The sequence below is a fragment of the Falco biarmicus genome, chromosome 5 (assembly GCF_023638135.1).
Source record: "Falco biarmicus isolate bFalBia1 chromosome 5, bFalBia1.pri, whole genome shotgun sequence".
Classification (NCBI taxonomy): domain Eukaryota; kingdom Metazoa; phylum Chordata; class Aves; order Falconiformes; family Falconidae; genus Falco; species Falco biarmicus.
In genome coordinates this window covers 75074883-75217150 of record NC_079292.1, presented here as the reverse complement: position 1 = coordinate 75217150, position 142268 = coordinate 75074883, and the positions used below count along the sequence as shown (strand labels likewise).

The 142268-nt window shown below is 41.4% G+C and overlaps 5 protein-coding genes and 1 long non-coding RNA gene across 18 annotated transcripts; 2 read left to right on the top strand and 4 right to left on the bottom strand.

Annotated features, from left to right (window-relative positions):
• Positions 1-44739: 44739 nt before the first annotated feature.
• KRAS (KRAS proto-oncogene, GTPase) lies at positions 44740-71756 on the top strand. 7 transcript variants are annotated; one of them, XM_056339787.1, is made up of 7 exons: positions 44744-44878; positions 45897-45914; positions 46012-46134; positions 52284-52462; positions 54830-54989; positions 61828-61951; positions 68112-68295. In XM_056339787.1, the coding sequence occupies exons 3-6, from the start codon at positions 46024-46026 to the stop codon at positions 61945-61947; spliced, it is 570 nt and encodes a 189-aa protein (XP_056195762.1). In that variant the 5' UTR covers positions 44744-44878; positions 45897-45914; positions 46012-46023; the 3' UTR covers positions 61948-61951; positions 68112-68295. The 7 variants fall into 7 exon arrangements, with proteins under 7 accessions (XP_056195760.1, XP_056195764.1, XP_056195762.1 ...); XM_056339791.1 differs by adding an exon at position 64857 and having other exon boundaries at positions 44749-44878; positions 45877-46134; positions 61828-61943; positions 68112-71756; XM_056339786.1 differs by having other exon boundaries at positions 44749-44878; positions 45877-45914.
• Positions 71538-74536, bottom strand: ETFRF1 (electron transfer flavoprotein regulatory factor 1). Its single transcript, XM_056339792.1, has 3 exons — positions 74518-74536; positions 73668-73768; positions 71538-73573 (listed from the first exon to the last, which is right to left on the bottom strand). The coding sequence occupies exons 2-3, from the start codon at positions 73710-73712 to the stop codon at positions 73358-73360; spliced, it is 261 nt and encodes an 86-aa protein (XP_056195767.1). The 5' UTR covers positions 73713-73768; positions 74518-74536; the 3' UTR covers positions 71538-73357.
• A 134-nt stretch (positions 74537-74670) lies between these two features.
• On the top strand, positions 74671-98707 carry DNAI7 (dynein axonemal intermediate chain 7). Of its 6 annotated transcripts, none has more exons than XM_056339211.1 (16): positions 74671-74734; positions 76015-76035; positions 79337-79415; positions 80889-80980; positions 82099-82200; positions 84524-84661; positions 86637-86783; positions 87916-88019; positions 89445-89724; positions 91479-91581; positions 93834-94000; positions 94941-95085; positions 95881-96095; positions 96790-96957; positions 97186-97299; positions 98369-98707. In XM_056339211.1, exons 1-16 carry the CDS (start codon positions 74732-74734, stop codon positions 98636-98638), a joined length of 2148 nt encoding a protein of 715 aa, XP_056195186.1. In that variant the 5' UTR covers positions 74671-74731; the 3' UTR covers positions 98639-98707. The 6 variants fall into 6 exon arrangements, 5 of the variants coding, with proteins under 5 accessions (XP_056195186.1, XP_056195190.1, XP_056195189.1 ...); XM_056339213.1 differs by lacking the exon at positions 74671-74734 and adding an exon at positions 77582-77629 and having other exon boundaries at positions 74746-76035; XR_008821937.1 differs by lacking the exon at positions 98369-98707 and having other exon boundaries at positions 74683-74734; positions 96818-96957.
• On the bottom strand, positions 98557-127350 carry LOC130149507 (inositol 1,4,5-triphosphate receptor associated 2-like). Of its 2 annotated transcripts, XM_056339217.1 has the most exons (28): positions 127307-127350; positions 127111-127210; positions 125421-125534; positions 124957-125058; positions 121529-121692; positions 119773-119887; positions 119181-119343; positions 116855-116916; positions 115857-115922; positions 114774-114885; positions 113492-113639; positions 112596-112677; positions 109080-109126; positions 108927-108991; positions 108689-108802; positions 106470-106552; positions 106262-106334; positions 105394-105448; positions 105280-105307; positions 104575-104715; positions 104011-104145; positions 103033-103180; positions 102128-102165; positions 101449-101526; positions 101280-101344; positions 100704-100805; positions 100415-100519; positions 98640-99352 (listed from the first exon to the last, which is right to left on the bottom strand). In XM_056339217.1, exons 1-28 carry the CDS (start codon positions 127333-127335, stop codon positions 99109-99111), a joined length of 2778 nt encoding a protein of 925 aa, XP_056195192.1. In that variant the 5' UTR covers positions 127336-127350; the 3' UTR covers positions 98640-99108. The 2 variants fall into 2 exon arrangements, with proteins under 2 accessions (XP_056195191.1, XP_056195192.1); XM_056339216.1 differs by lacking the exons at positions 116855-116916; positions 119181-119343; positions 119773-119887; ... (3 more) ...; positions 127111-127210; positions 127307-127350 and having other exon boundaries at positions 98557-99352; positions 114774-114882.
• A 2293-nt stretch (positions 127351-129643) lies between these two features.
• Positions 129644-131608, bottom strand: LOC130149509 (uncharacterized). Its single transcript, XR_008821938.1, has 3 exons — positions 131563-131608; positions 130251-130328; positions 129644-129698 (listed from the first exon to the last, which is right to left on the bottom strand). It is a non-coding gene; the product is annotated as an uncharacterized LOC130149509 (long non-coding RNA).
• A 3841-nt stretch (positions 131609-135449) lies between these two features.
• Positions 135450-136087, bottom strand: LOC130150157 (inositol 1,4,5-triphosphate receptor associated 2-like). The gene is made up of 3 exons (XM_056340809.1): positions 135897-136087; positions 135612-135688; positions 135450-135532 (listed from the first exon to the last, which is right to left on the bottom strand). The coding sequence occupies exons 1-3, from the start codon at positions 135986-135988 to the stop codon at positions 135450-135452; spliced, it is 252 nt and encodes an 83-aa protein (XP_056196784.1). The 5' UTR covers positions 135989-136087.
• Positions 136088-142268: the final 6181 nt, after the last annotated feature.

Sequence of the window (142268 nt, the reverse complement as noted above, 5' to 3'; positions counted from 1 at the left end):
CTTCTCAGATGCAGCCAGAGCCACAGGTCCTACCTCTAAAAGTGGCTGGCTGGGGCAGGAACGTTTTCAGCTCACAGAAACTCACGTCTGGGTCATACAAGGTCTGTGTGATTCTCTAGGCTTCAAACTAGACTTAGGTAGGGCAAGAGCGGAGCCCAGGATTCGTGTGAGGTACAGGAAAGGATCGGACCTGCTTAGCCTGTGTATGGTGTCACGGAACAGCTACCTGCTAGTCATCCTGAGACCTCAGCCCCTTGATACATGGCCTTGAACCCGGGCCGAATGAAAAGCCAGTGGTGGTGTGAGGTGTGCTGGTTGGACTGGGACCGCAGCGACACGGGCAGTGTCCCTCCAGCAGCAGCAAGCGTTGGTCAGCTGGGATTTGCCATATAAAGCATTAAGCTAAACTTCGCAAAAGTTTCTGAGGACTTTTTCTGGGGCGGACTGTGCTTTCTCAGCAGTTTTGGGAAAACGCCATGGGGAGGCGGGAGAGATGACATTGCGGAGGGTGGGTGGGGTGGGTGGGGGAGGGGGGCACTGCTTGACAGCCTTTTCCTGATCTGCATTAGCACTTTGGTAGGGAAGAGCTGCAGGAGAGGCTTAGGGCTGCAGCTCTTCAGGCCTGGCACAAGCTTGGTGTCGCTCATCTGTGTATCTGCAGCTCTGAAACTTCCCCTCAGGCGTGACTTGGCGCAGCGGCTCGGTGCGGCGAGGCCTGTGGAAGTGCCCGGTACATTCTGTGGCAGCACCTGCGCCGCGCGCGGTCCAAAGCAGAGCTGGGGGTGCTGTGCCTTCTGCAGAAAGCCTGCAAACCCAGCAACAGACCCTGAGATCACCTCAGCAGTCAAAAGGATGGCGTCAGACAATTAACTCTTGTGGCAGGAGGTACTGTTATGCCTTCCCTGGCAAAACAGTCCAAGAAACCATTCGTGTTGGCAGCATCTGTAGTAATGAGTGCATCGGCCAGGGCCCCTTCTCTGGCCTGGAGGTCAAGCAGGCGTATGCAGAGCCCAGCTCGTGTCCTCTGGGCTGACCTAGTTTTCTCCCCAGGACAGGGTGAGCTCACCCATTCTGCGGTCAGGACCAGCCCTGGGGTTGCCAGCTGGGAGAGCCCTGGGCGTCACGAGCCAAAACTGTGGCAGAGAATGTGCTAACAGTTAAAAAGCATGGAGGGCCGCATGCTGCTGCTTGAGGGCCCTGCCCTGCCCTTCTTTGGTTTACTGGTGTAGATATTGTCACTGGAAATATGACGAGCTGACTGGGGCGATGCTCTGCTCATTTGTAAACAAGACAAAAGCTTAAATTATTGTCCCCTCCCCTGGCAAACTGCCTGGTGGCTGGAGAGAGCTTTCCTGTGTTACATGGCTGCATGGTCTCTCCTCTGCCCTGGCCCCTCTCTGCCTCTCCTCCCTGCCTGCTCACCAAAGGGATGGGAAACATGGCGGGGTGTTGGGCACAGCAAGGCTCGTCTCTCAGAGCCCGGGAAAGATGGCCATTTTACAGTTCTGCGCTATTTACAGAGGAGCTTGCCATGGCCTCCCCGCTGTACCGGGGTTGCAGTGTGTGGTGTGGCTGAATCCAATCCCTCCAGTTGAGCTGTATCCCCGTGTAATCCCACCGGCTGTGCAGGCAGCCAGAGTTCAGAGCCTGGCCAAGCTGCTTCCCTTGGATGACAAAGGTGTGAGTCAGTTACAAGCTCGGGGTAACCTATTTATTTATAAAGACTGTATACAAAGACGATTTTTTTCCCTCCTCGGCTATGGCAGACACTTCCAGCAGGGAGAAGCCTCTTTGTTCTGAACTTGCAATGAGTTCCCCCAGCTCTGATGAGGCCTCACTTCTCTTTTTCTTTACAGGATCCATTTGCAGTGGGACAATTTGCAGTCCATAGAGTTAGCCGTGAGCCACAGATGCTCGTTTGCACTTTCCAGTTTGGAGTAAGTGCTGAGGCAGAGCAATGGCTGCAGGAGTCAGGTTGTGGGCAAGATGATATCACACATGTAGCCACCTATAGTGTGACCGAGAGGGAAGCAAAACTCCTAATTGTAAAGTTGTGATCCCTCAAAAAAAAACATCCTTTCAGCTTCTACACAGCTCTAGAGGCAGTAATTTTGTTCCTGACCTTAGTTTTTTCTAAACACTTCACCTGTGTAATCTGTGTAGTCCAGCAGACCAAGTCTCCCCCCTGCCTGGTATTGAAATGACATAACAGGGCAGGGTTTCAGACATGCCAAGGCCACATTCGTTTGCCTAAATGTAGTCACGTAGTGCTATTTTAAGCACATCCATTTACCCTGCCCAGCCTCTAACTGGCTGGTTTACGCATTCTACAATACCCAAAACACCTGTACAGGCCTGGCACGTCTGACACGCAACCCATGAGAGTCCCACACCCTTCTGGACTGGCCGGGAAGGGCTGAGCTGGATACACACATATGCCTAAAATAGCATCAGACACCTCTGCTTCACCAGCTAAATCCTTCCCACCACTAGCTTCAGTGTTTCCCTGGCTGATGTGCACAGTCCCATTGGTCCAGCTGCTAAAGTCTTACTAGCAGGGGCTTATTTTCCATGTCAGTGCAATTTTAATTTGCCAGAGTTGCACCTGGTTGGGACTGGTTATTTATTGTTTCAGCAAGAGCTGGACTTGATGAAATGTTCAAAGCCATATATAATAAAGTTCAGGATAACCTGGCACGCACAAGAGCATTGAACAGTATAGAAATGCCAAAAGCAATACAGGATTTGATAGGACTTGGCTGGCTGCATGGTGTAACTACTTACAGATCACTGACCTGAATCTTTATGGCACTGCATCTTGTGTGGTCATTTATTATAGCATAAAATAGGTATAAGAGTTAGCAGTCAGCCTTAGAAGTACTTCATAGCAACTTTACACCAGAATGAATGACTGCAAAGCATGCTATTATTTCGTACTTTAAATCCACTAATGCAACAACATCTTCCTACCTTAACATTTGTATTGTCTCATGATCATGTTCCAGTCATATTTGTGTTTTGGAGGAAAACTGGCAATCTCTGGGTATGCCTGTACACACAGGTAAAGTGATAAAACTTGCTGTGCCAATTGCATCACCTAAGTAGGTTTTGATTACAACGCACCCCTTGTGCAAAAAGTATTTAATTAGACAAACCAACTGTTGTTGTGGTAGAAAGAGCCAACAGACCTACAGTCTAAGTAGGTTTCAGCCGGTGAGCCAGCACAGCTCCATGGGTACCACTGTGCTTGCTCTCCGGTAGAGCTGCTCCAAAAGGCTTTGGACATCAGCAGGAAGCAAAGGGGGAAAAGGGCAGGTATGCGAGAGCAGATCCCCCTTTTTAACTGGCTCTGTTAAGCCAGACTGACTTTTTCTGCTGGGATGGAGGGTCTGTGCTCAACACGCAAAAATGCATTGGCGCCCCGCAGTTAGGTACTGAAAGTTTGAGCCCCGGAGTGCTGGGATTCAGATCCAGCTCCAGCCACAGCACTGCCACCGTGAAGGCCGCCAGCCACCTCAGAAGTCAAGGTGACATGAGGGCCGGCTGAGGCAGCTAGCCAGCCTGTGGTGGGCTCCTTCCCGTGGTGGGCTCCTTCCCGTGGTGGGCTCCAGCCCGTGGTGGGCTCCTGCCCGTGGTGGGCTCCTGCCCGTGGTGGGCTCCTGCGGGGCAGCGGGATGGGAAGGTCCATGCGCGGGGCGGGTTTCGCCGCCTGCCCACCTCTCGGAGCCGTCGGGTCCCTGGCCAGCCTTTAGCTCCCTAAGGATCCCCGGTGGTGGTGGCCCCTGGGAGCGGCCAGGCAGGCAGGGCTCGGGGTTACAGCCGGGGGCGGCGCGCAGGGGGCGCTCCGCCACCGCCGGCCCGGGCTACCCGGCGCAGCCCCGCCGCTCCCGCGGCCACCCCCGGGTACGAGCCTGAGCTCACAGAGGTCATTTAACGTGGCCCGCACAGGGCGAGGTCCCACCTGCCGCCCTGCACGAAGTCCAGTCTGCAGATAGGTCTGTCCGAGCCTCCTGGGCATCGGGACCATTTCTTGGGGATGCAAAGGCAGAAACGGCTTATTCTTGCAGGTAAATAAATAAATAAAAAGCATGAACATTAAAGGTCTGGACTCCTCTCCCTGCCAGTTGAAATGGTGAAACCAGGAGAGGGGAAGAAGTATGAACTGCAGGTTTTAACTGTTACCTTCTAATACAAGAGCCCCTGTTGTATGCTGGGTTGTGATCACATTTTCTGCTTGTCCCTGGCATGCGAATGCAATGGAGCCGTGAAACGCCAGTTAACATGACAACTGAAACTTGCAGCCTGTGGTTCTCAGCCTTTTTTGTTTCCTTTTTCTTTTTACTCTGCATTTCCTTCTTTCGCCCGCACTGTACAAGCCCTGTGACAAGGCTGTCACAAGTCACTGAGGCTGCTGCAAAAGCAGTACTCCCAGGTTATGACAGTGGCAACCATTTAGCTGTTATACAATATCCCATCAAGTGATGTGCTGAAATCCTGGTTGCCCACCCCCCAACCCCTCTCTGTACCACATGTCCTCACTTTAGCTTGACAGTGCCTGCACGGGATCTGTACAGCTGCACCTTTGCTTGCTGCGAGTCGAGGCACCCTCCTGCCCCCCTGGGAGGTGGCTCACCGTGGCCACTCTGTGTTGCTCTGCCGGAGCCCTGTGACGCCTTCTCTCTGTGAACGTGTCCCTGGAGAAGGGTCGCAGGAAAGCTGGCAGACATATTTTCAGGCTAAATTGACAAAATACTGAACACAGGCAGTTTTAAGCTCTTGGGACTTTTTGTGATCTAAAATATCCAATGTATTATTGTTACTGTTGCTGTTAATAAAAGTAGGTCCTGATGCTGCAAGCATCCCCTGTGCAGATCAAATCCGTGTTTGTCACAGCAGTAGGACTCATCTGCCCTGAGAGATGCTGGATGTGCGATTAGATCTTCCAGCCCAAAACTTGTTTTCCAAGAGCCAAAAGAGTGAAGAACAGCAAAAGCGAGAGAGATGGAGAAGCAGCAGCCGCTCTTCCTTGGTTCATTTATGGAACAGCTCATCTTGTGAATGGCAGTCTTCACACTGAAGACCAAATAGCATGGGAGCTTTGAATGTGTTTAAATAAAGCTAGGTTTAATTAGAGCTGTTCAAAAGTTAAATGCAGAAGCAGAGTGTATTTATGTTTGCGCTCAAAAATATATTAGATCCTCAGGCAGATCTAGGGCAGCACAGCTCAAGTAAAATTACTGGGAAATGCAGCATGCGGGTAGGTATCCAGGTTTGCCTGTTCAATGCGAGCAGGTTAACTCCTACGAGTGCTGCGGTACCTGCACCCACAACGCTGGCCTTCAGTATCGCCATGCGGCACAGCTGATGCCAAGAATTCAGAAATCCTGAATTATCATTCATCCAACAGATTCTGACTTATTTCGCATTTTGGTTTGGCTTTTGTCTCCCTCCCTACTTGCGTGTCCTTTATAGCTACCACAATGCATCTTCCTACATATTCATGAAATCCAGAAAAATTTTCTTTTTAATTAAAGCTGAGATCTGTTATAATCATATGACTCAAGAGTGCCATAGGTCTAAGAACACCCGATATCTAAGCCTTGAGGTAATTCCCCATATACTGGCAACTCCAAATTGCATCGCTAAACTGTTACATACTAAAAAGTAAAAAACAAAAACAAAAACAAAAAACAAAAAGCAAAACCGAAAACAAAAGGTATTTTGTTTCCTAAGAAATACTCTGGCTTTTGGTTATGCCTCTTGTTTCCCAAGCGCCAGTCTGCAGGTCTAGACTCTGCCTAAGGGATCCAAGCTGCTTACCCCTGAGTCACTATTTATGTGGATCGCCTTGTTTTCGTGAGTTGGGGACCAGCCGCGGCAGGTGTTGCACAAGCCTGGCAGCATGGCGGGAAATTGGAGGCGCCACAGATCAAAGGGCTGGGGAAGGTCAAGGATTTTTCATGGATGGGCTTTGGGATCAGCTGGGCTTGAGCTAAGGCCCCATGACTGCTGCAGGGCACAGGAGACCTCTCTCCTGTGTGCCCATGAGATTCCTCCTCCTGCCGGCAAAGGAGAGAGGGTCTGTGCTTTGCTAAGGACTTGGGGCAACAGCGTGAATTCCAGGAGCTGTCAAAATTCCACATTTTCATGCCAAGAAGCCTCAACAATTTCTAATATTATTTCAGAGTGAATCAGCAAAAAGTCAACAGCGGCGTTCATTCTTTATTTGGCCTCGTTTGAAATAAAACACTTTCAGAAATTATAACAGACCTAATGGAGCTATTTGGATGGCCGTTTGGGATATAAAAAAAGCAAAATTTTGCTCCCGCAAAGCACGTCGGGGTTTTTTTGTCTGGCAACTGTTTAAAAGGGAGCTGTGTTCTCAGAGCCGTTTGGACGTTGTTAGTAGCTGCAAGGCGCTCGGTTCCGCGGAGCCAGGGCTGCAGGCTGCAGGCCTCCTGCGTTTCGCCTCCTACCCTGCGCCCGGCTGCGGTTTGCCGTGTCATCCCTTGACCCCAGCACGCCACGCTGTTGACGTCCGCAGTTTCAAGGGCCTTGTTTGTCTTTCCCACCCCACCTAATTCCAGAAATACACCAGCGGCAGCGCGAAACGCGCTGCCTGCAGCCCGCGCCTCAGCCCTCTGCGGGGCAGGGGGCGGCTTCTGGCCTCCCCCCGCGACCCGCGGCCCCGTGCTGAGCCAGCGCCCCGGGTGGCCTCAGGCACACGTGCACCACCGCGGCTCGGCCGGCGGCCCGGGGGAGCCGCTCTCCGCGGCGCGGGGTGTCGCCGGGCCGGGCGCTGCGGGCTCGCCGGGGGGAGGGCGGGGGGACGCGCCCCGCGGCTGCCGCCGCCCCGCCGGGAAATGGGTCACCGCGCGCTTGCACAACCCGCCCCGCCCCCACGTGACCCGAGGGCCCGCCCCGACATGCAAATGAGCCGGGCAGCGGCGACCAATGGGGAGGCGGCCTCCGCCGTTGTATTTATAGATCCTATTTAAAGAGCCCCTGGGAGCCTCTGTGCGGCGCTGGGCGGTGGCGGGGCGCGCGAGCTGCGGAGGGGGCACGTGCGGCCGGAGGGGGGAGGGGACGGGACGGGGCCCAACCCCGAGCGGGAGCGGCCGCGGCCGGGCCCCGCAGGAGGAGCCGCGCCGGAGCCCCCGCTGCAGCGCCCCCACGCCGCCCCCCTTCCCCTCGCTGCAGCCCCCGCAGCGCGCCGGGGAAGGTCCCTTGTGTGCGGCCCGAGGGTCGGGTGACGGTTGGCATGTGCCCTCCCGGTGCGTACGGACCTAAAGGGACAACCCAGGGCTCGTCTAAGGTAGCCTCAGTCGAAAGCCACCGATTTTCCAAGATTTGCTTTCAGCTCATCCTGTCCGGACGAGGACCTGGGACATGTCCCCTCTTTCCCCACCCTTACAAACCCCGACAAGTGTGTTGCGGGGGGGGGGCGTCGTGCCCCGGTTGCGGACAGCGGGACGGGGCGCCCGAGGGTGGCAGGCGGTGCGGGGCCGTGCAGCGCTGTGGCAGGGCCGGGCGCTGTAACGCCGTGCTGCCCGGAGCGGCTGCGGTGCGGAGGTCACCGCTGAGGGGCTGGAACCCGAGCAGCTCTGTGTCGGAGGTTGGACGTGAGAACAGCAGCTCTGTGACTTGTATCTCCGTAAGAAATGCACACACCCCCCTCCCCCAGCTTTATGCAGCATGCGGTACACCCCTTGCAGTCCTGCTGAAATCAGTAGCGTTTTCCCCTTCGCTTAGAGACTGAGCCGTCCATCTCTGGGTGTACGTGTACTCGTACAAATCCTCTCATCCGGCTCATATCCTCTCATTCCCATAGTACTGTTGATCCTTGACTCTAATAAGAATTGCAAATTCTCATTCTCCTATTTTGAAGAAAAAAACCTCCACGACATGCTGCTGGCAAAGCAGCTTGGTGACTCTGCTAATGTGTAACACAGCGATGGGGACAGGGACTGCGCTGGCTTTTGCTCTTCGGCCCACCAGAGGCAGACTGACAGGTTTCCCTCTGGCTTTTATTAGGATTTGCCTCAACCCGGGGAAAGAAAAAAAAAAACCCAAACAAAACACCTTAAAAAAACTCTGCAACCCTAAAGCCTACCCCTGTGTTGAGAGCTGATGGACTGCAGGGCTTTGAACAGCCTCCAATACCTGCTGCTAGTTTTGAGCAAGCGGTTTATTTGTTTGGATGGTACTGTTAAGTGCACAGATTGACTTGACCCCTGTTTTATCGAAGCGTCACAGTAGTTTCCAGGATAAAACCTAAATGGATTTGGGAAAGGGAGAAATGTTGTCTCTAATACTAAGTAAATCGGTAAAAAGGACAGCAGATTGCTTGTTGTGCATTTAAAACTGTAACCAATGCCCAATCATTGTAGATTACTGGAACAGTAATTTTAATAGAATTGGGGTCAGACCCTTGAAGAACCTGTGTGCTGAACTATTGTGATGGGTAAAAGCATTTAACAAGGGCTTTTTGAAATGCTTAAGCTGCCACAGCGGGAGAGATGAGGAAATGTATTTCATAGATGGAATGTGCTTCAATTGAGTGGTTTTCAGTTGGTTGGGGTTTTTCTCTGTTTTTTCTAACTGCACTTTTGTTGGCAACTTCTTGAAAAAATGACTGCGATGTTTACATTCAGTTTTAAAGCTGTAGGTTTTAACACCCTCTGCAGTTTAATCTGTAAAGTGAATATAGGGAAATTTACACAGTGAACTTCTTGACCTCTTTAGTGCATGAAGTTGACTAGGCCAGTGATTCTGCGCCTTCTTTGTGCTCAGAATTATATTTCATAATAAATGAAAGCACAAATCAACCAGATCCAAAATGAGTGGAGTTAAACTGGTTGTGAAGCATGACTGGCAAAATACCATCTGCATAGTCATATTGGTCAGTGATATAAAGGATTTCCAATTCCCCACCCCTCTACTCGATGTGTACAGAGATGAACTTCTTTTAAATTTAAAATTACCAGATAGCAGCAGGGAGGAAAGAAAGGAAGGAGGCTTTTGCACATCCCGGTGTAACTGTGATGGAGCTGGGCAGCAAGATGCAGACATCATACCAGTCCCCCGCGGCTGCTGAGCAGAAGGCTTTTGTTCTGCAGGGTAAGATCAGGTGGAGAGGCAGGGCCTGTGCTGGCAGAGGACAGGAAAGCAAGCTCCATCTGTGATAGTACAGCCTGTGAGCCTAACTGGCTTTCTGAAAGGCTTGTGCTGAAATTTAAGAGCCTCTGGTGTGCTCTGGCAGGGATTCATACTTGTTGGTGAGCCGCCTGAATTGGGGAGTGATGCTGAAATCCCTCTGTTCTTCTCCCAGGTACTCACCTCTGTGTGTTTGCCTACCTATTGTCCTACTAAAGGCTCATTCTAGTTACAAGCTGTGATGCAGTAGTGGAGTTTTTCGATTGCTACCCCAGAAAACTGAATAGCCTAGTGGATGCCTCAGGCCTGTCAGTGTCATGTCAGCAGGCATCAAGCTCCACTGGTGTAAAGTCCCCCATAGCTTTGGGAACAGTACACACACTCGCTTACCATAATTGTGCCCACACTGAGACTTGTGCCAACACAGCTCTTTAGTAAAAGATGCTGAATGCTAATCAATGTAGTTATACCTGTATATAAGTGTGTGTATATATACAGAGGGGTGCGTGTATATATAAAACATCTAAAGGGGAAAATCTGGTATTGCTTCTTTGCAAATGTTTCACAAGGGTGTAAGGTTGGGATTCTCTAAACGTGGAAGTTTGAACTGCACTGGTAGAATTAAAACACTGTGGGGCCTGTGACAGGGAAACTATTACACCGGTGTTTCCTATTAATATTTATTCTCATAGATGAAAACAAAATATATGTGACCCTTTGGAGTTTGTAGCTATGTGGTGGGGACTGTGCAGATTTAATGGCTTGTTGGCATCAGAAGGGAAGCGATGTGCTCCCACCCTTCCCTACCAGGCTCCAGGGTGGGTGACGCTGGCCTGACCGATACGTTTCACTGTCTCTGTGGCTTGTCTGTTCCCAGGTAAAGCTGGCTGAATTCACTCACAACAGCAGAAGACTACTAGTGCTAAGGCTAATCACAGCAAAAGGTCACTAGTTCTTTGCTTGATTAATGAGTTGAATTGTTTCCCACGTGTTTTGTTGAGCAATAGGGCAGCCTGGAGAGGGAAGAGGTGATGTGCTACCTGTTTTGGAGGCCACAAGCCACTAGCTATGTGCAGGATGCAGCTGGGCAGCACAGCGCAGAGATTTTTCTCCCAGAATCGCCACATTTACCTTCCCAGCATGGTTATTTCAGTGAGGCTGTAGGAAGATGTCATTTTTCACATACAGCTTTTTGGCTGTTTGTAATTGTCTCCTGGCTGAAGACTGCTGTTCCCATCAAGCTGCTGGTCTGTGGGAGCACATTCTAATTCTTTTCAGGCAAAAATCAGGCAGGCTGATTTGAATAGTTGCAATAGTCAGTCTGAGCTCATCTGAAGTGAAAGGAGGAGCGCTTGCTGGAACTGCTCCATCTGCAGTTGGATGAGGCCAGCTTCCAGCAGAGGGGCTCAGGGTGGTAACAGATTTTACCGGCACAGCCAGATTCAGAAGATGACATAAGTTCACAGCCAAAAAAAAAAAATCACCTCTAGATCCAAAATACATCATACCCTTACAAAACGCAGCGTTCAAGCCTTTCTTAGAGTAGCACTCTGACTATGTTAATTCACTTCTTGTTCAATTTTTCCACCTCTAAGTTGTACTAGTCTTTGGATCCTTATACCAGCTTGAATCCTGTCTATCAGTAGTGGTCTGAGGGCATTTCAGCATGCGAAAAGGAGTCAGAGTACAAGAATTGGACTTTGAGATGTGGAGTTCGGCTTGCCATCTGCCTGACAGTGTCAAGGAAATGGCAGGAGTAAGGGCATGCTGAGTAGGATCCCACGGGGAGCACAGACCCAGTAGAGTTGTTGGGGAAGGTGGTTGCATTTTTCATGTGCACTAGAAACCCAAACAGGGTTGTTGATTTTTAGCTGAATTAAGTATATACCAAAGGAACTTTGTGAGAATGGATTTTGGCCTTCTGGAGATAGCCCTAAATGTGGTTCTCAATGCGGTCTTTCTTTTCTCCTCTTTTTTTCTGTCCTTCTGTCTTGTTAATTATTAGTCCACTGTGTTGAGAGCTGCATTCTTCTGAGCGACTCCTCCCATATTTCCAGCCTGGGCAACCTGTCTTGCATTATTAGCCTGCGGACTAAAATTGCTCCTTCATAAAATACTGTACTCTGGAAAGAAACCCAGGTAGGCATAGTGTACAGAAGGTGTGTCATCCAGGCCTTGTGGCCAATTACAAGAACTGCCTTGCTTATCCATTATGCTGCTTTCTTAAATGACCTCTGCAGCGTTCAGTAAAATGGCTTCAGGTTGTTGTGGACTTTGCAGTTGTTTCCGCACATGCAATTAATCAGGAGGGAAAAATAGATCTAGCATCAGAATGAGTATTTTACTGGAACCAAACTGCAATTTCTGTGCATAATTTAACACTTTGGGGAGTGATCGTTTTCTGCTTGCTTGAAGTAATTTAGAGGCAGTTTTGAAATAGAACACATTTGTGTAAACACATCTTGGGATTAAAGATCTCGTATTTAGTTTTCTCCGGCTTTACACCTCTGTTTATAGGATGTGCCATGCAGTGATCTCTGAGCTCTGTTCTGCAAACCGTTTCTTTTATGAATAGACTCAAAATAGTTCTCCTGGCATAACTACATTTATTCCCCCTCAATAAGGGACTGTAGGATAAAACCCAATGCAGGGTAATTCTGTGCCTCTTTTATAGATGGGAAAACTGAGAAGTTTGGCAGAAAGTGGCCTCAAGCTAGTGCTTCACATTTTTCAGCATTTAGCAAGGAAAGCAGCTGTTTTAACATGTGGGTTTTGCCGAAATTGCAACCCTCAGAGTTACAGACCACTTTTTAAAGCTGTCCCGAAGTTACCCGATTAATCTGCGGCAGACCCGAGTGTATCGTTCCAAGGCCAGGTATACAGTTCGTTCTGTGTCCCCTCCTGCACAGGTAATACAGCCCCATTTGTGGACCCTCAGTGCGAAACCCACACTGACAAAGTTGATAATACTTTTTGGTATGAAATTGGTGTGAAATTTGCAACTATGTTCAGGCCCATTGGCACATGCTGTTTACAAACACCTTTGTATTGCCCTTCTTGTTTCTTCTGAGGCTAGGGAGCTTATTTGGGATCAGATGATGTTAACCTGACTCTTTGAAAAGCTCAGCATTTTTGTTCAAGGGCTAAAGGATCTCTCAGCATGCACCACCGCCGCAGGATCTGAATCTCGAGCAACAAGCATTAGTGATGGCATTTAGACATCACTTTTTGCTGTGACAATGTTGTGATGTTTACTCAGCTAAGAATAGGCAGTTGTAATAAATTTTCCTTATATGCTTTCAATATCAGTAAACCAAAAGCTCTCTCAAGTAAATGAGCAGCAGTGTTTTCGTTAATGTGTTTTTAAAGCGAGGGCTCATTTATTTTACAGTTAAATAAAACCTGTTAGGTAGGTTAGGGTGTAGGTTGCCACACTTCAAAACACAGTAATTTACACTCCTTTGCCAGTGGCCTTAGCATTTACCTTCTTGTGTGTTATCTGTAAGACAGCAGAGATTTTGAATTTCTCCAGGACAAGGAACCTCCTTGGTTAGTACAAAAATGCATTTTCAGGTTTCTGGGTCAAGCATATTTTCTGCAGCCTCAGGTGGCACCCTGGTTATACCCACTGCATCAATGGCACAGTGCTGCCTTACCTTGGTGGACCTTTTGTGTCGGTGACTTGGTGCTATGCAAAGCGCAGAAAGCAAGAACTAGTGAGTCCATCACTGGGTGAGACTGAGGGTTATAGCGAATATATGGTTTAGGGGTCAAATTAGTGTTTGGAGTAAGTGGAACTGAAGGGGCACCTAAGTTCCTAAAAGTCCCCCTGTTCAGCTGCTGCTGCACAAACTCCAGAAGTGTCCCCGCTCCCGTCACGCTGCCCATTCAGCTGTGTGGCTTCTGGCACCTGGCGTTCTGCCTGGGGCACTTGGGCACCGTCCCAGCCCGAGTCACCCTGGGGCTGCCCCCGGAGGGGCACAGCTGGGCAGGGTGCCCACAGGCAGCCCTTGGCCGGCTCGCCCTGCGGCTGCTGGGGAGGGAGCCCAGCGTCCTGCAGCTGTGGGAGGGTCAGGGTGTTTCAGCCACCTCCATCAGCTCTGCAGAGGGGATGTAATACCCGGGGGTTAGAGCACCTGTGCAGAGATGAGATAGAAGATGTTAATGCTCTCCCAGCCAAAGGAGGTTCAAAACCATATCTCCCTTTCCCAGCAATGTGCTCTTACACTGTATTATCAGATAATCTGAAAAAGAGCCCACTTTTCCTCTTCTTCTGAAGGCTCCATGAGTTTGATTTTTTTTACTCCAAGTTTCCTAATGTTCCTTTTGCAGACAGGTAAGCAGCTTAGTTGTCAGGATTGGCGTTTCTTATCCCACTCCAGGAAACAGGCCCCTGAGGATGAGGCATGTGAGACTTCCATTGGACCCAGCTCTGCGTGTTTTCATTTGATGCCTTGAAGCTGAATCACTGTTGCTTGGTGGAAACCTACTGCTGTGAAGCCTGAACCCGATCGCTTGCTTGTGGGGTTATGCAGTCAGGTTCCTGGTTCATCAGATAAGGCTAACCTTATTTTCCTATTGATCAGTTAAGCAAGAACTTTCAGTCTGCTGTGCTCAGGGTACAGGATATTCAGGCCTGCAGCAAGGCATGCTCCTGTCTGGGGCAGGACAGTAATTCCACACTCTCCTGCTTGCCCTCCTGCTCCGTGGAGGCTCCCCGCAGGGTCTTGCACTGATCTGCAAATCCACGAGGAGCTGCTGTATTTTGTTCTCATCCCCGTTTTGTACCTCTGTTGGAGGAGCATCCAGAGCTGGCTTGCTTTCTGCCCCACCCTTGGTACAGCCCTGAATATACCAGTGGCCCGTGGTTCCTGGAGAACCCAAGGGAACCACAGGATCGATTTTGGCTATAAGTGATCAAAACGAGGATTTTTAAACAGGTGTTACAACTGCTACTAGTAATAGGTTTTGGAGAGGGATGATTACTTCACTGTAAAGCAAGTTAGAATTTTGCCAGGAATTAGTTTGGCCAAGTGTTCTTACTACACCTCACAACAGAAAGCAAAACACCACCAGTACAAATCCCAGTTTAGCCTGGCAAGCTGTTGTTAATAGTCAGGGGAAAGGTACTTCTGCAAAGCAGACAAAAGCTGCATTAAGTTACCTGTGTGGAGTGGCACACGGAGAAAGAGGAACACATTTTACAGAGTAGGGAAGCGTTGAGTCTGAAATGGGTTGACCTGTGAGAGTGATTGAATACCTTGAGCACGGTTCTCTTGCCTGCCTGGGTTCTGTGCACGCACTTGGAGCATGAATTCTTGCACAGTCAAACCTGAAATTAATTTTCTGCAAATGCTTACGTGTACAACTGAGGAAGTGGACTGATGGAATGTTTTTGCCCAGGCACCTCAAGTGCTTGCAGAAACCTGCCACAAAAAAGCTGCGAAGACTGACAAAAAGATTAACTGAACAAACTGACTATATTACAATATTTGTATTGTTCCCTCAACCCCCACTACAACACCTTGTAGCTGACATTTGCATGAAAAATGCACATGCAAGGGATACAGAAACAAAACCACAGCATTATTGACTGCTTCAGTAAATAGTTCACACATACAAAAAGTTAAGGCTAACAAATTCACATGTAACAGCAGCTGTTCTGTAATATGTTATCCCTCATCAAACCGTGAAGTAATGAGAAAATGATATGCTGACAGTTCCTATCATTATCTTGTAACTCTTGGGCTTTATTGCTGGGCTGTTGCAGGTTTACTGTGTCATCTTAGGCAAGTGATTTGAGTCTGTGGTGCCTCGGTTTCCCCTGCTGCAAAATGGAGCTAACGCCTACTGCACAGGAGTGATTTGGCCTTGGGAAGCAGCTTGCAAAAGCAAACTGAGAGCCATTATTTAAACAGCCCACCTCTAAGATTGCAAAATGTTATTCTGCAGTCTGTTTCTAAGAAGATTGTAGTGAAAAAGCAGCAGTTCTCTGAGTCTAGATGTGAGTCCAAGGTGCTGACCCATACCCATTGTTTCTGTAAAATACAGAGTGTTGTATGTGAGGTGTTGCTGGAGACGTGTGCTGGCATACTTTCTGTACAGCCGTGTCCATTAACAGCTGGTTCATTAGCACAAAACCTCTTCACATCTGTACTGTAAGACACAGTGTACTTCTACTGTGTCTTCTTCTTGGTTTACTTTCTATTGCAGGATAAGTGGAGCTGACTTTTCCTTCCTTCCTTTCTTCTTTCCTTCCTGCCTTCCGTCCATCCATCAGTGAATGTAGTTTTGGTGGGGGCAGGGACCTCGTTCTGAGTTCACTCGATACCTTCATTGAACACAAGTAAAAAGTGTTGGAAAAGTTAAATGTTTCAGTTAATTTTGAAATACTGGTTTTGTTTTGGGAAACACCAAAATAAGAGACTGGCAAGATTTAGGACTTTGGAAGCAACAACTTGTTCTTTTTGAGATTATTTTATTTAAAAAAAAAGTTTCTGTGATCTAAATCAAAAATATTGGGTTTTTTTTCCCATATCCATACAGAGGACAAATGAAAAAAACCAAAAAGGCATGCTAATAATACAGTAAAAATGTACTTATGCCGATGGTAAGGGAAAACAGAGTCTGAAAATAAAAGCTAATTCAAACCAGCACCTGAGATCCAAGCACTGAACACTTTTGAGGACTTCTGAAATCCAAACATTGGTACTGCAGACTTTTAAAAAATAAGGCAGAAGCATATGAAATGTCAAAAATTGAGATTGTTTTTTAACATTTGGCACTGTTTTTTGGGTTTTTTTCAGTAGCTATAGTGAGCACTTGGGCAGTCTCTTCCTTCCAAAGAGATACTACAGAAGTAAAAAAAAATAATAAAGAGTGGGCTGTTTTGTCAGAATACAATTTCCCCTGGATCTCATCACATGGTGACAATGCTACTCTACTAGGCAGTACTGTCTCTTGCTGCATCGTGGGTGGTCTGCTTGGCGTGGGTGTATCAGAGAGCAATACGGTAGCTTTGAGGTGGCCTGCGCCAGGATGTATTACCACCCTGGCTTTGGGAAATATCAATGGAAGGAGCTTTTGATTAATTGCTATTATTTACACAGTCACTATTTCACAGTATTCTAGTATAATGCTAAAAACACCCCACCAGGTTGTGGAAAACCTGCTGTATTACTGAGGTTTTGGAGAATTGCAGGGATGATTTCTCTTCTATTAAATTCTTTTTTACTTATCATATTAACTTGTGATTTTATAGATAGCCCAGTCTCTGCTTTTATTTACGCCAGACCTTATCTACAGCTTTTCATGTGTTTCAGTTTTAAATGGAGACAGTAGCAGATGAAGGGTATGGCCTATCTTTCTTTTGTTGTTGTCTTTTTAAAAGTGTAATTTAGGCATGATAAGGGAGAGAACATCCCAGAAAAGTTCTCTCACAGGGACTTCAAAGTCTTTCTAGCACCCTGTGGCATTCTCTTGTGTGGTTTATTTGGGGGTGAACATTGGGAAAATGCCTTTGGAGACTTTATTATAGTTCTGATCACTAAAAACAGAATGGATGTTTGACTGCAGGGTGGAAATGAGAAACAAAGAGACCAGTTCACCCCTCCCCAACACTGTGAACCCTTTAATGCCTGTGAAGCTGTTCAAAGGAGACACTACATGGTAGAACTGGCTTTCTTTGCAGTTCCATGCTGCAAGAGAAGGTAACGCATTCATCGGCTGCCTGTGGTCCTTCTGTCTTGCTCCTGATATGGGTACATGCCAAGCATGGAGAGGGTGAACAGGGCAGAGGTTACACTGAGAGTGTTTGCCTACTCCTTTAGATATAATCCCGCAGCTGTTTTAATTTATGCTGAACACAGGGCAGGTCCTGCGAAGAGGCAAACATTAGAGGCCACCTTGGTGGTCTAGAATAAGGGAGGTGCCTTCCTGTAGAGTCTGATACAAGCCTGGAACAAATCATATGAAATCCTTTCAGCTCTTTGAGCTTAATGTGACGGTATTAAGGGTAAAACTGATGGCATTAAAAACCCTTTCTGCTTTCTTAGTTGTAGAGCAGGCTGTTTACAGCAAAGGTTATAAACCATGGAAAATTGATTCAGGGAGCATTGACCTTGAATCACACTGCATTACTCTGTTGAAATCATCATAGGACCATTAGAACTGAGTACTAATTGCATGTGTTTTCAGTACTGCGCAGGGTATAAAAAGACTGCCTACCCAAAGAGAATTGTCCAGATAGGTGCTTTATAGAGCTAAATTTCCCAATTACTGCAGAACCAGTTTGTGATCACATGCTTATTTTTGACAGCTTATGTTATGTAACCTGGAAGCACTATGATGTACCAGCTGATGGGCTCTCCTTTGGTGATGTAGCAGAAAGTGTTTTTTCCAGGGAAAGCTGCGCTGTTCCCACATACCCAGACAGGAGCTGCTGCTCTCCTGTAACTATACTGGCTTCAGTTTTAATTGTGGACCAGGACAAAGGCTTAGCACTTTCACAATTAGCAGTTGTAAATAGACATGATGTAAGGTCTAAATTTAACTTATGCAAAGTTCTATTTTATACCTAATTTACATGTGTAATTGCCTGCATAATTCCCTGTACAGGCTGAGAAAGTAAATGAGCATATGCTTCTTAAAACCCATTCCATAAGGTAAATTTTCTTCCCCCTCTTCCTTTGGAATGAGGATCTGAGCCTCTTCACTGGGACTTCAACAGGACGTGTCTGAGCCCTCAGAGGTCAGCTGCTAAAGTTTCCCAGGTAGCATGATGCAGTTGGAGTGGATGGTTGTAAAATTTAGGGATACTGTGGTCTGTGTTGACTCTCCTGACCTAGAAGGGAGTTGCTAAAACTGTGGAGGATATGCCATCGTGCTGATGGTGAACTAGGTGAGCTCCATAACCTTGGCTTTGAGAAAAACTCACGTCAGTTCTTTGGATGTTGGGCAATGTTAGGTATGTTTGTTAAGTCTAATTGTTTTTTAGTTCTTGCTGTTGCTGTTATTGTCCCTTTACAGAGATGATCTCAGCTGCAGTTCTAGATTTCAACTTCCCCATTTTTTTTTCGTTCAGATTAAAGTGCATTGTTCAGTCCATCACCACAATGGGTGGAAGAGTAGAGAACAAAATGGGACAATATGATCAAACGTAAGAGATTAAATACTTAGTTCTTTGTCTGCGTGATATTCCGTGACGGGAGAAATAATGTTGTAGGGTATGAAAGATGGCATTAATGAAGTAGGGCAGGAGACTGATAACTTCAGATAGTCTTCAAATATTTAGCAGTACGTGGAAACAGAAGTAGATGCAGGAGGGGAGTGTATGAAAGCTAGCAGTGTGGGGTTTCCTTGAGACAATTAGATGAATATGCAAAACTTTGGAAGGTAAAGAAAAGGGAAAGGGAAGAATCATCCTTGAGGAAGACCTCATCAGGAGATACAAGAAAGCTGCCTTTGTTCTGCCAAGAGCAAATGCAATTTAGGTGGGCCTGGATGACAGCTGGAATACATGTGCATGGTGTGAATGCTGCCTCTGTAGACTTTCTGTTTCCCTGTGAATCTGCCTGTGGCTAGGAGGTGCAGTCTTTGGCTCCAGTGTAATAACTGGGAACACATGGGCAAGAACTGTAGTCAGTATAAAATTTGACTTGTCACTGATGGCTTGTAGGTGTAGGAGGTTGCTCACCTACTTTTGATTGCAGGATCTGGGCCTTAGCTGGCAAAACGTCTTCTGAATTGCTACTCCTGGAATCTGTTATTTCTCAATCTTTCAAACATGCCAGAACTTGGCTGGCATTATACTATTCTTGCTGGACAGGAGCATATAAAACTTTAATAGAAACCTCTTTGATCAAACTGATCGTTTGATTAGATTGTCTCCCAAGGAACTGGTTTGGTGTAATGATCGTAATGAATGGAAGTGGCTCTTGCTTCACCGGAACAGGGTTGTTCTGCTGCACATCTGCTCACTGGTGGGACTCTTTGCTCAGTGTTAGGGGTTATGCTAGTGGAAGCTAGCTGGTGTGTAACCAGATGTTGAGTAGACATTACATTCTCAAGTACATTCTTGATGAGGCAATGAAGATGAAATGTGAGTCTGTGTTTTATTCTTGTCTTTTGAGTCATCATGGTGCTTTCCTGCAACTTTTAGAAAATCTAACCTCTGAAATGGTTTGCCTCTGAAATAGCTGAAGTAATACATCCAGCAGAGGTAAATAGGGAGTACAGGAGGCAGTGAGAGTTTACAGCAGGTGACCTGGGTTCTGTTTGCAGCCTAGATGCTGATTTTTATGTCCATTTAAGAAGTTTACATAAAACTTCATGTACCTTATATTTCTATACAGTGGGCATCATAGTATTTCCTTCACTTAAAAATAGTGATCTGTAATCCTTGGACAATGTGCTATTGCAGTTAAAAGTACTGTGCATGCACATTAACCTGTATAGCTCCCTTGTGATAGGACATACACTCTTCGCTGTATTTTGGATGGACCAAGTCATCTGGTACTCCTGCACCAAGGTACGGTCAGACCTTCCCAGTCCAGATTCCTCTTGGTTTGAAGGGTAGGAAACCAGAACAGCAGGGGTTAATGTAGTGATGACCTTTGCAGCTGGACTCCAGCCGCTGGTCCCGGCTGCCAGCTGCAAAGAAGGGAAGGGGATAGAGAAAAGAGCTTCTAGTCCAAAGGTAGGAAAGACTCCTACAGAAATGAAAGGTCTCATGCTCGTTTGCCTCCCAAGAAGCCCATTGTACATAATTTTCCTCATTGGTCCCCAGGGAGGGAAGAGCCCTTTCTAAACTTGAAGGTACCCTGGAAGAGATAGAGACCATCCTCTGTAATGAGAGCAGAGCACAGACTGTGCAGAAGTGGAGCCTGAATATGAGCTAACTTTCCCATATTGAAGACTCACCTATGCCTGACATAGCCTTGCATCAGCTGTGACTGTATTCTGCGCTAAAACGGGTGGTCTTTGTCCCAGTTTAACCTCCGTTCACTTAAATGGAAGCTTTTTTCCTGGGGACAACTGAGAGACTTCTTCCATAAATCTGTATTTTTTCAGATATATTTCTGTAGGGGGTGCAGAGAGAAGTTTAATTGATTTGTGTAAAGTCTAGGAGTCATAAACTCTGAAAAATGTTCCAGAACTAATATCATAACCCATTTTTACTGTCAAACCTTTTTCCTTAGAGACCTAGAGGGTGACAGCCTCTTTTTAATGTGACATTCAGTTTTTACATCTCTAACCAAAGATCCAAAACCAGACTATACGTTTGTTCACTGTAATTATGAGTCAGCCTTTACTGATGGTGACTCAAATATGCAACTCTGGCACCTGTTTCATGTCTGTCTGGGTTTCGGATAGTGCTGATGGTGGCACATAGAGCAAAGGTAAACATGAGTGTGTTCCTTCCCAGAAGCTATTTGCTCAATGGGTTGGATGATAAAGAACAAAAGCTGCTGTAAAAAGGTGCTTACAAAATTGCAGCTGTAATAGTGGGGCTTTGTAGGGGGTGTCTTATATCATTTTCTTCATAGAGGGAGTGGCCTCAGAACTGGATGCCAGTGACTCTTAACACTTCCTTTGGTCTTCTTTTGCCTGTTCTGTGCACATTCAGGGGGAAGGAGGAGGAGGGAGAATTAAGTTAGCTAATTGTATTAACACTAGTGAGGCACCTTGTGGATGAAAAGTGCTATTTAAGTGTTCAATATTATTACTATCAAGGGAAAAAAATTACTCAGGGGAGGAAGCTGTTCTGCATCTTGCCCAGTCATGCAACTGCAGATGTGAGAAGCGGGAGGAAATCAAGGCATCACTTCACGCTTGTAAACAAGGAGGTACCAAGTGTGAAATTTAGGTACATAATGCTTATTTTAATATACCCTGGCAAATTTGTGATGTACACCCCCAAAACCAGAACTGGTCGCCCAGCTTTCCCTTGTATATTATTGCCTGAAGTAATTAATTACCATTGGGTGAAATCTCGGTCAGGAGCCAGCACTGCATGAAACAGGCCTGCATAGGTATCTGTCTTAAGTGTGGTTGCCCATGTGCATATTCATGTGAAAAGAAAGTTCAAGTGTAGGGGAATGCTCCTCACCGAGTTTGGCACTTGGTCCTGTCAGGTGAGAAAAGGCATTTTACACCTCTTCAGGGACAGCTGTGACGTATCAGGCCTGGCAAAGGGATTAGTATTTCCAAAAAAGCTACAGTTTCAGGAGGTTTGAAACCAGTTCTTTAAGAAAAGGTCTATAAGGATTGGAAGCAGGGCCAAGATGGGAGAAACGTGAGCTGTGAATCCCAGCAAGTCCCCCGACAAACCCCAAACAAAGGTAAAACTGCAGAGCTGGTGTGATGCTACCGCCTGCAAATGCTGCCCGAGGGCAGGAGTGTGCACAAGAATCAGGTCCTGACCGTATGGGTTAAGAGTGGATCTACAGCTTATCAGCTTATGGGGGAAGGAGAAGAGAAGGATGATTTAAGGATTTAATCATGGGATAAATTATTTTCTTTCTGTCTTCTTTGTCGCCTCTGCCTTTATAAATCTTTACAACATGTAAATGATTTTGGATTTTGTACATAAATGTTCTTACTTGCTTTTACCTTACTATGACTTATGTTAAAGGCAATTTCAAAGTAAGAGCCTGCCATCAAGATACACCCTACCTGCACGAGTGGCAGTCTTAAAATCAGGATACTAGAATATTGTCACTGTGCCCAACAGCTCAAAACCTTTCTGTAGGATATCCAAAAGCTCTCTAGTATATCTCCAGTGATCCACATGGGCCTGTTTGTGTCTCATAATTCAGGAGTCCATGTACAGGTGTTTTCTGGTGGCTGGCATTAATCATGATAGTCAGAACAATGCCAGAAGCCCAGAGCTATGGAAGGGATTTTATGACTGTGGTACAATTGCGTAGTACCTGTGTTTGTTTGCCAGTTAACATGAATCACAGTCTATTCCTGATAAGTCCAGTGATAGCTGTAGCGTTTCAGTGACAGAAAGGGAAAATTACAGTAGTTTTGTTTCTCCTGTTCTTTTTGGGTGTACACCTTTGCTAGCAGAAAATACAGTTTCAAGAAGAAGCACTGTTCCAGCGTGGTAGGGCACAGCACAGAGGAAGCCTTTGACAGAGAAAGGTACGCTTCTGTTTATCCTAAGAGGTGCTTGTTTTGGTTTCTCAGGGAACAAAAGATATCTTCTTGCCCCTCCGGTGTGTCACAAAGAGTATATTGTAACTGGGGAGGAGTAACCTCATGCATTAATACAGGTTGGGGGCCAACCAGCTGGAAAGCAGCTTTGCAAAAACAGACTTGAGGCTGGTGGACAACTTGAATATTAGTAGCAATGTATCCTAGGGACAAAGAATGCAAGAGGCTTCCTGGACACATTAGGAAGAGTGTTACCAGCAGGTTGAAGGAGGTGATCCTTCCTCTCTGTTCATCACTGGTGAGACACGTCTGGAATGCTGGGTCCAGTTCTGGGATCCCCAGCATAAACAAGACATGGAAATACGTGAGCATGTCCAGCAAAGGGCCACTAAGATGATTAAGGGATTGGAGTACCCGCCATAGAAGGAGAGGCAGAGAGTGCTGGGCTGAGGAGGCTTGGTGGATTTTATCAATGTGTATATATGACAAGAGGATATAAAGAAAATGGAGCCAGGCTTTTCCCAGTGGTGGCCAGTGACAGGACAAAAGGCAGTGGGCACAAACTGAAATACAGGAAAATCTACCTTAAACAGAAGAAAAAGCTTTTTTACTGTAAGGGTGATCAAACACTGGAACAGATTGCCCAGAGAGGTTGTGGAGTCTCTGTCCTTGGAGATATTAAAAACCCAATTGGGCATGGTCCTTAGCAACCTGCTGTAGGTGACCCTGCTTTGAGCAGAGGGTTGGACTAGATGATCTCCAGGGGTGCCTGGAGAAGCGATTAGCTTCCTGTAAGACCAGCTAGACAAATCATGATGTACCACATTGGAATACGTGCGGCGTCAATAAACCATACTGTGAAAAATTTAGAAAGCTCTTCAGAAAGACATTGATGGTGTGAGGGAAAGCCAGAATGAACTCAGTGTGTTGCTAAGTGCACCTGACCATACAGAGGCTGTTGGGTCAGGTTTATTTTATCCCTGGTTGGTCAGCCACAATTTGGGATAGACAAAAACATCTTTAGCTTACCTGTCTGGTTGTGTGGCTAAAGGGACTGAAATCAAAGCAGGCAACATAGGAGGCTTAAGCTGTTCTAAGTCAGGTGTGGGAAAAGCAGACAGCCACCAGGAAGCCTCAGAAGCGAGGTCTGGGGAGGTAAGTGGAACTGCGGGAACAGGAGGCAGACAGGCTGAGTAGGACACGTTGCAACAGAGGCAAATTAGCATCCAGCATCTCAGGAGCAGCTTATCTGTTGCATCATTTGTCTGTAGGGGACTGCGTTACAAGGAAGACTCCTTTCGGGTGGTATCTTGCATCTTTCAAAAGGATGGGTGATGGCTCCATGCTACCTGCATTAACTTTCACAGTGAGAAGGAGCAGGTTTGGCTGTTGTCAGGCCTCTTAAGTCCATCATGAGTATCACTTACAGAAGCTCCTTTCACCAAAGTTTTGCGTTATTCCAGGGACACTTCACCAGAAAATCTGAAGCTTCAAGAAGCAAAAGGATGCCAGTATCTTGAGAGTATATGTTAAATTTCATATATGCTAGGAAATCAGTTAATAACACAAGAACAGTCAGAATGTGTTTTGCCTAAACAGAGGACAGAAAAGAAAGAAATCCAAGGCTACCTACTGTCTCCAAGAACACATTCAGAGAGCAAAAGCCCCTTGTTCTTTCTCCCTTCCCTACATCTAGCTGACAAGCTGTAGAAACTTTCTAAAAAATACCTTCAGGCGTTCAGTCCTAGCATACATCCTGTGTCTTTAGATTGCATTCAGATAGGAAAATCTCAGTCTGGGAAGGTATTCTAGCTTTCATATTTCTCCTTGCATTTATTTCTGTTCTCTGTGTTTGCCTCCAGTTTATATTGAAGGCAGGCAACTGGATTGAATTCTTCCATTTCTACCCTTTCCCTCCCCTCCAGATATTGATCAGAGAGCAATTTCATCATTTCCCATTAATTAACCAGGCTCAGTCACCTTCTGGGCTTGATTCCTGATAAATTGGTAACCCATGAAGGTTTAAACTGCTCTCTGCCTTTCTCAGCAATGTGCTGACCTCAGTCTGAGGTGTGTCCTCCCTAAACATATAGATGTCTGAACCGATGACCATACTTCATGCACAGTCACATCCACGCATCCAGCTCTTGATACACAGCATCTACATCCCATGGCAGTCAGACACTCTGGTTGACAAAGGGCGTGGGGTGAAGAACATTCTATTAGAGACTTCTACAAATAAACAGCTGGTGTTTGTGCCATGTGGGTGGGCTGTTCGGGTGTTTTAAAAGGCTTTCCAGAGCACAGAAGTGTTTCAGAAGCAGTGGTGTGCTTTGCCCAGAAGCAGAAATGAGAGGACACAACGTTCTTCATGTTGTGGAGACCCTGGTAGCTAATTAACAACAAGGACATGCTCCAGATCCTGGAGTTGACCACACCTTCGCCCTCTGGGCAAAAACCTAGGGAATCCAAAGGGACACAAGGCAGCTCATTGAGCTACAGTATGCATACGTGGAAAGCTGCCACTGAAGTCATCATTTTTTTGTGCTAAAATCTTTTCAACTTAACTGAGAGAAATTTAATTCTTCCCATATACAGATCAACAAATAACTTGATCCCACCCACGAATATGCAAACAAACGTATAATTTACGCCAAGTATTTCTCCTTCTAGCTGCCAAGTAAGAAAGGGAGATTGTTACTGTGATTTCTATTTTTAAATGCTTGGGAGGTGCTCCAATACTACAGCTAGGGGGACTGTATAATAGCTAGACTTAAGCTGAAAGAACTCCAACAGCAGCTCAAAGGTTGGCTGGAAAGGCCGAGTGGTGAGATTCTCCACCTAAATGATGTTAGCAGACCCATACCTTCTGCTTTAAGTGAATGCACATATTAACCTCCTTGAGCGTAGCTACCTTGCTAATTGCAAACAGGCTGCAACTATCCTAATGGCTGTCCCACAGCTTTGTTGTGCATGAAACCCAGCCCATTAAAACACAGCCTAAACCTTGCCTAGTCGTTCCCTCCTAACTCTATTCTATTTTGGTCCGTGGCTAGGTGTACGGACCAAGCCATTTTATTTGACAGAAGCTTGAAGAAGAGGCCCGTTGTTCTGGATGGGAGGTGCGTTATGTGACACGCTGTACAGAGGATGTGTGCTTGGAAGGGCTGATGTGCAGCAGTCATTAGCAGGGTGTACACAGCACAGATTGGGGAACCCAGCCACAGGAGGAAGGAGCCAGGAAGGGGAGAGCAAGGGGGGATGAGGGTGGAAGGAGCATCGTGGAGAGACAAAGACTAAGACAGCGATTGGGCCAACAAAAGTCACTGCTGGATGCAAAACACCTGAAGATAAAGGGTGCCTAAGGGGGTGAGATTTGCTCTTAAATGCTGATTTGATTACCTTAGAAGAGCTAGATCTTCAGGCCCAAATGAGCTGAACTGAATGCAGCACCTGTGGTGAGAGTGAAGTCTGTCAAAGTAATCTTTCTGTTCCCTTAAAATTTTGCAGGGCTGGGATCAGTTTGGCTACAGGGTATATAATCCCATAGCTTCTTAAAATAGTCTCATATGGGTGGTTCTGTTGCAGGGGGTGCCTTAGGTCTGGCCCAGTCAGTGTCCTAAAGAGTTTCCTGATCTGGGTTGGGAGCAGGTGGTATGACCCATCTTTGTACCAAATCTGGATTTCTCTTGGTGTCAAGAAAATGCCAGCTACTCTTTTAGGACACCCCTTTGCCTTTCTGGTATGACACAAAGAGGTTAGCGCTAGCAGCTAGAGCTGAATTTGGCCCATGATATTAAAGGGAGTCTAAATCACAGAAGAGGGATTGTGCAGCAAAGGCAAACAAGAGGGTGAAAGTTAAAGACCAGAAATGGACCTTCCTGTTTGCTCTGCCTGCTCCACACCTTTTCTGTCCCCCTGCTTAGCTACACCAGTGGTTTAGCATCTAGTCTCCATGGAACCACTAATTCCAATCCTGGCAGGGTTGACTCAGCCCCTCTGTAATTCTGAGGCTGAATGAAACTGTAAAACCAAAGGTTTTTGTGGTGAAGTGTTTGCCCCAGTATGCTTGACCAAAATTGTCCTAATGCTTTTTTTACGTGGCATGCTGGGCTGATGGGTGTCCTCTCGTTGGTTCTTCATTTCTTCTAATGTTTGAATTACTGTAATTACTGCCTCAGTATTACTGAATTAGTCACATGTTTTGGGGGAGGTAGTATACTATATGTTTACTAACCCCATCTTCAGCGAGTGCTGGTTGATGTAGTTCTATTACCATTCCTGGGGTTACAATGACTTGTATGAGCTAAAAACCCGCTCATTAAAAATAACTGTTGAAATTCACAACAGTGCCTTGATTTCAGTTTTTAAGGATTATTAGCTGAGATGGATTATTTACTCTTGAATATGAAACAGGCTTGTGGGCAATTTTAAAAGGATAAATCTGAAATATCTTTTATTATCTGTCAAGCTGGAAGCAGGTTGGATGGGGATTTTGTTGCTCTTCTTTAAAGGAAAAACAAACAAACATGGGTGTCAAAATGTGACCCAACCCATGCTTTTTAAAACTCTCTCTTTAACTTTCTAAACTTTAAAACAACCTTCTATGTGTTTCTTTTATTTTTTTAAATAAAATATTGCTAAAAATATTTTCCTGACCTGAAAGCTTTGACTGCCAAGATTTAAGTCTTCAAGTATGCTTTTATGTCCAAGTTACAAATCCATGAAAAATAGATTTATCACTTAAGTAGAAATTAACTTGAATGTCCCTAAGCCAAGATCCACATGATTCCTTTATGTTTCAGGATGAAATGTCTGCTGTTCTCCCCTTTCCCTCCCAACTCTTGTAAAGGCTGTCTATAAAAGCTAGGTATAGAGAAATGCTTTTTAAAAGTATGTTATAACTCAGGTGGTTCAAAGATAAAGCTCTCTAACATAAAACCAGCTCAGAGCAACTCATCATTCAGTTCCTTCTCCACAGATCTTCCATGCTGTAAGTGAAATAATGAAAACTAACGGTGTTAAGTGGACTGTTGCTCAGGTCTCTATTTAGCTGTGTTTCTGCAAATACAATTGCAGCCCCATGGGACAAAGATTTCACTGTCTAGGTCTGTGGGACTCCTGGTGAGAACATCTACTTTACTCTTTTGATGTTCTCCTTGGGGGGGGTCCTGGCTGTGTACCACAGTCTGAAATCTCTTGGATTATGGTGGTTTTCCAGCATGTCAATCTATGTTTACAGTACCTCATATGCTCCGCGTCCCAGTCAAACTCATGTTCAACTCTGAATTCAAAAGTGAACAAAGTCATTAAGAAGTAGCTTTGTGCATGGATACCTGACTCACACAGCTCTTGGGGAAGCCCAGCACCCCTGCAATTGCTCCCCAGAGCCTGCTGCAGCAAGTTCTTTCAAGTCCATTGCTGAAGTCCCCAAAGTTCAAAGAGGCCCTACCAGCAGTAAGCACAGAGTTTTGAACTAAGCTGCCACATTTCTAACAGTAAAATGAGGATGATGGAGGTAAAGATAAGTAACTAACCCAAGTCACCCCCCACTAGATTGCAGATGTAGCTGGCAACGTCTGGGAGGGAGTATGTCCCAGGCAAATCCAACCTTGTCTGTGCCTTGGGCGTTCCAGCTATCCACCCATCCTGTCTCGGAGCCCTCCTGCCCTTCCCAGCCAGAGCTCCTATCCTGGTTGGCTTGCCTGACACCTGTGATGAAGAGGTCTGTCCCTCCTCTGCCTCTGCAGAGCCCTTCAGCCCTTCCCGTTCCCCACTTCACCCTCCCTCCTGCCAGGATTGTCCTTCTTCTGAAGCCCATTTCCCACCAGTACACTCCACTCCTTCCTAAACCCAAACCCCTTCCTCTGAATATGCCTCAGAAGTTCCAGTCTCTCACTAATAATGCACTGCCTCTGCCGTCTTGGCTCCTCCAGCCCTGCCTGCTGAAACACGGTTGCCTTACATGTTGGCTCTCCTTGCCTGCTACCTGCTGCTGTCATACCTGCCGCCTGCCAGCCTCAGCCATAAATGCCAAAACCACAGACCTGCTCTCACGGGAACTGCAGATTTGGCTCAGCTTGTGCTTCCTACAAGTGTGCCCAGATGGGATGCTGAGAGAAGAAAAGGGCACATCATAGGAAAACCCGGATCTGTGGTACCTCTCTTCCAAGAGCCTTGTTTGTTGGTTTGGAGCAGCTTTTCAAAGTTGTAAAAGCTGTAAGTATTTGTCATTTTTTCCCCCGTCACAATAGCTGCAGATTAAAGCTATTTGTATTTTAAGTATTTCTATAGCAACAGCTCATCAGCATGAATTTTGCTAAAAAGCTGTGGTTTATCTGTGGTATTAAAGTCAAGTCTATAAAATACTACTCATTGAAGACATTTCAAAATACTTGTGAAAAAGGGAAAACAGAGAAGATCGCATTTTATACAGCTGGCATAAAAGAGTTAATAGAGACAAAATAGGCTTTTTATGTAAAACTACCCAAGATCTAAGTAAGCAATTCCAGAGTGTAATTAGGGTGGGAATAACCATCTCCATATAAGAGGCAGTGAGGAATACAAGCTATTACAAGCTATTTTTCCATTAGATGTGTCCATGTGGCTTTAGCATAGGCTACTTTGGAAATGTATCAAATTAAACCACAAAAAGGCACTTTTAATACAGAGTAAGTGTCCATGTGGGCAGTTAAACCACAATAACTAAATTCACTCCCTAGCAAGTGTCACAATAGCTTCCCCAAACAGTAATGCCTAATTCTTGCAAGCTAACTGCAGCTGGGGATGGGGACTTGAAGGACTCCCATGATGGAGAGGTGGTTAGTGTCAGTTGTAGGCTAAAAGAGCCTGAAGTGACGGAAGGGGAAATGACTCAGGCTAAGAGAGGAAAATCATCCGATGGCACTGTTTATTAAAGGAGGTGGAGGAAAAATATCCATAACATCATCAGGTCTGTGCAAAATATTTTCAAGGTATCAAATTGCTGGTATGAACTATGATGCATCGGTAGATCAGAGGATCCTGTATTTAGAACATAGATAGACAATGGCTGAAATGTTTTTTTTCCCCAGCCTCCCCTCCCTTTTCCTCTTCTCCCACCCACTCTTTTCCTTCTCTGTAAACGCGGGTTGTTCAGATAAACTGAAGCATGGATCTTCCCTCATCTCCCATTAGAGTTTACAAAAGGAAGTATCTGCAAGCAAGATGTTATAAAACCAGTACTTAGCCATGTGCATCCTTCCTTTATAGTGGCTTCTCACTTGTGGTTTCAACCTTGAAATTATACATTCTCAATGCCAGTAGAATATAAAATTCAAAAATGAAAGTATAAACAGTTTAGTTGTTATTTATTCATACCCCAGTTTGTAAATGCACAACAGTGGGTAACTGCTTACATTAGCCTGAGACAATAAACCACAAAAAGAAATGCCTTTAAATGACAAAAATTGATTTATACATCATTTATAGAAATTCCTTCACACAAAGAGATTCCAGAGCCATTGATGTACACTATGCACTGAGCAATTTTTGACCCAATTTTGTGGCTGTGTCTGATGTACAGCACATTTTGACAAAGGCTCAGTACATTTGTGTTGTACAAACTTTGTAAAACACAGCCATATAGGAACTGCAGCATAGTTTTTTCCTAACTGAAACTAAGTGGGAAAGCTAGGTAGGCAGAGTGCATTTATCTGCTGAAGTTTGGACAGGATTTTGAGACTAACATTACTCTTGCTAGGCTAGGAAAAACTAGGAATGGGCTAGGAAGTAGGATTTAGGTTAAAGGTACCATGACTTTTATGTAGGAGCCAGCCTCCCACATAATGGGCTAAAGGGCAAATAGCGAGTAAGCATTCACAAATAAAAGCTAAATCTAAGCATGAAATTCTGTGTCTGGAAGTTTGCATTGACCCAAGCACTTCACACTGGTTTTGGTCAATCTTTGTGTATGGGGTAGGGCACCCAACTTCATTGAGCATAAGTTTGAAAATTGTCCTCCATGCATCAGCCTTTGTAACACTGGCTTCTTTCCTCAAGCTTATGAGCTGTTTGTTTGCCCCAAAATTTGAATGTTTAATTTACCCAAAGTTTTCTCTGTCTTTTATGCTTGTTTTTATCACAAGTTTACCAGTGAAGGAGTATGCTTTGAAAAAAGACAATAGCATCTCTTAAGGGCTGGGAAGGGAGTCTTGATGTGACTTCATTAAATGCCACACAAAATATTTCAAAAATTTGTGAGAACTAGTTCTTGAAACACTTCTAAAGAAAAGATGCATTCTTACCCTGCCCCCACATTGCTAAAACTCTGCTTTGCTAGGTTTAACCTTTGTAGCTTATGCATTCAGTGTAGGATTTTGAGTACCTCAGCTTATGCTAAAACCCAGAAAACTCTGATTGTAAAATTCCTTCTTTTCATAGAACAGCTAGTTTGAATAAAAATACGTGCTTGTTATTCTCAACAAAAATATCTTATTTCTAAAATTTAATCCTCTACTTCTGTTCAAGATAAATCATCCCTCCCTACCTGCTTCTGTCATAATACAACTGTTAAGACACAAATGCATTTCAGGAGAGTGGCAGCAATTAAACTGAACAGGTATTGATTTCATTCCGAGTGACGCCCGGATTCTTTTCTTTGGTATGATCACATACACTGCTATGCATATATAGTGTCATGCCAAGACTTGCATCTAAGTGAAATGTGTGTATCTATAAACATAGGTGGAACAAATTTCTGTGCATGTGTGCACACATGCGTGTATGTGGACACATGATCTGAAATCAAGGGAAGTCCATGGAAAGAGCAGCACTGACTTTATTATGCTTCATATTAAGGTCTACTTAGGTTAAAACTGATTCGTTCTCCGTTTTGCCTTTACTGAGTTGCCAGGCAGGAACTATGTTTGCCTTTGTATGGTGTCTTGCACAATAAGCCTTTTGAATGAGATTTTACTATCTGATTACTGTATATTAATATATGTGATATAGGTTTATTACTCACCTAGCCAGCTTTTATCTTATTTCTTCTTGAAACAAAAGAACTGCAGAGCAGAATAGCCTTGAATAGTCAGCTAAATTAGATTTCTTTATTGCACTCTGATTGTACTGTTTGATCACATATTTATACGCAACCTTTATTTCTGACTGTAATGTCAGATGGTACTAATTCTTTCTCTGCCTTCAGTAAATGAGTATTTTACTAATGGACATTTAAAAGAATGGAAGCTACAAAGTTCAGGTGCTGATAGCAGTTTATATTTTCAAAAAGTAACATTAATTTTATCCCAAACAAGTTTTCTTCCAAATAATTAAAAAAAAAAAATCCCAGAAAAACATTGACTTGAGCACCATAGAAAAATGAAATTCCATGCTGATTCCTCTCACAAAGCTCAGGGAAATTTAGATTTGAACTTTTTCTAAGGAGCATCTCTCTGTTAAAAGGAAAGCTTTGATAAAAATGTAAGTGATGTAAGGTGATACTGGTCCATAAGGAACAGTGTCTGGAGAAGTATCTGTGAGACATGTGCAGACTAAAGAAGGAGAAAATCAAAAGGCATGTGAAAGCAAGTCAGAAATTACTCTTTCATTTAGGACTGTATGTGGCAAGGAGGAATTTTCATCTCAGAGAGAGCTATTGAGAAAAACAGCAAGCTAAGCTCATTCCCTGCTGCCTTCTGTCAGTCTGACTATAGGCTCTCAAAAACTGAAACTGTAAGATCTTCTAGCTTTAAGATGATACAGCAGGAATGAAACAGAAAGGTAGAAAGCAAAAGGGAATGTAGGGAAGTAATCTTGCATAGCATGTGTTAGCTGTCAAGAAAGCGTGAGCTAAGTGAACTAACTGGCTAGGGGTGGGGTTCAATTTGTTGCTATGATTGAAAATCCGAGAGAAAAAGCAAAGATAGGAGAGAAATTATTTTACTGCCTTGATTATTGCCCACCCAAAAAAATCTTTGTTCTATTTTTCACAACCACAAGCCCTAAATAAATACCAGCATCTTCACTAATTATGTATGTCAAGGTGCTCTGAGAACAGCTTGGAGGCCAAATATATTCCATGGTGTCCTAAACACTGTGTTCCATGGTCACTCCCTCCCCATAATTGTAGGGTGAGGACAGGGGTAAGTCTTCAGGGTCTTATTTTTGGTGAACTACACCATTTGTGCAATGACATCTTACAGTCATACATCATCTTCCTTTCCCGGGTCTCAAACAGATTTATAAGTTTTACCAGCAGTGATGCTCGAGAGGAATTTTAGAGGTGTTCTTCAAAAGTCAGTAAAGTGACATCACATTCCTTGTATATGAAGAATTGTTCTTCACAAAAAGCAGATCTATGCTTCTGTGTTTGTTTGTCTTCTTGATAGAAAATATACCTGTCAGCTCATATGCTTCCACTGATCTATTGCTATCTTTGCCTTTCACCTCAACAGGCTTTCACTCTTCCCCTTGCCTCATCCATGCTCCCTGGCGAAGCAGATTGCTTTCCTCCCTAGGAGCTGTTCCTTGCATTGGCAGCTGTGGTGGCAGATGAACCCTCCCTGGCAAGCGTGCTGGAGCAAAGAACATAAGAAATTTATCTACTAGAGATGTATTTGCCTCAGCAGCTTTAGCCCTTTATACCACAAAGCTGAAATCAGTCCATGACATGAAGAAAGATTTAGTAGCACTGGTAGGTGACTCCTTTGCAGGCATGTAAAACCTTACAGAGCAGCTCAGAGCTTGCTGCAGAAATGCCTGGGTGAGCTTTGTTCTGCGCTGCGCGAGGTGTCAGACTGGCCACCAGCTGCGAACGCAGAGTTCAAACCACAGCGGTTGTATTGCTCATGCCTATCCGTGGCTTACAGGATTACTCATTACAGAGGGCTGCTAACCCACACACAGGACCTGCTGGGAACAGAGAATGTAAATGAATCATGGTTGTCCCTGTTAGGCTGATCTGTGAATGTGTGTACCTGCTCCCTGTCCACACTCATGTGTAGAGCGCCACAGAAATGCTCTTGGCCTCTTAAATAGAGGCGGAAACTTAAAGAAGGCTGTAATGGAGAGCCTGAGCCCAGTGTTGCCAGTGTGCTCAGGAGCACACTTTATGTCCCTGCTCAGCTACCATGAACAAGTCTTCCAAACACTACGATGCCTACGATAAAGTATCTCATCCCAGTCAAGAGTGAGGTGGTTCCAATCAGAAAAAGAAAACAGTTGAGGCCTTCACTAACTCTTTGACTATGTCCTCTGTAAAACTGTACAGCCTCTGCTCCTTAAACACCAGTTAACATTAGTAACTAATGATCTTCCAGTCACACCAAGCGAAAAAGCAGCTCACACAGCGAGGTCCACATCAGAAGCACAAAGGCTATGTCTACATCTGTTCTCCAGATCGTTTTAACACTGCTTGCATCCAAATGGAAAAAAACTCCGAACTGCATGTAAGTGGCATTCCCTAAGCATGCCTACAGGCCAGTCTTACCTCCCCACACCTGAGACACAGCAGGCCTGTGTCCTCCCCTGTGGTCGAAGCCAGAGCTCAAGTCACCCATCAGCACCACTGCTGGTGCTAAGTGCCTGCAGAACTGGCAGCGCCCTGCAGGGAAGTGCCCTGCTGCTCCTCACTCCTGCTAAGGTCTCAGTTCAGCCATCCTGCAGAGGCAAGGTGCAGACTGGAAGAAGGTTACTTTATCAGGTATTTTCCCCTGGATCCCACTGCTCCCATCCCTGGCACATGCTCTTGTCTCCACGACTAGCTATACCTCCCTGTGGCTGCTGTTCTCAGCGGGAGCTGCATGAGTCAGAAGCCCTGGCCCGTCACTGAAGTTAAGATCTTGCCTCAGTGAGGAGCAGGGATGCCTGCCATCTGGACAGACTTAAGACATGGCCAGAAGTATGGCTTGGCCACAGCTCGATCATGCTGAATCTCAAGTCGAATGTGAGCGTGAATACAGCAATTTAAGAATTGACAGGGCAACAAACGCAGTGACTCGTGTTTCTTCCTTAACTGCAACACTTCTCATCCTTCTGCCTGTTCAGGGAAGGTCCACTGACAAGGAGCTATACTAGACACAGAAGTTCTCTCTGACACAAATTAAATGAGATGTCAGCTGTTCACAAGGAGTTATTTAGATGCCTTTGAAAAATGAGAGTGTGAATCAACAATTCAAAGGGCAAATTTGGGATAGAGATGGGCTGTATGGAGGAGGACAATGTAAGGCATTATTAGCAGTTGACAGGCTGAAGTGTGTTTGTAAAGCTGATTTCCCCTAGACTAAGTCTTATGTGTTTTTACATGTAAGTGTATGTGCATCCTTGGTACATCCCCTGCGAAACTAAATTGGCTTATTTATTGCATTTCCTCCAATATATATATTTCTGTAAATGGCAAGTTTTTCAGGAAAGGCTGGTCAAAATCTGACAAGTAATAAAGGAAATGTATTAGAAAAAATTACATTTCCCCCACTCATTCTGTTATTAATGAGGTTTTAACACTGTATTATTACAGTTAGTTCTGATCTCGCTTATGGTAAGGTCATTCCCAAATGGCTTCATTTGCTTCAGTATCCTCCTTTTAGCTTATACAACCAGATTCTGATATAAAATACTGTGTTAAAAATCTGGCATGTTGATCTCTGTCTTCTGTTTCTTGTTTATAATTGCAAAGTTTCTGACTTCACTGAGCTAGCAAATTGCAGTTTAATGGATGTGTGTGTGATGCTACAGTTCGCAATGCCTTTTCAGTGCTTTTTTTTCTTCTCTATTCTGAATGTTTACTTACATAATATTTTTGAAGTCACATTTTTTCCAGATGTCACCTGGTTACGAAGACCTCTTTAGAGATAAGTATTCCAGCGAAGCTGGTTTTAGAATTACTGTCGCAAGCACCGTGTCAGTTTAAAAAACTGTAGTTCAGAACTTTCTTTTGTAGGCAGTGAGAAAGGAGGAAGACTATCTTGTCTGTTCTTCTGATCGACTGCAACTCTATCCTCATTTTGCTTAACACAGTCTCTAGTGGTTTGTCTTGTCTAGTTTTAAATTATTCATACAGTAAGACTTGAGTATCAGATAAAAGAGCAGTAATTTCCTGGGACAAATATTTGGAAATATATATTTCCATATTTAACAGCAATTACTGAGAATAAATGAGGAATTTATAAACTAATCAATTATTCAATCATATTCTTTTTGCTTTACTTGAGAAGCAGTTCCTTGAGGCCTGGTTCTTTTCTCATGGCCACTTGTGTTAATTATGGAGCAACTCCTCTAAGTAACTGGAGTCACCCTAGAGTAAAACTGACATATGTGAGAGCTGAACCAAGCATGATGGAGCTATGTCTCCAAGAAAAGCAAGCAGCAGTCTGGCCTTAGCTAAAATATTTCTGCCCCTTCACCAAGCTGCAGCGAATTTTGATGCCTTGTAGGTCAGGTTTCCTCTCTAAGAGCAGGATACAGAGGTGCTGACTTGGGTATTTCCTTAGGGTAATGTGTCTATTTAAAGAGCATACAGACACTTGCTGATTACCACAAGGGTGGTTATAAACAGCACACAGTCAATTCCCCTTCGCAGAAACACCACAGCCTTGTGCCAAGAAACAGATGCTTTGGTAGCCTTTCTTTTCAGGGCACTCAGAGGCAGCTGTTTAGACACATCCAGCACCCCTTTTTCTCCTCTGTTCCTGCCTTTGAATGGGGGAAATTTTGCCCAAGGCTCTGACCCCATGGTGTGGAAAAGTGGCTGGATCATTAAGCCTGGTTTTTATATCTGTGCCCTGTTTCACAAAGGATGCTTAGAAACGTCTAAATACTCAGACAAAGAGGAGAGCTTCAACCCACAGAGTATCCGTAACAATTTTGTGTGCGTGGTTACTGCTTGGGATTTTAAACTTTTCAATGAAGAATTTTATCATGGGTGTGATACATCATGTGTAAACCATTAACTCCTTTCACCATAGCCATATATTTTCAAAAACAATAGTGCTCTTTATTAAAGTACTTAAAAATAGCATTCTAGTGCAAAAGGTTATCCAGTGCCTTTCTACTATAGAGTATGTCAGCAACTCTTTGACAGTTTGCAGTGCACGTCAGTGATTTGTTTGTGAAATTCTTAGAGAGCAGGGGCAAGCTGCAGAAAAGTCTTGATGCATCAAATTCAATGATATGTAATAAAAAACGTAGCAGCTGATAATGCAACCATATTGAGGAGGTTGCGAAGAGTACACTTTTGGTTTGCAAAGCTGTTGAGATCTGGAACCTAAGGATAAGCAAACGGAAATCATTATTGCAAAGCTCAGATTTTATTTTAATGTGGTCAGGCAGGGATTGGCCAGCGTGGTGGAAAGAGAGGAGGAGGCTGACCTTTATTGCCACGTAACAAGGGACAGGGTCTGCTACCTGGCCACAGAGCTCTGCTGCAGATGAGAGCTGGACTAGGACAAATCCCTGGTCTTGCCCTGATGCAGGAGTCTGGTAATGCTGACTGTCCTTAGGGCCTCAAATCACCAGCTAATTTAAATCAACTTTGCTGTATTGCTTTCTATTGATACAGGACATGAGCTGGTTCCAATAATTTTAACCTAGCTTGCAGATTTACACCATCTGAAAACCTGGCTCCAAGCAGACTGCGAGGGAATTTCCTTGACTTTTCTCCCCCTTCCCTTTAGAAATAAATTACTGCTGCATGTTTTCCATTTTCCTATAAGCTTTCTATCCAATGATCCAAACACTCCAAAATAAACATGTACATTTCCTTCCTTGGTACTCTATGTCAGAATCTATTTAACTGCCTCTGCAAGAGCAAATGATCCTAAAAGTCCCACTGTTGTGATTAAACAGAAGTTTCTTTTATTTTTAGAACCATCTCTGAGTGTATGTGTTACACCTCAGCAATGCTTCCCGCCATTTTCACATTCTTGCAGGGCTTCTAGATGCATTTCCTAGGGCTGTACACTGCTATTGGACTTACTAGCCTCCACGAGACAAATTTTGCTATAACTTGTTCTAATTCAGGTCTGGAGTAAATGCACCCATTCCGGAATAATTCTGAGCGTCTAAGATGATAAGTGGAAACTCCTGAAATGAAATGGGATGAAAACTGAATTTCACTGCAGCAATGTAGGACCTGTATTCTTGAGTACAGTGACCTTTTTTTAAAATTAAATTCTAGCATTGGAGTGTGTATATGTGCAGGGAAGCAGGTAACCAAACTGCTGCTGCTGCAGATATGTATTACTTCTTCCTGTGTTTATTTATTTATTATCACGCGTCATAGTAACAACCAAAGGCCTAAACTGAGATCACAGAATTGTTTTGTAGGTTGCCATAAAATACATATATTAACATACATAATTTATTTGGGTTGGCTTTAGATGTAGAGCAAGAACAGACCAGGACAGTAAGGGAAGACGCAGGAACAGTGTGGCCCCACTGTCTTTTTTGCCCTTGGCTGTGGCAGCATGTGGAAGCTGCTGTGCTGAGGAAGAGCTTAGTTATGTGGGATGAAGATGATAAAATGTTTGGGGTTTGCCATACCCAGCAGTAGCAACCGCTGCCCCATGCCTCCCCATGCCTTGGCAGCAACAGGAGTGGACAGTTCAGCTCACCAGAGGTTTTGTCCCAGTTCCACATCCTTGTCTCCCACCACAGAAGTGGCAAGGCCCTCTCTGCCTCTGGCCACTCTGTCATTTGAGTTGCAAAACTCAGTTTCACCTATAGCCTTGGGAAGCCCAGTACTGGCTGTAATGGAGTATACTGGTATCACTCCACATACACTACATTCCTTTATGCTGGTGGAGGGCCTGGCCACAGGGGTTGTCCCAGAATGTTTACCATCTAAATTAAGGCACTATTTAATTGAGAGGTGTAAGCACAAAATTTGGTATATTCAAGCTTGGTTTTCGGTTTGCAGAGTAATCTGGTCACAGACTAGATGTGTTTTAGGTGCCCCATGACTGGGAACGTGGGTGCACGCTTGCCCCTCTCCCTATGTAAAATCCCACTACTTTCATTTAGTGACCTTGTAAATGCCCTGCCACACAGATTTTGGCACTGGTGTGCATGAGTGCAGAAGTCCCAGGGCACAGGGAGTCCAGTCCTGCACTGTTTGGATGGGCTAAAAGTACCATTCTATGAGCCCTGTTTTAGCCTTTGGGGCAGCAGTGAATGAAAATCATTCACAGGTCATGAAGGTACTGCAGCAAGATAGGTATGCTTCTGCCTGGAAGGGGCAGCGCCACATTTTCTGTGGGAGAGGCTACGTTAAGATGAGGCCAGCATGCTCCTTGCCGTCTGTGTTCAGGGCATCCCAGCAGGAGTTAACACAGCCCCGCGCTGACCAAGCTTCAGCTGGCTAACAGCTGCATCCAGATGATGGCCCTGATGGAGAAACAGGGATTTGCCGACAAGAACTTTCTGTGTGAAACTGGTGATTTCAATTTTAATTTCTTGCTCGCCTGTCCTTTGCCTTGCCAGGATCTTGGGCTCCAAACCCACCAGGCAGTTCCCTGGACTGCAAGCCTGGGTGCCTAGCTTTTCAGGTTCTGAGTTCTGCTGTCTGAGAGATCTGTGAACCACTGAGATCAGGGGCTCCCAGCCTTCCCTAAATCTGCAAGTTGTCCAGTGTCTCCAGTGGGTGAGTCTCCCAGGCTGGTTCCTATCCCCAGGATAACTGACTCCCAAGCACAGAGGTTTGTGAGGGGGCTACCCTGGGATTCCACTTTGTTTCCCAGGGGAACTGGGGAAATACATCCTGTCCAAGAAAAATGTGAACTGCTACTGCTGCTGGAATGCTTTTTACTTCTTGGAAAATGTTAGGTCTTCATACGCTGTCCTGAGCTGTAGCAATGTGCTCAGCTTACAGGTCTAGGCAAAATAGGCAAAAGATTGTTGGGGTGGAAAAAGAGACAGTTTCTGAAGTGCTGACAACATTTTCTTTTTTTTTTCCTGAAGTGAAAGGTCTGCAGCAAAAGAGTAGCTGTTTTGGAAAGAAAATATTCCATTCTTTTTCTCTTTATGCAAATTTTAATATTTTTCCATGTGTTTCTGATCATCTCAGGGAGATATATAGTTTTACCAAACTCCAGAGAAATAAAACTCTAGAAATCTGCTAGATCTCAGATTTTCATCATACCAAGGGATATGTGTGGAGGCTAGTGATGCTGAAGGGTAGGCAGTGCTAACGTGTAAACCCAGGCATAAGCAAGTGGTGGAACTGCTGCTCACTGAGAGCAGGATTGAACTCTAGGTCATGCCAAAAGGCAAAGTTAACCCAGTGCTGTACTTTGGTGTTGCTCTCAGCCTGGCTTAGCTGCACACACAGATTCCTCTTGCCCATGGACAGGGTGCTTTTAAGCAAGGTGGACTTAGCTGGAACCAAAGGTTTTGCTCAAGGCCTCTCAGCTCTGCAGTGAGAGCACAAGCTCTGCTAAGGCACTAGTTACTCTCCACAGTTGAAGAAAGAGAGACACGAAATTCATTAGGAGAGCACCAGGGAGCAGCTGACCCTAGCACAATGCAAAAACCGTGGGATGTAGCAAGGTGTGCCGCCATGCAGCACTGCCGTGTTTCCTCAGGTACCTGATTTCTCCCACCAAGTAGAGCTGAGGGGCCATTTGCAGAGGAGAACACGCAGGAGAGAGGTGGGAATTGCTTACGAGGGGTGGGTGATGCTGGGGCTGGCATTCTCTGTTCACCTCCCGCAGGTTCCACTTGAGGGGCAGATGTCTAGCATGGCTCAGGACTACATTTTCTGCGACTGACCCAGCCACACTGCAGGTGTGTGGCGTGGAGCCCCCCGCCACTGCTCTGCCATGCTGTCTCGCATAGGAGAGATCTACTTACTTAAGTCCTTCTTCCTAGAGTTTCTTTCTGGCACCCTAAAGGCACGGGTGCAGCAGGATGGTGAACTCCCACTGTGTTTAATGCCCTCCTTTTCTCCCCAGGGGGTAGTCTTCAGTCCCTTGAGAGACCCGTTAGATCTGCAATGTTGCAGATTCAGTGCGTTTTGGGTGCTGAGCTGCGGGTGCCAATAACAGAAATAAGGCCTTTGATCGCTCGGTTTAGAGAGGCAATTTGGACACCCCACTGATTTTTTGAAACATTTCTGGGCCTAATAGGAATGAAGCCCATTAACTTCAGTGGGCTTTGGATGATTTCCTATATACACAAAACTTGAAAAATCATGCTTTAAAAGAAATACCGAAGTTAAATTGGGAAATTTTAACAATTCTCTTTGTATTTTAATTTAGTGGCTGTATGCTGACAATGTAATTAGAGAGATGCTATGTTAATTGATGCCAGATGACATTAGTGGGATAGCAAAAGCATCCAGTTTCCTAAAGAATAGTTCACAGTTGAACTGTTCCTCTCACCCCACCCCATTTTTAGCAGAGAACTATATTCAAAAAGTCAGAGACAGCTGAATTAAACCAAAAGTCAAACCATTTACGAATACCAGTAATGTGGTGTATTTTAGCACTTTCAAGACAAATCTGATGTTAGTGCAGAAAAATACATTAACCATGTTTCCTTACTGCCTACATATAACAAAGAAGGAAGGTTTGCAGGACCTTGTGCTATTCTTTTGTTTAAAGTGGGTAGTGGACAACCTAGCTGTGAGTTAGAAGTCTTGGAGAATATATAATTGTATCCTGCTGTGTCAGCAGACAAAAATTTGTAAGGGCATTTGTACTGCTCCAGATAAGACTTAAAAAGAAAGATCTTCTGTAGGTGGTCTTAATAATAGGGCAGCGTAACAAAGTTGGCAGGACTTCCTTAGAAGTCTTAATTTTCCTGGGAGGAGAAGACGAAAAGGTAAAAACTGCAGGCTGGTATGTCCCAAATGACAGGAATATCTCAAATGCTGCTCCTGGGTAGACACATGGAATCTTACACCAGAGCAAAACAATGTGCCTGCATAAAACATAACACACAGCCCATATAAACCCATGCAGCCAGATCAAATGTCTTTAAGAACTTTGTCATGTAAACACTTTACAGGCGCAGGCTGATCAGGTAGTGTCTGTCCCTGTGCAAAGTGCCATAATGGTGGCCTAAAAGCATGAAACCACCACTAATGCCAGTATTGTGGCCTCTGGCCAAACCGACTGAAGTACAACTGTGTGCTTACACGTGGCCAGGGCTGAATCTATATTGGTGGTTAGCAGGCAACATATGCATCTCTACTGGCCATACTGGCTAGGGACCCTTGGCCTGTCTGTGTGTGGCAGAGAAGTTCTCTTTACTAATATTCCCAATTCGTGGCAGGCAATCTTGACGTTGCACAAACCCACTTATCTTCCTGTAGTAACTCAACATTGGCTTTGCATCTGCTTTGCATAGAGTTCAATGCCAGGAAAAGCCACAGGAAAATTAACTCTTGTCTCAGCTTGTCTGACACTCTCTGTTAACAGGGAAAACTTCGTATTTATCTTGAGGCTGGAGCAGTATTTTACATTTCCTCCCCCCAACCTTGCAACAGCTGATGGGTGGTGAATGCTTATACATATCAAACTTAAATGTCACTGAATTTTTGTGTATTTATTTTTTAAAAAATTGTGTAAATTAAATATTGTGTAATATTTAGGACTGGGCAAATCTGAGTAGTTTAAATAGGTAGCTGATGTGATTGTACTTGGCCTTGATATCGTAAGGGAAGCATCTTGTCAGAGTAAGGAGCTGTGACTGGTGATTTGTCCTCAAAGATCCATATCGGAGGATCCAGAAGACTGGAACTGGAGTATTTTAAGGCAAATGTGAAGAAGCCTTTGAACTGATGAATATGCTTTAACTTAACAAAAGTATTTAGCTCTAGCACACTGAAGTGCTTTGGGATTTGAGGACGTGCATCTTTGCCTGTGTTCAAAATTCTCTGTGCAAATTGCACTGAAGAAGCAATCACTGAAATGAAGTCGGTAACTCATAGAACAATACTTCTGCAAAATCTAGGAGGTGTTGCATCACTTGTGCTGACTTTTCACCAGCTTTCATATCAATGCAGTGTATGGGTTGGCACTTAATATTTTTGATCGGCTTTATTTCAGCTTGTTTTCAAACCACTTCACAAATAAGTCTGAGAAGATATTTCTAAATGAAATTTAAATAAAGCAAACAGCAATTTCATAATAGACATTTATAAACAAATAATGCACACAGACAGAAAAAAATCAAGCTTTGCATTCTGCTTTTTCCAGAATCCTAAAAATTCATTTTCCCTCCCAACGATATGCAAAATGATTGTTTGCACATTTCATTGAGATTGTACGGAGATACAACGATTCAGGCTGTCATCGGGATCCGAAGTTTTCACAGAGAATATTCTACCAAATGCAGCTGCTCTCTGGATACTCTTCTGATCCCAGCTGTGACTGTGTGGGTTTAAAGATGAACAGCTTCTCCCCATATAAAGCCCTGTAAGATGAGAACAAACCATCAAAGCTGTTTGTGGAACACCAGCATTATGTGCAGAACTGGGCAAGTTTTCCTGTTACGCAGGCATTTTCCCACTGCGTTAGGAATAACCACAACACTCAAATAGTTTTCCTAGGGGGGGCAAAATATGAAAGTGAGATCCGGCTATCCTAAAATTGCTGATCAGGGCGTTTACCTCGGTTACCAAACATCTGCATTCAAATCCTTCCTTTGCCTCTTTCACACCACAGATGGGAATGTGGGTTTCCCACATCCCAAGTTTGTGGTTTTACCACCAGGCTACTTGTTCTTTGAAAGCACGTCTTTCTTTTGGTTTTTATATCTGCTCATGTGAGATTGCCTAGTTAATAAGCAAACTGAATCACTCAGTTTTACCTCTGATCTGCAAGATGATTTCATGTTACACTGTCACACGTGTTTTTGTGAGTCTTTTTTTTATTATTATTGAGGCTGTTAGGAAATGATCTAATAACATTTAACAAAAAAATGACCAGGTTACTAACACCTAAATCCCTGGGAGAGGAGAAAAGGGGATCATCAAGAGTTTTCCAAATTCATTTTCTCCGCAGTTCATGACAGTATATACCCTCCTGCTGTAGGAGTATCCTTACAGAAGCTCCCGTAAGAGACCACGAGACTTTTGTCACAGCTTTCGGTGACAGAAACGACTCGCTTCAAGAATACAAGAAAAGCTTGTCTGATCTTTTGAGGTCTTTGCCAGAGAAGACACCATTTTTCACACAACAGCTCCAAGATGTGTTTGTTTTCTACCCGAGTCTTAACACCTTAGCGTCAGGGAGTAGTGCTGAACACCACCACAGGGGCTTTGCCTTACTTATGTGAATTAATCACAGGAACACACTTTCTAAATTAGACAGAACAGTCCCAGAGGGTTAATGCCTTCAATGCTCAGCTGGGTATGGCCCAAAAGCAGAGCCCCTTAGATGCACACCGAGAATGAAAGAAGCTGGAAGTTGTCCCACGCAGTTGCAGAGAACAAAGCTCCAGCCTCTTAAAACTCTTGCACACCAGATGTGTAGACATGACACACTTATTTTTGACCATCCACTTTAAAGAGGGAAAGCAAAACTGGCCAAATTAATCCCTTGTGTGAGCCAGCTGGCATTGCTGGAGTTACCCTTGGAATAAGCTTCATTAGGAACAGGGTTAATTACCTTTGTCTGAGACCTGGCGATATATTTCAAAAAAAATCTTGCTCCTTGGGATGTAACACAGGCGTATAAATGACATTATAGTAGATTAATCAACACATTTGAACCTTTCAATTAGATGAAACTACATTTTTGGCTTTTTAATAAGAAAACAGGCTTCTATGCACAATTGTTAACTTGCTTCCACAAAAACTTTGTGTTCATTAACTTTTATACAGAGCATCCCCACAGCTAATAATGAAGACATATACGTTTTATTTGGAAACGACTGAAAGCCGACCAACTTTAACAAGCGCCTAAGTTTTGCGGCCATTCCATAAGGCCTCTGCTGACATCTTCGTGACCAGCTACGGATAAAAATGCTTTTCACGCTCGGCCAGGCACTGCCTCACGCCGGCCGCGGCCGGGCCGCCAGCGCGCTGCTCCCCTCAGGGCGCCCGTAGCGGCCCCGCTCCCTCAGCGCCCCGCTCTGCGGTGCCAGCCGGGTCCCCCTCAGCGCCGAGCGAGGGGGAAATGGCGAGGAAACGCCGGAGCTGTACCTCTCTCCCCTCACCGCCCCCGAGCGCACGTTTCCCCCACAGACCCTCCCTCCCGCGCCGAGTCCCCCGGTGCCCGCAGCGGCGGTCCCGACCTCTCCTCCTCCCCCTCCTCCCGCCGCGCCGCCTCAGCCGCCCGCAGGCAGCGGTTGGGGCGGCGGGGCGGCAGAGGGAGGAGGAGAAGGAGGAGGAGAGAGAGAGGGAGGGCGGGCCCGCCGCTGCCGCAAGGGGCGTGGGAGCGCGGAGCGCATCGATCGCGGCCGTCCACCCATCCATCCACCCGCTCGGCGCTCGGCTCCCTCGGCAGCTCCAGCCCCAGCCCTCCCCGTCCCCCGCCATTTCAGACCGGGACGGAAAGGGACGCGGAGCGACCGCCGCGGCGGGGCGGGCAAGGGAGGCGCCGGCGTGCTCCCGCGGCCCGCTGCAGTCGCCGGGCAGGTATCCGCCTATCCCTATCCCTACCCCGCTGAACCGGGGCGAGCCGCCGCGCTTTGCTTTCTTCCCCCCTTCCCTTTCGAGGTGGGGCAGGGAGAAGCGGTGCGGCTTCCCGGAGCGGGGCACCCCCCTTTTACCCGTCTTCCTCCCGGCTTCGCCCCGCGGTGGGGGCAGAAACCCCGGCAGCCGGGCGGGGGCCGCCTCCCGTCGCCTGTCCCGCTGCCGCCCGCGGGGCTGCGCCCTGCCCCGCTTCCCCTCTACCGGCATCCTCCGAAGCCTCCTTCGCCTGCCCCTCCGCCGTCTTTCCCCGCGGCGCGGGCGGTGGCTCGGCGGCCGCGGGAGGGGGCGGCGGGACAGGTGGCCAACGCCCTCCGGGAGCCTGGCACCGGCCGGCTTGTGCCGAGTCAACCCCCCACCCCTCCCTTTTTCCTCATATATATATTTTTTTTTCGCTATTTTTTATTTTTACCTCCTCCTAAATCCTTAAGCCTTCCGTGCTCGGGGCCGAGGCGCCGGGCCGGAAAGTTTGGGCGGGCGGGCCGGGCCGCTGGCTGCCGGCTGAGGGGAGCGGGGCGGGCGGCGGCACCCGCGCCCCGGGGGAGCTGGGGGGGCCCGGCGGAGCTGGGGCGGCCGCGCTGGGCTCGCCCGGCGAGAACAGCCTGGGGAAGCGAAGCCGTCAGGTGGAGCCGTGCCCGCACCCGCGCCTGTCCCGCCGCGGCCGTGTGCGGGAGGCGCCTGTCCGGGGTTGTGGCCCAGCCCGAGGGACGCTCGATGTGGCCCGGCTTCCGTAAAAACCCGGGAGGTCTCCCGGAGTCACTGGGGCTTTGGGAGAAGGCAGTGGAGAGCAAAATCTTTGCCCTGCAAGAAATACTCTCTGACCTTTTCCAAGATTGAATATATCCTTCTGTTTCTTATGTCTTTGTAACCGGCGCCCTTCAGCTTAGTGCCCGCGCTATGTTTCCTATGTATAGTTTTGTTTGAGAAATAGCATTCCCTCGTAGCTTTTTGTCTTGTCTTTCAGGGAGGGAGTTGCTTTCCGGTAATAGTGAAGGAACCTGATACTGAATGAAACGCACCAACAGCATCCTCATTAGTCGGAGCCTGACTCTGCATAACGTTGGTTTCTTTGTCATCAGGTCTGCTAAAAAATGACAGAATATAAACTTGTTGTCGTTGGAGCTGGTGGTGTAGGCAAGAGTGCCTTGACAATACAGCTAATTCAGAATCACTTTGTGGATGAATATGACCCTACAATAGAGGTAAATGCTTTCATCTTACACTTTTTATGAAGAGAGATTGTTGGTGATAAGGGTAGTTGTTTACTTCTGGACAGTTACCACAAAAACATAGAACAAGGCTTTATAATAAAAAGACCTCGAAGATAATGGTCAACATTGGAGTAGCATTGGAGAGGCAATTGCTGTGAGAAGGGAACAACAACTGCAGTAAAAAACTAACAATTTTGATCAATTGAAGTATGGTGTTAATTGCCATGTTTTGTTGGACAGTTTGGATGCATGCTTTTAGGTTTTCTGTGAAAAAGTATTTGCCAAATTCACTTGGAAATAGTTGGCAAAAATATTTGTGGCTTTGCATTCAACCTCTTAAATGTGACTTAACTTTTTGATATCAAGAAGGAAAACTTGTAGTTCTGAAATGTATGCGTCAGGCTTTCTCAGCTCCCATCATTAGGATCAGTTTCACACAGTGAGAAATGTGTCCTGGAATATTATGGCAAATGCAGCAAAAATTTGGAGTCTGGTTTTATTTTTTCCCCTTTTTTTTTCTTAAACATACCAGTGTGTGTTTCTGTATCTAGTAAAATGTTGTAAGATGCTGTAGTGGATTCTTTGAAATACATGTCACAGTTTCTCAAAATCTGAAATTGTGTTGGAGCTTTAAAACTTGTGATATTTTAAAGGTCTTTAATGAGCGGGCAAGCTCTGCCTCTTATATTTAAGAAAAATACTGGTGGTGTCTGAAATCTCCTGTGGATCGTTGGATTTAATAACCACAGACTGTATAAAAGGAGAAATGACACTATAATTTACTCAAGATTTTTATGTTCCCAGCACTGAAGCTCTGTAGCTTATGACTTCATTTATATGTTTATACAATGAGGTGCTACCAAGCTCACTTGAAGGAATCACAAAGGCTTAAATCTAGTCTTAAAATGGTAACTTGGAAAATGGCTGTGTAGTCATTCTCAGGTAGACATGAGTGAAAGGATACAGTGCCCTGAGATTGTAGGAAGCCGTTCTACTTGAGCAAAGTGCAGGCCCCAGTTAATATGCTCCAAACAGAGATGTGTTGACTTGAGTTTGAGTTTACCTTAATGTGCCTGTGTGTCTTTATGTCTCTCTGTTGCATGGCCAGGTGACCTCATGTATGCTTATAGAAGATTTTGTGAAGAGACCTATGGAGAGAGGAACAGTGTTTGCCTTGCACTAGGAGAGCAGCACTTTCAGTTACTAAGATGTCAAATCTTAAAACAACCACCACCCAAAACACGCGTAAAAAACAGAAAACACACAAAACTCATTGAAAGGAACAAGCAAAATAGGTTTTACTTTTTCCTGCAAAAGAAACTCCAGAGGGTGTTGGTCTTGGTAATTCTTGTTCATACTTATCTGGATTTCTCTTAGGTTAGAGGTATGCTTACACATTACAAAAAGTACTGTGGAGGTTCTATGTTGTAAGTTGTATAATGCCGGAGCTGTGTAAACAACCGAGGAATAATGGCATTTTTTGTGTTGCTAAATCACTCGAGGGATTTAGCTAATCAAAAAGCTGAGTATTTTGAAGAATATTTTACATTAAAATGTATTTGGTAATAAAACGAAAATACAGTTCCTTACAGAAAGAACCTAAATTGCCAGAAGTGTCTGTTACTCAGTAGTGTGCAGGATGAGTGTAACACTGTGGTGGTCCAGAATCAGTTAAGTTTTTCTGAAAGAAAGAAACCTTTAACCTACTGGGTTTTACCAGCATCCACAACTTGTTGTGTGCAACAGTATTATCTTCTGCAACTCCTACAAGTTCTTGTCTGAGTGCTAGTTACCATTTTTGTCCTGTAAATTCTGAGACCTTGAGGATGGAGACTGTATCTTCCTACTCGTGTGGTAAATCACTTTGTGTGCACTCATGCAATCATGTAGGTAAGCTTGTAGGGAAGAAATAATTCAGTTCTTACAATAAGAGTGCTCTGCAATTTGGAGTGGCTGACAGGTTGCAGAGAATGGGCTTTTAATTGTCTTTAAATGCTTCAGTCCTTGCCTGGGCAGAATCCTGTTTAGTTGAGAAGGGTTGCTTGTTTGTGCTTCCTGTTGTAGATGCTGTTGTGGTGCCTGATCAAAGAACAATAGCTGTAAAGTGTTTTCTGTGCAGTATGAGGAAATAAGGCTAAAGTGGCTTTGACTGGTAAATAAGAATAGTTAAGATGGTTCGGTAGTGTCACTACTGTTGTTTCTCACTTGCTACTGTTTCTTTCATTGCTGTATGGCTGTTGTCAAAATACTCAAGTTTTCCTCACAGATAAATAATCAAGCTAAATGTTTTGGGATAGACAGAGAAAAGGGATCACTGTTTGTAATCTATGGTGGATTTCATAACTGCACGGTTACTGAATAATTTCTTTCCTGTGATTAGCAAAATGAAACTCGACACTTTCAAAGTCTCGTGTTGTGAAGTCATGATGTAGTTGAAGGGAGAAAAAAATACACTAGCCACTTAATCACAGATGCATTTACAATGTTAATGTTGCTGTTTTCAGTGGAATAGACTTAATGATTCAATAAATAACTTGTTTGGAAAATGCCAAGTTTCATGGTCTGCTTGAGTATTCTATTTGCTTATATTTGAGCATAGCAGATGATGGGGAGCAGAGGGAGGAATTAAACTGAGTGCATGTTTGGGTGGCTACTGTTGCTCGTATATATATGCTTCGTATGTGCTTCACAGTTTCATATCTTATTTTAAGTAACGTCCAAGCACAGATTTATAGCCAAGCAAATTAAGTGTGGGGTGTCCTTTAACTATATGTACACTAACCCTTGTAAATCTGGCGTAATACATAGAACAGTTGGACTAGTGCCCTCTCCTGGTCGAGGCTTGTTAAATCTTTACTTGGGATATCTTCTGTAACAATATAATTTTTTGAATTTAATTTTAATTTTTTTACAGCTTCAGCATGTTTTAGTGCTAAATATATGTCATCTTTTAAATGTCCTAGAGAAAGAATGGCTTTCCTAGTTGCCCGTCAGGGGGTTTTCAATTGGATTAGCAAAATCCCTTGGTTGATTTAGGAGTACTGATACTTAAATCTGTGTTCTTAAATGACCTGTGCACCTGTGAAACTTCCACCAATATTTAATTATAGCTTAGTCTTAGTAGCTGTGATATTTTAACATTATATCACTGGTATAATGGATTTTAACAAAATTATAGTTATTCGCTTAGATGGGATTTATTAGGCTGTGGGTTTTTTAGATAAATTCCATATGTATCGTGTAGCTGAGATTTCCTATCACATTTTCTTATCAGTGCTTGTGAACAGATGGAATTATTACTCTTTTAGCATAATTCATGCTGATTTTTATGGTTTGTGAAAGGCCAATAAAAGCAGGTTAAGTGACTAATGAAATTAACACTGTTTATATAGATATACTGAGTCTTCATACAGGGGAAAAATTGCAAATTCGTATTTGGAATGAGGTACCACTTTGAAATTAACTGCTAGTTTGCATTTTGTTTTTACTTAATTCCATTCATTACTGCAAATCTTCCAATGTGCAGTAAAGCTATTGGTTTTTCATACATTATGAAATTTAGAGCTTAGGAGGTTGGGTTTTTTGTTTTTGAGGGGGAATCTGGCCTTGTGGGTTCTGCGATTGCATTTTGAAGCAGAAGTGCCATGACTACTGTAGTGGCATAACACTTTGTTACAGCCTACGTTCTGTTTTGCAGGACTTGATTTTTACAGTATGGTAATACTTAAATAAACAAATTTATCTTGGGTATGGTTACACTGATATTGACCATGATGGGAGTGGGGGTCCCAGTAGCCTGAGCTTTGAATGTGATGTTTCAATTTTTCTTAGCTATGGTGACAAATAGGATTTCAGGTTTGATGTTTGGGCCAGAATGGGGTGGAGGGGGAGGCAAAAAAGTAGGGTTTATTATTTCAGTAGCTTCTAAGGAAATCATAAGCTTGAATCTTCTCTCCCATGTTTTTCTTTTCCTTCCACCTCAAATCCTATTTCTAGCTAGTGACAGAATTTTCTCTCCAGAAGTGGGCAAAACAACTATAATCTCAAAGCATACCTCCCCCCCCCCCCCCCCCCCATCAGTACCAATGCTGTGCTTTATGCTGGTGCATCTTTGCTGCTACTGCTAACCTGGTGGGCATGCTAAAGCCAGCAGTTCTTCAAAGTTGTTTTCTTTTTCTCTTAAAAATTATTTTCTTTGATGAAAATTACTTAAAGTTTTTGTTTTTAGAGCTCAGTTGAGCGGAATTTCTTTCCCTTTGAAGTGCTAAGATGTAAAGGAATAATACAGGCTTTTCAAGAACTGTTTTTCATATTTTTAAAATAGCAGTAAAATTGCAAGAAGAGAAAATGAAAGCTTTGTCAATATGCCTAGTATAACGATAGAAGTTGTACTAGTACTTTGAACTGTGATAAAGGTATCATAGGGCATGGGGGATCTGCTATTGAATTGAATTGAAATAAAAATGTGTCCTTTGGGGGTGGTTGGTGGGGTTTTTTGGTTTGGTTTTTTTGTGTTTTTTTTTTTTTTAAGCAATGAGAGAGAATATCAACGTTATTTTAAAACACATTGGAGGTTGTGTGTTTGTCTCAGCTGCATCAATATTTAAAAATGGCTTATATGTTTCTAAAGTAAGTTACCTGCTTCTTACTTGAACACTGAATTTGCACTTCTGTGAAATATTTCCCAAATCACGTTGGAGGTAACTTTTATCTTTAGGGTAAACAGTCAATATTGTTTTACCTGATACTTTTAAATGTCATCCAGGCTCAAGATAGTTGTACAGAATCAGTATCTTAAACTAAACAAACTCTCTAATCTCACATTTATGTCCCACTTTTTTTTAGCATGAGCAACAGGAAAGAAGAGAGCCTTTCGTAAAAATACAAATAGATAGAAAACGCACAGGTGTAGGTGTACTGTGCCTTAAAATAGGTACAGAAGAAGGAAGGTCATTCTGAATTTATCTTGAAGATGGCTAGAATTGCAAGTTTAATTCTCGAATTCCCTTCCTAGTAGTTTTAAGTTTGCTTCTGTATAGTGTTAAAAAGAACAATCACAATATTGTGTTAATCTCTAACCAAGGGATCTGAAAGGTAATGTCAAGGTTTTGTGTTTATACCTTTTGTCACAAGTACTGTGTACTTACTTTTAAAGCTTATTGACATGGTTTTATTTTCAAATAGTTGTTTATAGAAGTTAATTGGAAAGTAATGCTTATATACATACTGCTAAAACTATGTACTCTTAAAAGCCTAGGACCAAAGAGAGTTGTAACTAGACATTAATATCTTGTTGCTTGGGACTTTGTACAGATTTTAGCCACTTGAATCTGTGACCTGAAAGCTTTGAATTGATAGCATTGAAATAATTTGTTCCAACATCTCCTCAACTAACACATCAGGGCTTTTATATGACTCTCATAGTCTGTCTTGGTTAAAAAGTTTGAACTTCAAGTATGTCAACTCAACTTTGATAACTTAAAAACAGCTATCATTATGTGCACCTGTTTAGGCATACAAAACATATTTCCTGTCCCAAACACAGAAGGCTTTTTATACTTCATTTCCTTTATAGTGGCATAGATATTTTTTTTGGAGTTGTCTTGTGTACTCTCGCTGTGTTGTGGCCCACAACACTTCCATAAACATTCATAGGATGAAGGTCAAATTTTACTTAAATAATTGGTAAATTGAGTAAGATTAATCAATTAAGTCAAACTTTTTAAAACCAGGATTACAAGTTTCTTCAGTTAGTCTATTAACAGAGACAAAGGGGAGGTTCTTTTGATCTGGATCCATTTTGTACTTTTTGTCCTTTTGTACAAAATAACACTGCCCTTTTTCTGTGCGTGTATGCACTTATGTACTGTTACTCGCTGAAGATTCAGAATACAGGTAAGAACATGTCCTTTCAGTGCTCTTTCTACTTCTGGATTACCATATACATGTAAGTATGGGACACTATTTCCCTGCTGTCATTTGCCCTTCTGTAAAGTTGGATTTTAACTGTGAAGTGTTTTCAGTCATGCTCGATTACTGGTAAACAACTTTAATATCTCCTGATTTATAGGTGTTCAAATTCTTACTTGTTTGTATTTAACAGAGGTTTATGTTGTTTGGGTTTTTTTTTCTTTTCTTAGGATTCCTACAGGAAGCAAGTAGTAATTGATGGAGAAACCTGTCTCTTGGATATTCTTGATACAGCAGGTCAAGAAGAATACAGTGCAATGAGGGACCAGTATATGAGAACAGGGGAAGGCTTCCTGTGTGTATTTGCTATAAACAATACAAAATCTTTTGAAGATATTCACCATTATAGGTGTGTATGTTGAAAGATAATCTACCAACTCTTGTGTTAGGTAGATAGGTTGCTTGCTCTTCCACTAGATAATAGAATGTTCTCTTATGAAATACCATCTAAGGACACAGTTACCAATTAGCAATATTGCAACTTGTGTGTTTATAGGACTGGAATTTTGGGTAATCTGAAAATCTGCCTTGTTCACAAGTTAGGCAGGCAAAGTATCTGAAAGCTCTTCTGGTATATACTAATGTGACTTAGTATTTCTGTCTGTTCATAGTGAAGACTTAGTTAAACTCTGCCCATTCCGTAGATAAAATTGTGTGCTAAGATGGAAAAACTTAACGCAATTGCAGTTGTACAGACAATAATGTCAAGTGCTAGCTTTTGTTCTGGGAGTGGAGGGGAAATAACCTGTGGAATGTTACTAAAAGAGTAACATGTGAGCCCTGATGCCCAAGAAGGGCAGACAAACGCAAAACCAAAGCTCCAGGATGAGTGCTGAAAAACCATGTTACTAGTTTTTTGGTAGCAATTAGTTAAAAATTTCAACTCATGCTTGCTTTGTCAGCTACAGAAATACAGAAATAGAAGCAGTCTGTGGTCATTACCATACCAGATGATTTATAACTTAGTAGCTTACTATTAAACTGAATTCTCCTTGGGTGTTCTGTTAGAAGGCCATGCAAATCCCATCAGAGATCACTTCAGCAGCATCAGTTTAAGATTAGTCCCAAACACATAATGTTAAGCTATTCCTAGTTAAGCATTTATAATGCTGTCAGTTCTATGCCACCATGTGGTGGTGAAGTGTTTTGCTGTTGGTATTACCTGCAAACCCAAGATCTACTCATAAGCTGAAGTTGCAGATTTTTGTTATGAGTAGATGTTGCAGTTTCTCATTTAAGGTGGGATACCATGACAGTTCAAGGTAATCTAAGTCAGCAGGTGCAACTGCCCTGATCACAAGGTACAACTGCTTTGATTGCATAGCTTCGTTCTCTCCTGTATGACAGCAAGTCAGCTCGCTTTATAGTGTAGTATGTTGATGTGAGTAGCTAAACAGGTAAATGGCTACCTACAGAAATAGTTTACTGCTGCCTTATCTCCCTGGAGAAGCTGCAGGATCAGGAGAGTACTGTTGCAAATGAGGGGCAAAACTGCTGCATACTAACCCAGAGAGAGATCAATATTGAGAATGTGGGCACTTTCTTTTTCTTCCAGACTTCGTATAAATTTCATTATATATAAAAATGTTCTTATTGGTACTGGTGACTTAAAAAAAACCCAGACAAAAACCATGGTAAGAATTAGCACAGCATGGGTGACAAATTGAAAAAACATTCTATTGCTCTTGGGGGGGGGCGGGAAATGGAAACTTCTCTTCATTATCTAACCAAATCATTACAAATGGGTTTCCTCTGGTTGTAGAGGAAGAAGGGAAAAAGGTAAGATGTATGTTGATGTAAGGGGAAGGTGGAGCATAGGTTTGTGTGTGGAGTTTTTCTTTTAAAAGAGAGTAATGGATTTGTAGAAGGCCTTCCCGGTTTATTTCAAAGAATGTTGTGACTTGAATGCTGGAGTTTCTACTGTGTATTAACACACCTGTTGGATGACCTTGCAGACTGAAGCTGAAGGCTTATAAACAAATAACTGAAAACAGTGACTATATTAAGGAACATACTGCTAGATTATTTGGGAAGGCAGAAGTCGTAAAATTAATTCCTGTTATTTGAGATTTTTTTATGAGTACATCTAACTAGTATTTCAAGATGCTTTCTAACTAATGGCTGAAAGGACTCTTACCAGATTTCTCTTTGTAGAGAACTAGACCAGTGGTCTTCAAAGCTGAAATCCCCTGTCTAAATGCAGAATTTGTAATGCTGTCTTTAATTAAAAAAACCAAACAAACCCAAACGAGCCCAAATCCCCCCTGCCTCCCCCACCCAAACCAAAATCAAGACAACAGGCATAGTGCTTCTGACAATGTTTTATCTTAGCAAATGAATTGAGTATTGAGTGTTGAGTAGGAGAGATAAGTAGTAAGATTTATACTGGAGCTGCTTAGCCTTGTTCTGGCATTAGCTGTTGGGGGGGGGGGGGGAGGGGAAAGTGTAATGACATCAAAATATATAGTTGTTTGCAAAATGTCAACCTCACTTTTTTAAAAAAAAATGAAATTATAAGCTTTATGGTGACAGTGTTGGTCAGTTTATTTTTTGGTGGCTTCTAATGGTGTATGTGCAGTAAATTCCAACATCATTCTGTATGTTAATCTTATTTTTTTATTGTTTAAAATATACCACATAAACTATGACTATTAATACCTGTTAAATACCATCTGTCCTTTTTTTTTTTCCTTTTTTTCTCTTCTTTTCTTTTTAGGGAACAAATAAAGAGAGTTAAAGACTCTGAAGATGTCCCAATGGTGCTAGTAGGAAACAAATGTGATCTGCCTTCCAGAACAGTAGATACAAAACAAGCTCAGGATTTAGCAAGAAGTTATGGAATTCCTTTCATCGAAACATCAGCAAAGACAAGACAGGTAAAGCTCAAAGCCTGCTAGATACAAATGCAGAACTCTTATCTGAATTACCATGTTCGTCATTGTAGGCACTGACAATTGCTTGGTCATACTGATAGATTTCTTCAGAGTAGAAATTCTTGTGGTCTCTTCTTTCTGTAAAGTCATTGACAGCCATTAATTGCTTATTAATGAGTGATTTGCTTCAGCTGGGCAGACTCAAAGAATGAGACTGGGCCTGCTATTACTCTCCATTGTCAGATGGTCGCAGCATTCTTAATGTTGTGACAGGTTTTAATAGAATAAAAAGCACTTCTACTTTGAGGAAACAAAGCATTTCACCTCTGCAAGAGGATGAAGCAGACAAACTAATTAGTTTATTCTGTTTTAAGTCTTTTCAGGTCCTTTCCAACCTAAATGATTCTGTGATTAATAACAAAAGGATTTTTTCTTTAAGGCATTGATTCAGTGCTAGTGGGACATACTTGATATGCCTTTTTATAGCTAAGCAATGGACCATAAGTGTGTTTTGAAATTACTGGATTAATTGCTTGTTTAAACTTACGTTCTTCTAAGACTTAAAGAGGCAACCATTAGGGTCCTTGGGTCCTTTCAGTGCTTCTTTCAGGGTTTGCTAGGACAAAGGTATACATAGTGTACATCTGTGCATTCAGAAGAAGAGATGTTACACAGATATAGATGAAATAGGTTCTGTACTTCTGTAGTTTTTGAAAAATGCTGGTTTATGCTTTTTCATTTAAGGGTAAGGACTTGGTATCAGTACAAATTAGATCAGGCCCGAGTGGCTGAATAACTTGTACTCTCTGCATAATCAGAAGTGTTATGTGCAAGTTATGAATCAGGAATTAGGTGTTGCAGAAGGAGGCTAATAAGAGCAGAATACTGCAATGTGAGTAACTGCTCAATGCAACTGCTGAACAGAATTCGGCTGCATCACTTGGCAGAATTTCCTCATAGACAGTAATAAGTTATTTTTGGATATAAGGAATGAATATTTTATTAGTGCAGATTTGCCACACCTACCCAGGTGTCTGACAATTTGAAACCTGGACTAAATGGTAAAACTTCACAGAGGACTCAAAGGAATGCTAACTTTGGCAATAGAGAAAGTCTGTGTTAGGTAGGGTTAAAAAACAAGAACGACACAACTTTTAATGGCTGGAAATAAATTAGGCCACAAGAGTGTTCTGAAGAATGTGGCATATGAGTGGACTGAATAATTACAGCATTCTTGTTTGGAAGGTCTTGTATTAGTGGCTGTCATTGAGATGTTAGGATAAAAATGGAAGAACTCTGATACTACATGTAAGGTTTGAAATAATAGAAGTTCTGTACTAACATCTAGATTTTACTGTGTTCAGCCTGTGTAATAGAGCGTCAGGCTTTGTTGAGGAAGTGCTCCTTTTGCGTAGCCACTTCTAATAAAAGTATGTTGATATGATGGTGTATTTTCAAGATTTCTTCTCCCTACCCCACCTGCAGCTTACTCCTACAAGCAGCCCCATCATACCTAACCAACACAAAATCACGTGCTCAAAAATTAGCACTCCTGTCCAGTTTTATAATATTTGTTTACACAAAGTAGTATCTGCTTTTTTATCATTCAGATTTTAAGAGGTCAGCCAGAGGTTTGTACCTGTTTCAGAGGAAAATAGTTCAGTCATATATGAATTGTTATTCTATAATTTGACTGCTTTTATCTGTGACTTTGTATTTCTGGAGGTGCCAACTGAAATGTTACAGAAGGGATCTGACTGTTGGCTTTAGTTCTTCAAAACTGAGCTTTACACCCTCTACAGATGAGGGGTCCCTAAAGGTGTCTTTTGGATTTTAAAATAGACGCCCAATAGACTCTTGAGAATGTTGGCTTCTGTAAGTTGGAACCACTAGGTATGGTTGCTGATTCTTTTGCAGTCTGTTCATAACATGTTGTGTTATGAAACTGCTTAATAATATACGGTGTTAATAAAACATTTTTGAGAAGATGAAAGGGAATTGGTGGAAGAACCTGATCTTTAATTATAGTAAGATCATCTAAATATTTGTATATGTGTTTATGTGTGTATATATCTGTGTATACATGTGTTTACATATTATGATTTTTCATTCACCCTGTCATATATAAAAAATACATGCATATGCATATCTATATATACACCTTTCTCCAAAGTAACTTTTTAAATTAGGGGTTTCAAATAATTTTGCAAGCTTCACATGGCCCATAGACTATATTTTTATTGAGCAGAGTTCAGGCCTTGGCTAAATACATAAATAAATAATCTAGTTCTCTCTGGTTAAGTGCAGAACTTCCAAGTATGAACAGATGTAGCTGGTTGTCTGGTAACTTATGGAGTCTGTAGAAAGTGTGACATGAATATTTAAAAGTAGGAACCTTTTCCTTTCCTGTACGCACCTTCCTACCACACTGAAACATCAGAACTAATGCCCTATTGAAGGGGCCCCCACAATCTTCTTGCTTCAGCCCTTTCCTGTGCCTCACTTTTGCTGGAGCTCTAGGCCGAGTAAGGAAGTTTTCTGGGGAAGGAAACAGGGGAGATAGACTATTCCTTTCCATGTTGTCTGTTTTGATTGCCAAGACACTTTTTTTAATGACAATATTGTATACTTATTCAGAATGATCTCAGTTCCAACTAAGTCAGTTGTTAAAATTTTAGACAAGCAAAAATAAGTTGTTTTAGAAGTTAGTGTATTTGATTTTATTTGCTTCTGACTGGCAGTAAAGATGTAAACTTCAGCTTACTGCAAAAAGGTCATGTTTTAAGCCAAATCACTGTGTGAATTTTCATTCAAATAATTGAGTTCATCAGTGAAATGTTTGCTCGTGGAACCTACAACTCGGGTACAATACTATAGAGTAGTAGTATTTTTTTAATTAGACCACTGGCTGTAATGAATATAATGTACTTTATGAAATATAGTGATAGTCCTATTTCTAAATGTAAATGTGTCAATATTGGTGGTTTTCTAAGGCATGTGCACCACTTATTCTTGCAGAATCCTTATGCAAAAGGTTATGAATTTCTTAGATTCATTTTGATAGCTCTTTTCAATTTTCTGTGTTTGACATAAACTTTAAATTCAAATCCTTCCCTGCCAACATGAGTGTATAGCTCCCAATATTATCGATAGTATCAATGAGAGATGAGGCAAACTTGATTTAGCCCACCAAAGCTGCATCCTAGTTAGGCCCCAAACTTGTGACAAAAGCAAGTTCAGAACCCGTGCCTGGTCTGAACTTCATTCCTACATCTCAGTTAAGGTTCACGAATAACTGATAACTTACAATTTGCTTGAATCAACTTGCCATTTTTTTAGGGATTTGTCATATCTGTTTAATGATATTATATGTGTTTCACTCCAAGCCAATTTTGATGTAGTTCATGTGTACAGGTTCCATTTTAAAACATTATTTTCAATTGGTTACAGCTTTGTCAGATGTCACAATGTGGCTTGAGTTTTTTCATGTCACTTGTTTGCTGTAAGGTAAAACTTCCAAAAAAGCTTAGTCCCCCCTTTAGTGGGGAGAAAATGTTCTGATTATGTTGAAACAAGTTCTGGCATCCAGCCGTGTGCTGAATGCCTCAGGGATGCTGAGGAAACAGGTTTGTTGTTTGCATAATGTACAGATAAATAGGTGCAGCAAAAATAGGATACATGTGCACTGTGGGTGAAATTCAGGTAGGGCTGATAGGTGTAATTCTGGCAGTTCCTTAACTTTGGAGTGATTACCTTTGTAACTTCAGTCATGATTTTGTGCAGTATGAATTTACTGCTGTATGTCTGGCATTTAACCATCATAAGATAATGACTTGGTCAGCTTTACATCCCCCTTCTCCCCACAGTGGTGGGTTCTGCATGTAGCTGAGTTGTAGTAACTGTTCCAAACACCTTCAAAGTATTACTTCTGTTATACAGAGGGCAAAAATTAGCCTTAACCTGTAAGCTAAATGTTACACAAGCCAGTAGATTTTTGCAGATTTATGTGTTTTCCAGTATTGGCTAAGCTGACTTTACTGCTATGAAGTTTTATTTTGGGAGTGTTTTTATGCAAGTGAGTGTTCTTTTTGCTCATGTCCTCATGAATAACTTTTATTTTATTTGACTAACAGTTGGTTCTAGGGGACCAGCTCTGATAGAGTGTATAAAGGTGGATATGGAACACTTTTGAGATGTGAAGGCTAGCTTTCATTAGTTTCCTTGAAGCACTATTTAAAGAACTGGAACATGTGAAAATTCCTGTTTGTACTTTGATCTGTATTTGAAATAATCTTTCTTTACACATAGTCATATTTAAAATCAAATGTTTGGCTCTCCTAGGAGTCAAAAGCATCTTGAAAACATTGCCTCAAGGTCATGGGTTCTTTGGGCTGTTTAGATTTGGAAGTTTTTAATATCTGCCAGAGGATATTTTTGCTTCCAGTTCTGACAGCTAAAAGAACTGGTTTAATCATATCTTAGATATATGGCCCATGCTCATTTAAGGAAAAAATACTGAAGAATCTTAAAAGAAATTGGTATTGAAATGACTTCTTAAGTTTCTAAGGCTGGCACCTGGCTCTGGCTCTTTAAAATGTCACCTTGTGCTAATGAAATTACCGAATATATTTCTGTACAGATTTTCTTTCAAAATAATTTCTCTCAACAGGATTTATAAAACTATTCTTGGTGGTGGCAGTAGTAGCAATTTCTTCTCTCACTCTGTCTGTGTCTCCCGCTCTCTGCATTGCTAAAGCAAATTACAGCTCATATTGGTGATGGGAAAGTTGGCAATAAACATTGACTGAAGAATTGTTATCTAATTATTAATGTGAAAGCTCCATAATCAAATGATGTATTTTTATTGCAAAACAGCAGGTTTGCAAAAAATGTTGATTCTTTTACAGCCTGTGCTTTGGCACATAGCAGCTGATCAGTGTTTACTGTTTCCTCTTCAGGAATAAAATTCCTTCCAGGACAACATGAAAGTATGAGCTTTACTTGGTTTTTGCTGCTTTTAATGGTTTTACATTTTTTTGGAAACTCCCAGACCTGGGATGTAAGACTTGTCTCCTTGTCAATACTTCACTACATTCTAACAGGGCACATCATATAGAAACAGAGAACTACAATCTAAGAAATAAATCTAATTTCACGTTTAAATTCAAGTCGCTGTAGTTCAGAAGAACCCTCAGATAAGCAGCAGTACGTTAAGAATGAGTCTTCAATGTGATAACCTGTGGCACGGTTCATACAAAATGAACTGACAGTAAATGCTGGCTCTTTTTCTTATTAGGTACTTAATATGAAGATGAGTTGGAAAGATAATTTATGGGGAGTCTGCCGAAGAAAAGCCAGGCTGTGCATTGGGTTGTAATAAAGTTCTGAGGCTTAAACTGTTTTCCATGATCATCTGCCTGTTCTGGTTTTGTTTTCAAATACTCTGTTGATCTGATTGAGGGGACAAGTTATGAGATTGACAGTAAGGCAGAGGAGAGATTTGTGCTCTCCTTTAAAAGCTGCAACTAAATATTTTGCATCTTTTTAACAAGAACATTCTCACAGATTTATCTACATTTTAAAGTTCATGCACAGATTTAATCAGTTTAAAATAACAGATACTATAACTTAAAGCTGGTGCTGTACCTCTGTCTTGTATTTGCTTAAAGATATCTTCAGTCCTCTTTATTTTTTTTTTTTAAATGCTTATGGTATCATCAGGCATATCCAATTGACCTAAACACAGCTGCAGAAAGGTAGGGTGTGAGACCAGAGAAGTAAAACATACAGTTCTGTGTCATCCCTGAAAGACTTGGAAGAGCTCTCTTCAACCAGAGAAAAATCTGAGCAGCAGGATTTCACAGGCGTTTGCACTTAGTTGTTATTATGGGACCCTCATGGCTTCCCGAGTGTGGCCCAGAAAGAACAGATTAGCTGTGCCTTGTACCCTACATGGACCAAGCTCTTAAACGTAATAATAATGAACTTGTTGCTTTTTCTGCAGGGAAGAATTACTGTAATTATTTTTGAGAGGTATGCTGAAATACAGTATGCTTAAGGTGCTTCTTAAAAGCACTTTGCCATCACCCAAATATCCTTTTCCTAAATTTAATAGCATAGTGCTTGCTCTGGAAAGGAAGTAGCTTTACAAACAATATTGCCCAAAATTTAGTATTCTTAAAAGATTTTTTCTCTTTGTAACCTCTTAGGAAATTACCTGTTTAGACATTTTCTGTACTTTGTTAGTTTGCTCCACAGATTTCTACAAAGAAAGTACACTTCCTTATATAAAGAACAGAACATAAATGAGCTTACTTTTCTTTGCTTGTCCGAACAGTCAGGTTCTTACTTTGGCTAGGAAGTGGAAAATAAGTGACTAACTGCATGTGTTTGTAAGTACCCCACAGTTACCAATCTAATAAAGCTTTATGCCTGCTAAATACATCCATGCCCACAAAAATTAAAAGATTCAGTAACAACAGCGGTATTATTTTCAGTGCGATATTCAATGGAAGAAATATAATTCTTTTTTTTTTTCTCCAAGTGTTACCTTGCACAGAAAAAAAAGGGGCTTGAACTGTGGATATTCACAATAATCGGTAATCAATAAATTCGTTGAGCGTGTGTCTTTTGCTTGCATTAAAAAGTATTTATCAAGCAGCAAATATGCAATCCCAGCACTTCAAATATATAAATGGAGATCCATATACTTCTCTCAAGTAAAGCTCATAATTTCAGTGGTTTTCTAGTTTTTTTTTTTTTTTTCCCCCTGCCATGGGTGTTCCAATATGTCACAATTGTTAATGAAGCAGTTTTTAAGGAGTTGTGTTTTACAATGCAGAGAGTGGAGGATGCTTTTTATACATTGGTGAGAGAGATTCGACAGTACAGAGTGAAAAAAATCAGCAAAGAAGAAAAGACTCCAGGGTGTGTGCAAATTAAAAAATGCCTTTTAATGTAACAGGGTAAGTTTTGTAATGTAACAGGGTAAGTTTTACAAATCACTTGCAAAATAAAAATGATTGACAGTGTCTTGCAAATCAGACGTTTTATGGTTAATTGATGACATAATTTAAGATATAAAACCAATCAGATTTCAGTATAGTATTCCTGAATAATATTCCTAGCAAACACCCAGGTACTATGGATTTGCTTTGTTTCATGGGGTTTTGATAAATAGATTAACAAGAAATCTTTACTGCATATAAGCTCTCAACCTGTGAAATGGGGACCTAGTTTTAAGTGTGAAGAAGTTAGAGGAAAACGTTTTATTACAGATATATTGCAGATACTGTTGAAACAAACAGTGATTGACTGTTCAGGTTGATTAACTGAGTGGAGAGAATTATAGTATTTATAGTCCTTCTCAAATGCAGAAACAGGAGGTTCCTAGTGCAACAAAGTAGTATTTGGCTAGCAGCTGCATCCAGAGTATCTTATCTCAGGCCCTTCCTTATGCCATGCCACTTTCCCCTTGTTTTCCACTAGCTGAAAAAAATTTAGTTTCCAGAAGTACATTGATTTTCTTTTTTGTCAGCTATAATGCCATGAGGGATCCAGATTTGGACAAAATGGTAAGGTTTCACTTTGAGAGCATTTACAAGGGGTAGGGGGAAAGCAACAGTGAAATAAAACTGGGGGGGGGGGGGGGGGAGCACCAATACCCAAATTCTCACAAAATTGGTTTTTATGCATATATTCCACTGTAAGGAGAAAAAAAAAAAAAAAGAGAAGGAAGAAGAAAGGTGATAGGGAAGAAGTGGTAATCTAATCTAAATCAGTGCTTTTTGGACAAACCATCAGACTAGCTCCTTGCATATATTACTATCCCATTAATTCTTTATCTCTTCCTGCAGCAGTGCAGAGAATGGGTTGTTACTCTATGTACTTGTCCAACAGGCGGGTGACCTGGAATTTCCCAATGTGTAAAAGAAAAACTGTTTGCTTTTCAAGGTGTTTTTTCACACTTCAGAACAACTTGCATGGAAGTAGTGGAATTTGATTTGTATCCTAAAGAGACTGTCACAACTGTAGGAATACTCACTTCAGTAAGGGAGTTTTGCTTTTTCCAGGGGAGGGAGAAGAAATTTTGTTTCATATCAGTGTTTACTAGATCTGCTCAGGCCTATTATACTCTTAGCTTTTAAGCGATGAATGACTGCTCTGAGATGATTCTGTAGGTGTTTTCTTAGAAAAGATAAACTTTGTAATATTGTTTGTATCAAAGGTTTCCTTCTCAGGAAACTTGAAACTTTGGTTATGAAGCTCCCCAGTCCTGCATCCAAACAGCAATAAAATTGATGCCATCAAAATACCTTGGTTTTTTCTTCCTTAGATATCAAAAAAACAACTGATGGCACCTTGTGATTAACTTGTGATAAAAGCAATATGAACTAAATTGCTTAAGCCTACTTCCTGTAGCATTCTCAAAACCAGCTTTGCCATTTCTTACTGTCTTACTAACATAGGCATACCTTAAAGTAGAATTTCTTTTTGTATGCTGGGACTTTAAACATCCTGAATTCTGTCTGCTTTTCTTCCTGTGGACTTGAGGTTGGTGGGATTTTATCCCATATGTATGGGATAAAAAAAAATGACGTAAATAGGATGGTAGGAATTGTGGTTTTAATTATTTTTTTTTCCAGTGGAAGTAGCTCCTCAGATTTTAAGATTCTTTTTGGTAGTTCATAGAACATGCGTTCTTACCACCAGCTTCCTAGGTTCTTTCTGCCTATGTCCAAGACAAATACGTTTTTTGGAGTTTGTGCATGGTTGGTTAGTTGTTTTGGTTTGGTTTTTTTTTTTTCCTCGGATAGGAGAAATCTCTTATGTCAGAAATGGATACTGTTAGGTTTTGGGGTTTTTTTGGTGTTTTTTTGTTCCCATACCCAATTTAGAAAATAGTTTTGGATACAAGACTCTAGAACTTCCAAGAGTCTGCTCAGTGGAGGAAACGTCTTTATACTCAGGTGAAATCTCTCATGGTATCGATAGCCATTTCAGCAACTTGGTGTTCAGGAGGTTAAGCTGGAGAGAGCATATTCCAAAATTATTGTGGTACAGCTGTACTTCAGTAGTGATTCTAGTGGAATGAGAAATCTGGCATTTAAAACAGTCTGGCTTGTATTGCTTTCCATTCAGTAAGATGATGTATATTATTTCAGTCTGATGCGTAGTAGTTAGCTAAGGAGAGCAGCACCTAATGATGTGAGTCTCAGCTGGGATTTTAGACTTCAAAAAACCTCATTATAACACAGTTTGCAGTGATAGTACTTATTTTCCTTTATTGTTTGTGGATAATCACATTTGATGGTTGAGTGTGTTTTGCTACTACTTAGAATATTCAGTTTATCTTCTTGCTGCTGATGGAATGCTTTCTTAGTTCCATTAATCTTGTAAAAGGAAAACTTTGCCTAGATTACCATTAACTGCTGATGCTTCTCAAAAGGTTCATTCCTTTGGCTGTTGCACAGTAAGGCAGAAAGTCACATTTTTGCTGTTTGTAATTTCCAACTAGCAGGAAGAAAATTCTAAAACTCAGTGTAAAAATCCTCAAAAGATCTCTTTCTGGAAAGCGTTGAAGGTTTTTATAAAAAAAATGCTTACTATAACAAAAAGTTTCTCTAGGGCATAAATTAGACACCTAGATAATGTAATTCAGATTGATCTGGGTTAATAGTAAAAAGTTTGAATTACAGAAGTTACAGATTTGAATTAAGAAATTTCCAGTTTAAAACTGTAATTCAATGATTTTTCCACACTAGAGGTGTACAAATAATTTCTTTTCCTCATGACTGATACATGTGTATATTATATATTAAATATATATATTGAAAAAGACTCTCTTCTACAATCTAAAACTTGTTTAAGGGTCTACTTTGAGGGCTGGGGTGTTAAGGAATTTCCAGTTCCTTATGAATTTAGGGTTTCTTAGCCAGGTTACTTGCAAAGTTTTGTACATGCTTGCAGCCATGCATATCCAGACTTCTGTATGGTCATGGGACCATGTGGTGCTCCAAAGGTAAGTTGCAGCCAGGAGCAGGCTGTTTCTGTGGGAACAGTTTGATTTTTCTGTTCCCTTTGCCTTTAATAGTTGCCCTTTGGAAAAATGAGTGCTAGGAGCAAGCTCTGTCAATGCACCTTTATTGAGGCAGTGTGGTATAGTTCTGAGCGTGCACAGTGAATTTTGATTTTCTAAGCCTGAGCCTGGATTTACAGCACTCATTCAGTACATCTCACACTTCCCGCAAAGCTTGCACACAGTAACTCAATTGTTAGGGGGAGGAAGGTCAGCTGCATGCAGTCCCTTCTTACTGGAAGTAGGAACTAGAAAGGTTGACCGCCTTTGGTCTTACAGTATTGATGCCTCTAGGGAACTTCTGTAAACAGAGTATCTACTACTTACATTTAAAATTTAATGGACAGGCTGAAAAGTTAAAGACTGCAGTTTATCTTGAGTTCTCCAGTTCTAATTCACAAGTATTCTAAATGTAGTTCTGTATGTCATGTTACATTCATTACCAAAATTTAATGAGGAATTGTGGCACATTTCAGCCTTACTTGTGAAGTTGTGTGTTTGAAGGCCTATAACAGTCTCTGGATATTTCCACTTATTTTAAAACCAATGTAATGTGGGAGGGTTGCTTGTTTGAAGGCATCAATTGCAAATTTGTTTGTGTCTCATTTGAAGACACCACTGAAGGCCAATGACTGTCCTTGGTAACGAGTATTTATCTAGCGCATTAATGATGAGTGTGAAATACTGATAGGTAGTTTTGTAGGGACATGTGAATGGTCTGGAGAAGAATGTTGTGCAGAGGTTTTTCTTAGACCATTCTTGTGTTAGAAGAATGGAATTACTCTTCTGTCTTTTGTGATTGATTCTTAGTACTGTCCTCCTAGCTGGCTGGCTGAGATAGGAACTGCAATAGATACACTTTGAACCGTCACTACTTCTAGATTATTTCCTTACACGAACATTGCTGAATACTCACTTTGTGTGTTAATGCTGAAGTTTCAAGCAAAAGAGACAAGCTATATGTAAAATAATACCAAGCATTTCTAATTCTCAAGATTCATGGGGGATGTGACCTTTTCCAGAACTAGGGCTACTCTTCCATTAGGTATGCTACATCAATTTTATATTCATCAATCATATTTTAAAATGTAGAATAAGTTATTTGCAAGTGTATTTTGTGTATTATGAGACCTCGCATAAGTGTGCTATTAGTACTGGGAGATAGGCAGCCAAGGACTTTGATCAAACATCAGTTGTTTGTAAATGTTTTGTGAAATTCAATGTGAAGGTTTTAAATAAATTTAGGTTATACTGGGAACATTACTTTATAAGTGAAGCTAATTAACACCTCACTGTTGTTTGAACTTGCCATATGAATTTTTATTGCTATTTGGTGTTTGACTGAAACAGTAATGAATTGGGTGATTTTTGGCTTGCGCTTCTTTGAGTTCACTTTCAGTTCTTTTACTGAAGTAGAACACAGGAGTAAACAGAGTGTTAATTTTTATTGGCAGCTTGAAGGCAAATTCTGCTGCTGATAAAGAGGTAGGAAGCTGTCTGCCAGTTGCAGAGCTAAATTTCTAGACCAGTTCTACAGTGGTGCAATTGGCTGCTGTGATGCATAAACATTATACAACTATTTCTGGTCTATCTAAAAGATAATATAAGGGATAAGGCAGCGAAGAATAAAGATCATTTTTTATCTTAATGATTTTATAACTGTCGGTACTCAAATTATTAACTGTAGAGACTGACTGACAACATGGGTACTTGATTGGAGTTTGGAGCAACCTGAAAGCTAGGCAGTAAACTGTTTCACCTAAATAGGTTGTTACTTAGTGACATTGTAATTGATAATGGTTCATATCTGGCTTTTAAGATATTCTGGTCTCTTAATGAGAGTTAATTTTTAATTAATTAGTTAATTAACTGAAGTTAATTAATTAAGTTAATCTTAATGGGGTAATTCAGCTAGAATTACCTCCCACCCCCCCAAAAAACCTTCACCAAGAACCAAAAAGCAAAAAAACCCTGTTTAATGTGAAGAAACATTAGCTTTAGTGTTTGTATAGGTTAAGTGTTGGAGCTGTTAAGTGACTGTATGTGATACAGGACATAAATAATGTGTTCCATGTGTCTTTAACGGTGTAAGCTGAATAGAATTATTTATCAATTAATAACTTATCATTGGAATGGGGATTGATTTGATTTGCATATGTAAAGATTTATAAAACTAATGTGATTACTGGATCAGTGTGCTTGAAAAATGACCTGAATATGTAGATTAATCATAACTATGTCTTTGGTATTGAATTCCTGCTAGAAGTCTTTGTATTTACTTTTTAAGCCTGCATATAGATTAATAAGGCATAAACAAAGCTAGCTTATGCTTCACAACTTCATTCTGTGGTAATAGTATACATACTTAAATCTAAATGCATGGTATGTGTGCTTTTCTAGGTTGAGGTGGGACAACATGTGCACTCTTCTCCATCTCAAAGAGGGCAGTAGGCTAAATTACCACATTAATAATGGAATTAGACCTGTCTGTCAGCCTCTGAGCAGTAAGTCACCTGCAGGTGGCTGTGACCCCAGTTTGGGGAATGGCTGAGAGAGAAGGCAGGTGTTAGCTGTTGTTGGCATCAAAACAGCTCATTCAGGTGGTTGTTTCGGTGCTCCTCGGAACTCTGGAGAGGAATAGCTTGTAGCCAGGTTTAATTGTTCAAATGATGGCAGCCCACTCCCTGAAGCTACTCTCCTGCAGGCCCCTCTGCATGGTGATGCAGTCAGGCGTGTTCCTCTTATATGACAGGACACTGCAGTTCCCCCTCCACCTGAGTATGTTTTTCCCAGCACACCCATTCCCAAGAAACATGAATGCTCGAGAGGACTATTGCCCTGGCAATTCCTCCAACACACAGTCTACTTAAGGGGACATCATAAAAGCCTCAAAAAGAAGACAGTACAACTTCTTCTGGCAGGCAGCAAAACAGACTGCTGATTGAATACACTTCACCTGCTTAGGTCAGATGAAAACAAGCTCTACCTAAGTGGGCATCTGAGTCTGCTAATGTGATCTTAATGTGTGCATGTACGTATCTTTTCAGGGTGTTGATGATGCCTTCTATACGTTAGTTCGAGAAATCAGAAAACACAAAGAGAAGATGAGCAAAGACGGTAAAAAGAAGAAAAAGAAGACAAAGACAAAGTGTATAATTATGTAAATACAATTTATCCTTATTCTTAAGAAGTACTTAAGTAATTTTTGTACATTACACTAAATTATTAGCATTTGTTTTAGCATTACTTTACTTTCTGCTTCATGATCCTCTTAGCTTTACCTGAATGCTTGTTTTAAATGACAGTGGAAACTTCATTCCTCTTAAAAGTGCCAGTATTCTATGACTGTTGGTTCTTGAACTAGCAATGCCTGTGAAGAAAAATAATAAAAAAAAAGAAGAAATGAAAAAAAAAACCAACAAAAAATCACACACAAAAACGTGAGAACTGTCTTTGGACTCTTCGGTGCATGCACAGTTGCTAACTTCCTATTTTTCTTACTGATTGTGAACTTCTGTTCTGTGTGCAAACCAAACAATGAAACGATGCTCTACACGTTCTAACATCCCCTTTAATTTTTTTGTTTTTAAATCTGGTTGGGAAAAAGGACTAGGTAGCAAAAGAGACTTTCATTTCAGCGTTTCTTTTATTCTAGACTGACTGCAATATAGAGAGACCAGAAGCCTTTATAGTCTTCCTGTAGATTTTGCTTCTAGGCATCTAGACTTGTAGCATTTCAGATCAACTTTAATGAATGTAAAGATAAAACTTTCACAAAAAAATTTTTCACCGCAATTTGTCACAGTCACTCCTTAAATACTCTATTTTTTCTATAAAAAAAGAAAAATTAAAAAAAGACAACAATGCACATCTGGCAATGGAAAAAGTAAAAGTTCTAATTAGGTTGATTTGCTATTATTAATGCATTGCTTTAAGACTTTCACTAACTTTTTGTGTCTGAAGACCAAGTGAAATCCTAGCTCTCCTGACCCCCAGTGGCAAATCTTTAAGTAGCTTTGTTCAGTAGATACGGGATTTCACCCTTAGTGTCTCTAGAAAATACTAGAAAGCCTTAACAGATGAGTTGATTCAAATTCTTAGGTTAATTCATACATGGATCCAGAATTTACCATAAGAATTAAATCAGAATGAATCTTAAATTATGTAGCAAAGTAAAACCATTCTTCCCTGCCCCCCACCCCCAAGAGTGGCATGAAATACTTCCAGATGCCCATTTTGTTCTAAGATAGGGGAGGAATTTTAAATTCTAGTAACATCAAATGAGTGAATGTTTGAGTTGAATTTAGCTGCTTCATGCAAATAATTTGGAAATCCACTATGCCATAAAAATGGTGTGGAAATTGCACAAACTGTAAGCATAGAATATGGTTTCCAGAGTCAATGTTGTTTGTGTGATGTTTGTGAAGTACTAGTTTTGTTGCACAGATTAAATGGTTGGTGAGTGGCATTCCAGTGTCTAGACCGTCATGAAGCTAGACCAAGTTTTTAATGTATGTCTTTCTCTGTGATTAAGTTCTCTTGTGATTACCTCCCCCCCCCCCTTTTTTTTTTTTATTGCAATTAATGCAGAATTTTGGCAGAAGCTTTTCATTTTTGGTACTGCAGTAGTCTAGTTATTCTGCAGTAAAGTAAGAGCCAGTAATTGCAGTGTTGCCAGTTCCTGTTACCTTGATGTAAATGTTACACTGTTTGATAGTTTCATTCAGGCTTGGGTTCCTGCAGGTACACTTCTTCATAGTACCTAACTCAGCTGCAGGGTAAAATGTGAAAATGTGACTCTGGTATACCCGAAAAAATAAAAACACAAGTCATTGAAGTAGGATAGTTCAGGACACTGGAAAGTTTGGAACCAGGGATAGCAGCACTGCCCTAACCCAAGGTATACCTAAACAGTTAGGTGGGAATTTTACACAGTACAATTTTCATATACCTGTGTAACTTGGTCCATTTATATGGTATCAAAGGTGCAGCTGCATGAGAAAAAGTATTCTTTTGAGTCTACAGGAAAAAAAACCCTATAGTGACTCTCATAGGTGGAGAGCTGCAAAGCTGGCAGGGGATGTGTACTGTCTGGATTGCTGCGTGTTCTTTAATTTCAATGTGGCTGAGAGATGTAATGCCTTTCCCTGCCTGCGCCCCCTATTCCCCACTCTCCACCAAAACCCAGACCCCTTTTCCCTCCTTTCAGCTTCAATGTGAAATATAGATTATGAAATGTTCTGAAAAACAGTAATAGGAGAACCTAACATATCATAAGGACCAATAAGGAATAAGAACAGAATCTTAGGTTGCAAAACATTTACAGCTTCCAAGGCTAAAACATTTTGGAGTCAGTTAAGTTATTTGCACATTTTAGACACTCTTGATTATATATGAAGAACGTAGCAAAAGTGGGTAGTATACCTTGAGTTAATGGAAGTAATCTTAAGATTACTTTTTTTTATAACTGAGTCACACTGCATGTAAAATTAGGGCTGGTCTAAAATTCTTACGTTCATTTAACTAAAAAATGTTAGGAGAAATTTTAGCTGAAATGTTTTAATCATCAAATGTGGATTTATATAGCTGTACTATAAAGCTATATATAAAATAGTTCAGTATTTTTAGTAAATGTGGTCTATAGCTGTCAATTGGGTTAAATTAGTACAAAATCTATTTAGATTAGCCCTTAATTTACTTTTAAAAAAAACAAACAAACACAAAATGACCAACAAAAAACACATCCTTGCCACTGTTGTGCAGTTTTGTCTTAGTATTTGTTGAGATTTGGTGAAGCATGTTGGATTGCAGCTTGCACAAGTTGATCTCATAATTATTCTGTCTTTCCCTATTTGAAATGCTTTCAAAGAACATACCTGGATGCTATCTCTGATAGCAACTACTAAATGAACATGTGAATCACTTACCATGTTAATACATTAAATTGCCATGCGTCAGGGAGTAACACCTTCTTACAGTAGCTTTATGTAACTCTGGTAAACAACTTTATCATTGGTTTTCTCAAAACTGAAATTGTTTTGACTAGTCTCATTGCCCTAAAATTTTTGCTAAGTTAAAAAAAGTTTCACTATAGATTTTGTTACAGTAACAGGATCTCTGTAATGACTAAATACTGACACACAATCTTCTGCTCTTGTCTATGTTATAAAGCAATACAAATACAATTATTACCTTCAAAAACCATCAAACTGTAAATTAATCATATTGTCTCAAGTTTACATAAAGCTACATAGATGGTAAATCTTTCCTAACATTTCTTTATTCCACTGTCCTGTGTTTTCATGTTGAAAATACTTCTGCTTTTTCCTCTTGAGTGCCAACTTCTTACTAGAATGACTTCTTAATGTAATATGTTTACCTGGAATGTATTTTAACTATTTTTGTATAGTGTAAACTGAAACATGCACATTTTGTACATTGTGCTTTATTTGATGTGGAACATATGCAGTGTGATCCAGTTTTTCCATCATTTGGTTGTGTGACCTAGGAATGTTGGTCATACCGGACATTAAGTTAAAAAAAAAAAAAGAAAAAAAAAAAGACCACTGTTTGTTTTAAATTTTTTAATGTTTTTAGGAGTATGTGCTGTGAGGTGATCTGGAATTTGTCATTTTTTTGTCAAACTGTACTGCTCCTATTTATTGTAATGTAATAAAAAATAGTTATTGTGAGTTGCTGTCCCAGTTTCCTTTTTCTGTCCCAGGAATTTGTGCCTCATCTCTGTAACAGAGTAATTGCACATTTGGCAGTTGTTCTGTTTATTTTTGGTACTTCTCCCCGTCACAAAGCTGTTGTCCTTGCCCATTGGGGTTCCCTTCCCCTGAGACTGGGTGCTGTGCTTTGACAAAGTACCGATCCGCCTGCTTTGGTCTGTGCTGCTGTCACGTTCTGCGCTCTGCGATGAGCAGAGCCTTCCTCAGGTAGATTGCATTTCTCGTTCACTGGTGTGTGCTGCTCAGGCTGTACAGTCTTCAGTCATGCCCCAGAGACCTTGCTTTCTTAAGTCTTAACAGCAGACATGATTTGAATTGGTCTACAAGTTTAAAATACTCTGAATAGCTGTCTGATATTCATTCCCAGGTACACATTTTTCTTCTATCAAATGCCTTCCATGGACTTACAGAAAACATGGAAGACATTCTTTATTACTGAGTGTGTCCCATGAGGAAAAAAGCATGAAACTCCTGCTGTTCTATAAAGTTACACTTTGGCCCTTTGTTACCATGTCTGGATAATCTTTTATCAGTTATTGAGAAGGGCAGGTTAAACTTTGTACGTAGAGGTATTAATTTAGAACAGGTTTAACTGCAATACACTGTAGAGGAGTTTGGTTGATGTGGAAGGACTTTCTATATGTCCCTGCGGTGCAGAAAACTGAAGCACATAGATTTCATTGCAACATACCATACAGTCGAATTTGCCATTATTTTTTAATTCTGTTCTAGATTTTGTTTGAAGACTTGCTACTGCCAACAGTTCTACCGCAGTGATTGCTTAGCTATATTTCAGAAGAAAACCAATGTTTTATCTCGTGTCATTTAGTTCTTGGGGGGGGGGGAAGGGGGGTGGAAACACCAACCAACCTGATTATGCAACAGAATATCAGTTCTGGCACAAGTTTGGGCTAGTCAAGCCAAGGTCTACTGGTAGCCATGGAGCAAGCATCCACGATCAAACTTTTCTTTCTGGGGAAAAGGATCAAGTTTTGTATTCCTGCTACAGCAGTTACACAGCATCAGACGTCAGCAGTAGCAGGGATTCAGGGTGTAAGTGCTTCAACCACTGCTGTTCAAATTGATTGCTTCAGCACCTGTGCCAGCCTGCAGATGTGAATCTGGCACACCAAGTAGTTAAAATTTTTAAGAATTTACTTTTCTTTGAGAACATGCTCATTTTCAGTGGAAGTGAATTGTTGAAGGGGGAAGACTTTTGAAGTCAGATTAATCCTCTAAGTGTAGCACCTTGAATTGGCATTCCAGTGCACAGCTATTGGGTAAGAGGAGCTCTGTTCAACATGTGAATCGAAGTGAAACGGAACAGAATCATGTTACCACTACTTCCTGCAAAATTGTTTCATATATGTAAGAAAAACCTATTGCCCATACAATACAACCCCCAAATCCTTCAGGCGACTACTTAAAGGGAAGCAAAGTCCTAACCTGTATTTTAGATGGGTTGGAAGGATTTAGATTTCATTTCTTTTGTGGTTACAGCTCTTTTATTGTTTATTTTTATGGATTTATATAGTTACATGCAAAGTCATTGGCACCAGTTACTGATTGTCATCACTGTAGTAGCGCTGTTTCAGAGCTCTGTATTTTCTGAGAAAGTACAAAGCCTCCAACTCTTTCATAACAAATTCTCCTCGTGCAATCAGTTCCTTAATTTTTTCAGGATCTTTCACATCTTTGTTTTTTAGAAAAGCTGCTTTCAAACGGCTTCTAAAGTAGTCTCCTCCTTTGGGATACTCCCTTCCAAGGTACAGCAGCTTGAAGAAAAAAAAAATGTTTTAAATAAATTGAGTGCATGGTGAAAGGGTTTTGTCTGGTTAAGGGAAGTGCTTGTGGCATTTAAGAACTTACATTTTTGTATAGATTCAGCACTTCACCTCTTAAAGAATTGGCCATTCTCACATTTCAATGAATTCTTTATTCTCCTCTGCTACACTTTTTTTTTTTTTAACCTGAAGAATAATGTTCGATATTAGCCTTCCATGGGAGTCTGTAAATCCCAGCCTCATCCTCCACAGAAACTGCACGATTTCTAACTGAGCACTGTTCTGGTTCCACTCTCTGCCTCTCCTGGTTTTGGCTCCGTTTGTTTCCCTTTAGCTTCTTTCTCTTCTCCCGTTCCATCCGTCCTCACCTCTAACAGAAAACCAGAAACACCCAAGAACTTTCACTGCTGCAACACCCGTTTATCCCTGTGCTGCTCCTCTGCGCTTTCTACACGCTCAGTTTTGTACGTGCTGGCCTGGCACCTTCGTTATCTCTGGTCTGCTAAAGAAACATTTATATACATAAATGTATATATGCATACAGTGCTAAATACATATATATAAATAAGACCAGGAATCCCTGAAAATTTTGCTTTCATAAATCTTCCTTTTTAAATATCGTTTAAACGTATTATGAACTGGGGCCCGCACACAGCGGCAGAACGTAACGTTAAAAAAAAAAAAAAAGAAAAAAAGAAAAAACAACGTTAGTACCGAAGAAGTAGGCCGGTTTTTATCTGACCAACGGCAGCTGGGGCGGAGCACTGTCGGCCCTCCTGGCACTGCGGGACGGGGGCCGCCGCCGTCACCCCCTCCCCTTGCCTTGCCTGGGGGGGCTGGTGCCCGGTGCCCGCCACCCTGCCCGGTGCCGCCGGCGCCCGCTCGTACCGAACCCCGCACCCCCCGGCCGGGGCCCGAGAAGGTCAGTGTCTCACCAGCTCCCCGCCGCGTCGTAAACCCCGCTGGCGCCGCTTTACGGCAAAGCCGTAAACGGGAGGCACCGCCCTTCTGCTGGCCGGCCGGGGGCGGGCGGCAGCGCGGCGGCGCCGAGGGGCGGAGCGGGGCCGTGGGAGGAAGGGAGGCCGCCATTGGTGGCGGAGAGCACGTGGGGGGAGGGGCTGGTCGCCTAGGCAACGTGACGGCGGCGCCATGGTGAGAGCGGGCCGGGGCTGGGGCCGGCGGTTTCGTTGCGGGGGCCCGCACCGCAGCGGGCAGGGGCGGCTGCCGCCCGGCCCGGGTGACCGAGATGCCGGCACCGGCCTTGAGAGTGCGGGCTGCTGGCGGTGGCCCCTCAGCTGCTGCCGCGGTCTGGCGGGCGGCAACGTCTGGGACCCGGCCTGTGGGCGGTGTGCCGGCGGGCGGGGGGCCGCGGCGGGGTGGGCCCGGGCGGTGGCCGGTGTGCCGGTGGGCCCGGGCGGTGCCGGTGTAGCCGCAGGGCCTTGAGCTTCTGCAGGTAAAGAGGGAAGGCAGGAGCAGGGTAACAGGTGCCTTGAGAGGCTGGTGAGGTGGATGAGGGTTGGACCAAAGTATTTCACATCGGTTACTGGAGTACCAGTGTATGGAAAAAGAGATTTAAGACTGAAAAAAAATCCCCTTGAAGGGCCTGTTAGCTTTTCTGCAATCCCCTGATCAAGCTTCTTGTGCAGTGGTTTGTTACTATGGCTGCTTAGCACGTCACCCAGCTCGGAGGTAACTAACGCTTCGTTGTTGGTGTCGCTCCATTATAAGACACTTCGCCGCCGTCCCATGCACAGCCTGTCTTCTCCTTCTTCCCCTTTTGCCACCCCACAGGGAATATTCTCGTGGGTGTAATTAATGACACCGACATTATGTAAATTCACATAGCAATATTTAGACTTTGCACAGAAAAGGTAATTGTCTTGTAAATCAAATAAGGGATTTGCTGTTAGATGTTTGGCTTTCCAGAATCTGTTGTATTTTCTGTAGTCACTTGGAGAAGGCCCCTAACTATATTTCTTCACTTCAGGTGCAGTTTCCCAATGAATGACAAAAGAGCCAGTGGTGGTTTTGTGTTCTTCTAGGTCATCCCATGATGTAATTCAATGTTACTTGGAATAGCACACAGTATCAGATTAGGAGTTTAGAAAACACTGAAAATGTTTTTTTGACTAAATTATGTCTTGGACTGAATTACATATTTGATGTACATTAGGTTTTTTTAACACTGGGAATAAGTAGATATACTTCTATAACCGTAAGTGTAATCTAGCCTGATAGATTATGACCACTTGTAGTCATGTGTTAGCGGCTAATTTTCTGCAATATCGAAATTATTGTCATTATAGTTTTTCAATAGTTAATCTAATCTAATTTTACAGAATAGTTTTATTTTCTAATTATTCCTTTATACTTAATACCCTGTTCTCTGATGCTTACTTTCCTTTCTCCCCTCCCCCTGTCTGATCTTCTAGGGTCCAAAAAAGAAGAAAAAGGTAGGTAGACACTAGTTCACATACAGCGTTTTGACCCTTGCAATATTCATTTCAGTGTTATGTCAGCACAGTTCTGTTATTTTCGAAATTATGTGAGTAAAATTACAAAGCGCTTCATGCTGAAATTAAAGGAAGCATCAGTTACTTCTGGCCTTAATGTCTACAAAATATATTTTGACATTTTTAAGAGGATCTGTCATAATAAAGGTGGTGTGAGACCTTAATTGTAAGCAAATGTGATTTTTAAAAGGAAAAAAAGATTTGTTGTTGTTTTTTTTAAAATTTTTTAATCTGTATTTCTGAGACAGTTGGTCAGGCTTCATGAAATTTGAAAGAGGAACAGGTGTCTCCAGGACACTTAAGTTTATGAGCCTTTTGCAAGGAGGCTGAGTCATGTTCCTGCAGAACTACTAGAGAGAAGGTGACGAGCGCAGCCAATGTGTGTTTCGCTTGGCAGCAGATGTCGGGGCATAAAGCCAGTGTCCTGGCTTCGAGCCACAGGCTAGACACAGACCACGTGACGGGCAGGGGGGACAACAGACAGAAGTTTGCGGGAAACTGGATTGCATAAATTCATCCCGTGGATTATTCTTAATTCAGTGATAATTAAATTATCTACCCCTTCCCCCAAAAGAACACATTCAAATGCATTACTTGGGGAGCTGTGCATCTCAATTTTGTCAGTACTATGTTGTCATAAGAATGTGAAAAGAAGTTGACTAAAAAGTGATTATAAGTAATTGAAACAAGCAAATTTTCTATTTTCATTGGAAGAAAAGTAATCGAAGATTTATATAGATATTTTTTTTAACTGAAAGGAACTGATTCTTCTCTGAAATCTTAAAGGGTAGAACTATGGCTTTTACTGACTATTATAGGAGTCAGTAAGTAAATGCTTTGGTAGCAAATGTGAGATGAGATGCATGCTAACTCTGGTGCTTTTTAACTCTAAATTTTCACCTTTGTTTTTGTTCAAGCTCCTGCTAACCTTTGTACACAAAGTTATATTTATGTATATATTTATTGCTGTGTAAAGTGAATAGCTTTCCAAGTAATTATTTATATCTGAAAATACACTTGTCAGAATCAAAATGTGAAATAACAGTATTTGTAACACGCTTTTTCTGTGATGAATGACAGAAGTTCTCCTTGATTATTTCTAAGTTCCCTATCAACTGAATTACTTGTAATAATATTTACCAAATTATTAGGAATACTCAGGTGGGAAGATGTCGTAATACCATCGTGTTCATTTGCAACTGTCTGGACTTAAGTCCTCTTTTTTTGTCTCTCCCTGTCAGCTGTGTTTGACCTCTTTCTCTATTGCCTATGGGCACTGTGCTACCGTACTGTGCTGGTTTGGTACCATTCTGTACTCATTTCTCTATGGAAGAGGAGGATTGGATTCCTGACAGATGCTTTTGATCCTTAGGGCTTATTGATATTGTGATACCATCCAATTATATTCTCTTACTGACACTGTGGATGGAACTCATACTGTTTTAGTAATTTTATCTTACCTGGTTGAATCGTTGTCTCTCACCAGTGATGGCATGGAGACTTGGGATTCGGCTCTCTGATGTGCAACATCCAGGTTAGATGCCTAGATAGAGGACGTGTCTCCTCTTTTCACGTTGCCTCACGCTCTGAACCCATTTACAGTGTATATTTTCTATGTTTTACAAAAGTAAACATTTGATTTAATTGTCTTTCATTTGTATGTGTCAGAGGCAGAATACCGTTGTTCAGCCAGTACATAAATACGTCACCAAATGAAAGTAATTTGTTTTCCTGGACAGCTTTTGTCATCCGTATCTTTGCTTTCAACCTTAGTTTAGGCTGCTGTCACTCTTTGTTTTGTCCGTATGTTGGAACCTATGCAGAAGAATATCATGGTTTATATTCTCATGTGTACAAAAATATAGCTTTATCTGCCCCACTCATAAACAAGAATGTTGGCTGTGAATTAATTTTGCCATTCAGTACAAAATCAGCCTGCTTGTTTTTACAAGCTCCACTTCTACTTCCTTGCACATCTTTCTCCCCTGCCCCCCCTTCTTTTCCTTTTTATTTATTTTTTTTCTCTTTTAAATCTCTTTTATTCAGCCCTTGTCTTTGCAGGATCTGCCTTCAGGAACAGCACTCCTCCCTGGTATCATTCCATCAACTCCAGATGGAGTCCAGACACATTAACTGCAAGTGTGTTATACGTGCAATACAATGGCAGTGTTACCTGTTTAAACACTGCATAAAACTGCATAAAGATGATTTAGTCCTTAGTCACTATGCACTTGGTGAGGACTGCAACCTTAGGCTGCCTTTTCTGCTTCATTAACAGGAAACCAGTATTTTCCTTCTATGTGTCTTTGTTTTAAGTGCTGTTTTGTAGTCACAGTGCTGATCCTACATATTTGATTAGGCATCCCAAGACTGTTAATGCTAAAAATAAACACACACAAAAGCCAAACAAAATATAATAAAAAATCAAAATTCATCCAAGAATCTTCCTTTTTGCCAGTGAGGAAAAGAAGTGAGGGGGTTATTAGCAATCACCTTCAAATCCAAAGAGAATTATGCTTTCTACATTCTACTGTTCAAGTCTCTTAAAGATAATGTGACCTCATGTGCACAGATCCAATTGTCAAATTTTTATGTGTATCAGTGAAGAATCTATGAATACTGTGTTACAGTATAAAAATAAGTGTTTTGTTTTCGTTAATCTGTTACGTGACAGTAGATTTTGCATGTTACTTAGCTTGTATTTTATTTTTTTTAAATGTATGCCCAGACTGCAAAGAATTGATAAAGACGATAACTTCTGAGAACAAATTTTAAATATAGTTATTCTAGGAACAGCCTAGGGCTTGAACTTTTTCTTAGTTGTCTTCTAAGTTAGATGCTTCTGAATGCCAGACCTGCCTGTGTCCCCAAATACATTTCCCAGTATTTCCTAAAATGTTTGAAATTTTAACGTCTACTTTCTTAGTAGATCTGCCTGTTATTCAACTTCTACATTAAGAGAAGATACTTTAATATTCTCCTATTGTGTCTGTGTTCAGGAGTGTCTGGCATAGAGTAATAAATTAATTGTAAGAGCATACACTGCATCATGAAAATGAGAAGAAAATTGAGTCCAGGATGTATATTGCTGTTTTGGAGGCTTCATTGACTGTATAGGGAGTCTAGAATATTAATTCAGGGATCACATTAGAAGGGAAAAGTTATAGTTGGCAAGTACCTCCCAAAATGTATTAAAATTATATTGACAATTGTTTTCTTTTAATTTATTGCAAACATTAAGTCCAGTGGCAAAAAGAAAGTTAGCAAAGCTGAACGACTGAGATTACAGAAAGAAGAAGAAAGGAGGCTGAGAGACGAAGGTACTGTGCACTTAAGTTATTTATGCCATCATATTCCCTATAAATGATTTTAAATAAATGGACAGAAAGTAATTTCCTAAACTATATGTGCATCAATGTCTATATTTCACAAACACAGGTGATTCTTCTCTTTTTTCTTGTGTAGGCTAAATTCTGTGTGACTGCATCTCACTTTCCTATTAGAGCCATACTCTTTTCTCTAGTTATTTCTCCTGTGATTAGGAACTTGGGAAGGGGGATGCCTAGAATAAATAGATATTTTTTTCTCTTTTACCATTACCTTTCCAAATATTCTCAGCAAGTTAGAAAACCACAAAACATTGCATTTCTTCCCCTCCCCCTGCTTAAGCCTATGTATCAGTAGTCAAGAGAAATTCTCTGAAAAGGACTTTTTCCAGAGAAGGCCAGCAGAATACTGCTGTTGGCAGAGGGCTAGCTGGTGTTCTGAAGGGGTAGCAGTTAATGTGGCTGCGAACTAGGTTTGACTGAAATATAGTTTGCTTGAGCTTGTTCTGCCTCTACTGAGCGACTGGTTTGCCACCCACTTCTTCAAGATCTTTCTGTTGTACATCGCTGTATCCCTTAAAATGAAATCCCAGTTGCATAACTTACCTGTCCTCACCATTTGAATGTGCCTGCTTCTGCAGTTTAGTATCACGACCTGATACCCTGTCTGAAAATCAGATCCATCCCTGCTACTTCCCTTTCTGCCACCAATCAGATCTGATGGGGGCTTAGGCATGCTATGATTGCTAGTAATAGTGACTACTAATCACTAGTAACCTTTGTGGATGGGAGTAGCAGCTGGGGCAAGTACAGGCAGACTTGGGAACAGCTGTTGCTCTTGCCTCAGTGCAACACAGATACTTGAAGTGATTTACGTGTAGGTGGTGACATTCAAGCCACTGTCTGGGAACATGTGGATTGATGCATAGGCTCTGCTAGCTTAGGCTGAAGGCTTAGCAGTTGAAATCAATTTTAGTTTTCACATCCTCTTAATTTCTAGTCCCTATGGCAGCAAAGAAAAGCTAAAACTGTGATCAGGAGTGACTGATCCTAAAGAGGATTTCAATGAACAAAACAGCTGCAAGATTGAAGTTGTAGGAAACCAAAGGTTGTAGCAAAGGAGAATAATAACTTGGGACTGAACCACTCAGTTTCACCATAGATTTTGGATTGAGAACCAGGGTCCATTGAAGCTGTAGATAAAAGAAGAGGTGCTCCTACTGCTGTTTCTGAGGGCTTGCTGATCCGTGTCTCCACTTGTATTGTCACAGGCTGATAGGGGTAGTGCCATAGATACTGTGTTTCAGTACCATGATTCAATTTAGTTTGGCTTGTTTGGAAGATTTCTGCACAATATAAGATACACGTTTGTGTTGCTCATTATGGTTGTCATTACAGCTAATAACAAAATACTTTTTCTGGTTTTATTAAATATAATTATATATTGATGTATTTCCCAATCTTCAGAGGAAGCCCAATTTCGAGCTCAACAAGAAGAAGCAGCAAGACTTGAAAAGGAGAGAATTGAAAAAGAACAGATGGAAAAGCTTGAGGCAAAAGTTAGTTTGTACTCACTGAAAAAATCTAATCCTATTTCTAATCTTGTGACAAGGTTTGTAAAACATTAGTAATTTAGTGTGAGCATAGAAATAAATTTCCTTATGTCCTTAGTGTTGGGAACAATGTAGAGGAAATCTTCTAGCATCACTAGATTAAAATTAATAATAAAAAATCTCTCCAAGCCTGAAAGGTACTCTTATGGAAGATCCCACAAACTGAAACGGTAGTGAGCTGGATTAGTAGTAAAACATAATGCGTGTAGAATCAAGGGAAATGGTACTGAATATTTTTCTGTGGTATTCTTTCACTAAGCAAATGTTTGGCTTAGTGTTGCTTTGATTCAGAAAAATTCCCTGACATGAGTAGTCTTGCCTGGTTTTGCTACATAAAGGTGCTGTGGTTTAAATGCATTAACTTTTGTGATTTGTGATACTCCAGTTTGAATAAATAACTCTTTTCATTTCCACTATAATTTCAATTGGGTCTATTTTTTGAGTTCCCCATAATTACTTTTGGTACATCTATGGCAAGAGAATTTGGTATAAATTCTGTAAGTTGTTGTAGGTTAGAGCAGATACATTGATTTGTGTGTGTACTAGGTTATGTTTATTTTTCCAGGAAGACTGGAATTCATAACAACACCTGATTGGAAATACCTAAATATTTTTGTATTTAAAAAAAAAAGGAAGGTTTACTTAAAAAAACTAATTTTGTTTTCTTCTTCAGAAAAACAAGAGGAATATAAAATAGTAGTAATTATACGGAAAAAAAATCTTGCACAAGTTTTTTCAACATACGCTTACATTTTTTAGCAGCTCATTACAGCTAGTTCCAGGATGATGATTTGAAAACTGTTCAAGTGAGAGGTTAACAATCGTGTTATACATTATGTTTATCATATATTTCAGCAACTAATGTGATGACTAACATATTATGAACTACTGCAGTTTTCTCAAATGTTTCATGAAAAAAGCAAGTGATCAGTGTTTTGGTTTGTTTAAATGATAAATCGTTCAAATATCCCAAATTTTTTCCTTTGATATAAAATAGTTGTAAAAGGTAAACCAAATATTTAACTCTTCTGTTTGACATATATATATATATACATATTTAACAGAATCAAAAACGAAGTGAGTCTGAACTAGCAGAACTTCATTCACTGGAACAGAAGTTTTTCTCTGCACAGCAGTGGAAAACGGATTATAGAGCATATGCAAAGGTAAGCTTTCTTTCCAAAATCTGCCAAGTGTCATAGAGGTTTGACAATGAAGTCTTAGGCTGCGTCTCCATTACAGGATCCAGGAGTTTCCGGTTCTTGAATTTAGGTGTGTGCTATGCCTGCATTTCAAGTTCCATCTCAAGGCTGTAACTGGCCATGCTCACTCTCTTCTATCTTGTATACTTTGGTGTACACAGAAAAGAAACATGGGCAAAGAGGAGCTTGTCTGGGTCATGAAAGTATTAGGACCCTACAGCTTACCCCAGCAGTCAAGAGCATTTGTAATTTAAGATACTCTGGTATTTGTCTTTCCTTTTCTATTTGTTTAATTCCTTCTACTTTTAAACATTCCACAAAAAAATCTCAGCCAGGGCTTACAGGTATTTTTGTAGTGTTTGAGACAATTGACAACATTTGTTCCAGTGATTTCTGGATATCACAGGTCATCATTTGGGGAGAGGCTGGCAAAAACTTTGAAGGACATGGCACACATCTAGGTCAGATATCAGGGCTGGAAATACATGAAAATGCAGTTAAGAGTTAATGTCTGCCATTTAGGAATGGTACATTTAGGAGGGCGTACACAGTACTATGTACCTGTAAAGTTACATTTTGAATAGTGAGATATGGAAGTACACTGGTAGAACATTTTGCTCTTGTGGATCTGTCCTGGAGAAACATCATTCAGTAAGAGCCTGGTATGAGGTTTGCTCAGTTTGGCTGCAGGTAAGGTTAAATAGACTTGTGGACACAAGGATTTTCTCTTTGTCTTGTATATCGCTTAATCCTTTATAAAACCTCTGTGGAACAAATCTAGAATCACAGCATAAATCCCATTAGAAGGGACTCGTGAAATTCACGTCGCTAGCCTCCTGCACAAAGAAGGGCAAACTCTGAAGTTAGACCAATGTTCTCAGTTGGGTTTTGAAAATTTCTAAGAATGGGCATGCCACAGTATCTCTGAGCAACCTTTTTGACTGCTTTACCACTCTCACTGTAAGAATTTTTCTTTAAATGCAGTTGGCATTTCCCTTGTTACAGCTTGTGATCATTGCCTAATTGTCATGATGCATCATCCCTGTGTGCCTCTGAGGAAAGTTTTGCCTCTGTCTTCTCTGTAACCCCTCTCTAGGTACTGGTAGATTGCACATGCTAATCCTCTCCAAAATAACAAAGCTCAGGCTTTCTTTATGCGTGATTTTCTCCAGTACCCTAACCATCTTGATGCCTCTTCTCTGGAGCCTCCAGTTTTACTACTCTCTCTCTTGTACTGAGGGACACAAAACTGGGTGCAGCCCTGCAGATGTGGAGCCATGCTCTCTTTTAAGTGCAAAGATGTTAAAAAAAGAGGTCAGATGTTTTAATTACTGAAGGTTGATCAATCTTTTATACAGGAGTTTCCAGTGTACTAGACACTCACCTATTATTGCTTTTTTTAAGTCAGTGGAAATGGTTATGGAGGTGGTTGGGAATGCAATTATACAAGTGCTTTTGCTTTATAAGATCCATTTTACATTGTAATGCAATCAGCAGTAACATAGCATTAATAATCTTCACAGTAAACAGGGAGGCAGTGTTTCTTTAATATCTTACTATATGGTTGAAAAAAATACATTATAGGTGATATATTGATCCCATGAGCCAATGTTAGGCTCGTGTGTAGAGTTAAATGGGTCTAGCCTGTCACTGAGTTTTTTTTCTTCCTCCGCCTGTAAGAATGACCAACAGTTGCTTTGAAAATAAAATTGTTTTAAAAAAATATCTTGGATTTCATCTCCCCAGCAGAGGTTTCTGTAACAGTGGAGTTGCTACTGGTAAGGGGGAGGAACCTTCACAGACAGAGAAAGGAGGAATAAACTTGTTGGAGCAGAAGGCTTTTAAGCAGCTTTGTTGCCAGTGTAGGAATTTTCAGGTTTGTTGGCAGGATTTGGTTTGAGAACCATCTGCCTCTTCCTCCTGCACTTACATTCTCATTTATATTCTCAGTTATTGATTCTTTCCGCCCGTCTTTTGTGGCAGGTACTGAATTTGTTGCTTTTGTAGGCATGCAAGCTCTACCTAGCAGAACAGAAACCACTGATAAATGAGTAAGTATAAACAGCAAATGTTAGGTGGGCAGAAATATCTTAACACATTAATATCAAAGTAAACCATCTTTTTCTGGGATAGTAATAAGCCAGGTGGTGTTACAGCCCTGTTTAGATGCAGGTGTGAATATATCACTATAATATATTTGTCTTTCATAATCCTCCTTTTTCTTGTAATAATGATAGTCATTTGTACCACATGCCTGTATCTATTTTTCTTTGAACATTTCCTGTAGTGGGAGCATTACCTCAGTTGTGATGGAAGTCCTGACCCAACTGTACTGCAGGAAATAAATACTTTCATGAGCTTATGGCGTGAAGATCAAAATGAGGACATTCAACTTGTGATGGAGAAGGGGGAACAGGTGCTAAATGTAAGTGTTAAAATGGTATTTTTCAGTTTAAGCTTACTAGAACATATCCTTGATGCCCCTTTTTTTCTTTCTTTTTTATCCTTTTTTTCCCCCAACAAAATGACTGAAATTGGCTATAACCTTCAAAACCCAGAAGTTTTTCTTCAGTTTTTACATTTTTTAATTACAGATTTATTGTTTGCTCTAAAGAAGTTGACTATTGACTTTAAATATGCAACTTTAAATTGTGGCAATGTTTTTACACTAAGCTCTCTTATCCCAACATCCATCTTCCCTGCTTATGCACATTTTAAAGTCTTGAGCCAGAACATATGAGCTCATGTATATTATAGAATCTTCAGTGGACAGCAGCTTTGTTGTGTAACGTTTAGAGCTAGTGAGGCGCCATGTAAGAGCAGGAGTTTCCAAAATGCAGTCCACCAACCATTTGATAGCTTGCGAAGAAATTTTAAGGAATTTGTGGCTGCTCTGTAAATTTAGGATTTTATTTTAATTTATGCTAACTTCATAGTGTTTTTCAGAAAGTTACATGGGGTCTTCCAGAAACTGAGAGTGAAAGTTGCATGTGTAACACAAATTTCATTTTGGTTCCCAGTGTTAGATTTCCTGTCTTGCAGTGCTTGCTGGGTGCTGCAATTTTCACCTTCTGCATACTGCAACCTTTTTCTGACCCAGTGGGGAATGTGCTAGTCCTTTCCAAGAATTTCAGCAGATAACTCTTCACTTTTTCTCTTCTACACTGCAACCCAAGCCAAAAGCCTGGCAACTGCCCACTTCTGTTCCTTCTCCCCACTCTTCTCCCTGCTGTCAGCTCTCTCCCACAAACACCCTTCCTCCCCCCAGCTGTATGTTTTCCGTCCAACACTAAAGTGGTTACAGCTGCTTCAGGTCCTGCAAATGTGTGCTGCCTTGCACTGTATGCTCAATAGAGTATTATGTGATAATAGAAGGTAGGTATTTTTGTTTTGCCCCTGCTGGAAATGCAAGGTGATGTCAAAAAGATTGTTTGTCTTATAGAACTGCTTAGGTTGGAAAAGACCTGTAAGATCATCAAGTCCAACTGTTAACCCAGCACTGCCGAATCCACCACTAAACCATGTCCCTAACTTCTCTTGGTCTAAAACATTTGAGCATTTCTTTCTTGTTCTACGTGTTTTTAAAGGAAACTGTTAAACACTCTGAACTGTGAGATCATGTCTACCTCATTGTCGAGGTAGACCATGTTCAAGGTGCAGTATAAAAAAGATGGTGGTAGTTGTAATTCTGCTGCTGCTTTGCCACACCTTTAACGAGCAGTAGCACTGCAATTCCACAGGCTACAAGGAAGAGGAGTCTGGCAAGTGTGGAAGGGAAGCATAAAATAGAACTTGATCCTCCCTTTGCCTCAGTGCTGCAGGTCACTTTAGTAGGTAGGAATTTTTTAGTTCTATACAATCACTTAGATGTTAAAGATACTAGCCTGTAGTGGAAGACAACAATGTTATGACAGAGTTCCAAACTTCATGCTAAGTATTGTTCTGAGAATTAAAATATAATTGCTGTATGTGTATCTGTTTTTGTTGGGTTTGTTTTGTTGGTTTTTTTTTTTAAGATTTCATATGGTTCCAAAATAAAGCTGTAAATTACTTTTTGACCAAAAGGTTTCCTCATATGACCGATCTGTTCAATAAATGATTTATTTTGTAAGCTAATTTTTCACAGCCCACAGGTTAAGGAATGAAGGAATCTGACTAGAGGAATGAAGGCAGACAGACTTGACCCTGGAATTTCCAGCGCTTTGCATGGTTGGCTGTTTATCTGATAATGATGGGTTAGCACAATTTCTAGACATATAATAGAAAAAGATTATTTCTGCGACCAAGATATGTTTAGGTACAAAGGAAGGAAGTTTGCCTTGATTTTTATATGACAGAACACACAGTATATTAAGGGTGGTGTCAAAACAGATAATTTTCCCACCTATTATGTCTCCTAGTTAATTGAGAAGTTGCAGTTTCTTTTATTGGACACACCATCAAATGAGATAACAGAAAAAGAAACAGCTCAGTACCAGGAATCTATTCTGAAATTGCAGAATCTGCTTCATCAGAAGTACAATGGAGCTACAGAGCACCTGCTTAAAGTAAGATTTACTACTATGAAGCTGTAGTATGCGCAGTGCATGCAGGTTTAGCTACAAGTGTTTTGTTGTGATGGTTGTTTTTGTTTGTTCATAAACTGTCATAGAGATTAGCATGTGAGTCTCCAAATCTAGCACTGGAGTTTCCAGATCATGTGTATAGCAGATACCAGACTTGTAACCCTTCAGAACCCCTGAAAATCTTAGCTTTGCAGGCGAAATTCCCATCATTAAGAAATTTAAGATTAGATTATGGTGAAATTTTGTGAGATTTGAAGATGTTGAAAACAAGGGGCATGGTATGACATTTTTTTCCTATTTTGTATCAGTGATTTAAATTAAAATTAGCTGACTATAAAAAATTGTAAATGTGAAAAGCAGGTCATAAGGTTAGCTTATATATGTTTTTTAATACAAGTTCATGTGACTAAAAAATATTTTAAACTAAGATCTTGAGAGGAGTAAAGAGTCTTTGAACAAGGAAATGAAAAAGTTCTTGGGAATCAGTTTTCTGGGTTGCATGTATAGGTAGTGATCTTGCTTGCTATTTTAATTGTATTAATCCTGTATGTAAGTATGTTTAGCAAAAGAATATTGCTAGAGGAAACAAAAAAGGAAAAGGGGTAAAGGAAATAGTGAAGCAGTTGTATGTTCACACTCAAAACCCTCTCCAAATTAAGAAATATTAAATTCTTGTCTTTACAGAGTTTAGGATTATACTCCTAATGTAATTATAATTTCACAAGTTTTACATTGACAATATTATAATCTGTGCAGTGACTGTGGGATAGGAGTCCATTAGTGCTAAGTATTTTTTTTTTTTTTTTAACTTGACCTGAGATATGTTTTTGAGGGGACATGATTAAGGGAGGTAGGCAGTACTACTGAAGGGGATAATGTAAGATCCCGTATTTGGCAGTATTTGATTGACAGAATTGATGAAGTCAGAGGGAAAAAAAGAACATAGTTCAAATTTTAACAGAGGTATTTGAGTTTATAACTGTTAAGTTTTGGTACATAAATACAACATACTGGTCTGGTGTATTTTTATTTCTGTGTGTCTTTTTTGTTTAAGTAAGTATAAAAGTGATATAAATAAAAGAAAACATGATTTAATTGCCTTTTTTCTTTGAAGACAGCTAATATGTATGAAGATTCTGAAACTGGAAATATGCAGGCAGTCATAAAGGATAAGAATGTTACTTTCTGTATATGGGCCAATCTGAAGAAGAAAGTAAGGTACAGCATAGTGAAATTCTTAATTTGAAATGAGGCCTGGCCTTGTCTACTCAAGTTGAGTAAGCTCTAAGAACCAGTTTCTCAACCTTTTTCGTGTTGAATACCATTCATTCGACAGACTCCTAACTGATGAATTTCATACCAATCTGTTGCTAAGGAAGGTACTGGTTACATCAGACATTTATTAAAGAAACAGAAATGTTTTATATATGGAATATATAGATGTATGATTTGTTTCTTAAAATGCTGCAGTAGAACCCTGTTACTGCCAGCACAGTTTTTAAAGGAAAACTGTAAAACTCATGCAGAGAAATGAAATTGCTCTGGAAGTAATGTTTCTTGATGATGCGTTAAGTAATTTCTAAGCTGTTACAGTTGTTTGCAAAGCGATGAATGATGCTTTGTGCTCAGCACTGTTAGATAAAAGATAATAGAACCTGGGATGCAGGTATCCTCCATAGTGGGTTCTGAATAAAAGATTTTTTTTTTAATTTATTAAATTACTGTTTAACTTTTTTTTTGATTGATATATTTTTATTTTTAATTTTTAATTGACATACTTTTCAAAACAAGATTTTTGAGCAGACTTCCTACTCCCACTTTGCAAATATGAGGAATAAATTGGTAAAATGACTTTGCCTTGACTAAGGACCTGTTGCTGAAAGCTTTGGTAAGATAACTACAAGTCTGAGTGCTCAGCAACGTCAGACTGACCTGCAGGCAGAGCCTATCTGGGTTTTAATGTTAATGCATTTTGGATATCTTAGAGATGCACCTAAAATTTTCAACTAAGAATTAAAAAATAAATGTTTATTTACTGGAAGATTGTTAGAACTCGTGACCAGATGATCTTACCCAAAAATAAGTATTATTTTAATTGTTCTGGATTCGGTTGGGCAGGAATTGCAATGAGCAGCAAACTTCTACATCTGGTGAAAGAACCCAAGTTCACAAGTTTGGTAACTCGATTTGATGCAAGTTGGTCTCCTGTGCCTGTTCTTAGCCTGGTTCCTACACTGTCACAAGGATTGATGGCTGTGTAATACTGTTGATTATCAACATTTCCTTTACATCTGCGTATCTCTCTGGGTTTTATGTGGAAGATGCTGAGACTGATGTAGCACAGACAGGTGGTGACTTCACCTATGTAGGATTTGCTCATTCATTTAATTAGTGAGTTTTACCATGAACGTACTGTGTAGAAGAGCAGTGATCTGATTTTGCCTCATTGTCATCCTATCAGGACTGTTATTTTTGCAGTTCCTGAGCGCCTTAATGTAGTTACAGCTTTTCTGGAGAGGCTTAACAGACAGCTGTCAGTACACGACAGGAAGCATATTGAGACATCCAACTCTATTTCTTCAACTGTGCCATGGGACAAAAGACAATCTTACTAGGGAATGTTATCTTTTTAACTGTTTACAGGTGCAAAAATCACATCTTTTGTGGTGCACAGCATGGATTTGATCTTCCAGAGTCACTGGCTGTGAGCAATGTTGCTGTTCGCATATTGCATACTCAGTATGATCACGTATCTCCACTTTGGCTGCAGTGTCAGAGTGTGCCAAAATTGGAAGTCTTAGATAACAGAAAGTTAACTCAGCATTCAAAAGACAATGTGGAAGGATCAGAAGAAGAGGAAAAGCAAGCCAGGGAAGAGCCCAACATGTCCACTGAAGAAGAAACGTGTACCGATGGGAGAAAGGTAGGTAAAAACCCGAAGGATATTTTACATTGCTGTTGTTTCTCAAGGCCCAGTTGCAGTGTAACAGCTTCTTAATGTGTCCTGTGCCTGAGGGTGCCGCGTTTTTAAGTGGTTTATAGAAAAAGGCAACTTGTGTTAATACTATGTCATAGATCTTCTCAAGGGAATGGAAGGATGAATGACCAGAGTTTGTTGTATGGAAGGTAGAAGAGGAAGTTTGGACAGGGTGTGGTAGTCACCATTCGGTTGGCAGTTTAAGAGTAGGATCAAGCCATGAGGAATATCAGGTACCATTGTAAGGTATTTCCGTAAGTGTGTGACGTATGTCCAGATGAATGGATTCTGCTTCTGAGAAACTGACAACCCTATAAAATCACTGCAGGAATCCCAGATTAGGAAAATTTGTAGCATGCAGAATAAGATTCATAGTTCTGTAGGTGCTGGTTGTGGAGCAGCTTGGTTGCTCTGTGTCTGTATACTGAAGCTTTGCTGTTAGAAGCTTTCCAAATACTGTTGCTGGCTGCCAGGTCTCTTACCCAGCACACTCCAATGGAGTATGTTGGCTTTAGGTGTTGTGGAGGTTGCCTGTTTTTTTATTCTTCTTACTGGGTTTGGGTTTTTCACTTTTGGTACCATCTGTGACCTGCAGATAAATGATTTGGATTCTTCATCTAAAACTTCTGCACAAATAACTGTAAAGCATCATGTTTTATCCTTCTTAATATGTTTTGAGCAATGATCTTTGGCTTTTTCCTTTTCAGTCCCCGAGACCTTTGTAGTGAATCAGTGCCTGAAATCCCATTTTTGTTGGTTCCTTTTCTCTTTTTTGTATGACAAATCTTGTCTTTTGGCAGTTTTCACTTACGTTTTTCAGACTTCCTTCAAGCTCCTCACTTCATTCCTTCTCTTTTTCTTTCCCAGATCTTACTCTCTTTGTCTCAATCTAGTTTTGTGAATTTTCCTGTTCCCTCTGAAGACTCCGCTTCTCTCAGCTACTGCAGTCTCTCCTCCTGTCTGGCTCTGCCTTGAGTTCCCCCACATTTCTGTGCATAAACACTTCTCTCCCCTCACCTTCTGTCCTGCTTCAGGAAATGTGTGTTCTTTCCACACACTGGCAGGCACAGCACAGGGCACCAAATGGACGGCTCGTAAAATGAACTGCCACTTGTCTACTGTGGTGCTTCCAGAGAAGTCTGCTAGGACAGGGATGAGTTCGTATCTGGTTTGGAAATTTGGCTGGGAATCTGGGGTAGTGTTTAGGAAATAGAAAACAGTGTGAGAAAGGGAAAAAATTCACGGGCAAGGCACAGGCTAAAACTGCAGGTAGGGGTTCTGGCAGAATTTCAGTAGGGCTTTGGATTCAAGAATGGCTTAAGGTTTTTTTGTGTCTCTCTTCAGCTGTAAAGTCAGCATAAACATAATTTTTGAGTGTACACACTGCTAAAATGGTTAAGTGCTTGTATCGTACTTGGGGAGCTTGAGATGGAGTTTGCTGTGGAAATGAAGTCATTATTTTATGTTTATCTCTATTTATGTATCTGATTCCGAAGTTGATAAGTACCTTCAATCTAAACTGTTTTTGCTAGCTAGGTAAGAATGATTTCTCCTAAAACCCTGTAGCAAGATTGGTGCAAATGCTGCTGGAGGAGTGGAACTGTACTGTTTCTCCTTGGGCCTTCTTGAAGGAGATGATGCTTTCTTCTTTATTGTGTCTTGTCTCTGACTAATGAAAAAGTGTCTCTTGCTTTATATAGAGTGCTATCTCATTCAAAGAAAACAGCAGTAGCATAGCTGATATAAATGAGACAAAGGAGGAAATGGAGAAGAAATCAGAAATCTCAGACGTATCATCACAAGGTATTTGCTTAGTTTTTATGCACTGCATTACAGAAATAATTGTACTAAATATTTTATTTTATATATGGAAACACTATGATATAGATCTCTTTGTGAATGGCACAAAGTTTTATAAAGATATTGATGTTCTGTTAACACTTGAGTTTTGTTGACGTATTACATGCAGGGAGAAGGTAGGACAGATAGGAAAATGGATTTTGTCCCTGCACTTATTTTTATTTATTTATTATGTTTATTATGTTTATGTACATTTGTGTATTATTATGCATATGTTTATGTATGTTTGTGGGTGAGACACACAATCTTTATGAATCTGCCAGGCTACCTGGTGAGATTGACTTCCTCAGAAAAAAAATTACTCAAATGCGTGTGATGGTCGGCACTCAGGTAGCGCAGGTATTACTGAGTATTACTTATAAGTGTGCTTAAAGCGAGATACCTGCTGATACACTTTGCTAAAACAGGGTCTGATTCCAGGAACTGAAGCTGTTCATCTCTCCCACATAAGTTGTTACAAATTTCTTCAGTGGTGTGGTGTCCTTTGGTTTAATGAGTGAGATTTCTTGTAGTACTGTCTTAAATAGAACAACTGCAAACTATTCAGCATAGTTTAGCTGACCTTTTTAAAAAAAAGTACAGCCTTTTTTCTTTTAAAACAAACTAAACCCCACCCCACAACACTTTCTGCGGAGCACAGTCCAAGCAACCAGTTGTCAGACGAGACTTTAAAGACCACCCCAACAAGACAGTTTTAAAAAGAATACAAACAACTTGGGCTTCATTTGGAGGAAATCACTATTTTATTTTGGTAAGGCTTTGAAAATCCCTACCATATATTAGGTGAAATGTATGTGCACAGAAGAGTACTAATTACACCTGAATGTCTTCAAGCTTGTTTATCTGCTTTAATCAGGAGAGACAACTTATGAAACTATACTTTTGCTGGCATGCTAATGAGTTGGAAACCCGTTCAACCATTTTTCAGAATATCATTTGAAAGGATACATGGTTACCACAGTCAGTGGTACAGGCAGCCGGGTAGAGGAGAAGAAAAAACCAGGAGTGCAAGAACAGGGGAAAGAGCGAGAACTACAGCAGGTCTCTGGGTTGAACTTAATTGTACCAGCATTAAGAAGTTAATTTATCATGAGAGAATGAACAGTTTTGTGTATAAGACCCTTAAAAAAATATTTTTATACTATTATTTTTAAAATCAATTTAAAGAGCAAGCTGCCACTGTGGCTGGTAGTAACGTAGTTTTTACTTCCTGTAAATTTTTTGCTTGAAATAACTACAGCAGGAAATTATGCTGTTATGTGAACAGAGTGGAATGAAACCTCTGCATAATGCAACTAAATCTGACATTATAAAATTAACACATTTTTTTACTTGGTTTTTAAAAAGTTTGAAGGCAGTTTATGTAAGTATTTGTCATTTTTTGAGATTATCTCACTCACAAAAAACAAATTTAATAACACTTACAGTAGCTGTTTTTACAGTACTGAACACTTTATCTTGAGCCCTGTAAATAGGAACTTCTGTCCTCCTTCTGTAACATCTGGCTCAATGTTTTCTGTGGACATGCTTTTTTTGTTTTTTTTAAAGAAAATATTTCTAGGCATTTTTTCCATTGCATTGGTGCCTTCTAATAACATTTTCCAAGTAATTAAAACTTAAAATTAATATGTATATGTAATATTCACATTATTATGCTTTGAAAAAATGTGAATTATGTTTGTTATATGAAAATTTTGTTTAATGTTAAATTACTCATGCTCTTCATAAATACCAGTTTTCACCTTCAGCACATGACCTGTAGGTGTGTTATATCTTATTTGACTTATTTCTTTTCATACCACTACCATCTTACTAGACCTGTCCAGAAGCTACTGTATTGCATACTTGTGAAATCCTTCTGTAACTAATGACGTGACTCATTTTGTCAGTAAAACCTTAGTCCTATATAAAGCATTTTGAATTGACTACAAAGTTAAAGCAGAGATCAATCTGTTAAAAAGCTTAGTACCAAAACAAACAAGAAGTGCTTTTCATTGTCCAGCTGTCTGCTCACATTTAAATTAATTCTTAAAAGATCTGGGGAACACCAGTAGATGGTGCTGAAATGCTGTGGAGTGTAAAGCACATCAAGCATGTGGGATTTCTGTGCAAACTGAAAAATTAATAGAAGTGGGCAAGTTCAATGTCTTGGTTTAAGCACCAAGTTAACTCATGTTGTTTGGTTATTTTTTAAGTTCAGGATCCACTGATGCAGGAAGAGGCAAATGAAAAAGAAGAGGTGGTAACTGATGAAAACATCATTGATTTGCAACAGTTTGTGCTGGTGGGTGGTGTGTACCATATCGATGCACTGCAGCTTCCACCTCAGGTCAAACAAATCAAGGACTGGAGTATGGTGGAGGTGAGGAAAGAGATTACACCCTGTGCAGTCCTCTTCCCTGTCATCCTCGATAGAGCTATTCCCGAGGTGTTTCACCACTGTATATATGCAGTGTACGTGATTACCTGAGCAGCAGTCTAGGGGACAAGTTTTCAAATAATTTTTCAATTACATTTGGCCAATTTTTGGAGCAGCTGTGGGGAAAAGATAAGCCTGCAATTAGAGAGGTGTGTGCTCATCGGCATGGCTAGCACAGATCCTTGTGCTGGAAAACGCTCTTGGCCTTAGTGAAAGCAAAGGGGTAAGTTCTTAGTTTTGCATATGCGAAAGGTATACTTAAAGAAGGCTGGTAACAAAATTACTGCCAATTCCATTGCAGGCTCTGCAAGGTATTTGAGGACTATAGCCAATGTATCCTACTTTTCCTGATGCAGTGCTAACCTACACTGCAGTTTTTGCTGTGAAGCAGAAAACCTTTAATAAGTGAAATTCCCGTACAAACTAAGAGAATGGGGACTGTGAGCAGACCAAGAGGCATGGGATCTTTGTTCCCAGATGAGCACACAGACCTGCATTATCAGTCATGTGAGCTCTTTCGTTCCCTTTGACACTGTGTGGGCAAAGTGGAATTATATCTGGTTTTCCCTTTCAGGTGCTCTTGGGGTTTTTTTTGAGATTGTGGCTCTATTAGAAAATGACCATGCCTACTGTGTGGCACTGCCTTAAGGGTGCCATCAACAGCACATGAAGAGTTCAAAGGCCTTGTTGGTAGTCATCCTTCTACTGTCTTCAAGACTGTAGCTGAAAATGTGCAATATTAGCAAACCATTAATAGTAATACATTTTAAATGGTGTGTTAGGAAACTCCACAGGAGATTAGGTAGACTTAAAGAAAAGTAGTAAGTAGGGTACTGCATTTTCTAGTAAAAATGTTATCTGCTACTTTCCCATCTTGCCAAAGGTACTTGATGTTGGATTGGAACTATACCCATATCCCTCAGAAGACACTGAAGATGCCACACATCCACCAATACAGATAATCCTTAGACTTCCTGACAACGTGATGTATTTTGAAGATCCTGTGATAGGCCGATGGGATTCTACAGGTACAAATTTAGGATATACATTTAAAGTTTGAATAATTGAATTTATACCCGAGTTTGATTATTTCCAGAATGTAGCTGTAAAGATAAGAGCCAATTCAGAGCCCAGAAATAATCTGGGGAATTAAATGTTAATTGATTTGGTGGCGGTGGTGGCAGGGTTGTTCTGTTTTGCTTTTGCATCGTATCTAACAAGGGACTGCTTGTTGGGGCTTTTTACTGTAGCTTTTCAATATGAATGGAAAAAACCCACGCCATTTAATGGGCAGTAGTACAACACTGTATACCACAAAACAAGTTTTGCTAGGGTAAAGACATGTAAAGTCCACTAAGCCAAACTAGCTCCTAACTACATGTATTAATTTTCTTATTTTAACTAAATACTAAGTGTTAATAGCCAAATGTGATACTCATTAGATAAATACAACATACCTCTGACTTTGAATTCATGAAAGAGAGTAGAACCTATTAAGATGGTTTAATGTTTGAAGTTACTCTTGAAAATGACCTTATAGCCTGCTATATAGCAAATAAGAAATAACAGTTACGTTAGTATTTGTATTTCTTTTGAGATTAAGGAGAAAATTTCCTGTCTAAATACAAGATTGTACTAATTTTAAGATAATGAGGGAAATTTTTGCCTTAAATGAATTCTCTTTTTTTTGTGCCTAATAGTTTATCTTAACTGTGAGGAAGTACTGGTTAATGTAGGATGCCTTAACTAATTCTTCCCCAGCACGTATCACAAGCCAAAGCTTTACAAATACATCTTTGCATTTTTGCATCCCTTTTGTAAAGGCCAACAGTGGAGAACTGATGGCATCAGCAACATAACTTATAAAACACAAGAAAAGATCGCCACCTTTGAGATGCATGCCTTTTATACAATAGCACTTTTCCAGGGTGCTCATCTCAACATGCCATATCAAGCATGGGAATTGCAACCTACTGGTATAGATGAAGCACTACTTGCAGTTATTACAGCCTTTGCAACGATTCAAATACAAATTAAGGTACTGTAAATTTTTTTAATAAAACTATTTTGCAGATTTTTTTAAAAAAATATAGATTTATTACAGAGTCCTTAATAAAGGACTTGGGGTGCTTCCACAAGAACAATTTGAATCTCACTCTGAGCCGGTGAAAAGGAGGATGTCATTCTTTCCTTGCACTGTAAGGAACAGTACTGGTGATTAAATTTCACTTTTTTTTTTTTTGTGAACTGGTCAAAAGAAAGCATCTGTATGATCTGCAAAGTTCCAGGAAGTATATACTTTGGTAGTGATACTACCTTGCTGAATTCAAGACTGTTTCACCAGTTAGAGACTTAGAGTGTTTCTCTCTCCTCCCAACTACACCAAGAGAAATAAAAGCATTTCAAGCAACCTCCTACTAATGCTACTTGTTCCTTCTAAAGGTTCAAGTTACACATGACTATCCATATGCTCATTGCCATATAAATCAATTCAGTAACACACAAGATTTTAAGCGAGTCTGTACGAGCATACGCATGGGCCACTAGACCAGTGTATTTCTGAAATCCTACAGAAAAGCAGCTTTCTTCAGGATACATAAATGAAAGTCTACAGTGCAGAGTAGTAGATTGTGTATGCAGCATCCAGAATGGCAAAAATATTAATATTTGATGCCTGAAGTAGAAAATAGCTTTCATGACCAGTAAGTTGCTTTCACTGGTTTGTACAACAGGGTAATCAGTGTATGTTGTCTTCAGTAGTGGTGGAAGAGAAGGATGTGCTTTCCCACCTCACAGGAAAATGGACAAGTCCACTTGACCTAAGAGCAGTTTTGAAAAAAGCTGGTGTGAACATTTTCCCAGAAGAGTTTTCTCACAAGTATGTCCCTGTGAACAAGAAGGTGAGTGCAAGAACAGATAGTTTTCCTATTGTTTTTTCCATCTATTTTTCACTTGGATAACATTTTCAGTATAAAGACCTGTTGTGTAGAATCAGGTGGTAAATATAAGCTGGCAGAACACATAGTCAGTGGATTCTGGGTAAAGCAAGCTTTTTCTTACAATTGTATACCACAGGGAATTAGACTCAATTATATATATATTTTCCAACTTGTACTTTTGCATTACAGGCTGCCCTAGCAGAAGCTGGAGCCTATCGGCAGATGGCACTGGTTGCACCTGCTTTTGCCTTTGCCTGGAGCAAGTGGAATCTAGAAGCTGGTGAAGAGCAAGTAGTGTTCAAGGTCTGTGGTTTAGACTAAACTTTTAGAGAAAAATCAGCATAGAAGTTAGAGATGCCCTATCCCTGGAAGCATTCAAGACCAGGTTGGTCTAAGGTGTCCCTGCCCACAGCAAGGGGGTTGCAACTAGGTGATCTTTGACACTTTCCAACTCAAACCATTCTATGAAAAAGAAAAATGCCACAATTACAGAAGTTAATTGTTCCTGTGTCTTTAAGTGACACTCATCTCAAACATTGTCTTCAACCCCTGCCCATGCTTAGTGCAGTGGTTTTAAGATTTGGGGTTGACTAGTTAATAGCATTCACCACTAGCTTAGCCTGTTTCTGCACTGCTTCGCAGCTCATGCATTTGTGAGATCTCTAATGGGACACAAGCCTCAGTAACAAAGACACTTGCTGATGTGCTAGGATGCATAACTGGTGAGTCAGCTATTGAAGCTTTAGCCAAAGCCGGGATGGTACAGCTGGATGCCAATTTTCATGAAGTCTCCTAGTGCAGGAGTCCTTCTGAGCAGCAATCCAAGCTGCAAGTTTTATATTTACTATTTGGAAATTTCTTCTTGTCCATATGGGGCTTCATTTTTTCCCCTACTGCAGAGGCAGGGGAATAAGCAACTTAAGCATTGATTTATTTCCATCTGTGAACTAAACCATATGTCATTAAAACTTCTCCCAGACAGACAGAAAAATACTGCCAGTTGTGCTTGTAGATGCAAAACCAACCATACTGTTGGAATGTTGAGCAGTTCTCCCCCCCTCGAGTTAAATGTATGTGACATGCTTGATCCCAGGAGCAAGAACTAGAACAAGTGATGCCTATTGCACCTAGCTGCTCTCTCCACAGGAGTCAGGAGCAGCAGCTGGAGGGGCCAGACCTTTTATAGGGGCAAGCTAGATGGAAGATTTTGATGCTGATCCAGTACCTGGTACATAGTCTCTTAGGCAGAGAGAGCTAAAGCAGCGCCTTGGTTTTACACTCATGAATATACTAAAATTTAGAATTCCATACTACAATTTATACTGTCAGTGTCACAGGCTTTACCTTAAAGCACTTTTTTTTTCCTCAATAGGTAAGTGAGCATCTTAAAGCAGATTCTGTCAAAGACTGGTCTCTTTATATGTTTAATGGTCAGAAAGCACAAAAGCTCAAGATCACTGAAACCAGTGAAGCTTTTTCAGAGGAGTTAGAAGAAGATTCTGAATTTCACTCCACACTCTACCATATGCTTAAGGACTTTGCCAGCGAAGCAGCAATTGATAGAGTGGAAAGAGCTAGCTTTCTGTTTATTGATGTTGTATATCAGCTACTCCTTGCTACAAGAGTTTTAACATACTCTTAAGTACTGTATGCTTTCCTTTAAGACTTTATTATCAAAAGCTTTCAATAAAGTTACATTTAAAGTCTTGAATCCTTTTCTATTCAAATCACTGAAGCAGTTTCAGTGACTAAAATGCAAACAATTTGTTTTTGTTAAAGCAAACTAAGTTCTTTATTCTTTTGTGGCTAGACCACTTAGTCGTGTTTATTGTTAGCTACATTCAAAATCACTGTTTTGTTGTAAACCTGAATGGAACTGAGACCCTTTTAGGTACTTTTAAAGATTACTTGTCAGAATGGGGAAGAAAAAATAATTTCAATTTCAAGTCATGCTTTCAAAAAAAGCGAACAAACAAAAAAACCCCAATCTCCCCAAAAAGCACCCACAACCCAACAAAACAAACCTGAACATGTAATCTTAAATATACTATCTTAGCTTCTCATACTGTCGTCCAGAACTTGTAAGTATAACTTCAAGAGTCAGAACCTTTGTTATACTGGGGGTGGTCCATTGTGTTGAAGTCCTGTATATGGCCACAACAGTTGCTGTAGTGAAGTCCAGGAGTCCCCAGTTCCTACAGGTGCTGCGTCTGCTGGTCTTTGAAGAGACAGCCCAGTGAGGAAGCTTGTAAGAGCAGCAAGCAGGACCAGGATGGAAACAGAAACCCAGAGAGTTTTGTTAGCATTGGAAAAAGAAGCCTTGAAGTGGGATGCCCATGATGACATTAAATTGCACCTGCATAGAAGAGGAAGTTGTAGAGCAGTTGAGTTTTTCTTCAAAACTTGGAAACCCTCTTCCCACCCACAAACCCCTAAAGCAAACCAGACTCCACAAACATACATACAGATCCTTAACTACCAAAGGCAACAAGGTTGTAACTGTACTGGGACCCGTGTACAGTTGTAGCTTGTGTTCTGGGTTTAAAACGCAGGCTTCAAGTAAGCAAGGTTTTGATAAGCTGTTTGGGTGACTGACCCAGCTTAGAAGTCCATCCACGCTCCCCGTACCACACACGGTTTCTGAAGAGGAGTCATGAAAGCTGCTTTACAGATCGAGATCTTGCTTATGGAAAGTATGGAAGGTGCTAGCCTTACGTTTTATTGTTTTCTAGGGCTTTGGCACCTTCCTTGAGGTTAGGGAGAAGTCATGAAATCCTAGACTTCTCATGACATTGTATTTTTTCTCTATATTGTTTGATAAAGGATGGAGGTACCCATTTGTTCTCACTGTTTTCTCAGTTTTACACACTAGCGTAATTGTCATTTCTCCCCCTTGATCAGGGATGCTCACAGTGGAGGCTGTGTTGTGTATTCATACGGAATGAACAGTTTCCCTGCAGAGACAGCAAACCTCCTTTCCTGTAAGGCAGGGGTTTCCAAGGGACAGTTTAGGACACCACTCTCTTCCTAGACTTGAGATAATCAGAGAAATTAGCAGGAGCAGTCTGGAGTTAGTCTTGATGACTGCCTGTGTCTCAGCGTGTGCTAAGTTTTGCACAGGCCTCAAATCCTTGATCATTTTTACAAGAGTACCTGTTAGCGTGACCTAGTAACCTAGCTGTTAACAGTTGTGGAGCAAGCAAAAGAGGTGGGATCGTAGCACGAGGCTCCTCTTTACCTCACCTTTTAGGATTAGTAATGAATCCCTGGCAGGGTGAGTCTCTGGCACCTGAGATGACTCATTCCCAGTTGGTTTAAGTGGGCATTAACAACCAAACCAAAGCTACAGCTTTACTTCCTCTTCCCCCGTCCACCACCTAAACATTGCTTTACCTCACGATGATGTGAGAAAACTTACACTGACTCTAGGTTCCATTTTGATGGATATTTTCCTTTTTCAGAGATACTTTCCTTCCTGGATGGTTGTTCTTGTACTTCAGCAGGTGATTCTGACTGCTCATTTCTAGAAGCAAGCATCAACAGTTCCAAAGCTTTGCCATCAACATTCAACTTAACAGAGCTCACTCACAACAGCTTGACTTTATAGCCCTGCTCAGGTGGCAGACAGTTACGAGCTCATTAACAACAAGCCAACCAACCCTGCGCACACACCCCCACACCCCTGAGGAGGTTGTTGTCCAACTTACTTTGTTTCAGAATGTTCATCTTCATACTCTGCCCAGGAATAGGTGCTAATGAACCGCTGTAGTGAAGGACGCTTCTCATTTTGCTTTGCTCCTAGTCGCCCCCTGTCATATTTTACACAAGTTTGCCTTAATTTCTCCGTCAGATATATAGCAGGAAATTAGAAATTCAGCAGCAGCCTACTCATTTGGGTAGGCCTTGGACAAATAAGTTTCAAAATTAGTTGCCTGAAGTGAGGATTCTTAAAAAAAAAAACCCACACCAAACAAAAACCACTAAGCATGAACAAAACAAACCCAAAGCAAAAACTAGATCCATCAATGCCAGCCGGCTAGATTTCATATTTTAGTTCTAAAGCAAGAAAGTCAAGGTAATCTTTAAAACTTCCAACCCTTAATAAAAAGGGAGCGCTAACATTTAGTCATGAAGTTTACCTATCGAAGCATGTAAAACTAATGTGAAAGGAATAGCCTAAACATTATTACACCTCAAGATGTTCCATAAGCTGCTTAAATACAGGCACAGTTGGAAGTGAAATATATTTAACCCTATTCAAAACCAAGCCCAAGTAACTTTACCAGCTGCTTGATCTCCTGTTGAATTTATCACTCCATTCTTCTCCATCAGGTTCATGGAGCTGGGCCTAGAGAAGAAGTTTGACACACTTACCGCATTGGCATTTTTGCACTTCGGCCCAGCCAGTTTCGAGAAGGTAAAGCACGTCACCATCTGGGAACCCTTACTTACCAGTGGCAACCCAATACCTGCATTTCCAGCACTCCTAGGCAGTGTTGCAATGCTGACTCTTCGTAGGGATGCTGGTGGCTATACAGATAAGAGGCGTTACTGACTATCAAGGAATGACTGGATTACTCACCGATCACATAAAATACCATCTGTTTTTATACAGACTATATTAAAAAAAAGTAGGTGTTGATACTTAGCTTTAAGCATATTCTTTAAAGCAGTATTAACTTCTTTCCTCCCCTACTAAGCATCTGAAGTGAGGCTGGCTACACAGCTTCCAGCAAAGTACCAAAACTGAATGTGTCTGTATTCCCCTAACGGCACTCGCAGGAATTCCTACGGTCAATTTGAGTTGCTCACATTATTTTTTTTTCATCTTTCTGTGCCAAGAGAGAACCACACATGAACAGTATTTTGTAACCACTGCATGAGAGCACAGCCAAATCAGCTTCTGTGAACACTTCATCTTTTAAGTGGGACCACATGCAGTTCCCTAAAGCGCAGGGAGGTAGGGGTGACTGAAAAATATATCCTTGTGTTTGATGACATCAGCCCATTTCTGAGACAGAAACCCACCAAATCAAGCATGTAGCAGAGCACTAGCACACAACAAAGCAAAGAAAACACAAAGTGTGCACACACACACTTGAAATGTCATTTAGGCTGTAAGGGCCGTTACCTTAAAAGAATTTGGCAGTTTTTTATTCGTAGATTCATCTGTGAAGAGACCAAATATTAGAAAGGCTCACAGGAATGCAGCAAGCTTGATTTGCAACCAAAGGTCTGACTTTGCAGTATCCATTTAAACAAAGGGTATATAGGAATACTCTCAGAAAGCAGAAATGAGATTTCAGGAAAAAGCTTTCTATTTCATTAGATAAGTGCATGATATTTACACATTATACATCCTCTACAGGCATCAATTTCTGTTTCTATCACTGAATATATTCTATTATTGTATCAGTGTCCTGTCACAGGACAATCTTTTACAGTCAGGAAGGAATAGCCTACGATTCAGAAGGCTCCTGTGATGATTTTACTAGTGTGGAAGACTGCCCTTTCTGTTTGTAAAAATACATGCTCCGTTTTTCAGAATAGTTTAATACTTCTCTGGTAAAGCCACAAGTGCACAATGCTGTCTGAAAGCCTGACCGCTGTACCATCTGCTTAAAAGGGGGAAATTCAGAGCACCTGCACTTAAGGAGCCAGCAATTCTTAGAAAAAAGCAGGAAGCATCTGTAGAGAGTAGTCAAAGCTCAGCTACCTAGAAATAGCTGCTGGGAACGCTCCAGTGTGAGTGAGCACCCAGATTTACTGCTCACAAGGAATAAGATTTTTCACCACCACATGCATGTGCACTTTCCTAGAAGCCAGAACATTACTGCTTACTTTCAATATTTTCCCCCACCCTGAGATTCATGGCAGCTTACATACTAACAGTATTAGTTGAAATTAGAGTTGTAAGTTGCTGATTTTTCCTCTATTTTTAGGAAAGGAGATACAACAGCCACATAACCCCTCAACTCTAGGGTCTATCTGGCAGGTGCTAGAAAGTGGAAAGATGAAGCAGCTTTTCTGGGTTACCTCGATCTCCAAGAGAACTAAAGGATCTCTCATTCTGGAGCAGGACCTGTTTCAGCTCCTCAAGTTCTGCATGCTCCTTTGCATACATGCGCTTCAGGTTTTCCACATGTTGAATCATTACTTCCACCGCCTTACTGACCCGGCTCTCCTAAAGAGTGAAGGCAACAGCAGTAGAAAAAAGCAGCAGCTCTTTGAGGAGCTGCATCACATTTAGATTTTAAAACTTCCCACTGCTCCCTCCCCCTTTACCATTACTCTCATGTCACCACAATGCGACATCCTCTGGTTTTGTCCTCCTTTTCAGAGTTTCACTACAACCCATCTCCCACCATGTGCCAGAGTTACACAGGTCTCATTTCTCTGGTGATTACTCTTATCCTAGAATAAATTAGTCTTCATTTTCTGAGCGCTTACAACTCCTCCTCATTTCTTTCTCTGATCTACAGTCTCAGCTGCCACCACACTTTTGCTAGTATTGCCAAGTTATATTTTCATGTTGTTCTTTGGCATTATACACAGTTACATGTAACATTTGAGCAGGTCTATGGAAATTTCCATAGGTTTACCTTATTAGCTACCATTTCCATAAGGCACAGAAATACAATTAGAGCATCAAGACTGTTGTTGCCACATTGCATTCTTGCGTTTTCTGCTGCACAGATCCCTCTGTGGCAAATTAATTTTTGTATTTTCGTTTGCTTTTTTTTGGTTTTGAATTGGGACCATATTTCTGTTGTGCGTTTTTGCGCAATGCTAGTGTAACATAGTTGCTCGTAACGCCTGGGATTCCTTGTAACACACAAACGGTGTGTCTGAGAAGAGAAAGCTAGGACTAAGCTGTACTGGTCAGTCTGCATGACATACACAAGATTCCCAAATTAATTCTGGAACTAGAAGCCTAGCAAGCAGATACTGCTATCCTTTCACCTGTAGAAGCTTTTAACTTTGTAGAAGATACACTTACATAGAAGTAGTTACCTGATTAATAGCTCCCAACATCTCTGCTCTACTGGCGACTCGGGCTGCGTACTGGCTAAGGAACTGCAAGCTTTTCTGCAACTTCTTAATGATCTCCTGTGCTTGGTTATCTTCTTCACACAAAGGAACTAAAGCCTAAGATGCATATCAGTAAGAAAAACAGCGTGAAGAAAATCAGCAGGGAAAGAAGGATGAGCCCAGCTGATGACACTGAGGAGTTGTGCTCAGGTCCACACAGTCACAAGATCAGCATCCAGCATCCTCAGTGTAACCTTGATACGGACTTCACCTTATCTAGCATAAAATCAGCTGAAGACAAAGGTTTTTGCCAGATGTCTGTGTAACAGGAAGATTCCCCACTGCCTGAGCACACGGTACACTCAGATGAAGGTTACCCCTCAAATGCCAGGTCTCTCATATTTCAACTGCATCACTTAAGAATTTTGTTCAGATTTGCTTGTAATACATTATGCACACACACTCACCCTAAGAAGTGCTGTATTGAGAGAGACACTTTCACAATCCTTCATCCCATCCTCCCTACCAGCCCTGGCCAATACTAACCTCTAACATTTTTAGAGCATTTGTGATCTCCTTTTTCAAGTTTTCTTCAGCCAAGTCTCGGGACCTTTCTTCAAGCCTCACTCTCTTGTCCAAGGTAAACAAGTCGCATTTAAAACCTAATGACAGCCTCAGAAATTCAGCCTGTTATGGAAGAAGAAAAAAATTTCAGAATAATCCAAGTAATGCAGAAGTTTTTAAAGTAGATTTGGATACTGACATGACATTTGGGACTATACCCCATGAACAAAGTTATAGGGGAGATACAGAAGAGAAAGTGAACGTGGCTCCCTTCCCCAGAGCCAGTCTTCCCATCTGTAGTCATGGGGGGAATAATCTGCAGCCAGAATAGGTGATATCCTGGCAGCATGCAGTGAGCCATCTGTGTCTTTCGACAAAACTGTCTTAAATCAGCACATTCCCTCTGGGAGGAGGTCACAGCTATGCTCCTTCAAGCTTGCAAACAGATGATTCAGTAGCGACAAATCTTTTGTTCAGTTTTACAGATTTCCATCTTTTCCCATCCCATCACTTCCAGAATTTCCATTGGGCTTGGAAAGACAGATTCAAGAAGCCCATTTATATAAACATACCCAGTCTAAGCTACTCAGCATCGTTCTTTTACATAGGATAAGATACCAATCCAGGCTTATCTACAAGATCTTTCTGATGTCTGAGATATTAAGGATACAACCAGTTGAGACTTACCTCCACTTCTTTCTCATTAGGGGAGTCACTGTAGGATAAGAAGAAGCAACCATTTAACAGACTGCAGCTTTAAATTCATACCTGCAGGTGATTATTGAAAGTCAACACACTTACGGCTCATTTTGCTTTGTTTTATCCCCTTTAATGCCACCTGTGGTGGGTGAACTGCCTGAGAAGAAAGAAAAAAAGTTCTCAGGCAAAAGTGAAAAAACAGCCTCCCAAAGAAGAAGCCTCCCAGCTTCTGAAAGTCTATTAAGCTGCAACAGAAGCCACTGTTGAAGGTTTCCATTGTTAAGCTCTTGCCAAGAAAAACAACTTCTTTACCTCAGAGTATATCAGGGTTAGAGTCAGTAAGAAGCACAGCACCATCACTTGTACAAAGCCCCAGAAGTTAGTTTAGTTAGCTTTAGCTGGCATCTAATTAGTACAGAAATGGTGAAATATAGGTTTTGGCTTAAGTCCCCAGCCCATAGGTTCAGGATGTTGTGTGACTTACTACCTCACTAGCTTTTAGTGAGCTCCAAAGGCAAAAGGTGAGGTGACTAGAGGAGTGGAGATGTCTAAGCACAGTTCAGTAGAAACATCATCCTGCTGGCCTATATCATGTTACCCCAGGTTCTAGCTAGCATAGAGGATGCTGCTTCACAAATCTTTGGGGCGAACAGGCATGCCAGAACTGTTTCAAATATACCAACTCCTTTGAGGCTTCTAAGAAATTTTCCCTCCTGTGCAGGAGAAGATGGAGCTAGTTAGATCAGTATCTGTAGAAGTCAGAGAAGCAGATTTTGCATAAGACTCTTTCCCTTCTCTCCACTGCTAATCCGTTTTGATCTCTGACTGCAGCTACTATTCCTTAAAACAAAATCCCCCCGCAACTGGTGTGAGGCAGGAGCTCTCTGCACCGCTTTACACAGCTCGACCCTGGTGACCAAGGCACACGCTCCAGCAAGTTACACCAAGGCATCAAGCAAAAACCTCTTACCTTTCCTACTGGGAACCACGGCCGGTGCTTCCTCACTCTGCTCTTTATTATTTTTCTTTTCCAGGTCCGCTTCCTAAAGGCATATCAGAGAGTAGCTACAGCAGGGAACAGCCACACCACCGCTGGAGAGCCTGTCCCCTCCTGCAGCATTCTTTGTCACTGCTCAGCCAAACCAGCTATGTCTCACTGTCGCCACCGGGGCTCTTACCTGGTCTTGCTTTAAAACGTTTTGAAACGCTGTTTTATGTTCTTCCTTCACGGGGCAGAATTGCTTCTTGGTCATATCCACTCCTGGGGAGAAACATTTCCAAACCTAAATGTAACTACAAAAGCAGAAAAAGGGCAACAGCCAGTGTACCAGCCACGGGACAACAAAGCTAAAAGAGATTGCAGCCAATGCCAGGAGAGGGCATTAAGGAGGAGAGGCAGCAGCAGAGAACACTATAAAGACATAAAGAAATGTGATTATAACTATATTTGGCTGGGAAAAAATCCCAATAAATAGCGTTACATGTCTACAAGTGAGACTGTTACCCCTGGTTGTAGTTACTCTAGTTGAAGTTGCAAGAGTTACAGTAATATTCCCTTGGATAAATAATTTCATTATTTTGCCACCAGCATTGGTGGGTGTTTGGTTTTGGTTTCTTTGCTAATTTTAAGCAGTTAAAAAATTAATTTCTATTTTGAAATCTATAAGCACAGGAATAAGTAAAAAACAGTCCTATGCACAAACTAACAGAAATGAGTATTTGTAGTCCTTGTCTTTCACATCACGGAGTATCAGATGAAGTCAAGAAACGTATGCTACTTCAGTTGCCGTTACAGAGGAGCTTGGGCATAACCAAGTCATGAAAAGCACACAGTTGTGGTATTCCAGGTGTCCATCAGGTTCAAGCACAGTCTGCACTTGGCCTGTCCTTTGTGCCTAAAACCTGAACTAGCAGGGTGCTGACAGAGCCAGCAAAATAACTTTCTTCCCTAGAAGATGAGCGGTGATTAACTGGTAAGTTCAGGAACTGATGATGCTAGTTCAAATGCAACATGGACTTTCAAGTGCCACAATTTAGAAAAGCTTTAGAGCAGGCAAAAACCTCCAGGAGGACAACTATTAAAAAGATTTTAAAGGAAGACATTAAAAAAACTGAAGAAAGTCTGAGAGTCACACTAATTTCTTGTGTGGCAGTAACTCTGGTAGCTATTTATACCTTTTAAAACTTTTTTTTTTTACCCCTTTTCTGTTTACGTAGTCACACACCCAAACCCAAGCCAAAGAAACGTCATGGGGAGGGAGGCACAGGGGACAAAAACCACCACACCACCAAAACCCCACCTTTGGGTCTGAAGCGCTATCTCTTCCTTCACATGAGCCACCACCTTTGCTTAGCACTCCCTTTTGTCCCTGCCAATTTTCACAGCAGCCTTGTGGATCTGACCTGGCTCCCAAGCACCTTTAAAGGACATTGCATGGTACTAGCAAAAAGCACAAGTGAAAATTCATCAGTGCCTCTGTTCTAATACTAGAAATGCTTTCTTTCCAGGGATGTACAGCAGCTAACAGGATTTTTAGAATTTAAAGGTATTTTTGACTTTCTGATCTGTTTTGCATATCTGTTTCTTCCTTGCCAAAGGTACCGCATATGAAAATTAACATTAGAGGCAAATTAGTAGTAAGAAAATACATTTAAGTGAGGGGCCTGAATTAGATTTCAGGAAGATAGTACTAAAGGAAAAACAAAACCAAACCAGAAGTGACGACAGAGAGTCTTAAATTTAGGTAGAGATTAAAAAATGGTTACAAACAAACATGCACACATATTCTGGGCTGCTTATTCAGATCAGCTTTTTTAAAAATAGTTCAAACACACTGTGAACACATACTCCAGTTTTGTTTTGCTTTTAGTTTTTAAGAGGAAGAAGTACGATCAGATGCAGTAAAAATAATTGTTCTGGTTGTTGACTATAGCAAAAGAAAAAAACCCAACAGAGCCATACCCAAAAGCTTCTATCCTCATCTCTCCTCTTGACCCATCTCAGCTTCTTGTGCACTGAGCAACAGTTTTGAGAGGAAAGCATTATTTAGTGTAGCTGTGTCACTAAACTTTTTTTTAAACCATGAAAACATTCTCTGCCCTCCCAGAATTGCCTGGGGTTTAGTACCCACACAACGCCTTGCCAGCTAAGCAAGCATCACAATTTCACTAAGCTATTTCATGTTTGCTCCTTGCAATGCTGTAAGCTACTGGCCTTCTCCAAGTAGGTAAAGCCTTGTTCCTACTCGGAGTTTCAGGGAGGGTAGAGAGCACTTGCAGGCAAAAATAGAAATTCACAAGTTTTTTTTCTTCCTCGGCTTCCTCACTTCAAAGATGTGCTGGAAGCAAGCCATTTCCTCACAGCGCGAGTGCCAGCATGCTGCAGCAGTTACTGTACCTGACACAGGAGCAGCCGGATCCTTATCGTTGTTTTTCTCCATTGCTACGGAAGTTGGCACATCCTCTTTTTCACGTGAGCACTTGGGTGATTTTTCCTCCATAACAAGGCAGCCTATAATATCAGGTAACAGAAGACAGGGCTTTTACTGTTCAGTGAACACAGACTTGAGCATATCTGTTTCCAAGACTTTCAGTGCAAAAAGTTCACACATTTGTGACCCACCTTAAGGGCTTACCTGTTACTGGTACAGTGCTTTCCAAAGACGATGTAAGAGCTTCTTGGGGTGAAGTTAAGTGATCACTGCCAAAACAAAGTTCTTTCAGATACTCATTCATATTATACAGTCTTCATAAAGGTTTTTAAATGCTTGCACAAAACAAAACCTGACCTGGATGGGATCAGACTGGCTGGTAGTGTTGGCTCTGCACCGTTAATCTTAATGGAAAAGAGAGAAGAGTCAGTATCAGGGAAAGGGTTGCTGTGCAAGTAGATATTACGTATGTCAAAGTTCTAGTAGTTCCCCCAGCTGCACAAAAATCATTTCAGCAGTGAAGAACTAGTTGGTAAGCGCATACAGGTCCCAAGTGCATACAGATCCATCGGCTAGTCTAAAGCCACCCATACATACAGTATGTAGCTTAGCATGTTATCATCATTAGGAGCAATAAGATTTCTGCAAAAACAGTTATCTCAGGAATATCATACTTAGAGATGCATTTGGGTTCCTGACTTCATGTTTTGCTTCTAACATACCTTTTCAAACGACCAATGTACGTGTTACCACACCATTGTTTTATCTTAACGCTGTGCATCAAGATATATCCATTTTCAAGGTGTTGACCTCAGACTCTACAAGTGACATGCACAGAGCTTCAACTCTGCTATAGACATCACACTTGTTTCAGTAAATACAAGCGTTATATTAACAGCTCGACCAAACAGGTGATTCAGAACACAGGAAACTTGCATGTTGTGTTCTACTTTTTCATGTTTGTCTTTGAATGACACTAGTTTTCAATATTATATATATTAATTACCTAGCCATTTCAGAAGGCTTCAGGCCTCCTCCTTTGTATGCAAACAGCAGAAAGGAATTAAACAGAGGCTGGTACGCAATTTTGCTCATGTTCCTTTAGCCACTGCAGTGCGGTTCTGGACCACAGTCTTATCACATCACAGACAAAACCAACATCCTCTTAAGTCTTTTAACGCAATGGAGCTACTAAGTGGGAAACATCCCTCTTAATTTCATCTGGCATAGCTCCAGCTTGCTTATTCAATTGATAGGATGGTCTCTCTTTATAGGTAAAAAATACAGGGTAAAACAGACGTTTAAAGGGTTAAGTTGGTAATGACTTGCGACTAACTGCAATCCAGTTAACTGCATCCACTGCTGAAGAGGAGTGAATAACCCCAAGCAACCAAAAAACCAAACCCAACCTATATCCCCAAGCAGAGAAGGTATAAGGCTAGCCAGCTTTGGGTAGCTCCCTACATACCGAGTGTCCAAGAGCACTATTAAATTTGAAGTGGGTGTAACAGAAAAACTGTATCAGCCAGTGATCACCTCCATTCTGGTACCCTCCCTTCCCCCTCACACATCCTCAGAAGGTCCAGGAAACCCAGCAAAGTAGAAAAGGAGTTGACAAGGGTTCCTGGTCACTCCAGAGAGCAACTGACTGCTCCCAGCATCAGTAAGTGCCTTCTCTCCCTTCCAAGCACCGCCCCCCCCCCCATCAGAGCTTCACTGCACTCACAGAGCCTTGCCCCAGCCAGACTGATGTTTCCTCTAATGCAAATCCAGGCTATTTTTATTCTTATTTGAATTCTCTATTAAGCTTAAGGAAGTACAGCATTGTATTTGCCTTGTTCAGGCCATTAGGTCTACAGGAGCACTGGTGAAGAAGGTTAAAATAAAGAGCATGTTGGAATGAAAGCAAAAGAAATCTAAAGGGCTTTTTAAACACGCACACACCCCATCACCTAAAAAACCCAAAAAGACCTTGCATCACCTGGAACTGAATACAGCAATACATTATTCTGCATGCCCTCTCCCTGTAATCACACAGTCAGTGGTCTCTTTGTGATGAAGGAAAATCCTCAGTTCGGTTTTTAGACCCCGGTGCTATTAGGATTGTGAGCTCCCATGGATTGGGCAGGGAATACTTAAACAGGAAAACTCCACATTCCAGATTTCCTAATAAAAACTGTTTGCACAAGGCATGAGAGAACAGGCATTCTTCCCAATAAAAGGATTGTGTCAAAGGTGATCCTGCAGTACATTCTGAATCATTTTCCCCCCCTCCATCCCTTTGATAAGCATAATAATCCAAGGATGCTCTATCACAGCAGACAAATTCTGGTCACAGTCCTGTATAACTTTTCCCAACCAAGCATTAACAGCTGGAAGGCCTATCATCTGGTTTTGACTGTGATATGACTTTTACACTTACAAATCAAAACAAGTATAAAAAGCCCAAGCTTTGCCTGGATCTCACAAGAGTTTATTTATTAAGTAGCCTCTAAACTCCTATGGTGACAATGCTTTGACAAAATAATTTGTGTTACTTACATGCTGAAGGGCTCGATCTGCTCAAACACATCTGCAACCACAGTGTAATAAAAAAACACTATGGAGACTTTTTCTATTAAACAAGGATATTCAAATTTTGCTGCACGTCACAGTTCTTGGAACAGATACTGGACACAGCCCGTTTGCCTTTTCTCTGGGGTAAGCTTTAATATTTTAGGTTTTCTCCCTCTTTTTAATATAAACTTTCTGTGTGAATATTCTAAAGGCAAAAATGGAAAAATGACATTTCTGAGTCTAGCTGGAATTACAGAAGGTTCCAGACCAATGAAGCACAGACGTTTCAAACAACTGAGCAGGGCTGTGACTTTCCAGAAGGACTGGATAAAGCAAGAGCCCTTGAGATTATCCGCTTTAAGGTAGCTTAAGTAGCAGCAGCACAAACTAGGGGTTCCTCACCTGCTCTACCCCAACCAAGCAGTGTGCTGAAACCACAGGCAGTCCTCACCACCTAATTTTTACCCTTGCTGCACTTTCTGCCTTGATTTGCTGCTACAACCAGACAACCGCTGCGCTTGCAGCTGCCATGCACTAGAAAGGGTGGGTTTGAGGTTGACTGCTCATTAGTCTGGCACTGGTCATTTCCAGTTTGACAGAAACTACTGACCAATATTCTTCTGTCATCACCACCACCACCAATGCTGAAATCTGTAAAGCTAATGAGAAGCCTTGCACGACAGGGCTGTGGTCTAGATTTCAATAGCGAGCACTGCGGCACGGAGCATATCTAGGTGTGCTGAACGGGAGCTCATCTTGCTGTTGCTATGATAAAGCCAACTGGCAGCTCAGGCTGTAGATGAGGGATTCAATACAGCAGTGAAGGCATATCCGAGCACGGCAGCCGAAGGAAAGTTTTCACACAGCAAAGATGTCGTTTTTCAGCTGTTACATGGTAGGCATGGGAGAAAGTGCAGAGAAAGGCAGCATTCACAATAAAGCATCCTGTGGCTTCTTGCAGGTAGATAAAAGGACCGAAATCACTCAGACTTCCCTGTCAGAACTAATATTCCTGCACAAACAGCACTGTCTCAAGCCTTGAAACCACGTTTAAAATACTCCCCAGCTAAAAGCGTGACCCAGATGCATGCAAACAACAAGACATTTGGGTCTAGAACTACAGTATTCCAGAAGCATGCCCAAATAGAAGGGACTACCCCACACAGAACAAGATGTCCCAGCACCCCACTGAATGATGCCAGCTCCATTTGCCTTGGAGCAGTGCTGGTTTACAGCTGCTCAGTCTGGGTCCGAGTAAGGCACTAAATGCTTGAACCCATTCAAAACCATACCTCGGGCATCAGAGACAGCACTCACCTCAGTAAGTGAAGCGTCCATCATTGTAATGGAAACAGGAAGGTCTGCATCAGTATAGTTACCAGCAGAGTATATTTTCCACCTGGCAATACACATTTTATTTGCATATTGCCCAAAGAACAGTCAGATATATTGCCAATTTTTCTTAAGTACATAACAACTGAATTCACTGCTATCTGTATAGTCAGACAGCTGGTCTCTCAGAGAAAGAGAAATTCATCACTAACATCAATCCCTCCTCCCCCGAACAGCAAGAACCACCACCAGCCCTTCTCCCAGCCTCCTCCACACTGCACAATTCTATAGAAAACCAGTGGCAAAAGCTTTAAGATCTGCTGAGTCTTTTGCTGCAGACTGCCTGCCTCTGCATCTTCAGGAACATCCTGGCTTTTAAAATATTCACCGACTCTAGTCAGCTAGATTTCATAATCTTAAGATGTTCAATCTCTATTTTAAAGATCTAAGAAAGCAGTTTGATAAGCAAGAACCTCAGAATTCCTGCTTTAAACTCTGCAAAAAAAGTGTGACTTCTCAGATCCAATAGGATTTTGGCTCCTCAATGGGAGTGTCAGTTGTGAGTTAAATACTGAGAATAGGCATAAGGGTGCCTACATCATGCCTCAGTTCTCCAGCATGACATGGAAACACCTTGACTGTATCTGTCTGGTGGTCATACCAACAGTTTCAGTAAGAAATTTTAATACTACATCTGTGAACAGAGGCAAAGCGTTACCCCGTCACACCCTTAGCTGACCACCAAGTGGCCGGTATTTCCTATAAGAGATGCCCTGCTGTTTAACTCTGCATGTGCTGGGGCTACAGCTTTCCCTTGGAACCTGCCAGATCCCATGGACTCTTCCACCTTTCACCCCAAAGCAGTTATCCTGCCATCGTACTTGCTCCCCACTGATGTCACATCGGAGTTGGACGTGTGTCCCAGACTACAGCTTTCAGACGCGTGGCTGCCAGAGCTCTGCCTACAAGGCTGATCCCAGCCGTGCACAGGAAAGTTCCTTGGGCGTGAGGTTTCCAAGGTCAGAGCATCTGTTAAAGAGACAAGAGTAACAGACATTAGTAAAGTTGGATTTAGTCACATGCCAGTTCTTGACTATGTCTAAAATAATCAAGCAGCCGACCAACCAAACAGATTTGCAATAAGGCAGCTTCCACCTTAGTATGAAAGGGTTAGGTTATAGGGCCTTAACATATTTTGTAGATGGAGAGCCCACAGCATCTGGGGACGAGGATTTTCCATCAGTCAGGTTATAGAAGCTTCCATGTAGGACAGTTCTGTTGTAGTGAATCGTTTTGTGTGGCAGAGGGGGCTAGGAAATAAATCTTCTTTTATAAGTCAAGTATTGACTGGTGCAAGCTGAGGATACCTGCCTTATTTGTGGCTGGATTTTGATATTACAGCAAGTTGCAACAGCGTTCAAAGTTGGCCTGCTGAAACAGCCTGCTCAGGGCAGCGCGGTAATCCTACAAGGAGCACGTGCAGTCAAGGAAAATCTACACCCCACTGGAGGAAACGGAATAAGGATTATGTTTCACCACTTTATAGTTTGCGTGGGAAGAGACTCTTGACTCTGCTGGAAGAAACGCTTAGGCTGTAAAATTCCAAATGCACTCTGCAGTTCCGTGGCCCTGCAATGCTTATCTGTCAGGGACACTTACCATAGCCATAAGGCTTGAGCGTTGCAGGGAAGTACAAGCACCTTGTGGATGTAGCAGAAATCCAGATGAAATTATTTTAGTCTCAGTAGCTATGTCACCCATTCAAGCTTTTAAACCAGGACTAACCTCGGTAGCAAAGTAGCAGAACATCACTTGCCATCTCAGTGTGTGCCAGTCAGAGTGAATGGGAAGGACATAACTCGAGCGCTCTTGAAACAGACTGGCAAGCATCTTGTCAGGAACATGCTTAGATGCATGGGTTGTACTGGTAGTTCCTTAAGCTTTTGGGGACTCCTGCTAGGCTGACAGACAGCCACCTTCTCAGGACTTTCTTTACGAGCATTATAAACATGGTTCAGCCTCTTGGATTACAGGCAAAAATAGGCTGAAGCCAGCAACAGGTTTTCCACACTACTAGCACTTTTAGCGCCATTGATACTGTTCTATCAACTCTTCCTATATTTCAGGAGAGACAGAAAAACGGCCAACACCACCAGGTCTTACCTAGCAGAGGCGTGCTGTGCTGGTATGAAATATCCGAGGGCAGTGTCCTGGGAAGTTCAGTGCACAAGGTGGGCCCTTCACTCCACCACAGTTGTTTAGAGCAGTAGAGCTGCTAATTGAAAAATAGAAAGTGCTGCTGTTTTTCAATCACGCTGAATACATTAATGCCACCAACTACCCACACACACGCACAGTTGCATCTGCATAATGTAATACTAACAGTTATACAAATACATTATCTGTTGCTTTTTTGTCTAGAAAAGCTCATATCCTTAACATGCAGAACAGATACAGGAAAAGATAGAATAAGTCAACTTCACATTTGCACAGACACGTCAGTTCAAGCTAGGTATCTAATGAGATACTACATAGCCAGGCAAGATGAGCAGGACAGAAGAACAAAACAAACACCCACTCACCCAACCACTACAAAAAATAAACACAAAATGCCACATAAAAAACCCCACTGCCCTTTTCAGCCAAGCCAAGCAGATAGACTGAGAAAGGGAACATTCATCCAGTGTTCAGCACCTGCTACACAGGTCAGGTTTCCCTCAGCAGGAGCAGGAGGGCAGCTCCAGCTCAGCAGCATGGAGACAGAGCACTGCCCTAGCTGTCCCCTGCCCCTGAATGCACACCAGTTGCTTGCTGCTTGGTGCTGAAGAGGTTTCATCTGAAGGTAGCTAGAAGAAACTTCTGAAGCAACACTTAGGCAGCTGCATTTGACCCAATGTTGCTTAAATGATGAAAAATGGAAAAGAAATGGGAAGATGTAGCCCCATCTTCAGCCTCCGATACCTCTCAAAACACAATTTATCAAACACCTGTATCTTGTCACAGCGACTGTTCAGAAGCAATAGGAAACCAGTTTTGCAATAAGGTTTTGAGTACACTTCTGTATGTGTATACATGTGTACGCATGCATACGTAAAAATAGTTCTGAAATTATTTTCATTGAATGTTTAACTTGGCAAAGTTTCTCACAAGAAAGTTATTTCTTTCAAGTCATTAAAAAAAAAAATCCAAACAAAACTAGCGTCACATTTTAACAGGCTCAGCAACAGTCATAGCAAGCACACTTACCTTCCCTTTTACCAGCTCAGCTGATGTGGGCAGCAGACCACACTCAGATTCTAACTCTGCACAGCACTGTTGAAATGGAGAAATAGTTTAAGGCAGGCAAACGTAGGGAAAAAAAAAACAAACAAAAAAGGAAAAAAGAGAAGGAACAGTACTACCAATTATGAACAAAATGGAACGTTATCCAAATTGAACTGTTTTCAGCTATCAGGAAAACTATGCAGCCGTTTCCCCTTGCTACTTCCAGCCTTTAATTCTGCAGACCTTTATGCATGAATACAAGTTTTATTCACATGCAGCTGGTCCATAGTTTTAATTCTCCTCCTCGGATGCCTCTGTTACAGCCTAGGATAAATTTTAGGTTCTTCTGTTTCTCTTTAGAAATACACTGTTATTCTGCATTAAATCCAGACCGTTCAGACCCTGAGCTATAGCGTTCCTTACCAAAGCCAGTTAGGAAAAAAAGTCTTCCCACAATGTCTCCCCCTCCACCTCCTTCCAAACTTGAAGAAAGTATTTTTATTCAAAGCAAAGCACTCCAGAGTTATATAATTTCCAACACATTTCCACAGAGGGCCACAAAGGTAATAACTATTTCACTGCCTATTCCAATATCTGGATACTGAAAAATATTTTATTACAAGATTTTAAACATTTGTTTACAAGACTGTCTGCAGAAGAGAGGGCTGATTGTGACAGACAAATCACACCAATGCATCAGGGAAAGCTTCCCTCAGCCCCATTTGATACAATCACCAACAACCATTCTCAGTGAATACCAACATCACACCTGTAAGCCCATTTTTTCCAGAAGACTGAAGGAAAATAATAACGTACAGATCAGTACATGCAGTTTACTGCCCCCACAGTCGTGTATATGTTAGAGAAGGAACCAGATGCTGTCAAATTACTTGTAGCCTATCTCAGCTGTAGATATCCTTCCACCAGAACACCTCCTGTGCAAGCCTACCTTTTCTTCTCCCACCAAACAAGCATCATACCTGACACAGCAATTCACAGAATCGCCTTTGAAGCAGTTCCCATCTCAGTGCATTAGCAGTTGCTATGAAAAGACATTTACAAGTCTTACAGGGTTCCTTATAATTTGATAACAAGTAGCTGGACGTTACAGCATCTTTAAACCTGACCTCTGCCTATCACAAACCCATTGTACTTTGCTTTAGTCTGGTTATACCTAAAACCATTTTTCACAGGAAAGAGAATTTTAGAAGTGCATTTTGTTTTGTGAGTTCCACCCTACATAAAACACCGGGCACTTTCTTCCCTGTGGTTACATTTCCCCTTGCAATAAAGGTGGGGGCAATGCTTCCTCATAGCAGTGTTCAGGTGCCACACACAGCTCCTATGGAAACGGATGACTCCATCACGGCTTACTGGAAGAGACACAATTGTCCTTCCAACTTGACATCTTATTCAGAATTCTTAGAGTCGATGGGCACCATGTTATACTTGGAAACAGTCTTTGTTCAAGTCCGGCAACGCCAGGGCCTGCCTTTGGTGACTTCTACCAGAAGCCATAGCTTTTATGCTACAGTTAATGATGTGTGTGTGAGAGAAAGGAGGTTTCATTAGCACTGTCACTTTAGTGGCCAAGTGAAAATTCCAGGCGGCTCTCAGTACTTGTTCAGTCTTTTCACTGGATCAGGGCCACGGCAGTTAGCGGTGAGGCGTGATTAGTCATCTGAAACAGAAGGAGCTGTGCCAGGCTGGCTGAGGTTGTGTAGTAGCTTCCTTGGCCAACAGGTTCCCTAATTTCTCATTTCTTACCACACAGGTGGGAGGAAGTAGGGGAATGGAGTAGGTAGGTAGGTGGGGAAGGGGCACTAGACCCATCTGGCTTTCTGCAGGAACCAAGATAAATCGTTGTCCTCCCCCACTCTCATCCTTGTTTGGCAGCCCTGTTCTTCATAAGACTTCACAACATCTCTACACATCTACTGGTTGATTTCCATTTATCTGCATAAAGAGATTTCTGCAAACTACCTGGAGTCATTTAAAGCTAAAGTCACAGCCGTTTCCAGAGTGGCAATGTTTGGTTTGGTTTTGGTTTTTTTGTTTGTTTGTTTTTGGGTTTTTTTGTTTTTTTGAGTGGGGAAGGTCTTTTTGTTTTGGTTTGTTTGGTTTTTTTATAATTTACTTTTCTTTTTTTGAGTCACAGAGGCACCAGTCTCTCCCACATCTCTGGGGTTCTCTCTCTTTTTACTCACTCTAGCTCACTTTGCAGAAGAGCTTTGTCTATTCAGAGCTGTAAAATGACACACTATTTCCATTGTTATACCTCAAACTCCACACTTTGAAGGAAGCAGTAAGCATGAAAGCAACATGAGCACACACATGTGAAAAATGCCAAACTGTTGTTCAGAAATCAGCAAGCAGTCTAGAGCTGTTTCTGCCACATCAGTGCATAACAATTGTGCCTTAGAGCTAAAGCACAGGGTTCCCATGTAATTTTCCTACAAGACAACCTGTAATTTGCACATAAAATTTTTTTTTTTTTTTTTTTTTTTTTTTTTTTTACAATGCACATAGTCACATTGCCCTGGGAAATGTGTGCCTGAGGCCAAATCTTCAGTAGCCTGTCAGTCATTTTTTTTTTTTTTTCCCCTATGAGGAAGTGATATGCACTCCAGAATTTGGAAAGAAAAGTACTGGAATCAAACCACTGTATTCTCCAATTGCCCAAGCTTTTGGAGTATTGATGTTAGCGAGTGAACAAGAGGTAGTATGAAGTTTCCATGGTTCTGTAGCAAGAGTTGCATGTGTACAATGCAATGACACGCTTGCTTTCTACTAAGGAGAGCAGTGTAATACATGGCATTACTCAAAAACACAAAGCAAATACAAGCAGAATGTAAAGATCAGTTCTGTTTGGCACAGGAAGCTGAAGAAAAAGGCATGACTTTACTAAGAATAAGGTGGGCCATTCAGGTATGGGAACAGGACCTTTGGTAAAGGAGCGCCAGTGCCACCCATGGAGTTACTAATGCTTCCTCCTAGGACTGCAGATTTTGGTAGGAGGTTCTGCAGCTTTGGTCCAGCCCAACAGCCACTCATTGAGATCCCACCCGATTCTCAGCCCAGATGCTGTGGTTGCAGACCTCTTAAAGGAGAAGGGAAAATAGAAGAGGGGACACACACACACAAACAGACGGGACAGGGAGAGAGAGAGGTGGCAGGGGGGAGGACTCCGCAGAGCATTCTACTGGATGACCTGCAAATCAGTCCTATATCCCCTTGCCATAACTAGACCATAAAGGATTTGCCCATGCAAGAGTGAATGCTGGCATGCTGCCAGTAGTTACTCACTTTTCTGGTCCTCCACCTTTTCTTGAAGCAACTGGCAGGTGCTCATTAAAGCTGCATTCACAACCTTGAGTTTTTGCAGCTCAGAAATGGCTTCCTCTAACTTGCATTTTGAGGATGCAGCTTCCTCACAAGCAGTGTGAAATGCTTCAATTTGATCCTCCACCTAAGCACAAAACAATATTTAAGAAGAAAGGGAATAAAAATGAATACAGCAGCCTGGCTAACACAAGGAACCTCTACAGTTCATGTAAATGAAACCAAACTGCATCTGTTCTTTCTCAGGAAGTGATAAAGCTCCCTCTGAACTTCTGCATTTTTACGTTGGGGTGGACTGTGTATGGAAGCTATTTTTGGCTGGGTTTTTTCTTTTTTTTTTTTAACCCACCACAAATATGCAATGCTGCCTCTTTCATCAGCAAACTGTTGTCACCACCCCCTCAAATTTTACTTCCTCTGCTGGTTACACTTTTGCAACAAGGCACTCCGTTCCGAACACATGATTTCCTTTCCCCAAGAGCAGCGATGCATTGTAGGTAGCCTTTCGCATCTGCTTGCTTGTCTCCTGCATAGAAGGAACTAGACTGTCCCTCACCTGTTTACTGGCATCCTCAAGTTGCTTTGTAGCTTTTTGCAGCTCTAAACCAAGGGCTTCTGCCTGGCCAGCAGTTTCTTCTTGTAACTGTTTGACAGCTACTATCTCACGTTGCCTGTGGGGTGAGAGAGCACAAACCACAATCTGTTACTGACATTTAGAGCAGGCATGCCCAGGAGATGACACACTTTAGTTGTCGAGACATGCATCAAGAACCACATTCAGCCGTTACATATTGCAGCTCCCCAGGACCCAGCACCAAGGACTTAGTTCTTGCTAAGCACAATTCAACCCAGTAGGCAGACAAGGCTTTTCTATGGCAGCTCCAGAATTAGGAAGGGGTGGAGATTTTCCCTGGTTTCTCCCAGCCTAGCAGCACAAGGGCAGGGCCAGCCTCAACCAGCTGGGTACTGTAGAGGTAGCTCATGGAATATCCAGAGAACTCTTACAGAGGAATAGCTTAGCAGCACAAACTTTTACAATTTTGTCAAAAGAATGCATTGTCTCATGGTTTTGGAGAAACAGTATTGGGATATAGAGTCAATCATTCTAGAAAAGAAACACCAGAGCTATTAGTGCAGCTACACAGCTTCACCAGATTGATTTCCCAGTGTTTCAGAGGGTATTCCACTTGACAGCAAGCAGATGCCATCAGAACCAGCGCTAAAGATGATAACTTTCAAGGAACCCTTTTTTTCCACTGCAGAAACCCTTTGCCTGTTTCTTCTCTAACTTATCTTCACATATATTTTTCTTGTTGCTGCCGCCATAAACAATTTTGATAGAGAGGCAGCTTTAAGAAACCAAGCCATCAGTTTTTTTGTCAGCTCTTTTCTGAGTAAAGGGAAAGCATGTAAGAAGTCTATATTAACAATGTTAAATGGAATGTAAGTCAAGCTAAAGCGCATCATGACTGCTTCATATTGGCTCTCCAGGATGCAAAGCCCTAGGGAGCTCCTTACACCCCAAATCCAGGTAGAGGCATGCATGCAAAATTTTATATTTAGCATACGATAGCAGAAGGATGATACTATAGGTAAGCCTGGGTTCCACAAAGATAACAAATTCAAGTTAGTTGTTCTAGAAAAAAAATAATAAATTTGACTGGCTACTTTCTTGGATGCCCAAGGAGAAGAGGAAGGGTGGGCAGGCAGAGGTTTACACCTGCTGTCATTTGCTGTCATATTTGTAATATCAAAACTCATAGCAGGAACCATGTGCCAATAAACTGAAATTTAAGTTACATTTTTGTATGTAATGAGATAACTCATTGAAGTGATACCCTTAAGAAACTGACACAGATCATCTGAAGCTAGCAACTGTCTCCCAAAGCAATAATACCTGCAGGCATATATTTTACAGGTCTTCTGCTTCACACAAACCCAACATTTTATTTAATGGTTGCACCTGTTAGATAGGCCCTGCCTTCTTGCTATAACTGCTCAGTCTGTGGTCTCCCTGGTGTTTCCAAAGGCAGCTCCAAGACTCTACTTCATACGTAAACCTTAGAGTCCCACATAGCGTATGTGTTATGCTAAAACCAGATCCACACTTCAAACCAGCAGACTATTTCCTCCATGAAAAAAGCCTTCAGAAATCAGTAAACTTTTTATTCCACAGGACAAAACCCCGAACCCAACAAAAAACCCTACCAAACAGAGACGCAACCACCAACAACAAAAAACAAATAATAAAAACACCCCAAGGGAGGGAAAAATAAAAACCCAAGACAGACCCACATGCTTTGAAGGGGTACCTGGCAGAGAGTTCTTTCCTTAGGTGAAGTTGCTCTGTCTTGGTTCTCCTCAAATCGCCTGCCATTTGAATAAAATCCTTATCTAGGGATTCTTTGTATTTTTCCAAGAGATGAAGTTTCTGGATCCAAAGGTGTCTTTTTTCTCCTAGTTCTTGCTTGAGAGCCTGTGGAATTTTGAAACCGAGCTGTCATGTGGTTAGATGAGGAGCAGAGCCAGAGAGTAAACCAGAGCCCCAATTTACATGATGAGAATAGATTTCCCTGTTCCACCATTTAATATCATCACCTACATCTGATGCTATCAGTAATAAAGAAGGTGGATGATTGACAATGTTTTGTCATCTACTCACTCAGCATCTGGTTGGGATGGGGGGGGTGTGGGGCGCAGAGGAAGAGATAAGTGAGGAGAAATACATTTTAATAAGGAAGAGATGAGGGAGAAATGGGTGGGTTTTGTGCAAAAGTGTTTTGTGCAGTCTAATGGGTTAACAAAGCTACCTAAACTTCAGACCTGTGCCTTCCAATTCCTGAATCTGATAGGATATGGGGACAGAGAGGCTAGACTCTTGCCAAGTGTTAGGACTTCAAGAAATTTTTTTTTTAATTTTTTTTTTTAGATTGAGCAATGTGTAACAGTTTGCACAAGAGATAGTAAGCTAGTTCAGTTTTTGTCAAATGGCTCCCACTTTTTTCAAGAAGTTACTTCTGAGTGAAAAGTCACTCTCAGCCTTTCTTTCTGGGCAGATCTAGAGTACACATACAGTCCTCTTCCTCTTTAGCCATTGCAGAATAAATACATGGTTATCAAGTACATATGGTAAGTGTGGCAGCTGATTACATGGTGCATGAGGGAATCTTTACAACTTACTCCAGAAAAACTCCATCACAAGATGCTCAGATACAGCAGAAAAAACATTTCACAATGGAAAGTTTTAATAACAACCATCTTGCAAGAAGCCCTAAAATTGATAATTTAGGCTTCTGTAACCCTTTCCTCAAAGTATAACTGAGTCCATTGGCACCAATTTAAGTTTGCATTACAGCAAAATACAAAACCCCACCAAAACTATCAAGACAATATTTCAGTTTGTCATACACGCCTAGCAGATGGCATCTGTCCAAGGGATGACCTCTGTGACCAAGGCTTTTGCTTTTACCTCTAATTTGTGGGAAGAAAAGGGGGGGGGGGGGGGGGAAGAGGGTAAAAAATGAGGTGTTAAGTGACATTGCACCCTTTGTATTTCTCTGAACAGTGGCTTGCAGTATAAAGTACTGAGAAAGAACAATCCAGTCCTATTTCTCTGACCTTGTTCAACTGAATACACAAAATAGAGTTCTCAGCTTTTAAAGAATGTTTAATGAGAGTCAAACAAAGGTCAGGTAAGAATGATGTAAAATCCCAGAAATATGAACATTAGTTCAAAGGGGAAAACATCAATCCCACAAATATGGGCCACGTTATCTACTTGCTTCACTCAAGAAAAGTGTAACACATCAAGTGTCAAGCTAAAAATAAATAAAAATCCACAGAGACTGAGCAGTTTTGCTAGATATGTTTCCTGGGATGACATGGGATGTGACCATGTGCAAATGCCCACATCCTGAAGATCAGTTTGTCAGCCAAGACAGGCAGCACTTGCTCTCAGAAACAGCATAGTTTTGACACAAGTGGTATAGGTTTATCAGGGCACATGTGCCACAGTCTTGCCTTCCTGCAGGAGAAGGGCATAAAAGTTTTTGTCACCATCAGTATATGCATGTACACACAAAACCACAGGCATACTTAGAATTTACTTCATGTATAATATATATTAAAATATATTTAACGCTGAAACTCAGTAAAACATGTCCATAATATATTTCAGAGGGAATTGTGTGGAAGTGTTTAGTCTTCAAGTGACAGTACATGGTCCAAGATATACCATAGACCATACTTCCCACAGATCTGGCTTGTTCTAGCTAGGTGAAGACAATACATTTGACATGAAGTCACTTTCCATCCCCACAGGTCCCAGAAGGATAGGACGCTTTTGGTTTTGAAGAATCTTGTTCTTCCTTGATCATCTCTTAGCTTAGTTTCTAAATGCATCACTCTCTAAGAGCCAGAATAGGGTTCATTTGCCACGATCAACTGCAACACCCACACCAAAAGTTCAGCATCCCATGTTGAGCAGGAATACAATCCCAACACAAATGGTAAGTTAACAAGCACTTTGCAGCTGTGACAGCTTCAAAGGAGAAAGTTTTCAGTCAAGATCAAAAACCTACATCAATGCACAAGCCAGCAGTTTCCTAGAGTCTACTCAGAGTCACACCAGGGTGAAGAGACCAAGATACTTGCAGCTTCTCCAAGGGAAAGATTTCAGGATTTACATCAAAAAGAAGGAAAAAAAAAAAAGCTGGCTGCCTCCAATGATTTCTCCCATCTGCCCAGAAAAAAAAAAAGTGAAGAGGGCCAGCTACATTTTGCAGTATTAGAGGAAAAGAAGAGTAGCTTTCTGTTTAAAAGCTAACAACTTAAAACAGCACATACCCTGGTACCACTTACTATTACCCAAGTGGGATGAATTAAGGGTTTTGCATGTATTAAGGAGCTGAAAGATACCATTAATATACAGTTTAGTAGAGTTTTCTATAACAGTATTCCTAACAACAGATTAGCAAGAAGGAACAGATTAGAGAAAAAGCTGCCTGCAGTAAGATCAAGATTTCAGAAACCATGCTCTTACATGGGAGGGCAGGATAGAGCAAGAGCTTGCGTCCACAGATCACTGCTACCACATGTGGAAGTTATTTTTGCCAGTTACCTTGAGCACAAGTCTTTACTTTCAAGCCTTCCTAGAGATATGAGAAGTAGTAAAAATAAATTATGCACGAATAAGTTGTAAAATATGTACTGTGGAACGTGTCCAGCAAAAGCAGAACTCTGCCTTTGAAAAGAAAGCAAACCCCATGAGGGTTTTAGTTTGGAAATCTGGTTATAAACCTACCTCCTTCCTCCTGTTGATGGCAAAACTGTCTGCTACCATAGCCAGATTCAGAACACAGGGGAAAGGAGGTGCTCAAGGCACACAAACATGCAGTAGTAAAAAAAGCTTCATAGCTCACGCAATATAGTGTTGCCACCTGACCTCATTTTCCTCTTCAAACTGACTTTATCTACCCTTCAAGCACAGTTTTAACAAAGCGAGCTCTTGCACAAGTCAGGAGAAGTGCAGCATTTAAGTGGAAAAATCAATCATCCCCTTTCTCTTTGAAAAAAAAAATGTTACAAAACATATCTCTCCATACAGACATCTCTAACTCCCAAATGGATTGCTATGATCTCAAGTAATTAATATACCTAGCATGCAGCAGTAAGATCCCACCTCAAGTTTTTGCACAGCCCCTCTATTTGATAAAATAGCTTCAGAGAAGCAGTTGCTTACCAGAAGTTTACTTTCCCAAGCCTGTTGCATGTTCACATCAGGGTCTTTTACCCATTGTAAAGCAGTCATGACAAGCTCCTCTGCTCCAGAGGCTTCCTTTTGCTGAAAAAGCAAAACAACACACCCTCAAAACCCCCTAAAACAACAAAAACCAAACACCACCACCACCCTCCTCCTCCTAAAAAAAAAAAAAAAAAAAACCACCACACGAAAAAACCAAACCCTGGCTGGCATTTTTAGTACTAGCCTGACACAATGCCCAGAATTACCCAAGTTATAAGTTACGGTGTTGGAGTAGGTGCGAAATGTTGTTAGATTAAGTGTAACCCCGTCCATCCCCAAGAGCAGCTATTCTTATTTTTTCAAAAGGAGAAAACATGATCTGACCATCAGTGCTTAGAGAAATCCTAATTAAAAGGCTGATAGAAGAGCACATCCTTATTCACACAAGCTCTGCCACTGACCAGGTTGTGCATGACAGTCTTAAATTTTTCTCCTGCATATTCAGGTCCTTGAAGCAAAAGCAGCACTTCACGATCCAGTGTTTCATCCAGGGACGTCCATTCAGCCTTGAGAATCTTTGAAGAGATGGAAGATCCAGCTAGCTTATTTTGACATCTCCTTATTACAAACCAGCATCAGTGACATTTAGACTTTTCAGAAGTATCCCTGCATCCTATTTACCAGAAGGTCAGAGCTACTGAAACTTGAAGCTTGTAAAAGTTTTCAAACCCATCATGTCATGGGGATTTTAAAAAAGCAAGCCAGCCAAGCTGCTGAGCAATCCACGGTAAATTTTCATGTCAGGAGTAGGCAAGAGGAAGTCAATAATTAGTTATCTTCATTCAGAAGAGGCTTTGTGAAGTGATGAATAAGCAGAGCCCTTACTTGCTTTACAGGTGAATTGGTGGGATTGTGTCTCACTACAGCATCTGGGGAGGTAAACATAGTGACTCACTGTGGCCGTGGGGAGCTGCAATAGGGGACAATACATTATTTTTGAAACAGAGCTGCCTAGCCAAGTACACCTCTCATTTTTGGGCCTGTATTTCTAGTCCATTATTAGATTCTTTTTCTTTTGCAAATGCCCCACATACAAAAGCAAGTAGCAGCACAGTGAAGTCTTACAAGAGAAATCACTACAATAGCATATATTTGCTATCAGCTTTGCTGCACAGCTTGCATCTGAAGGGAAGACAGCATTGTAAGAAAGGATGGGACTCCACGGAACGTCTTTAGGGAAACAGGCACAGAATAGCTCAGATAAAAACTCTGAAATAAAACCATAATGTACACGTAAATTGTTTTTCCCAGTAGCGCTCCACTGGAGTGCTGGAAAGCTACGAGAGCAGTAAACTAGAGACCAAGCTTCCAGTGTTACATGAAGCATGTCTGATCAAAAGCATAGTTCCCAAAAGTCATCAAACCACCTGCCAGGTGTTCTTCAGAGGACATGGGGGACACTGCAACTCCAACAGGCTCAACTGCAGTATTAAGAGTATGTTAGCGTGTGGCAGACTCAGAAGGATGCCTCTCCTGTCCTCCTCCAAGTCACTACCCAAAGACCCCAGAAAAAAAAAAAAAGAAAGAACAGGGCAGTACTTCTAAAGATGTCTCCATCACACCTGCTGAAGAGCAAGGTAGTAGTACCTACAGAAAGATGCTTATCAGAGTATCTAAAGAATAAATTAGATGAAGACTCCTCAACATTGTCAAGATGCTTACTCTAATTTTCTTTTTCACTGCATTAGACTTCAAGGAAAAAGAAGCCTCCTCTCCTGCAATTGGAAATTGTGTCTGGTGTAGGTAGTACAACAAGAAGACAACTTACTTTCTTCAGCATAATACCCTTTATATATTTGAAAACGTCTATCTTCTCCTATCAGTCCGCTTTTCTTCCAGCTAAATGTATGACCCTAGTTCTTACAGATGTATTTTGTACATCACATTTTTCAGATCTCAGTGCTGTTTGCTTTTTGGACTTTCTCCAATGTACTTGGGACAATATTGTAACCCTCACATTTTATCCTTGTGTGCTAGGATTAATGGCTTTGAATTCCAGGACTATCTAACAATTCACAGGGAACAAGCTTTCTTCTTCCTTTACTGATACAAGACAACTGGGATGAGATTCAATAAAGATTTGATTCATACCTCAGAAGACTGAGCAAGTTCCAGCTCACAGTGCAGTGAATTCATCCCTTCAGGAATATTACCGTTAGATTTACACAACAGTGGGAAACTCAACCCATTTCTAGAAGAGACAGGGGGGGGAAAGAAGAAAAAAAATAATCAGCCCTTTTTGACATTTGATGAACTGCATTTTCTGGAACATGTTCACAATACTCACGAGATCAGCTCTTGCTGCATATGTTGCATGTTCTCCAGTAGCTTATTTTTTTCTGCCCGTAAAGTCTAAAACATAGATCAGACTTAGTTAGAGTGTTAGTTTGTTACACAGAATAAGCATAGGATATGCATGCTTTCCCCTTGTGTAATTAAAACCTAAGCTCAGTCCCATACCTCTATTACTGAGGAACACTCCACAATGGTTAACTTCAGTTCCTTGATGTCCTGCTCCTTCTGCAGGGATTGTGGAGAAAAGAGCCATTAAAGCTTACTTCAATGTGCTAGATGTCAGGTTGTGTATTTGTAATATTTATGGCTATGATGCTTTGTAACCAAAACAGCACTCGCTATACTTGATCCTACACCACAGCAGCAAGCTGCACGATTTATGTTTGAGCAGCAACATAGTTACATAAAAAGAGCTTCAATTTTAGAAGAATACAGTCAATTACCTTGCATATTGGCTAACAGAAAGCCAAGATGACCTTTTCTATGTAACTCCCGAAGGAGATGGAAAAACACTTTCCAGGTGCTGTGTTTTAATTTATTACTTAACAGGTTTCACTACCAGCAGTAGCAGATTAAACTGGACAGAAGCACTCTAGTTTTAGCTGAAAACCTAGACTATATTATGCCTGGCATGAGTTTTAATCCCAAATGACCCTTAAAACAAGTTGCAGTGTTCTGAGTTTACTCTCTTGGTTTTCATGATTAAAGTCACAGAGCATAGCACTCTGCATATTAAACACCACCTAACTGAAGGGCTGATAGAGAACGTATCAACCCTCACAGCAAGGCTGAGGTGTTACTAGAAATATTATCTTTCTCACTATCACAAACTAGCAATGGGCTTAAATCCTGTTATGCCATTACGGTGGAAGACACTGCATAGACAAGCCGAGTGTATCTTTGCGAAAACAGGAACTTCAGGTAGGAGCTTTGGTCCTCTCATCCCTTTTATGAGTTCTTCCTACTCTTCCTCTTAAAAAAACAGTTGAGTTTTGAAAAAGATGAAATACACAGAAATCCAAGCATGAAAAGTGAGGTTATAGACCCAGGCTTCCAGCCTTGGCAGTGTCAGACAACAGATACGTGGTTCTGAAGCTGGGGGAGGGGGGGGGGGGGGGGCAGAATAAAGTGTTTTCTATCTTCCAGGCCCGCAGAAGGTATGCAAAAAGAAAGGTTATGCCAAAATATTCAGTGACCAATCCTATCCAATCTACCTTTGGATAAAGAGCTGTGAGGGGGGATTTTTTTAGCTTTTGTATAAACTTATCCCACAGATCCTAATGCCAACAAGCAGTCAGTTTTCCACACCAGTTTCTTCAAGATTATACAAACCAGTTACCTTTATCTACAAAAACATGCAATCTATCAGTCTGCTTTCAAAATTCCCATTTATTCAACAGACTAAAAAAAAAAAAAAAACCAACCAAACCTTTTTAAAATAAAAGGATACCAGAGTGGCCAGAAAAGCTTTGAATCATTCAAAGAAAAGAAAGTGAAAGCTATTTTGGGAAAAAAAAAAAGTGAATTCACTTGTGCCCTCAAGCTGCTTCTGGCAAATAAAAACACTATTAAAAAACACCCAGCTACAAAATTATCAGCTGGATCACATTGAAATTAGATTCTCTTGCCACTGTCTTAATTCAGCTGCACTTATTTTTGCAGACAGCCTAACAGTCAAATATTTTATCAGCTGATTTAGAATGTGTTCTGATAAATAAACACAATTAGCCTAGAAGGCTATTTGTGTAATTCACGAATCCAGAGAATGTCAATGCCCTTATGTATTCTTAAGTCTTTGTTTTCAAATAAAAAAAAATTACATGCTTAAAAACATCAAAAATGTTCACTTTTTAGCAAAGCCTAGATAATTACACATCAGAAATGAGAAAGGACAAATTTGCTTCTCCATTGGGCTCTGAATCACCATCTCTAGTTTGACACAAATTCAACAATTTAAGTAAAATTCACGAAGGGAAGGATCTTCTGCAGATATATTCTCTTACCAGCTGCTGAAGGAAGTAGCCGTTGGAAGTTTCCATACATTTTTCTGAAGTTTTCAAATTTGTTTTGTTTTAATAGGTTCTGATATTTTCTTTCTTTTTTTTTTTTAATAAAAGTATACTCCTGAAACCTTTAATTATGCTGACTCATATGCAGGTCCTAAAGCAGATCTCGCCTACTTTGAAGCCATTTATAGGATCAGGTTCTGCAGTGTGAGAACAGTAGAAATAGAAGTGCCACAGTGAAGACTACTGCCTTGCCTTTTTACAAATCATCCCATAGTCAGTATTCTCAGTCAAGACAGTAATGAAGCAAAAGCAACTAACCTGGAGCAAGCTTGCCTCTTTAGTCACCACAGTGTTCTCATAGATATGTGCTTGTATCTGAAGAATGAAAAGATTAAAAATAATTCTAGTCATCAGCATGCACCGTAATACAAGTCTGTTCTGATCTCCTACTCGAAGGGGGAAAAGGGTAAACATTCCTTGTTTAGAAAAAAAAATAATCAAATTCTTCTTTGAATGCCTTGCCTGGTGTGTTTCAAAGTTCAAATCTTGTACCCAGTTAAAAGTGGAAGCGTTCTCCACTTTCAGTCACCTTTGTTTCCTCTTGTCTGTCCAGACTAATAGTTTCAGCAACATCAGGCAAAGCATGGCTGTGATATATTTTCTCAAATACTGGGGGAAAATTTCCCTCAAAGTTTAACTTTGAGGAAAGAATGAAACTGTGGATTGTTTATATTAGCCCAATTTTTAGCCTCCAGACAGCAACCTTCTTTGCCAGAGCTGTGGCACTGTCCGAGCGATGATTGCACTGCAGTTCTTTAATATTGACAGGCTCAGGGCTGCCTACCTTCCAGAAGCAGAAATTCCCTTCACTAGACCCGAATAAGCTATAGGCTGTCTTTCTGTTCCTCCTGAAGTTGAAATGCTTACTTGAAGATCTGCTGCATTTTTTGACAGCTCTAAAATCTTCTTTTGAAGTCCATCGGTGTCCATGCTATTCCTAATATTCTAAACAAGAAACAGAGTATTTAGGCACAGCCTGAATGGGTTGACAGCTTCTCCTTGAAGGAGCTAAGCAAAATGACATCTCCACCCCCAAGATACTGCCTACTCTAAAGCACTACCAACAGTTATGCACGTGTGCTTGCCCCACTGAAATAGTTTGTGCTCCTTTCCTCCCCATTTCTCCAGAACACTGTTAAAAAAAAAGAAAGAAAACCTCAAAAAGTGATTTATAAGTACCACCAGACCTGAAAATCTACAGAAAAGTTTTGAGGCCTGCAGCACGAGAATTATTTCTAGAAAGCTGCAGTTTAATAGCTATTTGGACTTACAAGTTTTTCACAAAGACTAAATTTTGAGCATGGTAAACATGCAAAGAACAAGATTACCACGTTGTTATAATAGATGAGAAATTCCAGAATCTACTACGTGCTTTTCATTACTATGTATGATGTAACCTGTTTCTCTATTGCAACCTAACCAGTCTAAAATACAGATTGTAAGCAAGTATTAAACATTTTATCACCTGGTAAAAACTGATTAATGAAATATTTAGTTTTATGAAATAAAGATTTATTACTTCTCTGGGGAAAAAAAAAACCAACAAAAAACAGGGGGGAGTGTGGAGAGGGAAAAAGGTGCGCCTAGGGATATAGCTCTATTAGCAGTATATTCTCTACAAGACTCGTGTAGATTCCCGGCCAGTGTTGATGGATCCATCTGAGTGGAGCCCTCAGCCACTGCAATTTTTTTGTTGTTTTTGTTGTTTTGGGTTTTTTTTTTTTTAGGGGGGGGGTGGGTGGAGTTACAGCTCCATACAGGGCTCCTCCTTTGGATTTTAAAAGAGAGAAAAAGAAGCGAATATGAAAAGAAAACGTGTTAGATTGAGATTGTTTCAATATATATATTCAATATATACCAATATATCGGTAGCTGTGTTAACTAGAATTATTTGGAATGTTTATAGTACTTTGAGAAAAGGAGAAGGGGAGAACTGTTTGTCCCTGTCCCCCATGCTTCTTCAACCTTGTATCCTTACTTACCCAGCAAACGCAAAACTTGAAGCACAGTGCAACTTCAAGATACAAAGCTTTATGTTAAGTCATCCTTGTAAAATGTAAGGTATTTTGATAACCTAACTAGCATGTCAGGCTTCAAAGTCTGACAAACATTTCACTTCTAAATTGTGAGCATTTAACTAGACAAGAACACACACTTGCAAAGTCACAATTTATTTTACCTCTTCCTGGAGAGAAGTAACTTTGGTGAGGAGAGACTGATTTTCCCTTTCCTAATCAGGTTTAGGAGACAGACACACACACAAAAAAAAAAAAAAAAAAGTTGTTTTTAGCATGTCAAGTTCAACATTCAAAGCCACCCTAAGTGAAAAAGCAACAGACCACATCATCCAGAGCCCAATATGAAGCTGTGGTGCTCCAGAAAGCACACCAGGAGGGGAGTGCTGGGGCTGGTCCAGCTCATGAACCCTCACTGAAGGATTTGACACAGGCATTTCAAATCAGAGTAAAACTCAAACCATAGATGATAGGAAGGAGGCATTCAAGGCCAGAGTGAGCAAGTCTAGTTGTGCTCATCCTGGAGTTAAGTCTGGAAAGTCTATAAGCCACGCTACACTTTTTTTTGTTTGCTTTTAATCAGACATGAAAAAGGTAGTATCCCACTCTGTACCTCCACTGCACAGGGGACAGTAACTAAGGGACTTCCAAGCACGGCTACAAAACTTCTAACAATATTTCTCTCTTCTACCCCACCTCCTTCTCACAAGGTGAATTATGCATGTAATCTCCAATCAAAGCAAAACAGGAAGAAATATACACATGCTGCAGCAGGATAGCACCAAAAAGTCTTGTGTTCTTGCTTGGCCTGGAAGACTTTTTCCTGCTTTCTAAATGCCCAGCACCAGCAGGGCACAGAGCTGTAGAACACCAGCTTGCAGCTACCTCTGCACAGCAAGATGCAGGGTGGCCACTGTGGCGTGAATCACAGGCACAGCAGCAACGCAAACCTATGTCCACCAGAGACCCTACACTCTGGTGTCTGGCAACACCTGCCAAAGCTGCGGCCACATCAGCCTTATTGCCAGGCTGCATTACACTTCTTACAGCCACACAGCCTCTGCTACTCTGACACCTGGGGTGCGATTCAGATACTCTCACTTGTGCCCTTTCAGACACGCCGAGGTGTGCTGCCTGCCTTCCAGCTGTCAGCCCAGCACCGACAGGTCTCTGATGGGCCCTTGTCATATCTGCCAGCCCACATGGGTCTTGACAACATCCTAGGGGTGTTCTGAAAAGTGACTTTTGTGAGCAGACATCTGAACAGAGTCTCCTGTCCCTGCTGGTTCTAGAGAAGTCACATGGATTTCTGGCATAATATCACCAACTTCAGAACAGACAGGGCTCAATGATGGCAGCATAAGAGCTGTGGTCCTTAAGCACAGTTATATGTGAGACTGTCCCTTTTAATGGTTTTCTTCATTGTAACTGACAATAGTTTAGAGAAACTTCCATGCAAATACTTCATTGTTTCCATAACACTAACACAACACGTTTCAAGACACTTCCAAGAAGCTTCAGTACCCCCTGGTACAGAGAAAGTCATGCTACTGATTTTTACAGTGTGAGTGGCCCTGCCAGTGTCACAGCAAGGTACGAGATACTGTACAACATAAGCTAAGAAACAAAAGCACCTACTAGCTGTTTATTCTGGCAGAGAATCTGCTGTCTCATCTCTTCTGACAGGTTCAGGTTAGTTTTTGTTTCTTCTAGTTCTTCTTCCAGTGATTTTGCTCTCAGCACAGAATGCTGGATGCTGTATGTGGGGAAGTAAATCCACAGAAACTTCAGTGAGTTACTGTTGGTCATTAGGCTTGAAATACCAAGAACAGTATTTTTAGAAGCCACCAGGGACTTATTCCTTGGCACAACAGAAGAGCAGCAACTAAGTTTAAGCCCATTAATTTTGTTCCGTAAGTAAAGGCTCACAAACTTATCCTCTATTTATGAGCCTCCTTTGCTCTCACAGTAAGGTATGAAATCCCAAGCAAACATAGCATCAAAAAAAAAACCAAACCAAAACCAAACCCCACTCTTGTTTGCATCCACCTAACAACCTAGCTTGTTACAGTCAAATATATCAGGCTACCTGAGCACACAAGCTCATCCTTACAATACTTCATTGTTAGCAGTTATGGAAACCATTTCAGTTTGGTTTTCAGGAATAAGATCTGCATCATTTTCTTATCCTGACCTGATACCCCAACCAGTGTATAGATAACCACTGGGGCAAGGCCCTTTTCCTGGCTAGCTCCAGGCTGCAGAGGACATGGTCCGGCATGAGGGCACACATCCCATGCCAGCTATGCTGCAGGACTCCTGCCTTAATCTCCCAGATGATACTGGCAACAGTTTGGTAGTTGACATAACTATATCACATCTGAATTAATTAGATCAGATGAGCATTATGAATAGGGCCATATTTGCGGCATTGATGGGTCCCCAGGCTGCAGCACTACTAAGCTGGCAAGACAACTCACTAGTTTCTCAAGGGACTAGCAAAACAGCTGTTGTGTGCTCATTTCCCCTCTGCTTGGCAGCAAGTGTGTGGTCCAGGATTGGTAAACTCCCAGAACTTGGCTGTTCTCGTCATAATGTTAAGGGTAATTTTAAAAAAAAAAAAAAAGTAGTTTCATTTTGTTTAGCTTTACCCTAAGATTCTGCCTGTGTGCTTCTGCAGCACCTCATGCTGCAAGAGGCAGACTATAAGATGAATGACTGATTTTAGAAGAACGAGGAGGTACAGAGCAGAACAATCACGCACGAGGGATAAACCTTACAGGTACTACATTAAGTCAAGGAAGTTGCTCTCATGAAGCACTGGTGAGGTTAAAAGCATAAAGTAAGGCTAGACCACTTGGAAAACTACTGTAATGGCCATTACACTGTAGACCTGGTGCCATCAGGGTCTGTGTCTCTCACCTTTTTATTTGTTGACGTAGACCCTCATTATCTGCCAGTAGCTTAATGTTGGTCTCATCCACAGCTTCTAGCGAGAGCTTCAGCTTGTTGTTCTCTTCCTGAAGCTTCTGGTTGTTGTATTGCAGGTCCGCAACACAGGTTATCAAGTCAGAAGTCTCCCTGTTCCAGTAACAAAATGAGGAAACATTAACTGTAATCACCTTTCTCCATTTAGACTTTTTTTTTTTTAGAAGTCTTGATGCTGTGCTGCACTGATCAGAGGTGAGAGGAGAGCCCACAGAGGACTTGCAATGCTGCAGTGTACAGTCATTTTCTCTGCACAGAGATATTTGATCATCTCCAGATCAGTTCTCCAGTTCAGTGGACACTAGGAACTGTTTTGTTTTTAAGTACTTTTAAAATGCTCCCCGTAATTGAGGTATGCTACTAGACAAGTGCCACATCTGGATGCCTGCATGACAGTATCTTAAGCCTTTTCTAAACACCTCTTTAGGACACCAGTAATACTTTTGTATTAATGCCACAATTTCTGGATCCTTTTCTTTTCCCCCTAAATCACCTCCCACTTATGCTTTCAACTGAAACTTGAACAAGGACCACTCTTGAGAACCCAAGAAACAGTAGGGAAGCAATGGAAAGCAGATCTTAACTTTTACATTTTATGCGTAGTCAAAAATCTTATCTTTGAAATTTCTGATGTTTAAGTGATTTGTTATTAACAGAACCCAAATCATAGTCACGACTATAAAGAAAGAAAACCAAAACCCAAGCAAAACCAAGGACCAGATTTTCAGGAGATAGTGTCTTTATTGTCATACTCCTAAAAACTCCGAGGAGGGAAGGAACCAGTTTAAAAAGGAGAAGAAACACAGCAAAACTCTGGCCACAAGGAATTAAGGCGGCAAATGGACACAGAAGGACCAAGATATCAGTAGGGAAAGTTACTAGTGTGTTTTTAAGTTGGAGCAAAAGCTGAGGAAGAACACGATAGCATCAAAAGCTACTGCAGACAAAGTTCAGCATTACAACTCTGCCAAGACAGTTTTCTGAAACAGTGGTTCTAGAAACTGCTCTCAAGTAATTCAAAACTAAGAGTACTAAATTCTGAGCAAGAATTGCTTAAATGAACTTACATGTCTCCTTTAGACACATCACCACCAAAGGCCTCCAAGCTTCCTGATGTAACATTCATCTGGACAGGCATCTTTTTTGCTGAAAGAGGTGGGATTTTTGGTTATAGATTAAAAAAGTGGAGTTTTCCCAAATCAAACAAGAATAAAGAGGTCTGCACCTTCAGAGGTGTTCTTATGCACTTTAAATTCCAGGTCTTCCATGTTTGCTGTTGGGTCCTCAGTGGCATCATCTTCCCTGAAATAAGGAAGCATCAAGAGTCACAAAATCAATGTCACTGGATTGCTTACCAGCTTTGCAACATTTAAAAGCTTTCAGCCAAAACTCACACTGTAGTCACAGTGTCCCGATACCATCTGATTACAGAAGGCACAAGCTACAGGAGAGCTTTCTATTCTGTTTTCACGGAAGCTTTTATGAGATTGATTGATAAAAACACTATTACCATTTTCTCTTACAGTCCTCAATCCACTCTTTCATGATGGCATGGTATGTTTCCAGGTCCACAGAGACATCTTTCTGATCTGGGTCAAGCATGTTGCACAGCTCTTCAAGACCACTGTCTTCCGATCCCCGACTAGTTGTGTGTCTCAAATAATCAACTATCTTGGAAACTGATACTTTTCCTAAAATAGATACAGATGTCCATGCACCAGACTCTAAAGCCTAGCAGGCCATCACACAAAGTTGTAAAAAAAAAAAAAAAAAAAAAAGCACGCTACTGATCTGCACTAGTGCATATTGAACTGCCCTCCAGAGCTGTAGACAAGCAATTGACACCTGCGTTCTAGTTCGATCTGGAAAGAAACAGTTGAGAGCTTTTTGTTTGGTTTTACTAATACAGAAGTGTGAAAACACAGTTTACTAGTTTCGTGGACTTCAGTTTAAAAAAAGCAAATGACACATTTGCAGTGCTATTGCTTTCAGGTATGTCATCAAACTAGGCAAACCCTGTGACATTATCTTACTCTGCTAGACAACTACTTTCTTTACCACTTTTAGTCATGTTTGAGGTGGAACTCAGAGGAGTTCTCTTGCTCTGAAGTTTCCCAAAGTTCTCTTTTCTAAGAGGAATAAGCCTAAGAGAAATAAACAGTCATTTCAATAAGGGTGATTGCTGGAATCGTGCTGCCTCTCAACTTCCTTCACTGCCTTTTAGTGTAGAGATCAGCTGGAGGGGGAAGGAGGAGGGAAGAGAAGGGCACCATGCAGAAGAATCATAGGTTTATTCTGCACCTGCCACACACACCTAGCTAAGGGAGCTAGTCAGTCTAATCATATCACAGATTAGCATGTTTCAGGAATCATAACTCAAACCCAGCCTCGAAAATTCATAGAGAGGAGAACAAAACAGAGCAATGAAAAGCCACTGGCAAACCTGTATGCTCTAAGTCACATGCACAAAAGATAGTGGTCAGTAGGTCTTCTTCACAGATCAAGCTCACATCATACAAGTCAGCTTTGCACTCCGGTGGCTGCTTCCATCCTATGGAGAATAAGTTTGTTGTTGTCCATCTTTATTTGCTCATACCCCACTGTTTTTAACTACAGTATTATGTTTGTAATAGCGTAAGTATACATAGCATTCCACAGCTTGGATGACATTTTTTGTAAATTTTTGATTGTATGGGTTTTTTTAGATGATTAAAAAACGAAAACACAGGCATTTTTGGCAACTCTGGCTATTCTTTTGCATGAACTAAACATACAGAAAAGAATATTCTAAGAGGCCAGCTCTTCTCTCCCCCTCCAGATATATTGTAGAAAAAATAATCATGATCATATTTTTAAGGATTGTTTTCTTAATAACTTAATAAGAAGCCTCAGAAACCCACCCCCAAACACACATATCTTTTTATATTAAAGGCAGACTAAATTAATAGCTAAAGGTCTTATCCACAAAGAGGAATTAGAAAATTTGAAAAAGTGTTTGGCTTGACTCATTACTTGTTTGCTTTTTACATTCACATTAATATTTTTTAGAGAAAATACAAGGTTTTACTCCAAACTTTTTGAAGTCTTATTGGAGTGATTCTCAAATGTATTGTTACTAGTTTAAGTAGTAAATAAACGCCATCTATGTAGGCCGAATGTTCAAATGGTTAGTATTTTGGATTGGGAGGGTGTTTTTCCAGGACTGTTACCTCTTTCACTCAAAGGCAAGTTCTTTGGCACAGGAGATGGGATCACAGTGCTTTCTGGCTTTTTATCAGATGTGAAGAAAAATAAATTTGGACTAGACGTAAGATACTTCTGTTCACACCACATATCTTTAGATTCAATAGCTGATAGAGCACAGAGTTTATTCTGGGTATTAGCCTCTCTGGATCTGAAGTAGGATGGAGAACAGCTCTCCATAGGGCACCCTGGCACCGACAAGCTGCTGGATCTCTCTTCACTTTGAAGAACTGAATAGGTAGCATTTGCAGAACACAAGTCAGAGGAGAGACGCCTGAGATAAGGTGACATCAAGTCTGCAGAGAAAGAACTGGGACTGATTAAGTGCAGACCAGCACTATCACATTTTCTAAGAGTTCTTTTCTTCAGTATTTCTTCCAGATTTTTTTTAATACCGCACTGTGGACTGTCGAAGTTACAGGACTGAAACTTTGGTATCTGCAGAGCAGGGTTAGAGACCTGATCCATCATTTGGATAGATTTGATCTTTCTGCATATACTGTCCACTGGGTTGTGATGCCGTTTGCTAGCTCCATGTTCTGAAGACATTATCAATGCCCCTTTCTTGCAAAGTATCTGGAAAGAACAGGAACAGGATGTCAGAGCCAGGACGATGAGCACACACATACTCTTTGTGCCAAGTTTTCCATTCAACAGACAAGCTGGAGCTTTGGTATCAAGGGGTTTGAAAATCCTTGGTCTACATACCAGCTGGGACAGAAACCTTCAGTCAGGATGTTTATTTCTCCAGGCAACTAGAGTGATGTGGATTTGGAAAAGGTAGGGAAGGAAAGGAAGAAATACTTTCTGAAACGTCACTACTTATTCCTACATACAATATCCACGCCAGGGAGGGCAGGGAGAACAAAAATAAAAAAAATAAGAACTCTCTGCAACCCAGGAGCTGAATATCTTTTTCCATTAAAGGAAGCACTAAGCAATATTATTTAGACGAATTTATCACAAATTGGGTGTCTTAAAAAAAAATCTAAAAAGTGTTCATTAAAAAGAAACAAAAGCCTCACAGAACTTTTGTAACTATTACTTCTAATCACATCTGTAGCATGTACTTCCTCCTCTGCTTCCATAACTTTTTGCTCAGGTCTAACAGCAACAATTGTCCAGCTATTTACTGAAGGTATCTCCGACAGCTATAGACATTATCAGTTTCTGATCTCCTTCTGTGGCCTCCCAGTCAAGCCCTGCAGCCACAGCTACACAAGTCAGTTGAAGTATTCTTTCTTGAAAGCATCTCGTGACAGGTTTCAGAAGCAAAGATTTAAATAAGTTTACTTTCAGGAAAATATGAGGCTGTCCTTTGGGTTTGGTCTTTGTGGATACTGGGTTGGGGGGTGTGAGGAGGCAGGAAAAGTGAGTCCAAGAAGAGTTTCAGCATTTCAAGTGAGCCTTCAAGGACAGAAGAAACAAAATCTATCTTCCACCATTCTATCACTTTCAGCCCCTCAGCTCTAAAAATACACTGTATTGCTTATCTCCACAAGATTCTATACAGTGTTAAAAAAAAAAACCTCAAAACCAAGACACATACAAATCATAACACTTGCTTTAAAGTATGAAGCAGGGGAGCAGCGAGAAGTCCAGTGTATATTAACCGTATAAACTACATGACCAACAACAACCATCCTCACACGCTCCAAGACTGCATTTCGCTTGTAGCCAGTCTATTAGAACAGCACCATCACACATCAAACTTCTGCTAGGGGTAGAGGGAAAGGAAAATTAAACAGCAGCTTTACAACTAGAGCTCATGAGGCAGCCCACGCGAGTGAGAGGGACTGACGTGGTTGCTTGCGGGGACAGAACACCAGACTCCTTGACCCTGAAGGGATTTCCCCCTGCATAGTACAAATACCAACTCACCCCCCAGAAGGACAGAGACTTCACTGAACTGTGTCTTTTCACTCAAACTGTGCATCAAGAAACAAAATGAAGCAACTTCCCCCTCCCTGGGAAGTTAGCTCCCTGCTTTCCTTTTCAGTAGAAAAAAAATAGTTATTTTCTGAAAAACAGCAACATGCTTCACTAGCATTTAACGTGAGAGTTGCCACTTGTATAATCTTGTGAAGCAAAGCAGAAAAATCACATGTAAGTTTTAATTTAGATTGCAATAGACATAAATACTTAATATTTTACTTAAATTGGTTTATAGCAACTTTCTGCATGCCAGAAGCTTGGTTTTATATATGCAGAGTCAAGATCTCAAGGTTTATTTTTCTACCTTTGTTTCTGTAAGCAGTAACATCTACCTTAGCAAACATGTCCTTAGCCACAGGATACTTCAAAAAAGGGACAACAGTAAGAATCTTGGAATAATTTTAAAGAGACTTCTTTCAATTATTATGGTTGTTATAAAATATGTACACCTTAAAAATAACTACCAGGAAGCTGAAGCAGTCTCCTATAGTAGACACACAGAACATCTCTTAAAAAGAAAAAAACATTGCAGCTAGATTATAAGTATGTTCTCTAAATGCACACAAGCCTTCAAACAGATATAAGTAATGCTCCATTAAAGAATATTTATCTTTTTATTTACAATGTGTTTTTAAATATTGCTTGTAATTCCCCATTAAAAAAAAAAACCAAAACCAAAAAACCCCAAAAAACCCAAAAACTCAAAGCAAGCAACCAAGCAAAACAAAAAACAGTCCCACACCGTATACTTACACTAGCACATGGAAGACACTTTCTATTCCTCTCTGGTAGACAGGGCCCAGGGTAACAAAAGCTATTTGAGCTGCTTCTCTGAGAAGGACTAGCTGAATGAACTTTGGCACTCAATTTAGCAGAGGGCTCATTTGCTGGAAAATCAGCTTTACAAGGGACACCTGTTGCTGCCTGCCACAGCTCTCCGGCTCAGGGGGGAATGAGCTACAACAAGGTGCAAATCAAGCATCAGTCTCCACTCTACTTTTTTTTTTTTTCTTGCATCTCTCCTGCAGCTGTTTAATGAATTGCCTGGAATTTCAGTGCATCCTGAAGTCTCTCTGCTATTCTACCTTTTTTTTTAAAACAGCGAGGGAAACAATGTTACAGCTTACTGCTGTGTCTCAACTTAGGTACTTGGGGTGTTTCTTGCTTCTATTAGCAGCTATTTCTTGCTTTTCCCACCTACTACAAAATTTCAGGCAGGAGCAGATCTCTCCCAGTTTCTCCTGTGACAGAGCAGAGAATCCAGAAACTGTATACATTTCATAGCTCTTACCACTTTTTAGGGGAAAACAAGTGTTGAAGACTCTTGGGCTGATGGTGTACTGAAGAATCTCTGTTACTCTGCTCTGCACCTGGTTTTGTAAGCAAAATAAAAGAATTTTGTCATTAGGATTGATAACCAAGTCCTCTTTTTAGTAATAAATTCTCAAACAAGATATTCATTTTAACAGTGTGGATCTTAAGGTATATGCTGTACAAATAACAGGAAACAGAATAATGTTGAGGGGATACTACTGCCTGCCCAGTAGCTTTTAACAGCAGCCCATCAGACTTCTCCAGACACTTGGAGAAACGACACCTCCCCATCTATTGCAGCACTCATAGGAAAAAAATTAGCAGTGCTCTCACAGGTACTTTGTGATTAAAACCCAAAATGTGGAAGTGAGTTGACATTGTTCTTCCCTCTTTCATGGGAAAACTGTTAAGTAAAAGTGAAAACTTGGCACTGTGATCCAGCAGCATTACCAAAGACCATGGAGCTGATGGAATTTGTTCTGGTTTGATTAGCAGATGAGTGTTTTTAACTGGGCACTCTTTCCTCCAGGAGTAAAGTTGATAGTAATACAGAGGTAACAATTCTGAGATCAAACCAATCCAGGTGAGGATCTTTTATCTCTTATCTTTGAGACATTTATGTGTACGGGGAAGATTTTTAACTTATTGATTTAAAGATAAAACCTCCCACATTAAAACAGCACCCCTATTTTTTCCTATCTTGAGAGGAACAAGTGACCTCTCTTCAGGGAGGTTCCCCAGGTGGTGATGCTATTTGTGCTGCTGTACAGCACTGTGCAGGTGTGGGAGCAAACGACCCTTGCCTAATTGCCTAAGGACTTTGCAGCCTACACTGAGAAAGATGGGAAGAAAAGCAGGGGCACAGGAAGCAATGCTTCATTCGCAGGATCTGAGATACAAACTAGGTACCTGATACACTCATAAAAGCCTCATACGCTTAGTCTGCCTCCACTTTGTGTTGCTTCAGGTGACAAACCACAGGACTTTGTAAAGAATTAAGTCTCACTGTGTAATAGTTAAGCTGTTAAGCTGCACAAAATCTTGTGATGTAACATTCACAATAAAGTTTCTAATTCAAAAAATAGCTTGCAACCAGTCCTTTCCTTTGTATTCCTTCAGGACAGGGGGAATCAAAGAGTCGTGCAACAACTGAATCAGTTGTGGGTTTTGTGCTATTTTATTCAGCTCTGCAAAAAGAAGTACACGTAACCTCAGTGATGGGGGGGTGGAGGGGATCCAGCAGCAGGAAGGTCCCACTCCTCCCATTTGCACAGTGTGCAGCTCAAGGACACGTGGCTCATGGCCCTTCTTTGCTGTGCTACACTGTTTTGCTTAGAGCTTCACTGTGGGCTGAGACAGCTAGGCACTGACAGAGCCCGCTGAAGTGGTT

Coding starts and splice junctions, on each gene's coding strand:
- KRAS (XM_056339791.1), top strand. CDS start 46,024: ATGACAGAATATAAACTTGTTGTCGTTGGAGCTGGTGGTGTAGGCAAG. Junction 52,463..54,829: donor GAAGATATTCACCATTATAG/GTGTGTATGTTG, acceptor TTTTCTTTTTAG/GGAACAAATAAAGAGAGTTA. Junction 54,990..61,827: donor CATCAGCAAAGACAAGACAG/GTAAAGCTCAAA, acceptor TTTACAATGCAG/AGAGTGGAGGATGCTTTTTA.
- ETFRF1 (XM_056339792.1), bottom strand. CDS start 73,712: ATGGCCAATTCTTTAAGAGGTGAAGTGCTGAATCTATACAAAAAT. Junction 73,574..73,667: donor TGCTGAATCTATACAAAAAT/GTAAGTTCTTAA, acceptor TTTTTCTTCAAG/CTGCTGTACCTTGGAAGGGA.
- DNAI7 (XM_056339211.1), top strand. Junction 79,416..80,888: donor AAGGAGGCTGAGAGACGAAG/GTACTGTGCACT, acceptor CCCAATCTTCAG/AGGAAGCCCAATTTCGAGCT. Junction 95,086..95,880: donor AGGCCGATGGGATTCTACAG/GTACAAATTTAG, acceptor CCTTTTGTAAAG/GCCAACAGTGGAGAACTGAT.
- LOC130149507 (XM_056339217.1), bottom strand. CDS start 127,335: ATGCAACATATGCAGCAAGAGCTGATCTC. Junction 116,917..119,180: donor AAAGGTGGAGGACCAGAAAA/GTGAGTAACTAC, acceptor GTCTTTTCATAG/CAACTGCTAATGCACTGAGA. Junction 106,553..108,688: donor TCCGGCTGCTCCTGTGTCAG/GTACAGTAACTG, acceptor GTTTCTCCCCAG/GAGTGGATATGACCAAGAAG.
- LOC130150157 (XM_056340809.1), bottom strand. CDS start 135,988: ATGCTTGACCCAGATCAGAAAGATGTCTCTGTGGACCTGGAAACATAC. Junction 135,689..135,896: donor GAGGACTGTAAGAGAAAATG/GTAATAGTGTTT, acceptor TCCTTATTTCAG/GGAAGATGATGCCACTGAGG. Junction 135,533..135,611: donor GCATAAGAACACCTCTGAAG/GTGCAGACCTCT, acceptor CACCTCTTTCAG/CAAAAAAGATGCCTGTCCAG.